A 122,742-nucleotide genomic window follows, 5' to 3' on the forward strand; every position below is an offset into this window, starting at 1 on the left:
ATCCCTGTCCACAGGCTTGCAATCTAATAGAAATTAGATGTGTTTAAAAACTGGCAACTCTAGTCTGGAATAAGGGATTTGCTGGGCTGGCTATTGCATCTTTAATGGTGGTCTGATATGCACCAACACAACAAGCAGGTTTAGCTGTGTGTATAAGAAAAGGAAAAGTTTAATTTGCAAAGTTGCTGCACCACATCAGGGTGCTGTTGAGAGCAGCAGAGCAGGGCCTGTAAAAAAAGGTTGGCGGCTGTAGCCTGGGAAGAGAGGGCACCTGGAATCTTGCTTGAGGGTTCTCTGGGGCAAACACGTGCCTGCACTTGGGTCCATTGGCCACTAGGGGGATTCGAAGATGTTTTAAAAGGGGCCCTGGGGATTTAGCATTCTTATGGAAAGAGATAAGGGGGCTGCTAAGCCGATCATTGCAAATATCATATGATCAGTGCTTTCCCCCTAAAAAAATGTTTAGGGGTACTCTAATTTTCCTACTGATACTGAAATACTGCCCCTCAATTATTCACAAAATGTTTAGGGGTATGCATACCCCTGCGTACCCCCCAGAAAAAAAGCACTGCATATGAATTTAAGGCGTTCTTACTTTTAAAAGGAAAACATCCTGTTAAAATACTGCTGCTTTTCACAATGAAGATCTCTCAAAAAAGAAAAGAAAAAAGAACTTCCATCACCCTTCCCCACAGCATGGCTGAAAAAACACCAGGATTTTATGTCATAGCCATGGGACGCTACAGAGAAAGAGAAAGAGAGATCGAGAGAGCTGCAGTTTCATTGCTAAATTCACTTAAGTCAGATCTACAGAGACATGGTATACCCACACTTCAAAATTAATTAAAAGTTACTGTGTTAAAAAGTCAGCTTCCATGTAACAAATGTCTCCAGCCCCAGAGAATTAATGCTTCGCAAATCACTCATTGTACTAAGATCCAGCGACTGCACAGCGATGATAACCCTTTTTACCTGTATAGAACTCAGGGCAAGCTGAAGAAGGGGGAATCCCATGTTTGAAAGATTTCTCTCTGTGTGTGCATGCACACATAAATCCCTATGTATACCAAACGAAAACCAGAAGGGAAGGTTTTTCCCAGGGGGGGGGGGGCGTTTTCAAACCATAGCTGTCAAGTTTTCCCTTTTCTCGTGAGGAAGCCTATTCAGCATAAGGGAATTCCCCTTAAAAAAAGGGAGAACTTGACAGCTATGTATCAAACACGTAACACCCACACCTGAAATCCTTTACAATGTGATTCTCTTTCTCGATTAAGTGCACTTCCCACCAAGTTTTCTTCTGGATATGCTCCTACCACAGGATGTGCAGAAAACGGCAACAAAGGCCACACTCATACCATGAATTTAAAGCCCTACAGTGCCACTTTAAACAGTTGTGGCGTCCCCCAAAGAATTCTGGGAGCTGCAGTTTGTTAAGGGTGCTGAGAGTTGTGAGGAGGCTCCAGTTCACCCCACGCAGATACATAGCTGCCAAGTTTTCCCTTTTCTTGCGAGGAAGCCTATTCAGCATAAGGGAAAATCCCTGTAAAAAAGGGATAACTTGGCAGCTATGCGCAGATACAATATCCTGAGTTCCTTGTAAAGAGGGGTCGATTGTTCAACCACTCGGGGAATTGTACCTAGCTGAGGGAAATAGCGAGCTCCTAACAACTCTCAGTCAGCACCCTTAAGAAACTTGAAACCCTCAGGGTCTCTTACTATGTGTAGACTGAGGTGGTGTGTAACAGTATGCTTGCGAAATGTGTGGTTTTAATATTCAAAAAGGAGGCTCAGGGCCGGCCCAAACATGAGGCAGGCTAAGGTAGCTGCTTCAGACGGCAGAAGCCCTGCCACCACCATTCCCAGCAGAGAAGTGGTGGCGGTGGCTTCCGGCGAGATATCATGAGATCTTGCAGAAATCTCAAAAGATCTTGCTGGGACCTGCCATTGCTGTCGCTGCTTTGTGGGCCTCACTGTGCAACCATGGTAAGGGAGGCTTCAGTGAGGGTAGGGCAGCGCCTTCCCATTTTGCCTCAGGCGGTGAAACCACCCATGCCGAAGCTTTCCTACCCCATCCTTGGTCCTTTAGCCCTAAACAAGAAGCCAGGGCCTGCAACTGCCTCCGACGTTGCCTCTCCCTTCTCCTTGTTGCTAGAAGAGCACATCTTTATAGACTGTGATAGAGGCTTTAATTACTTAGTTTGGCAGGGCGAGAAACCTTCGCGCTGGCGAGCTACGGCTCTCTGAGCTGAGCTGGGGACGGGAGACAGACAGCCTTGAGCCCCAGCTGCATGCTTCGCTGTTGACGTAATGTTGAAGATTTTTCAAATGTGTGTCATAAAGAGAAAATGGACCCGTGGTTTGGTGTACCTTTTTTTAAAAAAATAAAAATGTCAAGAAGGGAAAAAAGGAGGAAATCTGGCACGCTGCGGGTGTGCTTGTTCATTTGTTCAAAATATCAATGTTGTTGTTGCTATGTGCACGCGCACACACATATTATTATTATTATTAAAGAATGAAATTGTCAAAGCTAAGCTGTAGGCAGCAGTACCCAAAAACTGGACCTGGGATGGGGATTTCCCATCTCGTTCCCTGGTGAAACAAGCTGGGAAGGTACTGCTATGCTGACCAGGCAATGACAGAAATATCCTTGTATAATAATAATAATAATAATAATAATAATAATAATAATAATAATAATTTATTATTTATACCCCACCCATCTGGCTGGGTTTCCCCAGCCACTCTGGGCGGCTTCCAACAGAAATATTAGAATACACTAATTTCTTAAAGATTAAAAGCTTCCCTAAACAGGGCTGCATTCAGATGTCCTCTAAAAGTCTGGTAGTTATTTTTCTTTTTGACATCTGGTGGGAGGGCGTTCCACAGGGCGGGTGCCACTGTCGAGAAGGCCCTCTGCCTGGTTCCCTCTAACTTGGCTTCTCGCAGCGAGGGGGCCGCCAGAAGGCCCTCGGCACTGGACTTCAGTGTCCGGGGAGAGCGATGGAGGTGGAGATGCTCCTTCAGGTATATTGTATATTATAGAACTAGCTTAAGTGTTCATATATGGCCCACCTGGTGAATCTAGAGGCATCACACAGCCTGCCAATCACAGACACCTACCTGGAATCCAACATCTTCAGCAGGTATGTGTGGACCTCTCTGGACTGGTGTTGTTTGCAAGGTTTATTCTGCAGCATGTCATTAATGCAGTAAAATGCATTAGTGGTGGATTTATAAAGGTCCGTCAACCCCGCATTACAGTGGTACCTTGGTTTAAGAACAGCTTAGTTTATGAACAACTTGGATTAAGAACGCTGCAAACCTGGAAGTAGGTGTTTTGGTTTGTGAACTTTGCCTTGGAAGCAGAACATGTTGAGTGTGTTCCATTTGTAAATGTTGAGTCCCTCGCTGCTATGGGAAAGTACGCCTTGGTTTAAGAACGCTTTGGTTTAAGAATCGACTTTCGGAACAGATTAAGTTCATAAACCAAAGTACCACCGTATTTTGCTTTATTAGTTGTTCTGCAATTATTGCTGCCTGGAGGCTGTAGTGCAACACACTGCCTGGAACATTTGTGGTATAAAAAGTTACAGGATTTCACCAGGAAGTTAAGGGGCATTCATTTACTGTACTGCTCGCAAACTCTGTTCTGGAAGATGCTGGGAGGTTCCCTAAACACTTCTCAAGAGGTCCCTCAAGAAAAGTATCCATAATGATGGGAAAGCAGCCAGTTTGGCTTCTCCACGGACAGCCTTCAGGGGAGTTTGGGGTATTTCGAGGTCACACACACAGTACATTGAAGGTAGGAGAATCCTTCCAAGAAGGGATGTCCCTCTCGGCCTTAGTTGACTTGTCCCAAACTCACCCTGAGACAAAAGAGAGGACAAACCATGAGAACCAGTCATTGACCATTCTCATGAGTCTTTAGCTTCCATGTTGGCCTCCTCTTTAGCCAAACCAAACCAAACCAAACCATGTTCCTCTCTTGCGGGGGAGCCATGTCCACAAAGAGGTGCCAAGGAAGATTTTGCGGAAGCTGCTGTTCCACGCTTTCCTTCCTACCCCCTACCCCCCCCATTGGTAGCTGCTGAGGCCCCACTGTGTGTGAGCTACTGAAGGAATCAATCATGCTAATGGAACTGCGGCCTGCCATGCGTGCCGGCTCACCGTGGGAGCACCGAGGACTGGAACCGGTGCCAGCGTTTCCAGACGGTTCAGAGATGCTGGGCCCAAAGCACGCCTGAGAAGGAGGCGGCTGATGGAATATGAATAACTTCATTTGTGCCATGGCAACTGTACCTTGGCGACACTGAAATTCAGCTGGCACGGTTGTACATGGGAGTCTTTAAAGATATTGATACACGGCTTTGGAAACCAGGAGCGGAGTGGGCCACTTTGGGCCGCTCAAGGGAGTGTTGTACTGATAAGGCTGTTATCAAGACTGACAATCACAGTGGAGAGGAATGGCAGCAAAAGCTGGTCCATTAGGGCAAAAGGGGCACCGACCTCAGCCAGCCCCCACCTGCCTGCCTCCTGTCTTACAACCAATCAGGTGTGGCGCTGCCTTCCATTGGCTCCATCTCCATCTACGGCTGGTCTCTGCTCCTTCTACTCTACGAGATCCCATGGAGCAGCAACCACCATTGAAGAATGGTGCCCACCAAAAGGCAAACTAGCAGAGAGTCATTAGTTGCCCTGTAGCGCCCTGTCGGGTTCTGACTAGCCCTCCATGTTATTTAATATCTATCTGAAGCTGCTGGTAGAGGACATCAAGAGACTGGGAGTTAAGTGTCTTCAATAGGCAGATGGCACCCAGCCATCTCTCTCTCTCTCTCTCTCTCTCTCTCTCTCTCTCTCTCTCTCTCTCTCTCTCTCTCTCTCTCTCTCTCTCTCTCTTCTTCTATCTGAATTAGTAGAAGCAGTTGCATGCCCTCTGTATCGGTATCAAACTTTATTTCGGCCGCAGACCAGCATAAGATAAAATATATGGTTAAACTGAACACATAAGACTTAAAACAGGTAAGGGGGGAAAACTAGTAATTAAAAGGCGATTATATCATACATACTTAAAAAGATAAACAAGGACAAACGGTTAAAAGTGACTACAGTCATACCTCGGTTTAAGCATGCTTCGGTTTGAGTACTTTCAGTTTGAGTACTCTGCGGACCCGTCTGGAACAGATTAATCCACTTTCCATTACTTTCAATGGGAAAGTTCGCTTCAGGTTAAGTATGCTTCAGGTTAAGTACAGACTTCCGGAACCAATTGTGTACTTAAACCGAGGTACCACTGTATAAGGGAGGGAGAGTGTGCAGGAGCATTTTGGGCCTAAAATATGCTCCAGGTGCCCCTATTTTCCAGGAACAGTCCCGGAATTACAGAAGCTGTCCCGGTTTCTGATTTGATCCCATAATGTCCCTGTTTTCCATTTTTCCTCCCCTCCACGTCTCGGAGAACAATTAAAAGTGGTGCCTGCGTGTAGATGCAAAAACAGAGTCCTGTTTATCCTGAAAATAAAACACCCTCACCAAACAAAGGAAATGGTGATGCTGGCATACGAAGCCCTTCCTACGATTTTGAAAGAACACGTCACCAATCCACTTTAAATTCTTTAACTGCAATGCAAAGAGGTGCTTAGAGGCGGTGATAGGCTGGATGTGGGCCAATGAACTGCAGCGGAACCCTGAGCAGACAAAAGTATTGTGTGTCCAGAGTCCTCAACTCAGGGAATTGGCGAGACAGCATGTTTTGGGTGGGGTTCCTCTCCTTTGGAAGGAGCAGGTCTGCAGCTTGGGATTCAAGACTTTTCACTGGAGGCTCAGGTGGCCTAGACGGCTAGGAGTGCCTTTCCCCAGCTCCGGCTCGTTCGCCAGCTACAACCCCTTTTGGACCGAGATGATTTGGCCACCGTACCCTATGCTCTAGTGGCTTACAGACTGAATTATTGCAATGAGCTTTGAGTGGGGCTGGCCATGAAGACGACTCAGAAACCGCAACGGGTCTGAAAAGGAGTGCCCAGCTTACTACTGGCTGGCGTTCTCTTTAGAACTCACGCAACCCATGTTTTAAAACGGCTGCATTGGTTGGCAGTTCATTTCCAGCCCCATTTCAAGGTACGCATGCTAGTGTTTGAAGCCTGCAATGTCTTAGGCACCCCCAAGCCTGAAAGACCACCTGGATAGCTCAGTTGGTTAGAGCACGGTGCTAAAATGCCAAGGTTGCAGGTTCAAATCCCCATAGGAGACAGCAGGAGTTTGGACTAGATGGTTCTGTGGTTCCCGAAAGACCATATTGGGTGCTAGGATAATTGAAGGTGGGGCCTCTTGGTTCTTTCACCACCCTCCAAAGCTTAGAGGGGGTGGCAGCTTCACTATACAGTTCTGGGTGAATGCTGAATACACAACTCATTATTTTGGCCTTTAATACCAGACCCTCCAAGAGTCCCTATTTTCCACAGATGTCCCTGATTTAGCGAAGCTGTCCCAGTTTCTGATTTGATCCAGGAATGTCCCACTTTTCCTTAGGATGTCTCTATTTTCATTGAAGAAATGTTGGAGGGTATGGAATTTTATCTGACCCCCGAACCGTCTGAAGGCAATCCTGTATAGGGAAGTTTTTAAATGTTTAAATACATTTTTTTATATGTTGGAAGCCGCCCAGAGTGGCTGGGGCAAGCCAGTAAGATGTGTGGAGTATAAATAGTAAAATTATCATTATGGAAGGGGACGTGCCTATTTTCATCAGAGAAATGTTGAAGGGTATGCAATACCCGATATGTATGTTTTTAGGACCCACCTTATTTCTGTGGTTGTTAGTTGTTTTAAACTGCATAATTTTTTAAGTGTTGTAACCTATCCCAGGAACTTATGGGGAAGAGTGGGAAATAAAATAAAAATAAATTATTATGTTCTACTGTTTTTAAACTTCCGATGGTCCTGGGATAGCTCAGTCTGTAGAGCATGAGACTCTTAATCTAAGGGTTGTGGGTTCGAGCCCCATGTTGGGTAAAAGATTCCTGCATTGCAGGGGGTTGGACTAGATGACCCTTGGGCTTCCCTTCCAACGTCTATGATCTATTCTATGATTTTATTCATATTTATTTCCTTAACCTCCTCCTGCTGCTACCACCGGCAGGGGGTTGCTTCCCTGCGCCTTCCCTTCCATGGCAGGAGGAGGGGAGGAGGAGAAGAATGCAAAGTTACACAAATGCCTGGACTTTATACAGGTTGCAGAATTCAGCCTTTCTGTTGGTGCTGTGGAATTTTGAAAGGAGAGGGGTTTGCAGGGCATGCATACAGTCCTGGCACTATATATATATATATATATATATATATATATATATATATATATATATATATATATATATATATATGTAGGGACCCCTGACCGTTAGGTCCAGTCGTGACCAACTCTGGGGTTGCAACGCTCATCTCGAGGGAGCCGGCGTACAGCTTCCAGGTCATGTGGCCAGCATGACAAAGCCGCTTCTGGTGAACCAGAGCAGCCCACGGAAATGCCGTTTACCTTCCTGCTGTAGCGGTACCTATTTATCTACTTGCACTTTGACGTGCTTTCGAACTGCTAGGTGGGCAGGAGCTGGGACCAAGAAACGGGAGCTCACCCCGTCGTGGGGATTCGAACCGCCGACCTTCTGATCAGCAAGCCCTAGGCTCTGTGGTTTAACCCACAGCGCCACCTGTGTCCCAATTATATATGTGTGTGTGTGTGTGTACGTACACACACTATATATATATATATATATATACACACACTCTCTCTCTCTCTCTGCTGGAATTGGAATTGGGCGTGCTCAGGCACCCCCCCCCCATATCTCGGCTGCAAAGCAAGATGCGTAAACGTGTGTGCTGGTTGTGCAAGGAGGTTGCTTCAAATGGCCGTATGGGTGTGTGCGAGAAACAGCCCCCGCCAGCTCTCATTTCTGCCCTGCCGTCTGCCAGCCTCTCTTCCCACCCACCCGCCAGCACCGTCGTATTTTATGTGGCGCGACATCCTTCGGAGAACGCTCGCTCTCCGACCCCACCTGTTCCCGAGCTGCACGAAAGCCCATTAATGAAGTTGGGCTGGCCCAGGAAGGCAGCCAAATCCTCGTGTCCTCATCAAAAGAGACATCTGTCCTTATGAAGAAGTAAGAGATTCCCCCAAGGGGAAAGAGGAAAGGGAGGAAATCAGGGGGGGGGAGGGAGAGGGAGAGAGAGAAGGGAGGAATTCTGCCTTTGATACCCTTGCAAAAAATATTTATTTTTTGTAAAAAAAAAAATCATGCATTCCATAGCAGCGCAAGAGAATCCCCTGTCCTTCCAAATGCAGACGATGGACAGAGTTCCAGGCTTCGGTGCCCTTCAAACCTTGTGCCGCCTTCCACACTGCATATTGGGAAGAAATTGTTGAAAAGAGCTCCCGACTTTCTTTTATTCATGTGTTGTTTTATTGCTGGCAAAAGCTGTCAGAGGGCGACTTCTGCCAAAAAGCATCCCCGAGCATCTTGGCCTAACATACAAACGGCATGCTAATGTGGAAATTTTTAAAGAGCCTCTTTTGGTTTTTAAATCGGAATTTTAAATGAATGGCAAGGCGCAGAAGGGACCCAGTCAAACGCTAACAATAATATTGCATCTTTCTCCCTGTTCTCTCTCTCCCCCACCCCAAACCCCAGCTCATCCGACAGCTCCTTTTTCCTCCAGCAGGCAAGGAACGTGGCAAGAATTTACCACACTTTGGCCTCCTTAGGGTCGCTGCTTCTCTGTTATGTGAGAAGGAGTGAAGACAGAGTTGGCATGTTTGGAGAGGAAATGATGTTTGAGGGGTGTGGGGGGATGATTCTCCAGGGCTTGATTTAAACTAGCCTGCCTCCACAGCCAAATTTGTTTTCAGTGCCAAACACCACATGCTTGACAGCTGCAGTGATCCAGAGAGCTTCTGAACATGGGCAGAGTGCCTCTCACGTATCCTTGAGCCACTGCAACCAACAGCACATAGTTTCAATTTCAAGCACCAGCTTACCTACCTCCCAAATGCCAGCTTTCAAAGAAAAGAGGGCCATGCACAAAATATGTTGTTGCACTGCAATGCCACAGCTCCATTGAAGACAGAGATCCAAATGAAAGTTGCTATACACATTCAAAGCACCACTCTCCTTTTGAGTTTGAGCATCACTTTGACCCCCTGTATCTGTTTCACAGAATAGGGGAAGAGAACAGATGCAAAAAACGTTGCAATGTGATATCTGAAGTCAGGCCCGGCCCTACCATTTGGCAGAAAAGAGGCAGTTGCCTCTGGCAGCAGAAACTGGTGGGCAGGAAACTGATGGCCTGTTCCTGCACATACTAAGTTAATCTGCTGCCTTCAGATGCATTTAAGGATTTGAAAAATTCAGTTGCCCATCCAGACAGCTTCTTTATTTATTGTGGGTGTGCATATGCCATCTTGTCCTTCACCTCAAGCAACAAATTCTGTGAACCACCCTGAGACATTTGGGTATAAAGGTAAAGGGACCCCTGACCATTAGGTCCAGTCGTGACCGACTCTGGGGTTGCGCGCTCATCTCGCATTATTGGCCAAGGGAGCCGGCGTATAGCTTCCAGGTCATGTGGCCAGCATGACAAAGCCGCTTCTGGCGAACCAGAGCAGCACATGGAAACGCCGTTTACCTTCCCGCTGTAGCGGTTCCTATTTATCTACTTGCATTTTGACGTGCTTTCGAACTGCTAGGTTGGCAGGAGCTGGGACCAAGCAACGGGAGCTCACCCCGTCACAGGGATTCGAACTGCCGACCTTCTGATCAGCAAGCCCTAGGCTCAGTGGTTTAACCACAGCGCCACCTGGGTCCCTCAAGCAACAAATTCTGTGAACCACCCTGAGACATTTGGGTATAGGGCAGTATATACTGTAAATTCAATAAATAATAAACAACAACAACAACATGTCTTGAGCCCACCCAGTCTGAAGTGAGATTTCCTGACCACCATGCTTTAGAAGTCCATTTTGTAACCTATGGATGAATGAAACGTTCTGCTAATTTACACTCTGATCATTAAAACATTGCTGATGAAGAATTAGCGAAACAGGGCCTTGTCCTGGGATTTTTTCACTGGAATTAATTTTTATTTGCCTCACTATCATACTGGAACTGATTCCTATTTGAATTCATCCTATCATTACATAAATAAAACCTTTTGAAGACTTACTTGCAATTCATCTTCCTCCGAGTTCTTGCAATTTACTGTTTATTTCGGGATAAGGATAAAGCAACTCTTTTCTAATATTTGTTCAGAATAAATAGGACCAAAAGCAATGAGGGAAGTCTTCTATCACATCAGTCCCATATCATCAGCTAAACCAGTGTTTCCCAAACTTGGGTCTCCAGCTGTCTTTGGACTACAATTCCCATCCTCCCTGACCACAGGCCTTGTTAGCTAGGGATGATGGGAGTTGTAGTCCAAAAACAGCTGGAGAACGAAGTTTGGGAAACACTGACCTAAACCAGCGCTAGGAAACATCAAGTCTTCCAGACTTTTGGACTACAAATCCCATCTTCCCTGACCATTGGCCATGATGACTGGTGCTGATGGGAGTTGTAATCCAAAACATCTGGAGAGCACCACGTCGGCTACCCCTAAGGGTGGGGAACCTGTTGCCTTTCAAATGTTGTTGTGCTCCCATCAGCCCCAACCAACATGGTTGATGGTCAAAGGTGCAATACCTGGCAACCTCCACTCCTGGTTTAGGTGACTGGGAACAAACTTCATTGAGCCCTTGAGCTCCTTTGTGTGCAAGAGGAACAGAACGGAAGGATTCTGCTTTAGGGGGAAAACCACAGTTCAGCAGCATGTATGTGAACTCAAGGTACTTTTCACAAAAACTAAGAAACAAACCAGGGTTATGATAATAATTGTACCCCACACATCTGGCTGGGTTAGTTTTAAATAAACAGGACCCAAAGTTGGCCTGATAGTCTTGCTAGTTAACAAACCTTGGTGGAACCCCGTGAGCTAGCAGCAGAAAGAATAAGGCACCTGGACCTTGTTCTAACCTACTGGAGCCTTCCTTAGAGAAGCTTGCATTGCTGCCATGGTATCCCATTGCCGGATGTTCAGTTTTTTACACTGCTCAGGTACCCAGTTCAACCAGGTGAAATTTAGAAAAGCAACAAAAGGAAAGAAGGTGTACTTTGACTCTCATTCCTCAGGCTTAACGGCAGGCATCCCCAAACTCCGGCCCTCCAGATGTTTTGGACTACAATTCCCATCTTCCCCGACCACTGGACCTGTTAGCTAGGGATCATGGGAGTTGTAGGCCAAAACATCTGGAGGGCCGCAGTTTGGGGATGCCTGCTTAACGGTAATCATGGCAAAGGAACCCATAGCACTCCTGAAGTTGAGTTGTGATTCTCATCTTCCCTGACCGTTGGGCTGTGGTGAACTGGAATCCAACAGAAGAACCACCAGTTCTTCATGGCTGACACAGGAGGTCTATCATACTCTCTGGATGGAACTTTTGCAACAGTGGTAACTGCATTTGCCGATGAAAACCACTTCTGGGCATGGCTGCTGTGTCCAATGTTGGTATCTGCACAAGCTGGCCTCATCGCGCGGCAAGCAGCACCTTCCTGGCATACCACCTGCCTGATCCACAGGGGAAGCAGGCTGCAGACTCTTACCTGTACAGCCAAGGCAGGTCTGGTGGCCCTTAGGATGTTGTTGTTTAACTCCCAACAGCCCCAACCAGCATGGCCAATGGGTGTGTGTGTGTGTGTGTGTGTGTGTGTGTGTGTGTGTGGAGTTGTAGCCCAAGAATGCCTAGAGGGCTACTGGTTCCCCACCCGTTGGATGGTAATGTTGGAATAAACCCATCACACCTCGGTCCATTTGTCCGTCTGTCTCTCTCTCTCTCTCTTTCACACACACATAAGAAAAAAAAACAAGCAGAGATTTGGAACGAGCCTGCACAAATCCTGTTCCCAGTTGCTCTCAAGTAGCTGATGGAAAGGTGATCTTGTCTAGTCTGTGGGCTGACTCAGCCTCCTAGCCAGTCTGCACCAACAGATTGCATTTTCCTTCCTTTTCTCCGCACCTCCCCTCTCCCATTATTATTATTTTTGCAAACCACATGGTGTTCTGTTTTTTGTTTTTTTGTAATAAAAAAAATGGCACCCAAATCAAATCCTCTTCTCGCCCCCTCCCTGCAGTCTTGGCCATTGCCGTGCCAGCAATTTATTAAGGACGAATGTACTAGTTGTTGCTAAGCAACAGGTCTCGGCACAGGACAATCAGCGGAGGCAGAGTGCTGGCGACCCCGGTGGGAAATGCGTTTGGAAAAGTTGCCCAGAACCGAGTTTCAGCCTCGAAGCTGGGCACGGAGGTCTTTCCGGGCCTTTCCATGTAATTATGTAAAGCGTGCCCCAATTTCGCTTTTCCCCAGTTGCCGAAGTGCAGCGGGCCCATAAGGCACATTTGGAAGATGGCAATGGCATCACACCTGCATGTAATGAATCTGGGAGGAAACAGCCCTTCCTGCTTGGCTGTGTGCTAGGTGTGTTGGCCGCGTGGCAGCTTGCCTGCCTAGTGAATGGGTTTCGGGCATTTGTGAAGCACCCAGTGCTCAACACTGTTAGCGTGCGGGGTGGGGGTGGGGGCAATGGATGTGACAGGCCTGGGAATTGCTGACAGCAGGAGGTGCTGCAGAGAGGTCCACGTAAAGTTTTTAGGCAGAAGATTATTAATTATTTCATTTGCCAACTATACTTTAGTGTGTGTGTGTGTGTGTGTGTGTGTGTGCGCGCGCAGAAACCAGTTAGTTGTAATTATTATCACAGTATACCTGAAGGAGCATCTCCACCCCCATCGTTCAGCCCGGACACTGAGGTCCAGCTCTGAGGGCCTTCTGGTGGTTCCCTCACTGTGAGAAGCGAAGTTACAGGGAACCAGGCAGAGGGCCTTCTTGGTAGTGGTGCCAACCCATTGGATGTCAAGGAAGTATACAAGTAACTATACAACCTTTAGAAGACACCTGTATAGGAAAGTTTGTAATAACGGGTGTATTTTTAATCTTTTGTTGGAAGCCGCCCAGAGTGGCTGGGGAAAGCCAGCCAGATGGGTGGGGTATAAACAATGAATTATTATTATTATTATTATTATTATTATTATTATTATTATTATTTCAATTTATATGCCACCCTTTATCAAAAGATCCCAGGGCAGTGTACAACATTAAGAGCACAGTTTACGGAGCATCAGTAATAAAAACATAATAAACATAATAAAAAGCATAACAACAGGCAGCATAATAATAAAATAATCATAATAACAGACCTCCCCCTCCCAAGCTTTAGCAGGTCAGAGATTATTTAACGGCCAAAGGCCTGGGTAAAGAGAAATGTTTTTGCCTGGCACCTAAAGACATGTGATGATGGCGCCATTTCACAAAGGTAAAATTCACACCTGCTGCCCTGCCCATTTTTGCCTCTGGCCCCACCCACCATTGGCAGGTGTCCCTTGGAAAGTTGCCCAGAAGGAAACAGGGCCCTGGGCTGAAAAAATCCCCCCCCCCTGTATTAGGTAGAATGAGGCAGCTCTCTGAGGCAGCTGATTGGGGAGGGGGGCAAGAAGGGGCAATTATTTGGTATTTTATTCTATTGTTGTATTTTTACTCCCAAGAGGAGCTGCTTGTGGGATTTTCTAATTTGGGTGCCACAACAAATTGACCAGCCTTGGATACTATAGATGTGGGGAATGGGGTTGGAAGGGGGCACCTCTATATCTCTTGTTTTGCCCTAGACAGTAAAATAATGATCTTGGGCCTGCCCTTCATACGCTGTGTCATACATGTGTTGGAAAACATGCATCTTCCACAAGTTATGTTTTTATGTGTACATGTAAAATGGTTTATGTTAACTCATTAAAAACACAGCGTCTGAAGAAACCCTTAGGGCTAATGATCTAAATGAGGATAGGAAAGAAGCCGATAAGCGCTGGCACGCTCACATGAAAGACGTTTTAAGAGGGACAAAATATATGGGCATCTTCGAGAGACAGCGAGAGACATCAAAGCTGAGTAAATTAGGGGACCTGGTATTTTAGAAAGGAGAACTTAGATATGTTGGGCATTTTTAGAAAGCTGGCGGGACGGTGAAAATCAATGAAAGACAGAAACCTCGGGACAAAAAAATCTGTGCATGACAGTCACATTTAAGATTTTCGGAATCTATTTTATTTACTTATCATTTGAGTGGATAAGTGAAGGTCAAGGGATATGTGATGGCAGCCTGCAGATCTGGGCACGTAAATGTGGATCCATTTTTTAAAACAGCAAAATGTTATTATACAGTCCTGAAGCAGATCTGGCTTTAGACCCTAGAACAGGCATCCCCAAACTTTGGTCCTCCAGTTGTTTTGGACTACAATTCCCATCTTCCCCAACCACTGGTCCTGTTAGCTAGGGATCATGGGAGTTGTAGGCCAAAACATCTGGAGAGCCGCACTTTGGGGATGCCTGCCCTAGAAACTCAGGGCATCTCTCAACTAGACTAATGCCATCTTAGTTTTCCATTGCCGTCTATTCGGGGTTTCAGACGGGGATCTCCTCTTGACCTGAACCTGGGACCTTCTGCATGAAAAGTGGCTGCGCCTTGTGAAAATCCAAGCTTACCTGCGGAAATGATGCTCAGTTAAAGAAAACCTCTCCTCATATTTTCCATGCGTCCGATGAGATTGGATTCAGTGGGTAAGACCGGATTTTTGCAAGGTGCAGCCAAGGAACAACAAGAAAAGCTCTTGGTTCTGGAGGAATTAATCGCTAAACAATACAATCAAAATTTGGGTCAAGTAAAAGCGTGGACGAGCCCTTAGACAATTCAGAGAGATGAGAGGGCAATAGACAGCTAGTAGCCATGATTGCTTCCTGCCCACCTAGCAGTTCGAAAGCACGTCAAAGTGCAAGTAGATAAATAGGTACCGCTCCGGCAGGAAGGTAAACGGCGTTTCCATGCACTGCTCTGGTTCGCCAGAAGCGGCTTAGTCATGCTGGCCACATGACCCGGAAGCTGTACGCTGGCTCCCTCGGCCAATAACGCGAGATGAGTGCCACAACCCCAAAGTCAGTCATGATTGGACCTAGCGGTCAGCGGTCCCTTTACCTTTAAGCCATGATTGCTATGCTATGCTTCCACTTTACCGGAAGCAGTAATGCTTCTGAATGCCAGGTGCTGGAAAACAGAGGCAAGGAGACTTGCAGATTTCCCAACCGCATCTGGTCAGCCATTGTGAGAAGAGGATGTTGGACTAGATGGGCCATTGGTCCAATCCAGCAGGTTCTTCTTAAGTTCTCATGCCCCCCCCCTTTCCTCTGTGCCGGATTTTAGATTGTACGCTCCTAAGGGCAGGGAACTTCTCCCTTGTGCTCTGAACAGTGGCACCGATGATGGCACAGTGATCTTATTATCAGACATGGGTCTTCTGACCATCGTTGTCCCGTTTGGCCCCAAGAAGCACAAAGAAATTATAGAGAGGCGTCAGCGGTCTGTAACCTTGTTTCTACCACAAACACTGCACGCACACAGCTCAAACCGAAACCCATGCAAAACAACTCCAACGCGCCCTCAGACTCCTCTCTGTGTGTGTTTGCGAATTCCTCCCTTCCCCCTCTTTTGCAACCAGAATGAGAAAATGCAGGAGGGGTGGGGGGTTGGCGGGTGGAGGTGGGGGCAGGAGAGAGGCAGTGTGCACTGATGGGGAAGCAGGAGTTGCTGTAAAGGAGGCTGAGGGAACATCTGGTTCAATTTGGAGTGACTCTTGGTTCAGAGCCAAGAGGAACCATCATCAGATGCTTTAGGAAGCGAGGAGGAGAGGAAAGATGAAGGCACACCCCAGGGGATGGATAGAGCAGGCAGGAAGAGACTGCAGCGGGGGAACCTGGAAGGCGGGAGATCAAGGCCGAGGCGATCCGTTTAGAACTGACTCGTCAACCGAGATGCCAAACGGACAAGAACGGGCAAGGCAAGTGTGCCTTGCCATTTGGTGCATCTGTGTCTCAGCCTCCAATTATGCGCCATGTTTTAAAAAAAATTAAAAAAAGAAGAAGCAAGAGATGGAAGCCAAGGGCAGGGTTGGCTACCCCAGGACAGCAAACGGCACAGTTCATCTGCATTAAGTAGGGGTATGCACTCGGCAGGGTTGCCAAGCAGCCCCGGTTTTACTGGCTTGGTCAGAATCTCATCCTCTGGGCCAGTTGCCAGAACAGAAGGAATTAAGGCGGGGGCGAGGGTGAGGTCTCGTTGTGCTTGGACCAATCGTTGTGATGCCATCGACTTGGTACACGCTCCTTTGAAAACAAAATGCCTTACCTTTCGTAGGGGAACCACTGCAGAAGACAAAGACACTTTTGTCTTTATAGCGATCCTTTAAAGAAAACGGGCTTGCCCTCAGAAGGGAAGCTTCCTTCCTTTGGGGGGAACACACACACACACACACACACACACACACACACACACACACTTTGCCTCCAGTTAAAGGCATTGCACAAATGCTCAGAGGCTGGATTTTTGAACACAGTAGGTGGAAACGCTGAGGGGCTGGGGCCTATGGAAACAAGAGGGCTGGTACCTAAATGTTCTCCACTTGTCCCTTTGCCCAAATGGCTATCCAGCCCCTTAGAGGTTTTTTTGCATAGAGAAGTCTTCACTAATTCAGCTTTTGACCTGGATTCATTCTGAGTCACATCTTCATTGCACACACCCTCTTTTCGTAATGGCATCATGCACGGGGGCGTATGCAGGATTCCTGGGTGGTCTTCCCAACCAAGCACTGACCCAAGCTGGACCTGCTTAACTTTAAGGTTGCTGCATCGCAAGCCTTCAAACCACACCTTGGGGCTCTAACTTGGGAGGGAGGTGCGGTGAATAACTTGCGTCCTTATAGGGTTACAAAAACCAACATTTTGGGTTGTCAACGGCGGGTAGCGCCGTCCAGCGCACAGGACGTAAGAAGCATTCTGACGGATCAGTCTAGCGTCCTGTTTCTACCAGTGGCCTGACAGATAGTTCCAGGATGCCCACATTGCAGGGCATGAAGACAGCATCCCTCCTCTCCTGTACCTTGTAAGCTAACTGTAACAAATGCTCAATAAAGACCAGACAGGGCTCTGACCTTTGTGGAAGCACATCAGGATGAATGCTCAATAAAACAGGTCATTGGGAAGAGCCCGTTGCTTAGGCTACAATCCTATGCATGGTTTGGAGTAAGCCCCAATGAACTTGGTGAGACTCAGGGATTTTTTTCAACCAGATCTCAGTTCCGGCACATCTCAGGTGGGCGCCATTGCCATTCTAAGACAATAAGGGAGGTGTTTGCGGTGTTTTCCAACACCTCTTTTTCTAGAAAAAGAACACTGGCGAGACTTACTTATGAGTAAACATGCATGGGAACACGCTGTCAATACATTAAATAATGCTGAGCATGTTTAGAATACTTGAATTTTGCTTCGGCTATTTCAGGCATAGGCAAACTCGGCCCTCCCGATGTTTTGGGACTACAATTCCCATCATCCCTGACCACTGGTCCTGTTAGCCCAGGGATCATGGGAGTTGTAGTCCCAAAACATCGGGAGGGCCGAGTTTGCCTATGCCTGGGCTATTTCAACTGACTGATTTGCCCTTCAGCAACTGGTATACAGAGGTAGACTCCCTCCCACAATGGAGGCTCCACTGAGCTATCATGGCTGATTGAAAGAGCCACCAAAGCTGGGAGCCTTCCTCCACCAGCTCTTGCGGATGCGAGTTCCACCGGTTAACGCCGTTTCGTGCAAAACCGCCCTTTCCCCTTTGTCTGTCCTGAACCTACGGCCGATCACTTTAATCGAGCGACTCTGAGAGGGGAAAGGCGATGTGTCCCTCTGCTCAATTTCGCTTTCCCGGCCTGCTTGACACACCCAGCAGGGTGGGGAGGGAGAGAGGGGGGGAAAAAAACTGCCCAAAGTCCACTGGTCGGAGGAAAGGCGGGCAGAATTAAGATATAGAATGTTAACGTATGTCAGGAATAAATGAGTGCCACAAAGGAGTATAATCTGTTTTTCTAATATGACCACAAGCAGAGTGTTAGTGGAATTAGGCCGACAGCTGCTACGTTATTTCCAACCCCCCCCCTCTTTCTCTCTCAACTCCCCCCACCGCCACCCCTCCTCCCAAGTGCTCCACACGACAGTAATGTGTGTGTGTGTGTGTGTGTGTGTGTGTGTGTGTGTGTGTGTGTGTGGAGGATACAGAGGAGAGAGAGAAAACCCCAGCACCCACCAACAGCCACCCCTATTTCCCTGCCTCCATTCTGCGGTTTCTCCGCAGGCACTGCTGCCGAGTTGGCAGTCCTTTGGCGTCACACCTTACTGCTTTTCAAGATTGCTCCGTAGAGAGCTGGGGAAAATGGCAATTTTGTGTTGACGCCGCTTGGCAGCAGGGGGAAGGAGTGAAGAAAAAGTTGGAACCCGTGCCAAGGATTCCCTAGGGAGAGATAGGAAAGATAGAGAGAGACAGGCATAGGGGAAGTTCACCCGCACCCGCACACACGCATGCCTCACATACATGAGATACAGTGGACTACTTATGCCTGCTCCCGCCTCATAGGGAGCAAAGCTGAAATTGACCAACTTCATTCTAAACATACAGTGTATGTTGCAAAGGGAAATATGGTGGGAGGAGGTAGAGGGGGGGGGAAAGCCTGTTCCTTTCTGTGTGTTTGTGTATGTTGCTTAATTTTTTTTTTTTTGTATAGCAGTAGAATGCAGTATGCAAATGAGATTGTTATTACCGCAATGTTCATCAAGCTGAGCTGAGAAGACATTAATAGCCTGATGAATATGCATGTGAATTTGTTAATTAAGTTAATTATTCTGCTGAAAATGCATTCGTCTTCCAAGGACATTCTCCCAATGATTTCTACATGCTCCAGTCATTAGTCATGCTATATTTTATCAGCGAAATGAGTTTTCTTAAGTTGTAAAAAAAAATTAAAAAATAAAAATTACCCCCAATTTTTTTTTTACAGGAAATGCAAAATAAAAGAAGGAATATTTTTTTAAAAAAAAAAAAAAGAGGAGGGAGAGAACAGATAAGGGATGGAAGAGAAAATAGACAACTAAAACATTTTAGGTGACGGATACAAAACAAAAGTTTGAAGGACTCTGTAGTTTGGAAACAACAATGCGAGAAGCTTGCTTTTCTGTTGGGGGGGGGGGGCGCTATTCAAGCACACTCAATTTGCCGTTCCGTCTGCCCATCTCTCTTCTTTAACTTCTGTCTTTTGTTTGATGAAAAAAAACTTTTTTTTTTATTCTGGTGCCAAATTTCCAACACATTAATTAATTGTTGTAGCCAATTAACTGTAGTTGTGCAAATGAGTTTAGCACTAATTACCATGCAGTGCTTGTAATCACATAAAAACTTGCTGAGAGAAAGAAGAAAGGGGTGGGGGGAAAGAAGAGAGGAAGAAAGGGGGGGAAAGGGGGGGTGGAGAAAAAGGAAAGAAAAATTGATAATGCCGCTGCATCGATAACTTCAAGCAATGATGCATGTCAGCACCTTGCAACACCTGAGTTATGGCAGCCAAGGTCCAGGAGCAGGAGAAATAAAAGCAGACCCTGCTTGTGATCTGTGGGTAGAGCCCCAGGGGCAGGAGTGGGGGGAGAGATTGAGCTATTGGCTTGAGAGGTCGCAGGGTGGAGTCTACTACAGCTGTTGCATCAGCCCAGTTCCATGCATGGCAAGGCCTTGCCAAGAAAAATAATAACGGCCATATGCATTGCTTTGCTTCAAAATAACCAGATTTTCGAAGACTGGTTCTGATTCAAAGGGCCATGGAAATTTCCAACACATTGCACCTTCTTTGCTGTTACAGAATACAGATACAGTGGTACCTTGGCTCCCGAAAGGCTTAGTTGTCAAACAAATCGGCTCCCGAACGCCGCAAGCCCGGAAGTAAGTGTGAACATTTTTTGGAAGCCGAACGTCCGGCGCGGCTTCCAATTGAGTGCAGGAAGCCCCTGCAGCCAATCGGAAGCCGCGCCTTGGTTGTCGAACATTTTCGGAAGTTGAACGGATTCCGTTCAACAACCAAGGTATCACTGTACTATCTTTGTGGATATGTGTTGCATTAGAACAATTGCAGGAACAGAATTAGAAATGAGATACAATTACTCAGTGCCTGCCTGCCTCAGTCTAGCCATTACAAGCCAGCCCAAACAAGATAAATCTATCAGTGCTCTCAGAAAGTGCAGTACTTGAGACTATCTGAGCTGTGTGCAGTCAGCAAGAGGGGAGGCAAAAGGCCACATTTCTGCAAAAGGCCCTGGAAGTCTCAGGATGAGAGCTAAGAGTGTGGTCAGGGTGGGACCATCAGAATGACCAAACCCAACCAAAACTCACTGCTGGGATCAATACACCATACAGTACGTACATTTATTTAAGAGTCACTCTGAACTTTAGAGCTTACGTATCTCTTTGAGTTTTCCAAACAATGCCCCAAGCTGATACCTATTCTGAGACTGACCACTCATAGCAAGCATGAAGAAATTACACTTCTGAACCACCATCGAAAGGAGAGCAGGACCTCAAAGAATACAGAAACTGGCCATTGCGTTATTAAACAACACACTCCTACCATTGACACCAATGGCACACTAGGAATTGAACCAAATTCTAAGATGTGATGTAAACCCTAGGTGGGTGTTGGAGAGCATCAGCGGAAGGTGGCTGTTATTTCACGGTCAATTGCAGGAACCATCAACTGCATTTTGAACCCAGCCAAAATTCCTTATGTGCGCCAAGGAGGTCCGGGGTGGTGGTGGTGGAATGGACATATATTCCCCCATGAGGGATCCCAGTCTGCCCCCGACACAGCTAGGACTAGAGCACATGATCTCCTGGGGGAAGTCTTGGGCTTGAGTCCCAGCACCTATTTCCAATGAGAAATCCCACACTGGATTGTGGCATGCTATGCTTGAGCCATTTCAAAGACTTCAAACCATTTTTTACACGCACAAAAACCACCCACACAGCCATTTGAGTTTGGATCAGACAGGGAACTTCCAGGATGAGACACCTTGTTTGCTTGAGCCATAACTATGTGGATTTCAAGGGTGGGAAACATGAGGCCCTCCATATATTACTGGACTCTGGCTCCCATCATCTCTTACCACCGGCCATACTGGCTGGGGCTGATGGGAGTTGCGACACCCCCCCCAAAAAAAACCACCTGGAAGAGTCATCGGTCTCCCATGTAGGAATGGTGTGTGCAAGCATGCCATTTGTGCAATTGGAGCAGAAGAAGAGTTTGAATTTGATATCCCGCTTTATCACTACCCGAAGGAGTCTCAAAGCGGCTAACATTCTCCTTTCCCTTCCTCCCCCACAACAAACACTCTGTAAGGTGAGTGAGGCTGAGAGACTTCAAAGAAGTGGGACGAGCCCAAGGTCACCCAGCAGCTGCATGTGGAGGAGCGGAGACGCGAACCCGGTTCCCCAGATTACGAGTCTACCGCTCTTAACCACTACACCACACTACACCACACTGGAGTGAATGGAGGCATTGCTAGGCCTAAATATAAGGCAGAAGGAAACCTGCGACTCGGCTGCATCTAAAATCAAAGGCCATCCCTTCTGTTTGACAGGAAGTGCTGAAACAAAGGAACACAGCCATTGCATTCTGTTGCCCTGCTGTGTACTCACCTGTCCACGGATGGTGCGGTCTTCAAAGAAGAGGGATTCCAGGAGACTTCTAGCATGTTTGTAACAACCTATTAAAAAGGAAGACGTAGAAGGTTATACGTGGGTCCATGGCAAGCATACAGGCAGTGTCACTTCTCATACAGCATCATCAGCTTGAACCCCCTCGAAACCCAATAAGCTTCGAGCACAGCAAAATGCAGGGTCAGTTTAAGGATTTTAGCGGGCTATACAGCACAGGGACATCCCTGTGCAAAGTGAGTTTGCGCACCACCAGTCCCCCAGAGAAATCACAAAATACTCTCTGGATCGTTCCGTTTCATGCGTGGGGAGCCAATAGTCGTCCAGATGTTTGCTATATCAATTTATAAATTTAGACCACAGCGGGTGGTGCTGTGGTCTAAACCACAGAGCCTCTTGGGCTTGCCGACCAGAAGGTCGGTGGTTCGAATCCCCATGACAGATTAAAATTTTACAGTCACATATTCAACATACAACATAGAAACAAGATTCCAGAGAATCTCCTGGACTTCCCTCCTCCCCTTTGTGGGTCCTATTGTTAATCATTTCCTCCTGTACCTTTTATAATAATCCAAATCTTTTACCTCTCCACTGTGTCCAAAAACCACCAATAAACTACAAATGTTATTCCAATCCTACTAACGATTTTAACTGTTTACAATGGTAAATTATTAATTTTTCCCATTCCTTATTAAAATTTTGGTCTTCCTGATTTCTGATTCTTCCGGTCATTTTAGCCATTTCTGCATAATCCATCCATTTGACCTGCCATTATTCTCTGGTAGTAACTTTATCTTATTTCCATCTCTGGGCCACGGTCCAGGGGTTCCGTACCTTTACTTTTTATAAAGAGAGTTACAGGTAGGTAGCCATGTTGGTCTGATGTAGTCAAAAAATTTTTTTTTGAAAAAATCCTTCCAGTAGCACCTTAGAGACCAACTAAATTTGTCATAGGTATGAGCTTTCGTGTGCATGCACACTTCTTCAGATACACTGAAACAGAAGTCACCAGACCCTTATGAATAGTCAGAGGGTGGGGGTGGGGGTATTACTCAGAAGGGTGGTGGGAATAGGTGATTGGCTGATAGGAGTGGTAAGCCTGTTGATGACTGTTAACAACTGTTAACAACTGCAATTGGTCTTGCAGGAAAAAGCAAGGGGTGAGGTGCTAAAGAAAGCTTTATCATGTATAATGAGATAAGAATCCAGTGTCCTTATTCAGACCAGGTCTCTCCATGGTTTTAAGCTTGGTAATGAGTTGCAATTCAGCAACTTCTCCTTCCAGTCATCCACAGGTTTACCACTCCTATCAGCCAATCACCCATTCCCACCACCCTTCTGAGTAATACCCCCACTCTGACTATTCATAAGGATTGGTGACTTCTGTTTCAGTGTATCTGAAGAAGTGTGCATGCACACGAAAGCTCAGAGAACTTAGTTGTTCTCTAAGGTGCTACTGGAAGGATTTTATTTATTTATTATTTATAAACAGAATTATATACCACTATCCAGAGCAACTGTCACACATGATAAAAAACCGAATACAAATTTTAAAATCAGAGAGCGGCTTGCTATTATAGAAAGATGTATTCTTAATTGTCTACATAAGCCTGACAGAATAATAATATAATAATAAAGAAGTTTTCAATAGGCATTGAAAAGGTGGAACAGAAGGCGCTGAACTGTTGCTGGCTTCCAGCTCCCACCAGCCCACCAGTAAGCCATCTTGAGCTCCGTGGAGAAGAATGTGTGGGATCTAAACACCAGGAAGGCTCCTTTGTCTCCTCCCTCCTACCTGTCCAGCTGGGCATGGGCTTCCAGGTCCCCAGAGAGGCTACCGTCCTTTGGAGTCTGCGCTGGGGGCACCAAAGGAACAGCCAAAAGGTGCATCGGTGAGACTATTGCATCCAGAAAACGCCTTTGAGGACTATCCTTAGATGACGGCTTCTTTGAAATGTCAAAGCACAATGGCATTCTATTTATACCACACCTTCCTCTAATTAAGCTCTCCAGGTAGGTGGCATTTTGTAATCAGGACTGGGGGGGAAAGTGGCAACCTATGATCAAAGCACTTCTTTCAGTACCTTGGAAACATCAAAAGGATGACGACGAGTGTGTTCCACTTACTACAACCGTAATTCCTGAACATAACAGGTGCTGGTTTTAAGTTGACATGGAAACTTCCAAACCTCCCCCTGCTCCCAGTTCCAGGCTTGTGAGAGGTTGCTATGGATTCATAGTGAACTTGCAAAATCAGACCATTCATCCATCAGGGACTGCTCTTATTTTACTTGGTCTGCCGATGGTTTTTCAAGGTTTGGGGCAGAGGTCTCTTGTCTCTCCAGATCCTTTAACTGACAATGCTGCAGAATGAACCTGGAACTTTCCCCCTCATGCCAAGGGGTGTGTTGTACTACTGAAATATAGCTCCTCTACCCAGCGGCGGAGGAAGCCACTCGGGCGCTTGGGGTGGCGTGCCCAGGGGCAGGGCGAGCCACCCATAGGGGCGGCGCGAAGGCGGGGCGCACCGCAGAGCCTCTGCCTGCCTCCTCCCACTCAGCCGCCCTACAGCTGGGGGGAAGGCAGCGGGCAAACCGTTTGGGCAGAGCGGAGCCTGCGCGCGCCCAAGCCACCACGTCTCTCCCAGGAAAGACGCGTGACTCAGGTGCGCTGCAGGCCCCGCGGTGAGGGCCGCCCGGCATTTTGTCACCCCTCTCAGTGGTGACACCCGGGGCGGCCTGCACCCACCACACCCCCTTCCTCTGCCCTTGCCTCTACCCCAGCCCACCCTGTTCCACATAATTATCTCCATATTGCAGAGGGAACAACCAGGGCTGAGAAATTGCAGTTTGTTTGCATGCGCGCTACAGACACCCCTGTGACAAACCTTTCCATGCAGGGAGGAGGGAGGCACAGCAGCCTAGTGTGTCCCTTATCCCTGCACAGAAAGAAAGCGGCAGCCGCTTACATGCGTGTAAGCAGCTGTCGCTTTCTTTCCGTGCAGAGAAGAGGGAGGCACAGCAGTCACAACGCATGGCACAACGCATGCACTCTGTGGACGCCCCTGCAGCGGATCCTGGGAGGGGCGATCCTGGGAGGGGCGAGGCGAGGGGCTCCATTGGCTGCTTGTTATGCCACAGAGTGGCAGCCAGCAACATTGGGGCCTCTCCTTGATGGCTGCGGTCACGTCGGTGGCGGTGGAGGTGCGCCGGGGGCACTGTCCCCCATAGAGTTTGCTGCCCCCCACAGAGTGGAGCTAGGGGCGCCCCCCCCAGTGACGCCTCTGCCCACAAGAAGGATTCAAGCACAAGAGCCCTCTGCCCTCCTGTGGTTTCCAGCAACTAGTGTACAGAAGGATTTCTGCCTCCAACTGTGGAGACAGGGCACGGCCATTGTGGCTTGGAGCCATAGGGTCCTTGAATTTGTCTAGTTCTCTTTCAATAGATGAGAAGGCACTTTGTGCATGTTCTGGGGCAGGCGCACAGGCTGGCATGGCCACTTGAGTCTTGGAAGCACAAATCAAAACAAAACCCCAGATCCTGTTAGGGAGCCCTGGCACCAATCACACCCCCGGTTGGTTGCCTCTCTGCCATCCGAGCAGGAAGGAGTTAAATGGTGTGGGCATACCATAAATTTTTCTCTCTCTTTTTTTTTGCAGAATGCAGAGGGAACTGAGTTAGAGAAGTGTGCGGTGGGGTGGGGGGGAAGGCTGGGATAACGCCAGTAGCTTGTCTCTAGGTAACAATAAAGACTACAGCCAAGGAGCATCTGCTTCCCTTACTCCTGCTGCATCACAATGTTGGAATAACGCTAATAAATTGGCAGGCACAAACACACACAAGCACACAGACGTGGATCGCAAAGGCAGGTTGAGCTGACCCCACGTCTAGGAAGATCCTACCTTTCCTTAGGGTGAAGAGAGAGAGAACTGGGAGTGGGAGAGAGAGAGAGGAAGAGAGAGAGAGAAATAGTTAGTAACTAGGAATTTGTAAACTATGTGCCCTCATCTCAAATCTAGCCATTGAAGCAGATCTTCCACATACAAGGTTGGCGCGAGCACCTGGCGTCCTTGGGCAGCTGCCAGCCCCCTCCCCCTGTGCTAAAGCCCGCCTTGGCCCCTCCCCCCCCCGCAGCACCAAGAGAGGCTGGATCCAGCCACCTTTTGCTTTCTCACAATGCCCCCCCCCACTCTAAGGCAATGGTGGGGAAATCGGTGAGCCTCTGGAAACTCTTCATTCCAGTTGGCCCCAGCAAAGCCTGGCCAATGCTGAGGGGGTGGGGGGAGTGGGATTTGTGCTCCGGGAACATCCAGAGGGCCAACAGTTCCCGGGCCCTGCTCTAAGGCAGCCTGGGAAATTGGAAGGCTGGCTAGACCCAATTAAAAGGACAGCTGCTTGGTGCAATTCTATTATAGCTGCAAACAGGGTGGGGTGAAGAGATGCTCCCAAACCTGAAGCTAGCCCTTTCCCCCGTTGCTGGAGGTTGTGAGAAACCACAAGAGACGCAAGGGATCACATGTTCATTATATATTTTAGGGTACCGGGCAAAAACATTCCTCTTCAGCCAGGCTTTGGGCGGCTTCATATTCTACAGCCTCTTAAATGGGTTTGTGGGAGGAGGGGGTTAGGGTTATTGTTTTGCTGTTTGTGTTTTAACTATTTATCTGTACTTTTGCACCTTGTGTTTTGATCTTGGGAACCGGCCTGAGATATTTCAATTAAAGGCAGTGTATAAATCTGATTAACAAAGAAACAAATAAAACGAGGCTGTTAAATGGGTGGAGCAGGGCTCTTTCAAGGAGTGGCTCCAATGGGTGGTAAAAGCGTGAAGGCCGAACGTGTCGTTAACTCTGAATTTCTGCCCTTACAGTGCTGAGGAGCAACTTTTGTTCGGTTTGCTTATGTTGAACTGTGAAATCCAGCAAGAGAGAGAGAGAGAGAGAGACAGAGAAGGAAGGAAGGAAGGAGGAAGGAAGGAAGGAAGGAAGGAAGGAAGGAAGGAAGGAAGGAAGGAAGGAAGGAAGGAAGGAAAAGAAAACATAAAGTATACTGTGAGAAGTCAATCATGTTGTTCATTTACAGTAGAAACATTGAATTTGCACTATTGTGCATTGTTTATCATAAGTCATTTTATATTTCTGAGAGAAAAGGGGTGTTAAAATGTTCTAAATAAAATACATACCCTTCTACTTAGGAATACTTTTTAAGTCAACCTGGGGCCCTCCAGATGTTGACGGACTCCAGTTCTCAGCAACCACAGCCAGCACAACCAATAGTCAGGGATGATGGGGGTTGTAGTCCTGAAACATCTGAAGAGTGCCACATGGCCGACCCCACTTTGGCTGACCCCACTTTGGCTGATCCCACCCTCCCAGATTACATAAATCTAAGGTGCAGTCCCAGACCCATTTACCAGGAAGCAAACTCCATTTAATTCAATATGTCTTTCTTTGGACTACACATGTATAGGATTACTCAGTACATGATTAACTCTAATCATATGTTTGCAACATGTATACAGCTATGTATATGAGTTGTAGTCAATCAATCAATTTTGCATATTGATTAATCAATCAATTACATTTGCATAGACATAAAAGCAGCAGTCCTGAAGTAAATGTATTACATATTTTAAAAGACGTATCTCCACCTGCATTGGGAGAGGGAGACTGGTGGCTTTTCAAAGATGACACATACCCAGTGATTATGTACTAATGAAATAATGACTAATTATTTCAAAATCTGCCTGTTTAATTGGAGACACCTTTTTATCAAACTGTTTTTAATTATTAATCCTACCAATTAATCAGCTAAATAACTGGAATTTCTTTCTTACCCATTGTTTACATGAAGCATTATATTTGGATATTGGCTGTGGCTCAGTGAGAGCATCTGTCTTGCACGCAGGCAAGTCCCAGCAGCCAGGAAACAGGAAGTACTCCAATCTGCCCCAGTGTTTCCTGAGTACAGTGGTACATCGCTTTTCAAACTTAATCCCTTCCAAGAGTCTGTTCGACTCCCTAAATGGTTCAAAAACCAAGGCGCGGCTTCCGATTGGCTGCAGGAGCTTCCTGCACTCAACCGGAAGCCGTGTCGGACGTTCGGCTTCTGAAAAACGTTCGCAAACTGGAACACTTACTTCCGGGTTTGCGATGTTCAGGAGCCGATTTGTTCAGGAGCCAAGCCGTTCAGGAACCAAGGTACCACGGTACTTGGTCATTGCCAGAACCCACGATCCATTGGAGCACTCCCTCCTGAGAGCTCAAATCTGCATTGCCCATGGTTTCTCCATGGTACCTTGTTTCCACAGTCAAATTATTTGGGGTCCATAATAAATTGCTAGGAGGGCCAGATCAGGCTTGAGGACTATGTTTTGGATTCTGAAACTGTACCGCCCTCAACTGTTTGACAGTCTTGTGCTCTTTTTGCTCTGTCTTAGTCTCCCTTGCTGTCCAGAATCCCCTTCATCAATTATGTTTGTGAGGACATAACTATTTCTTCAAATCCCTCCTTAGCCTTTCAACAAAGCCTCTTTAACTCAACCTCTTAAACCAGGCATCCCCAAACTTTGGCTCTCCAGATGTTTTGGACTACAATTCCCATCTTCCCCGACCACTGGTCCTGTTACCTAGGAATCATGGGAGTTGTAGGCCAAAACATATGGAGAGCCGCAGTTTGGGGATGCCTGTCTTAAACCCAACCCTCATCACCCATAACTCAGCCTAAGTAGACATAACTGGATCAATCACATTCTCTCTCTCTCTCTCTCTCTCTCTCTCTCTCTCTCTCTCTCTCTCACACACACACACACACACACACACACACACTACACACACCTTAATTTTCTTCCCTTCCCTGTGTCTTCCCCACTCTCAAATATTATGATTATAGTGGTGGTGGTAGTGGGGTGTGTGTGCTTGAGAGATGCCCACAGTCGAACATCCTGCAGGACACAATGTATGTCGTTGGCTCCAGTAAATATTAACTACCAAGGGTAAAAGTAAAAAGTCACAAATAAAAACCCTCAACAAAAGTGTTGCCAAAATCGCTGCATTCTGGGTTTGTTTGTTTTGTAACGATACGCAATGTTCTTTTACGCCACACAGAAAGGAGAAAAAGGCAAGCGGAGGAAGACATGGCAATTGCGACATTTGTGAGAAACGGGCTCCAGCCTCTACGAGATGGGTATGAGAAGAACAAATAGGTTTCCAAGGGTGATCGCCATAGAATTGCCAACATATTGGAAATAGAAGGCTTCACAAACACACTCTCTCTTCCTCTCTCTGTGTGTGCAGGTCATGGATGGATGGCAGCTGTCCTTCCCTGTGGCACCCTCCTTGCCAGCTGTCACTGTTTGACCCAGATAGTCTGGGTTTATTCCAGGTTCTCTGTTATATATATTTCTCCATCTCTCCTCCCCTAGCCCCTAGTCCTCCCCCATACCTTAGATATCACATTCCTCTGCCTCCAAACCAGCTCATCAGCCCCTCTTTGTCTTCCCTTGTCCCACTCTTGTCTTATTGCCCACCTTGTGCCTGGGATGGTTGTGGGAATGTTGAGGGTGGCAGGAGAGGATATACTGATTATTATTATCTTTCCTAACTTGCGCTAGCAAGTTTATTCACTTAGCAGAGTGCATTCCCCTTCTTACACAGCAGAAAACTGGTTGCAGACTCGTGTGAGCCTCTTAAGACAATAAACAATTCAATCTGGCTTGCCCAGATTGAGATATGTTCTATTATTCCAGGTAAGACCCCCCCCTTTGATACCTCCTAAAAGAATAAAGACACAGCAGTCTTATTCATAAGTAACAAAAAGTAGTTTTACTCACGATCAGGCATAGCACAGTGTGATCCCTGAAGGCAGGCTTTAGGCTTAAAGTTACAAACATGTACGAACAGGTTTACCCCACATGGGAGATAACCTGGGGGGCTGCTGGTTGGTAGCCAGCAGTCCAGTCCAGGTGAATCAGGAAGTTTGTGAGATGAAAAAGATCGAAGAGAGGGAGGTGGCTGCGTGACTTGGCCTTTTACCAGGTCTGGAAAGGTCACGCCCACCTATAGTCACATGCAAGGAAGGATGTTCCAGGCCAGGAGGAACAGGACCAAACATTCCCTTGCATGTCCACTCTAGCAAAACAAGGAAAGTTGTATTTGACTGCTCCCAGTGGATTACATCCCACATCGGGCTCCTGCCGTCAGTTTCTGCTTCAGTTCCCTTCAAACCCCTCTTCAAGACCTCATTGTGAGCGGGTGGACTGCCCTGCTTACAGATCACTTTTCAGACACCAAACACACCAGCCAACTATTGCATGTTTTCCCCTGCCCCACTTCATGCACAAGCGTTTTTTAATTCAATCTAGCTGCACAAACTGCACAAACTGCACAAACTTTCTACTTTGGCCACCTCATGAGAAGAGAAGAATCCTTGGAAAAGACCTTGATGCTGGGAAAGATGGAGGGCACAAGGAGAAGGGGACGACAGAGGACAAGATGGTTGGACAGTGTTCTCGAAGCTACGAACATGAGTTTGACCAAACTGCGGGAGGCAGTGCAAGACAGGAGTGCCTGGCGTGCTATGGTCCATGGGGTCACGAAGAGTCGGACACGACTAAACGACTAAACAACAACAGCTGCACAAACGTCTGAATGTTTAACTCTTGCAGTTATCGTGTTTTGAAAAACACATTCAAGATTGATTGACTGGTTTGCCTTGTGGCTTTATATGAGCTATAGGTTCACAAAGGGACAAATAAGTGGTAGGATTTCTCTCTCAGGTGTGGGATGGAACACTGGGGCAGACAAGTCACAACAGTTCCTAGAGTGTCCACTAACAGGAACTCACCTGGAGGGACACCTGACTACAGGTCAGTTCCTGTTCCCTCAGACATGCAAATGAGTTGGATTAGACAAAAGCCCTAGCCTGCAATCACTCTCTCTCTTAGCTACTTCCTCCTTCGATGGGGACACATCTCCAGAGAATCTCCAGTTAGCATGGTTCTCACTCTAGGCCTGCAGCCAAGAGTGAGACCAAATGGAGTCTTACTTTACTAAGTAGTCTCTAGATATATATGTACTTGTAACTTTTCTAAGCAAGCCTGCCTTTCTGAGATTATGCTGTAACTCAGGATGAAACTGTAAGTAAACTCTATCTTATTTTATAAACACTGTGTTGTGTATTTCTTTTAAGAGGGACAAAGGGGACCTTTGCCAGGAAGTGTAATATTGAACTATAAAGTGTAATATTGTTATAGAGATTCTAGCGAATCTAACGCACATGCTTTGCTGCGCACAAAAGGGGAATGTCACTCTGCTGATATTGGAAGCTTGCTAACACAAGCTTGGATAGGATCTATCTAATAATATATCCTAATCCACATCCCTAACATTCCCATAAAGGGTTATTACGGCCCAGGACTGCGTATTTTTGTGTATTTTTGAAGGATTGCTTTGGATTGTGATTTTGAACTGAGTAGGATTTTTTCAGTTAGAACTTCCTGGTGAGCACATGGTCTATTGTTCTCCAGTGTGCCTAGGGGATTAGCTACCCCTCCCCTCCCTCAGAGTTTACAGCACTGAGAACTCAGAGGCAGTGAAGATTATTTTGCATTTTGAGATATTTTTAGAGATTTTGATTTTGGAATTTTTGGCAAATTTTTGAATTTTGAGAAATTTTTAGAATTTTGAGATTCCAAGATGGCTTTTGCAGATTTTGATAGTGGAGTTAAGCCAGGATTCATGGCTCTAGATGATGACAATTATGTATTTTGGAAACAACGCCTGATAGCATTTTTAGATGCAAGGAATGTTTTGGATGCCATTGAAAAACCTATGCCTACTGGCACAACAGCAGAGGATTTAGCCAAGATAGCAACTTGGAAACGCATGAACAGCGAGGCCAGATACATAATTTTGAGTGGACTTCGCAACAGGCATCTAACATCAGTTAATAGCAAAGATGATGCAGCTAAAATCTTAAAAGATATTGAGCGCAGGTATGGAGCATCTACTAAGAACTCCTACAGGAATTTGATGAGCAAATTAACTGCGCTGAGGATGAACTCAAGAGAAGAATTCACTGACCATATCAGCAAATTTAGTGAAATTGTTCAGAGGATTGATCTTACTCCTAAAGCCCTTGATGAAGAAACAAAGGTTTCATTTTTGATAGCATCTCTAGGACCAAGCTTCAGTTCATTCAAGAGTTGCATGGATCACAAAAAGGACCTGACTTTTGAAGAACTGATTGATCATTTGAGAGAGGAATGCAGAGATTACCTTGATTCTTTAGAAAGGAATACAGGGAGAAAGGACACTAATTATGCTTCCAAGCATTTTCAAAGGTCCAGACAAACGCCAAAGGAAATAATTTGCTTTAACTGCAATTTAAAAGGGCACATGGCGAAGGAATGCCGGGCACCTAGGAATAAATCCCACCCCTTTCCACCAAAAGGCGAAAAGAAGGGGGGTCGTGGGCGTGCAATGTTATTGCAAGAAAGAAATGTAGCTTTCCAGAGCTGTGAAGGAAAGCACAATAAGTGGCTTCTGGACAGTGCAGCAAGCAGCCATTTCTGTTATAAAAGGGAATATTTCAATGAAATAGACAATAATAAACAGTCTGAGATTGAAATTGCTGATGGAAATGTTATAAAGTCAATAGGTGCAGGATCTTTGAACTTGAATTTCAAAGTGAACAATGAGTCTTTTGATACTACAGTGAGTAATGTTAAGTATGCACCAAAGCTGAACTGTAATCTAATAAGTGTGTCTAGCTTGGACAAGAAAGGTTTTGAAATTATATTTAAAAATGGACAATGCAATGTGATAAAAGATGGTGAAGTGTTTATTCAAGCCAAACTAATCAATGATGTGTATGAGATTGATATTTCAGAGAATGAGTCTGCAAGGGTTGCACAACCCAGCAGAAAGGATCAACCAGATCTGGAACTCTGGCACAAGAGGCTTGGACACAGGGATACCAACCTTATCCTGAAAATGCAGAAGGAAAATCTGGTAAAAGGTCTACAGGTAAAGAATTGCAGTACACCAATGCCAAACTGTACAACTTGCATAACTGAAAAGGCAGTCAAGCCTTCCTTCCCACGTTGTACAGAGAAGAGAAGCACAAAAGTCATGGACACTGTTCATACTGACCTATGTGGTCCGCTGAATGTACCTTCCCTAGGAAACAATAAGTACATTCTGATATTTATAGATGACTTCTCAAGATATTGTGTTGGATATTTTCTAGAAGAAAAGAGTCAGACACCGGAATTGTTCAAACTGTACTTAAACATGGTGAAGAACAAATTCCAGAGAGCTCCTTCCACCTTAATTTCGGATAATGGTGGAGAGTTTTGCTCACGGCAGATGAAGGCCATCATGGCACAAGAAGGCATAGCACATGTAACTACAGTTGCTTACACGCCTCAACAGAACTCCATTGCTGAGAGAAAGTTTAGGTCTATTATGGAGATGACAAGGTGCATGTTAAAAGAGGCCAACTTGTCACAGAAGCTATGGGGTGAAGCGGCGAATACGGCGATTTATTTGCAAAACAGATTGCCTACAAAGGGTGCAGAACGCACACCATTTGAACTTTGGCACGGGAGAGTCCCAAGTCTGCAGCACATACGTGTGTTTGGAAGTGTCTGTTATTACCACGTGCCCAAAGAGCGCAGACACAAGCTTGACTCCAGAGCAAAAGCAGGTATCCTGGTTGGATATGCTCCTGGAGGAAAGGGATATAGAGTTCTAGATCCAAAGAGTGGCAGAGTAGACCCATACCATGTGGTTCATTTTGATGAACAGGGAAAGTTTGATACAAAGAACACAGTTATTGACTGTTCTAGAGAGTCACCAGATGAAGAGTTTATAAGTTTTCCTTTAGCACAAGGAACTAATATACCTCCTAGTGTCACAACACCCCCTACAGGCGACACCCCAGAAGACGCAGAGGTCCAGACCCCTGGCGGCACCAGAGACGAAGAGGAGGAGCTGTACGTGGACATGCCAGCGTTGGAGGAGGATGAGGATGCTGATGCGGTTGCACAACCAGAGGTCAGATGCTCATCCAGAACTAACAAGGGCGTTCCGCCACTACGACTGTCCTACTTTGCAGGGTCGGCGTCTCCACCAGAACCTTCCACTTGGGAAGAGGTAGAGCAGATGCCAGCCACCGAAGCCAGTCTCTGGAGGAAAGCCGCGCAGGAGGAGATTGACGCACTGCACAAGAACAAGACCTGGACACTCACAGAATTACCTGCTGGTAAGAAAGCAATTGGGAGCAAATGGGTGTTCAAGGTTAAAAGGGGTTCAGAAGGGGAGGTGCAACGTTACAAAGCAAGACTAGTGGCACAAGGTTTTTCACAGCAATATGGCCACGACTATGACCAAGTCTTTGCACCGACAGTGAGATACAGTAGCGTAAGATTACTTTTAAGCATCGCAGCATCTAAAGGGATGGAGGTGAAACACATCGATATAGCTACTGCGTTTTTGCATGGGGAAATTTCTGAAGAAATTTACATGAAGCAGCCTAAAGGTTTTATAAAGCCAAATGAGGCACATTTGGTTTGCAAGCTTCAAAAGGGACTGTATGGTTTAAAACAAGCAGCCAGAGCCTGGAACTTGAAATTGCATGGAATGCTGGTGAAACTTGGGTACAAGCAAGGTGAAGCTGACAAGTGTTTGTACACTAAACAGAGTAATGGACAATTTTCTTATATTCTTGCCTTCGTTGACGACCTTTTAATCGCAACGTCAAATGACAGGGATTATAAAAATGTAGTCCAGCACCTCAACAAGGAAGTGCAAGTGAAGGAATTAGGACCAGTTGAGTATTACCTTGGGATTCAAGTGGAAAGAGAACAGGATGGTTCATTTCTACTTAATCAGAAGCAAAAGATAATTGAACTGTTGGAGAGTATGCAATTGCAGGATGCAAAACCCGTCGACACCCCGATGGCTACAGACTTCTTAAAGAACCAAGAGGATTCGAAGCTGCTGCCAAACAACACCGAGTATCGTTCAGCGATTGGTAAACTTTTGTATTTAGTTACCACATGCAGACCTGATTTAGCCAATGCAGTAGGGATTCTCAGCAGGAAAGTGAGTAGTCCCACTGAGCATGATTGGGTTGGTGTGAAGAGGGTGGTTCGATATCTTAAGGGTACAATGGATTGTAAATTAAAGTTACCAGCTGTCAGTGACCCTAAGCTCATTGGGTACACTGATGCTGACTGGGCGGGTGATAATTCTGATTATAAATCCACAAGCGGGCATGTCTTTATGTATGGGGGCGGAGCTATCACATGGGGCAGTTATAAACAGAAATGTATAGCTTTATCGTCTACAGAGTCCGAATATGTAGCAGCTACAGAAGCGTGCAGAGAGATTTCCTGGCTGGACCAACTCCTAACAGACTTTGGCGTGGAGAGAAAGGAACCTATAAGCCTGCTGGAGGACAACCAAAGCTGTCTAAAGCTGGCGCAGAATGAGAAGTTCCTAGCACGCTCAAAACACATTGGGGTCAGGTACCACTACGTTCGCCAGATGATACGAGATGGACTTGTCGAACTGTCGTACTGCTGCACATCGGAGATGACAGCAGACATCCTAACAAAACCCCTGCCAAGACAGAGTTTCCAGAACCTGCGTGTCAAGCTGGGACTCTTGGGTGGTTGAATAAAGTTGCTTATGTTTTGTTTTGTATGTAATGAATGTTGTGAATTGCCTGAGAAGGGGTTTGTGGGATGGAACACTGGGGCAGACAAGTCACAACAGTTCCTAGAGTGTCCACTAACAGGAACTCACCTGGAGGGACACCTGACTACAGGTCAGTTCCTGTTCCCTCAGACATGCAAATGAGTTGGATTAGACAAAAGCCCTAGCCTGCAATCACTCTCTCTCTTAGCTACTTCCTCCTTCGATGGGGACACATCTCCAGAGAATCTCCAGTTAGCATGGTTCTCACTCTAGGCCTGCAGCCAAGAGTGAGACCAAATGGAGTCTTACTTTACTAAGTAGTCTCTAGATATATATGTACTTGTAACTTTTCTAAGCAAGCCTGCCTTTCTGAGATTATGCTGTAACTCAGGATGAAACTGTAAGTAAACTCTATCTTATTTTATAAACACTGTGTTGTGTATTTCTTTTAAGAGGGACAAAGGGGACCTTTGCCAGGAAGTGTAATATTGAACTATAAAGTGTAATATTGTTATAGAGATTCTAGCGAATCTAACGCACATGCTTTGCTGCGCACAAAAGGGGAATGTCACTCTGCTGATATTGGAAGCTTGCTAACACAAGCTTGGATAGGATCTATCTAATAATATATCCTAATCCACATCCCTAACATTCCCATATCAGGGGCAATATTATTTCCCCCCATGACAGTTCTGAGAGCCACAGATATCCTGTCGTTGCAATTATTCATGGGACCACAGTTAGGAGAATCATTTAAGTTCAGCCCTGTGCTGAAAGGAGACCCCCCAACCCCACTATCAATTCTTTTTTTAAAATAGGAGGATGGCCACTTGAAAATTGCTGGAGAATTCGGTGCAACAGTTAGTAAACTTTTGGGGGAATATGAGAGATCAAAGCACATACACATACTTTAATATGTGATTGATGTGCCTATTTGGGGGAGCAAAGTTCTGTGAAGTTCAGTGTAAAGTTTCTCAGGTCAGGTTCAGCAAAATTACACTTAGCTGATGAATTTTTAAGGGAAACTTTTTAAAGGAAAAATTTGACTGTATCGGTGCCATATTATGAAAATCATGGTCCCTTTGCCAAAACCTTGTTAGCCTTTTTTGCTGACCTGGTCAAAACAGCCTTGATCTCTGTCATCAGGGGGTGGGTGGGGGGACCGAATTAAGTGCAGTGTCAAATACAGATATTCTTTACTGTTCAACAGCCTTTCCAAGGAATGGAATGGAAGCTTGAAGACCAAAGTTTGGCAACCTTCCAGCTCTACAATTCTATGATTCTATGAACCCCTGGCACATGCAATCCAGGGCAGTTTGCCACAAACCAGAAACCAAGTCATTGCAGAAAAGTGCAACGTTGGCAAGTAGCTGGAGATGCCTCGCACAAATGAAGTGGTCATTCCATGCTCCCCCCTGCTTCCCGACACATCTTTCTCCCCTTCCTCTCTACTTATTTTTCAGTCCCTCAATCACACTCATCTAAAGTAGATTTCAAACCCCACCAATCTGTGGTTTGTACAGCATCTTTTAAGACTGGAGCTTATCTTCTAAAAAGAGAGGCTCTGGAGTAACTGGAAACTAGAACTTCCGTTTTCTCAAAGCCCTATTTTCTAATCCCACCAGTGTGTAGGTTGGACTATGGGTTACTTCCATCTGGTTGACATACCTCTCGGAGCTAGGAATATTGCATGCATGGTGGGATACAGCCTCCCTGCTATGCACGCAATGTAAAGTGTGAACTGGGTGCACCACGGTCCCCATAGACTTTCTATCTCAGAGGATTGGCCAAATGCACACCCTACATTTTACATGCAGTAAGCTGCCCTTGCCACCCTGCATTGCATAACATATACCTGGATTTTCTGAAATGTGAAGCAGGTTTTAGTAAGGAAGACAATAAACTCGGCTAATGTTTGACGCTCCTCTCGAGTGCTATCAATTCATCTTCCAGGGCTGAAGATGGACAGTGAAAATTGGCTTTGACAGCACATCCTCGTTCTATTAAGTCCTTGCTAATGCACCAAGTCAATACAGACGATGCTAAACCTATCAGTAACTTAGAGTGGTGTTTGTATCTGTGGCTGTGGTCTAAACCACTGAGCCTCTTGGGCTTGCCGATCAGAAGGTCGGCGGTTTGGATCCCCGCAACGGGGTGAGCTCTCGTTGATCTGTCCCAGCTCCTGCCAACCTAGCAGTTCAAACGCACACCAGTGCAAGTAGATAAATAGGTACTGCTGTGGCTGGAAGGTAAATGGCGTTTCCATGCGCTCTGGTTTCCATCATGGTCCTCCGTGCGCCAGAAGTGGTTCAGTCATGCTGGCCGCATGACCCCCAAAAGCTGTCTGTGGACAAACGCCGGCTCCCTCGGCCTGAAAGCGAGATGAGTGCCACACCCCAAAGTCGCCTTTGACTGGACTTAACCATCCAGGGGTCCTTTACCTTTTTACCTTGTATCTGGATAAATGCTTGTCCGTAGCCCTTGCCAAGACGGTAAAAAGACTTTTACCATGTCCCTGTTATCATACAGAAGAGCTGGCACATGACAAAGTTCTGGAGCGGTGCTACCGAGAACCAGCTCCGCACACGCTTGTATGTCAGGTTGCCAACTTCCCCCACCAGCCCCTGCTCCTCTGCCTGTAGCAGCGGCTTGCTCTGCAGACGTAGAGCAAGACATACTGTTTCTCTCGTCGCTATGAAAAGCTGCACATACTCAACCCTGCAGATATAGCAGATGTTTTAAAGCACAGGAGCAGGCTTGGACGGTGTGTGTTTGTGTGGTCATCTGTGAGCAAGGTGATAGTTTATTACTCCTTGATAAAAAAGGGGTTGTCTGGAGCACAGCCACCCACGGTTAGGGTAAAATAACGTTCAGTAATAGCTGCGGCAACTTTCCCCACTCTGTCCAAAAGCCTTTGGGCCAAAGAATAGCCCCGAGGCCTCTTCGGGCCTTGCAGCTCACAGGCCTCAATCCTTGCCTGGGTTCAAAGCAAATTCCAATGCAGAGAAGGCCAAGCGGAGGCTGCCACACAAGCAAGGCTAAACCTCCCCGTCACACATTCACCCTTTCCCCACAGTCCTCCAATGACACTAAATATTAATGAGTGGCCTACATTGAAAACCACAAGCACCTGACTCTCTCCTCCCTCCCCACCCACCCACCCCCCACCCAGCTCCCTCTCCATCATTCCTTCTGCAGGGCAGCTGCCCTCACGCATCACCGCAGAGACCATCTTCTCTACCAGCAGGAACCCTCCCTCCCCTTCCCCTCCGCCTTCCCCCCTCCCCGCCACCCCCTTCCCCCCCACCACCGCCAACTGGGGACTCGCCAGAAGGCAAAGGGGGGCTGGTGCAGCTGAGCAGGAGGAGAGCCGTAACAGCTGTGCACTCATTTCCAGAGGTTTCTCTTCCAGCCCAGGCTTCCTTTGCCGCCCTTCTGCAGAGGCAGTGGTAGTCAAGGCTGGAAAGACAGCATTTCCAATAAATTAAAAAAAAGAAGACAGAATAAGGGGTGGGGGAAACGGCCGTGTGCGTGTTTTTGTTTTGTTTTTTGTAGGTGAGTTAATTAGACCTTCTTGGAAGACCAACTATTGCTTTGCCCAACCGAGTAAGATCAGAAGCAGCCAAACTAGTGTGTGTGTGGGGGGGTCTTCTTCTTTTTGGGGTGCACAGATTTTCTTCCCGCTCCAAGCGGGAACAGGGTTGCCAGCCAACCAGAAAAATAGTGGTCCAACCGGGTTCTAGCGCTCGTTTCTGCTTTTAGTCCAGCTGCCAGAAAAGCAAGGGACAAGGCTGGTTATTCTACCCGCCCCAAGCTGTTTTTATGTTTAGCCGTACATCAAATCAGGTGAATAGATGGCTTTGGTGTCCCTGCGCTCTCTCCCAGGCCTGCCAGAAATCTCTGCATGGCACTCCTTAGGTCCATTCCCCACCAGAGCCACTTGGGACTTTTCTGGGAACCAGCATTTTTCTATTTCAAGCCTTAGCAATCCAGGTAGGGAAGAAAAAAACTGCATGCAGAAAGAATAGGATGGACGGAGGAGGTTTGCATCATCATGCTGGACTGTGGACCATTTTAGCATTCTCTCTTATGTATGCACACATGCACACTCCTCATGCACAGGCACTGACCCATGGAAGGGCTTCCATGCCTTTTACAAGCTGCATGCATTCAGCAGGCAATCTTTTCCTGCTGTACAGAAATATAGAGTGATGGGAAACACATTCACTGTTGAATTTCCTCCTATCAAACAGCAGCGATTGTTTAAAACAAAGGGTGGGTTTGGGGGGGGGGGCGGGGGAGTTGCAACCAGACATTTAAGTTAACACAAGTACATTCATTTTCCACACGTATGCCCAGAACTCTGAGTACTTGCACTTTTCTTTTTTTTAAAAAAGAAATTAAGATTCTGCACCCAGGCAATTCAAATTCTGTACCAACGAAAACTCGATTCTGTACCCATGGCAGCTGAATATTTTGTTCAGGCACCTTTCTGGCACACGGTCGCAGCCATAAGGTTTAGAAACATTCTTCTTCTTTTAACGAAAGTTTAAATTGCCAGGGAGCTGAGCTGGAGACAATATTCTGAATACTTTCTGTTTGCCTGAGGGAACAGAGCCCTGAGTCTGCCTGTGGCAAATAGTTGGCTAGATTTTAGGGTATGTCTGCACAAGTAATACAATCCACTTCCAGGCGTATTTGGTCATGATTCACGGCTCAGGGAAGCTTGGCAGAGCCAAGCCCTGGAATGTATGGCTTCACCCCCGAACCTGTTTTCAACGCCAGCATTTAGATATTGAACGTACGAAGCAGGAATGTCATTTAGGGGGAAGACGGCAGCATTTTTCCTCCTGCTCCACATTACAGCCAACATGTCCTTATTCCTTAAAAGCACCTATAGCAGGAACGGAAGAAACCTTTGGCCCTTCAGGATGAACTACAACTCCCATCAGCCCTAGAAAGGATGGCCAATGGCCAAGGATGATGGGAGCTGTAGTTCAGCAAAATCAGGAGGGCCAAAGGTTCCTCACACCTGACCTATAATTTGATCCAGTCCTTGGATTCTGAGGGCACGGCCAAACTGTCACCATTTTCGGGTGGGATTCAATCGCACACCAGCAGCAAACCCAATCCCACTTCAAATCGGACCTTATAATAGGAACGTGACTGAAAAATGCACTGGAAAGTGTAGGGCAATATTTGCTCAATGCAGCTTTTGGAGCTTCTATTTTTTAAAAAGATTTTTAAAATTAAATTTCCAAATAAACAACAACAAACAACAACAACAAACAAAAACATTTTTTTTTGCATTTTATCTTCTATTCATCTATTGAAATTCATTTTGCTCTGCCGAGCTTTGACTTCCCTCCCTCCCATCATTCAGTTTTCTTTCCCACTCTTATCTCGCAGTTCCTTTTAGTCCATTTAATTACTACCAATTCGTAGGAGTTATTTCAGTCCTGCAAGTGTCTTTAAACTTCTACAGTTCTTCTCCATATAGTCCACGAATTTACTCCATTCTTTTTGGAACTTTGTCTCTGCCTGGTTACGGATCCCGCTCTGCATAGTCAATCATTTTCGTCTGCCACTCCTCGATTGCCGGTATCTCCTGTAATTTCCATTTTTGGGCTAATAAAGTCCTTGCCGTGGTTGTGGCATACATAAATAATTTCTGGTCTCCTTTTGCTATCTCCTCTCCCATTAATCCTAATAGAAAAGCTTCAGTTTTTTTGGGAAAGGTGTACCTAAACATCTTTCTCAACTCATTATATATCATTTCCCAAAATCTGCAGCTTTTGGAGCTTCTAGGCGACCTGTTCCTTGAGCAATGACCCAGATTTGTTTCTGGGAGGATGGGCAACATTGCATCAAAGCAAGTGTCACTTTCCTTAACTCAAACAGGGCCTCCCCATCAATTGTGCAATCTGCATGGACAACATGTGATCAAATTCTATCATTCTATGAAATCCTGCCCGAATATAACAACAGCCTAGAAGCACCCATTGTCTGATCTCCTCGCAAGCAAATTAAGAGGATCAGTGCTCCACAGAAATTTTGTCAATACAAAGGGCAAATGCATTAAGTGTGCATGTAAAAATGGTGCCCATTTGGCCTCGGTGGGTAGTCACTCGCAGTCTTACAGGTTGTGTGTATAAAATACCCCACTCTTCTTAACATGCACTGCTTGGTTGCAATTTCATACTGAATACTGCACATCCAATTGGCCTTGATGAAAATCTTGCCTTGCTTGCTTTCACCCCAACTGAATTCCAGAAGGGGCACCCCTGGTATAAACAGGGCACCTCTGAGGCTTCTCTCCTGATACTGAGCATTTGCTGCCACCCACCTGGCACTGAGGAATGAAAATTTCTAGATGATAAGATGCCACTTCCCCTGAAGTCTTAAACAAGGCTTAACTACCAACGAACAAAAGTCTCATCTCTTTGGAGGTAAAGATAACCTCTTGAGGCTGGCGCCTCTCCCAGTCGGCCAGGGCTTGTCCTTAGAAGTACGGAGGACGAATTATTCCCTTTGATTCCTCGCCTGTCCTACACACACATAACACATGCGCACTATCCATTTCCCTTCGTGCTGAGATCCATCCAAACAGCCCAAAGTGGCCCTTGATTGATGGCAGTGTTTGCCCACTAAGAGCACCCTGCGGTCCAATCCTTGCACGTTCCCCAATTCCTCCCCAGTCCCTATTCAAAGACCGGCGGCGTCTCATGTCAGTCCCCGAGGTGCTATTAATTAAAAATACATCCAATTAAATGGCAGGTGAGGACGTGCCACACGAACTCCCTCCTTATCCTGCTACGATTGGCTCATCTGCGCTTTGATTCGAACGAGATGCAGGGAGAGGGAGAGAGAGGCTACAGGAGGGTTCTCTGAACCTGTGCCAACACAAGGCCATGCCAGTCTGTTCGGCTAGCGCTCTGTGTGTGTGTGTGCATGCGTGTGTATATGCACAAGAGACGTGGCAGACTGATATCCATAGCCGGTGGTTGGCGTTATTATATTTCATCAGCTGCGGCCTGGCCCCATTTTTATGCACTCCTTCTCCCAAGTAACTAAGCCTGAATCTAGGAAGGGGAGGAGTAAAAAAGAAAACAGATTCTCTAGCAGAGAAACAGTTGCTAAGTCAACAACAGATTCCATTTGAGACGGGGTCTGCAAGCAAAGATTTGTGTTGTCATTTCAAACCAAGATGTTAACTTCAGTTTCTCCCCCCACCCGCCCCACCCCTGCCCAAGCCCCAGCCTTATTTCTCAGCATCCATCTTTAACAGCTTTCCTATTCCACATCTGCTATATACGCAACCCCAATCCATTGAAGTCCAAATTCTCTGGACCAAAATAAACCTGACTCAAGAGATCCATGATTTGATCTCACTACATATTTTTCTTTGGTTAAAAGCAGCTGTCAAGACTCAGAGATTTGGATCAGGACTATGGTTCTGAGGGAAGGAGCTTAGTTTAGCCCTTTCCCTCATGCCGATCCTCCAGCTTAAATCACCCTCAACCTGCTAACAGCCTGGGAGCAGGAAGGAAAGAGGTGCAATACAGTATTTACTCTTGCGCAGAGGTTCTGTGGCAGAATGCACACCACTCTGGCAAGCTCTTGATATTCTGTATTTGTGTCACTGTCAATGGCACAAATCCAAGACAGCTTTTGTCCTTTAACCATGCTGAAGTAAAGGGGGGGGGACGTTAAACTGCGTAACATTCCATTTCAACGTTTTATTTCTGTATCAACACACAATAATCTACAGTGACCCACAACAGCTATAGTAGCTCTCCAGGATGGAGCAAGACATTCGGGGGCTCATATTCCAAGCTAATTGTAAGGTATCATGCGGAATCCATGGTTTTAAATTCTGTGCTAATGGTTCAAGTGTTCGATAAGACTTTTTAAAATATAATGTTGACTCCTTACATTCACAAGGATTAGCAATTTAGGCTGCAATCCTATGTCCCCTTTCCGGGGAGTAAACCCAATCGAACACAGCGAGAATTACTTCTGAGCAAACACGCACAGGATTGCACCTTCAACTAGGCTTTGGGGCACGAGAATCTGGCCAGGATCAGAAATGCAACTCGCAGAAAAGCAGACCGCGAAACGCCCAAGTTTTAAACAAACGTTTGCGTTAATAATCTCACATTTCAAGAGTTAAAAGTGGTAGCCTTGGAAAGGGGCTCCCAGGGTGAAAACAAAGCCATGTCTGAGAAGACTAAGTAGCAATAGCATAAATATCCGCGCCAACAGTGGGCAGCATAAACCAACATGGAACACCAAATCCGGCCATTAGGCCGGAAAGTGGGCTTATTCCCAATCCTGGGCAGAAGAAGCCCTATCAAGGTGTTCCCAAGCTTTGGAATCTGCCGCATTTCTTGCCGGCTTCACATTCCCGCTAATTGGAGATTTTAATCTTCAGCGACTTTCTGCTCAGGGGTGCTGACAGGATCACCAGCTGTGCAGCTATTCCAGGAGCAGCGGCTTTTTAATCAAGCCATCTTGGCAGGGAAGGTGGGGTAGAACTGGGGAAGGGGAGGGGGAGGTAAGTCAAGGGGAGGAGGGGGTGAGGGCTTGGGAGTCCACACACACACACACACACACACACACACACACACACACACACACACACACGCCCTCCAAAAGAAGGACTTAGTTGTGGGAGGAGACCTGAACTGATAGACAGAACACTGTCGCTGACCCTGGGAGGTGAAATACAGTCATGATGGCTTATGCGCCTTTTGCGCTTGTCAACAAGCAGGGCCTGACGGAGAGGACCATCCCCTGTTCATCTCCACTTTTCCAGGAAATCAAAATCGTTCTGCCTCTGCCATACGGGTAGAAGGTCCATTTTCAGCTACCAAGGCTAATTAATAATAATAATATCCTACCCATCTGACTGGGTTGCCCCAGCCATTCTGGGTAACTAAGAATTGTTGGCAAGAGACCATTTCTCGGAGAGTTTGTCCTAGTTTTTTTAAAAGCCACTTGCCACCGCCACATCTTACAGTGGCAGGTTCCACCAGTTTAGGCACGCGTTGTATAAAGAAGTACCGGTACTTTATTTTGGCCTCCTTGGTTCGACAAAGGGTGGTGACCCCAACTGGTGGTGGTGTTATAAGAGAGAGGGACGGACCTTCGCATTCACCTTTCCCAATGTTATAAGCCTTTCTCACCGCCTTGTAAGTAGGCCCACGAATGCTTCTAGCCTGAAAAGTTACTAGCAGCCTTCTACTCGCGACAAGCCTCCTCTAGGCACGCTCTGCATTTCTGCGCTACGGCACAGAGCAGGGCGCTCCCCTCCTCTCACGATCTGCTTGGTTCAATCCAAGGTGCAGAGCCTTTAGCAGCTGACTCATTCGCTTGCATGCAATCCCTTTTTTGCCTCTAGAAGGTGGCCAGGTGAAAAAGAGCACCTTCACCTTCAATGGTTGTGAAGATGAAGGAATTTCAGCAGGCAGTTCCTGCATGGCAAGCCGTACCTGCTGAAATTTAAAGGTTCAGGAGCCCCTGTCTTCTTGCCATGCAAGCCATACCAGCTGAGATATCCTCTTCTGCACAACTGTCCTTTTGCACCTGGCCACTCCTACATCTATGCTTTTGTGCTTAAATACAAGGCTGCTGTGCTTCACATTCTCCCATTCTTCTGCTTTGGGCTGCAATCCTATGCATGCTAATTTGGGGGCAGAATGGTTTAAATTAATGGGGTTTGATCCTGAGTAGACATGCATAGGGTTTAAGATTAAGTTGATGGATTGTGCCCAAATGGCAAAAATGACCAGAAGAATCAGAAATCAGGAAGACCAAAATTTTAATAAGAAATGGGGAACATTTATAATTTATCTCAAAAACCATTGTGTAAACAGCTAAAATCGTTAGTAGGATTGGAATAACACTTGTAGTTTAATGGTGAATTTTGGACACAGTGGAGAGGTAAAAGATTTGGATTATTATTAAAAGATGCAGGAGGAAATGACTAAAAATAGGACCCACAAAGGGAGGTCCTGGAGATGCTTTGCAATCTTGTTTTTATGCTGCATGTTGCATATGTGATTGTAAAACTTTAATCTGAAAAACCAAATAAATAAATTTACAGAGTTCTTAATCATTAAGGCCTTTTCTCACAGAGAAGTTGTTCTGACTCTCGGATCATTCAAACGGCCCATTTCAGCATGTTTTCCAGCTCCGTGACATTCCTTCCAGATATGAGGGAACAAATCTATACAGAAATCACAATGTGGTCACACCAGAGACACCGTTCGGAAGTCCCAATGATCCCTGAAAAGAGTGAATGGCTTTTAAAGCAGTATAGGCCTATGGTGGTGCAGATATAGCTCTATGGTACATGTCATTCCCAGATGCATCACTTATTTCAGCGGCACTGAAGAACCTATGGCATGGCATTGGCTAGCATGGCCAATGGACAAGGACGATGAGAGTTGTAGTTCAACAAATTCTTGGGCCTAGTCCTCCATTCTGGCCTTGCAGGGGGTTGGACTAAATGACCCTTGGGGTCTCTTCTAGCTCTACAATTCTACGATTCTATAACAAGAGGCTGAACCTAGGTAAGAAAGAAACAACTCAAGACCTTCATGCTGGTTAGCTATTAAGTTTTGTGCATCTCAGTAGGTCATCTTTGCAAATGATTTATCAAGTAAAACATGATTAGGGGTTTTCTGTCAATGGCACAAATCTGCTTTACATCCGTTCGTACATAGCTCTCTCTCCCTGCTAACTGGTATGGTAACCCCAAGACAAAATATATTTAGCCAAGAACTTCAGTACTGAGCTGGAAGACAAGCAGTTCTAACATGACTTTGGTCAATGTGGCAAAGTGATTGCTGAGTGCACCCAGTTAACAGGGTGTAGCATAACAGACACAGTGATAGGATGCAAAGCAACCATCAAAGAGCATGCAATATATTTATGCTTATTAAAATATTGTTAAATTGTATTTATTTAGTGTGGAGCATTAAATGTGTTGGATACTTTTTTATTTTTTTAAGAATACTCTTCATATTTGACACCTGCCCATTTTGAGCCTTCAGCAAGGAGTAGAGTATACTTTTTAAAAAAGGGGAAAAAAGAACTTAAAATGAATGGAAAGTACAGTAATCAGCAATCAATTTGTGCAGCTCTTTTTTGGCACATAAAATGGCTCCCCGCCCTCCTTCTCCTTCGTTTTTACCTTCACCGCCATCTTGGGAACCAGAACGCTCAAGGTCCCATTTTATTGATTGGGGAAACGTAGTCTGGGAGGAAACAATATCCCCCGAAGCAGCGCTGTGAATCAAACGCTGAGCTGGAATCCGAATTGAAGGCAAGTCAATCAATCAATCAATGAACAAAATAGACCTCACAACTTTCATTAAAAAAAATATATCCCCAGAAGCATGCCAAGCATGCCTCACCCTCAGTTGCCTGACAGTCTCATTGCTTTCCAACTTGACTCTCCCCAGCCTCCTTTCCACCCCTTATACCTGGCCCCCGATCACATAAGTAGTGCCCCATCTCTTTCTCTTCCTTACAATACCTCCTCAAACCCTCATCTTTTCAATCAAGTATTTTTCTTAATCTTTATGCCCAACTTTATGCTCAAGTACATGCAACTGCATTTCCTCACATCCATCCATGGCTACCTATCATCTCTTCCCCTCCCATCTTGTTTAAGGTAAAGGTACCACTGACCATTAGGTCCAGTCGTGACCGACTCTGGGGTTGCGGCGCTCATCTCGCATTATTGGCCGAGGGAGCCAGCATACAGCTTCCAGGTCATGTGGTCAGCATGACAAAGCCGCTTCTGGAGAACCAGAGCAGCACATGGAAACGCCGTTTACCTTCCCGCTGTAGTGGTACCTACTTATCTACTTGCACTTTGACGTGCTTTTGAACTGGTAGGTTGGCAGGAGCTGGGACCGAGCAACGGGAGCTCACCCGGTCGCGGGGATTCGAACCGCCGACCTTCTGATCGGCAAACCCTAGGCTCTGTGGTTTAACCCACAGCGCCACCCGCGTCCCTCCCATCTTGTTTATTTGTTTTAATATTGTACATCTCTCTTCTCTTTCTTCCATCGTGGAACTCAAGGTCACAAGCTCGGCTCAACATGGAGTTTTGAGGAGGTCTCCTATCCAGACACAGACCACAGCAAGTCCTGCTTAGCTGCACCACGGCCCTCAGACTAGGCCCAGGGTCTTCCCCCACTGCTTACGTTACATTGTAAGCTCACTGGAGGCAGGGACCTGCCTGGATCAGTGTACATAGGAAACTCTGTAAAATGCTGTGTACGGATGGTGCTCTATAAATAATCAGATAATCTGAATATAAAACATATTGCTCTTCATACTTTTTAGAATGGAATGCAGTTGACTCAATGGTTGACTTTATGTTCCCTTAATATAAAATCCAGGAAACAGGCAGGCAATTTTTCATGCCCCCTGCTACGTGGCAATAATTGGTTCAAGAACCAGATTCGGATTTTATTGCGAGGATGCCTTCAACCAGCAAGAAATGAGCACCTTTTGCTGCACTGCGAAACTCCGAGAACTCCTCTGTCTCAGTATAGCTGACTTCTTTGGCTTCAAAGGTCTCCCTTCAGCAAGTGATAAAAGGGAATGAAACCAAAACAGAGCTCAGATGGGGTTAACAGGCCATGATAACCCAAAAGAGGGAAGCCAGACCAGTCCCCCCCCCCATGAAATTCTGAGAAGGTTTATTGGCATGTGCTGCCCTCTTGCGTCTTTTAAAGAAAGCTTGCCGCTTTCATCAAGAGCAAAACCAGCCATCTGGCCAGCTTTGAAGGCCCGTATTTAACTGCACAACAGTTATTTAGGCAGCGCTTCTCTCTAATGCACTCATAATGCACCTCGTGATATCTTGATGGTTCTTACAAACAACCTTGTAAGGTAGGCTGGACAGCCACATTTATTTATTTTGTAAATGTTTTAATTTAAAGCATTTGCAGCCTGCTTTTCCATTACTAATGTTGAAAACAACTGTTGCCATTTTTAAAGAGATAGTTGAATGAATGAAATAAAACATACAAAACAATTTAAACAACAACAATGGTTAAAATGAGTGGAGAGGGCGGGGCAAGCAATAAGCACTAATCAAATAATTAAATAGGTATCTCTGGAGATGGTAATCCAAAGACTCAGCTCCCCTTATAGAAAAGTCTCTTTCTCCGACCATCCGCTAACCTCCGAAGGTGGAGGCACCCTGATCAGGCCTACCAACGAGCATCTAAAACAGGTATCCCCACACTGCGGCCCTCCAGATGTTTTGGCCTACAACTCCCATGATCCCTAGCTAACAGGACCAGTGGTCAGGGATGATGGGAATTGTAGTCCAAAACATCTGGAGGGCTGCAGTTTGGGGATACCTGGTCTAGGATGACAGGAGTCCAGCAGTGGAGGGGGGAGGCACGTGGGGGGAGAGAGAGAAAGCTCCCTGTTTGGAGGGGCCTTGCCCTGCCCCAACCACCCTCCAGAGTTGCCCATGAGCAGGAAGTATTTGCTGTTTGAAAGAGTACCATACAAATGACTCTACAGCAGGCATCCCCAAACTTCGGCCCTCCAGATGTTTTGGCCTACAACTCCCATGATCCCTAGCTAACAGGACCAGTGGTCAGGGATGATGGGAATTGTAGTCCAAAACATCTGGAGGGCCAAAGTTTGGGGATGCCTGCTCTACAGCTTTCACTTCTAAATATATGGGGTGGTCATACTCAAAAGATGGCAATCTAAAGAGAGTTGGCACCGTGTCTGTTGGCAGTAACTAGCATATACACAGGACAAGGCCTGCAGATATCCTTGTGGCAAAACCAAAACATGTACGTAATCTGGCACTGAAAGTTTCCAGAGGCTTGGAAGATTCGGGACATTTTTATGCTATGTGGTGGGACTTTATTATATTCATATACTAACACAACTAACCTCCAGGACTCTTTGGTTCTTATCAATGTGGGAAATTAAGGGAATGCACACGAGGTTTGCCTGGTGCCTTCCTTATACACCTTTTGGTGCCGGGTGAAAACAAGGCCTTGGGCTGAGTGACATCCGATGCCTTTTTAAATGTGTTGTGGGACAGAGTACTATTGGTTTGTTTCTGTTCTTATTTTTATTATGTATTTTGTGTTTTTTATACTGTATGTTGTGAACCGTCCTGAGGTCTGAGGGGATAGGGTGGCATACGAATTTAATAAAGAATAACAATAATAATTTCTGATGTTTTTACCTTTGTCGTTTTTGTTTCTGTACGGCTGGAATAAAATCATAGAATTGTAGAGTTGAAAGCAACCCCGTGGGTCAACTGGTCCTTTAAAAGTAAATCTCCCAGAACTCAGTTCTGGGTGCCATTGCTATTATAAGAGAACAAGGGAGGCATTCATAGTGAGTTCTGGCACCTCTTTTTCTACAAAAATAACACCTCAAAATCCCAGAAGTTCTTAGGGAAGCCATGATGGCTAAAACCAGGTTTTAATCTGCTTTCAAACTGTAGGGTAGACATAGCCTTCCATTACAAGGCTGCTTCTGCATGGACTTGAAAACTGCAGTGTGCGCGTTCTGCAATCACACGTTCGCAAAGGATTGCTATGGATGAGGCAGCCCTGGGGCGAATTGGGATAGAAAACCTAAACCTTCCACTGCTCTACTTTGGTTATAGAGTGCCATCTGGTGGCTGTCTTTCCTTCAACAATACCCATTAATGACTACGGCCCCATCTGCAACATACATTTAAATCGTGCCACTTAAAACAACTCATGGGTTCCCCCAAAGGATCCTGGGAACTGTTGTTTGTTAAAGGTGCTGCTGGGAGTTGTCAGGAGACCCCTTTTCCCCTCACAGAGCTTCAGTTCCCAGAGTTCCCTGTGACGAGGGATTGACAGTTAAACCACTCTGAGAATTGTAGCTCTGTGAGGGGGATAGGGGTCTCCTCTCAGCAGCACCCTTAACAGATAGCAGAAACCCAGGGGGTGGTGTCACTTTTGGGGTACACTCTCAATCTCCCTAGTAAGTTGGTGGTGTCAAAAGCTCAGACGATAAGAGAGTGCAGCCTGCAGGCTCCCCTCGAATTGTGCCACCATCCAGGGGTGCATTTACTAATGAAGCTTTGGTTTCAAGGCCCCTAATCTCAGGGGGGGGGGGCAGAAACAACGTCAGTCCACATTGCTTTAAAAATTTGGGCCTAGTAGACCCCATTTGAATGTCACAAGTCAAATCGATTGATTCTTTGCTGTCTGTATGTCAACAATTCCAAAACTTTGAGAGCCAATGTTGTAAAGGTGTGGTGATCTGTCATGGAACAGCCCCCGCCGAAGAAGATAACAGTGGCTATGCAGACACTGTTGCAAAGTGGCCCCCGTAACAGTTCAAGTTTCAGGGCCCCCAAAACGTAGGTCCACCACTGCTGCCGCCAGCACCTGCCAATTCTGCCCATTTGGTTGAGCCAACACAAACCAACAACACAATTCCTGGCTCTCTTAGGGGGGTCCTTGTCCAATGCGTTGGAGTGCCCCTTGCTATGCATGTATTCAACTTCAGCAGAAATGTCCCGCTCCTCTCCCAGGACTGGAAGTCTGGGAGGGGAAGATACGCTTGAAAATTCACCAGCCTGAGTCAACTCTGCCTCCAGGCCTCCTTCCCCTCCTGCTTCTGCTTCTGGTCTTCTCTCTGCCACAGACTCTCCCTTCTCACTAAACCATGTAACTTCTTCAGCTACCAACACCTCCCCCCCCCCCAAAAAATATTCTCCCTCTAACTACTCGTTGTTGTCCCACCACCAATCCCCTGGCTCTGAGCCTTCTTTCCTTGGGGGTTCCCCACCTGGTGCCACCCAGTGACATTCCTCTCCGTCCAACCAGTCCATGACAGTGCCCTACAATGCTGGTCATGGCTTTTGCTTGCCTGGACGGAGACTAGAGAGGGGTGCGGGAGCCTGTGAAGAAACTGGCCTGTTTGCCATGATGTCTAAAGCTTTGCCTAGACATCAGTAACGCTTCTGAATACCAGTTGCTGGAAACCACAGTGGGGGAGAAGAGAGAGGGCTCTTGTGCTCAGGTCCTGCTTGTGGTCTTCCTACAAGCATCTGGCTGGCCACTGTGAGAACAAGATGCTGGACTAGATGGGCTTGATCCAGCAGGTCAGCCTTACATTTTTACATACGAAGGTCAAATTTACCTTCATCGCGTCACCCAGTTGTGCTTCTGGTCACACGCACCATTGATATGTGGGGCCTGCAACAATGAAAAAGGGTGCCTCCCCTGCTTTGAAATATCTAGGATGGGCACTAGGGTGATGACTTTTTTACAACCTCATTTCCCTGTATCATAATTTGATGAGCTTTCATTAAAGATTAGATAAAATCTTACTTTCAAAGAGATTTGATTTTTAAAAAACCCTCACACACAAAATGATTTTAAAAAATTTATTTATCAGTTTTTTTTACCATTTTTGAAGTCACTGTAAGCAGATACAGTGGTACCTCTACTTATGAATAACTCTACTTACCAATGTTTCTACTTACGAATGGAGCTCCATCGCCATCTTGGATGTGGTTTAGATAGGATTTTTTCTACTTACTAATTTTTAGACTTACAAATTTTTTCTCCCAATGCATTCCTATGGGATTCGACTTACACATTTTTTCAACTTACGAATGTGCGTTCGGAATACATTAAATTCGTAAGTAGAGGTACTACTGTATAAAATTGAACCCAAGCTTTAGAGTCACATATATACAACATTATATAGGGTCATCAAACACACAAGGAAGCTTTTTTTAGCTGCAGTAACAGTATAGACGCCACTAGAGGACGATGTTTTGCTACCTTTCCTGTAGGTTCTTTCCCCAGCATGCCCGGCAGGGTCTGCTGGCTGAGTTTTAAGGTCCCCAAAAGGGGCTTTTACCTTGCGCAGGTGTGACATTTGTATACCCTATGTTGCTAAGAACACTCCCCATTGTGGAATGTGGTGTTGTGTCCAAATCTGATACGAAATATATATAGAATTGTTAATACAATTTTATGAAATGGTAAAACGGCATACAAAAAAATAAAATAAAAACGGTTTGTGCGTAACCTTTTTAAATATTTCAATGGAATATACCTCATTTTAGTCATTAAGAGTCAAAAGTTCATCCATTTGTGCCACAGGAAATAATTTTTGAGGGGGAAAAAATGAAAAAGTCATCACCCTAATGGGCACCTCTCATACTAAATTCCACCCTCCTCCTCTCTTTCACTTCTGCAGCTTGACTCACTTGCCTGAGTGGTGTTTGATCGGTGAGCAGTTCATAATCTGGACTGTGTTAGCTAAACTGGGAAGGGATGAGCCTCTATATGGATGGCGACTTGACCAGATGGCCTTGCAGTGGCAGCAACAAATCAGAAATGTAGGCAAGGCGTACCAAAGCAGGGACTCCATTTTCCAGAGCCACTGCACTGTATCAAAGCACGAGGCCTTTTTGAAGTGTCTGTAAGGCAACGCGTCACATTCGTTACTTACAAAGTTTGGTTCTTTTCTCACTGAAGATCAGGGAGGAGCCTCCTCAATGAGCTGAGATAAGGCATACAAGAGCATGGTCATTTACACGGTTCCAGGGCATGGCCACCTGCAGTGAGAAAAAGCAAGGGTGGTTATAATATATAAGCTAGATGTAACCAATGAGCTTAGGAGTTAAAAGCGTGAGCTATGAACCAGAAGTCCCCAGTTGGGACTTTTCAGCTCCACAACCCAGTGAGGTAGGTTAGTCCAAGAGGTAGCGACTGGCCCAAGGTCGCCCAGGGAGCTTCATGGCTGTGTGGGGATTTGAATCCTGGTCCCCCAACACTCCCAGTTCAATACTCTAACCACTACACCACACTGGTTTGATGCCATGGGCACCAAGGTCCACACTTGAGTCACCAGGTGACATTTTCTGCTTTTGGCCTACATGCCCTAATCTCTCAAGATACCTGGTAACTCTGTACAGGTGTAACAACACTGCCTTACCTTAGTTGCAGTGGGATTAGAGGGATTACCGAGAGCACTTAGCTGCTCCAAGCGCTTAAGAGCTATATATGTATTATGGGCTTTATGGAGCCATGGTGGGCAAAATGGAATTTTTTAGAAGATAAAATAAGAAATGTAAATTAACATCACTTTCATTGCATTAGTTGTAGCTGCTTTAAAGCATTTGCAAGCTTTCAAAACTTGCAACAAGTCATCCGAAGCATTGTCAACAAATAACCAGGTATATTGGAGGACATTGTCAAGAAGAGGCTGAAAACATTCTGAACAAAATCCCTGCGAAGTCTGTGCCTAGAGAAATCAAGGATTATTAATTTACTACATCTCTATCCTGCCTTTTCCCCTGGGTGATCAAAGCAGCACAAATGCCCCCTCCCCAACCCCTTCATTTTAAATCCTCACAACACAGTGAAATAGGTTACACTATATGACAGGACCTGGCCCTAGGTCACCGAGTGAGTTTCATGACTGAGGGTGGAGGGATCTGAAGCAGTCTCCTCAGTCCAACACTCACCACCACACTGGTCCCCATGCCAGGCCAGGGGTTGGTTCATTCTCACACGTACATTCATCACTTGAGGACTGCAAAATTGCTGGAGGGTTCTCACATACAAAGGAGCTGTCGGAGGTCTAAACAGCACAGGTGGAACTTTCTGATTGGCCAATGGAGGCAGTTCTCACATTCAGCCACCCTCAAGTGTACAGTCATTAAGCGATGCACATGCATTTGTGATCCAGCCCAGTGATTAGGGTAGGGCAAACTCGCTTCATACACTGACTGTTAACTGTGGAGGCAAAATATCTCTGTGTGTGTTGGTGGTGGAGGCTGATTATTAATATTATCAAAGGGCTGTGCAAGCTGAATTGTGCTGCAAGGATGGCAATGGCAAGAGGAACAAATGAGAATAAGTGCAAAAGACTAGAACAGGCATCCCCAAACTGTGGCCCTCCAGGTGTTTTGGCCTACAACTCCCATGATCCCTAGCTAACAGGGCCAGTGGTCGGGGAAGATGGGAATTGTAGTCCAAAACATCTGGAGGGCCAAAGTTTGGGGATGCCTGGACTAGAACATACACCATGTGTCATTGGGGAACAGGATTAAGAAGTACGGAAGAATGAACAAACCAGCCCCTCTGCATTTTTCCAAAATGAAAGTCATGGTGTTTTACAAGATCTGTGCCACGTTTACCACATGTGATTTCTGCCCGCAGGACAGCTCGCAAGACTGAGTTCCCTTCTTGTTGGCGGTATATCTTTCATCTTTTCTATGGATTTCTATAAACCCAGCATAAAAAGGTAAAGGTAAAGGGACCCCTGACCATTAGGTCCAGTCGTGACCGACTCTGGGGTTGCGGCGCTCATCTCGCGTTATTGGCCGAGGGAGCAGGCATTTGTCTGCAGAGAGTTTTTCCGGGTCATGTGGCCAGCATGACTAAGCCACTTCTAGCGAACCAGAGCAGCGCACGGAAACACCGTTTACCTTCCCACCAGAGTGGTACCTATTTATCTACTTGCACTTGACATGCTTTCGAACTGCTAGGTTGGCAGGCGCTGGGACCGAGCAACGGGAGCTCACCCCATCGCGGGGATTCGAACCGCTGACCTTCCGATCGGCAAGCCCAAGGCTCAGTGGTTTAGACCACAGCGCCACCCGCGTCCCCAGCATACCATCCAGCTAAACAAAACCAGGAACAAGTTACTGTGAAGCAGTGGTTTATTTATTAGGTTTATTTATTATTTATTAGATCTGAAAAGTGGATGAACCAGTTTTCTAGGAGGGGTGGGAGAGACAATGCTTTCAACCAGAGACAGGCAACCTGTTCCCCTCCGGATGTTCCTGGACTCCCACTTCCTATCATCCATTGGTGATCCTGGCCAAGACTGATGGAGGTTGGAATCCAACAACATCCGGAGGCTCAGTTTCTTCATACCTGCTCTAAGCAGTGTTGGGGTATTTGAAACAGCCCTGTTTAGGAAAGTTTTTAATCTGTGATATTTTAATGTATTTTGGTAATTGTTGGAAGCCGCCCAGAGTGGCGGGGGATAAATAATAAATAATGAAAATAAAAAAATAATAATATCTATATTATGGAGGGACAAATCATTCCGGTTCTGTGGGAGAAGAATGAACATGTTCAACACATACAAGATATCATGCAGGAGATAGGCCAGAGAAGAAAATTACATGATAGTGATCTCCTTCGAGGGTGGGCTGGGGGGCTGGGGACCTGCTCCAAGTGATGGAAGAAACAATATCTAATGAACTTGTTCAGAATGTGTACAGTCCTTGTTCTTGAGAAATCTGATTTCTGGTTGAGCCTCACTACAGTGAGACTCTTGCAACCCAGATAAGCTCATTTGATTAGATCCATGGAAGAAACAAGAAGATACATTCAGGATGAACACTCCATTACTCCAACACCCCCAGCTCCAGGAGGAGGGCACAGATTATTCACCAACATTTCAGTGAGCAAAGGACATTATGTCAATTGCACACATTTACAGAGTTATTTGGTTTCTTAAAAGCAGTCAGCAGTCGAGAATATATGCACACTGCTTCTTTCAGATGCTAACTCTAATGTGACAGCAAAGGTAGCCAAGTTCTGTGCTAGAGCCATAAAAATCCGAGCTGACCTAGTTAGTAGTGCCCAAAAATTTCAGGACAGAGCCAAAGATGATCCATTGCTACCATTTGCTGTACCCTCCCAAGTAGTGATACCTTCTTTTATCTAATAATTTTTATAATGGTTAGAGTTTATATTTATTGCTTATATTTTAGATTGTATTTTGGATTGTTTTGTGTATATATGTGTATGCTGGTCGAGAACCGTAACAATAAAATAACTGCTTTTTGCATTAAAATAAAGGAAAATTAATTCTGCAGACAGAAATAATGCAAAATCAAGAGTAGCAGCCCCAGTGTAAGGCTGCACCAAGTGCTGCACCAGTGAACAGCAGCTTGGGAAGATAGCTGGGAGAAACTATGGGCAGGGCTCTTTCCACGGGAGCAGCTAAATACATATGGTTATGGGCACAGAATTCAGCTTCCTGAGATTCTAGACTTTCATTTAAGAAAAAAAAGAAGCATGGTTCTAGCCCAGGCACCCCCAAACTGCGGCCCTCCAGATGTTTTGGCCTACAACTCCCAAGATCCCTAGCTAACAGGACCAGTGGTCGGGGAAGATGGGAATTGTAGTCCAAAACATCTGGAGGGCTGAAGTTTGGGGATGCCCGTTCTAGCCCTTGTGAATGCATATGGGAAGATCATATATATGTAATTGATCTGATGCTGTTATAGCCTGCCTTTAAAATTTAAATTCATTTGAATTTTAAATCAGTGGTAGATCAGCCCTCCTAATTTGGCTTGCTTTGCCATTTGGGCCAAGCCATGCCCATCTGACATCAGGCACAGGACACAGAAAGCCAAGGCTGCAAGGGAATGTTCCTTTGCAGTCATGACTTGAAGTTGGCACTGTCTGAATTTGGTGCCTTACCCTAACAGGCTGCTTTCAGCAGCAATCAGATACACTCAGGAGTTCCCGGTCACTCCCAAGGGTATCAGACCACTTCTAAAAGCAGCAAGCTTATTTTGAATAGAGATACAGAAGATTGCTGTGTTAATGCTTGGAGTCTGGCAACATTGGCTAACTATACATATACACATTTAAGATAGGGCGAACAATGAACACAGGAATTTTTTTGGGGGGGGGAGCAGCTCTATGGTATAAGATATAAAATTTAGGTATTAATTATGAGCCTAACTTGTATTTCCCTGTGGTTTTTCTTTTTGTTAATATTTAGAATTACTGTTTTTGAAGTATGCCACGCACAATGCTTGGCAAAAATCTCAGAACCCACCGAAGCAGCTGAATGAGATATGAGATCTGCAATGAGCAGAGTGCCCTGCAGATCTCCTTGCCGTCCCCATGGCTAGCAAAACCAGTGTTATATATTAGTAAATACTGCATTATAATTTATACCAAAGTTAGAATGTAGGGGGTGTTTTCTGGTGGGGGACACACACACAAATTTACTTTTTTTAAAAAAAAATGCAGTGTACACACGGCCTTGGCCAGGCTTCCCCAAACTAAGGCCCGGGGGCCGGGTGCGGCCCGCGAGGCTCTTTTATGCGGCCCCCAGTAACCCCCGCCGCCCCTCTTAACGGCGCTGCATCATGCGACTGCCCACTTCCTGGTCCCCAGAGCATCGGAAATAGCTTGTGTGCATGCGCAAGCATCATGTCAGGCATGTTTCCGGGCCGGAGGAGGCCCATGCGCATAAGCTATTTCCGGTGTTCCAGCAACCCGGGACTGCACCAGAAATCGCGTGTGCATGCGTATGGGCGTGTGCTCCGGCCCACAGTGCGATTGGCGCTGGCGGCACCAGCCCTCGGCGAGGTAAGTTTGGGGACCCCTGGCCTTGGCCAAGGATTCACAAGGATCTTGGACAACAAAGCAGGCTTGTACATTCCTAGTAGAGCAGATAGGAGATACTTCCTGGTTACACCTGGATCATTTCTACTGAAATGGAAACTCTGTGCATCTTGCATCTTCTCCCCTGCTTCAATTTGCAGGCTACTGTGAACTTACTAGCCGGAATTTGGTAGCCTGCTGAATATATTTCTAGCAATACAGAAGAGATGTGAATATGTGGTGGGTCACAGCTGTGTACAACTCAAGGAGAAAACAGCAGCTTATTGTGGGAAAGTAGCTACAAGACAAGGGCTTTCAAACCTTGCATCTTCAGGGACTTCTTTCAGAGTTACACATATGTTCTCCTGCATGTACCAGAGAAATGAGGGTTATGTTTTAGGGCACACACTTAGTTCATACACATGCATGTGTAATAGTGTAATTTGTTTCACTATAAAGGACAACCAAGCTGAGCCACAAATTTAGCTCTTAACTTCCTGGCCAAGTTCATGTGAGGCACCGAGCTCATCTTTTGGGTCTTGTCCTTGCCTCCTATGAACTGAGAATGCAACCCAATATTCTTCTAAATCTGTATGTTGCATAGAAAAAAAATCAGAAGCAGAGAGCCAGCTGTATTTCAGGGAAGCTTGGTTGCCACCAGTGAACTTCTGAGTGAGGCACCCCAATGAGCTTTCCAAGGAGTTTCCTGGAATTCCATTTAAAAACTGCTGCCATCTCTGTATAGTACATTGAAGTTTTCTGCCGACAGACCCTGCACAACTTCATATGTATCTAATAATAATAATAATAATAATAATTTATTATTTATACCCCGCCCATCTGGCTGGGTTTCCGCAGCCACTCTGGGCGGCTTCCAGAAGGATATTAAAATACAATAATCTATTAAACATTAAAAGCTTCCCTAAACAGGGCTGCCTTCAGATGTCTTCTAAAAGTCTGGTAGTTGTTGTTCTCTTTGACATCTGGTGGGAGTGCCATAGGGCGGGTGCCACTGCCGAGAAGGCCCTCTGCCTGGTTCCCTGCAACTTGGCTTCTCGCAGCGAGGGAACCGCCAGAAGGCCCTCGGCACTGGACTTGAGTGTCCGGGCAGAACGATGGGGGTGGAGACACTCCTTCAGGTATACTGGACCGAGGCCGTTTAAGGCTTTAAAGGTCAGTACCAACACTTTGAATTGTGCTCAGAAACGTACTGGGAGCCAATGTAGGTCTTTCAAGACCGGTGTTATGTGGTCTCGGCGGCTGCTCCCAGTCACCAGTCTAGCTGCCACATTCTGGGATGTATTTTTAAAAGGAGGGTGGGGCGGGAATCTGAAAGCTGGGATCTGTGAGAGACATCTTTCTTCTCTCTCTCTCTCTCTCCCCCCCCCCAGTTTGTGCAATTTTTTTGAAAATGAGCTCTAGCAATGTTCCATTAGGGTTTCCACTGCCCAGCTGCTGGCATTTCACAAGTAAAACTGTTGTGTTAATTAACCAGTACGGTAGTGGAAGCTGGGGGGGAAAAAGAGAGAGAGATTTGATTAGGCTGTACCTGCTGATAGACAAGGTCCGCCCATGCTTTGTCAGGTTGTACACATATTAGCTATTTCCTGTTTGTGCGTGTGTCAACTGAATGCTTTCAACTGCTGCATCCAAGCCATACCAACTTCTACCTGTGCTGTTTGTTACATGCGTTAGGTCTTTCACAAGTCCATAACCTGGGGTAACAGGTTAGGGGTGAAGTTGTTCCATGTGACTGTCAGGTAAGAAATAGTGCACGCATAAACATGATTTTCTGAAGCCAGGATTTGTGCTACTCAAATTTTGTTAAGCAACTAAAATTGGCCCAATACAGCATAGGTACACTTTTCCACATCTGATGGATCAGACATCTCCCCACAATTTTTTAAAATAGATCCTCCAAAGGAGGGTCCCCAAGTTTATCCAAGCGGGACTTTTTAGGATCCTGATCCTCATGTGTAGGACATATTTACTCCCCTTTCAATCTCTCTTGCCTCCTAAAACGCTAAACTTGGGCGCGACGACTCCTTAAGATGCACCCTTTCCACACAACCCAAAAAGGATGCGTGACAATGAACACTTAGGAGGCCCACCATCTAGCATAGATTCAAAGTAAGCTGTGGCCCAAGAGTAAACAATTCAGGTGCAAAGTTGTTCCATGTGACATTCTAACTGAGCAGCAGCAGCTCAAGAAATGTCACCATGGGCCTTTAAAAGAATAATAATAACCCCATCATGTATGAAAACTGGTAACGCAGCTGCTGGGAACTCTGGGGCCAAAATGAGGGGGAGGTTTATTATCAGCTAGCTCCTTTGCACCCCCTTCGTTCCCTTGAAACTCAAGGTGACACCTTACTTTGGGTTAAATACTCAAAAGTGATTGGATTCTGCAAACTCCATACTTTCCTCAGCTGGGTAAAGGTTACACATTATGGCTGCTGAGACTCAACACTAGAAGGGAGGGGGGAGAAAATCTTCATACCAAAGTATACCTTCCTAAGTAGTTTATCCTTGGAGGATCTGAGGCAGTAAAGGAAGCATTGTTAAGTCAGAATCTGCAAGACCCTGCATGCAAGGGGTGGTCAAATTCTTTCAGGTGAGCAGGTTTATGACAAGAGCAAAAAGAAAGAAAATTAATGGCCACATGGCTGGATGGCAGCAATTGTGTTTTCCCCTGGAGAGAGGAAGGGAGGTGGAGAGGAGAGACATGTCTGAGAACTCCATGACAGCTTAAAAATGCCAAGGCCCCAAACATCAGGAAACTGAAGAAGGGAAAAGAAAAAAAGAGAAATGTTTAAATAAATGCCTGGGAGAAGTCTCTCCTTTTTATTTACCATATTCTGCATGTACAGTACTCTCTCTCTCTTTTTTCTCTTTGCATGTTAGGCATGAACTCATAACTGAATTTAAAAAAACACACATACAAAATTTACACTTGGAATTTTGCAAACTTACTACACTTTGCAGAATTGAAAGAAGCAGGTTGTGGGTTGTCAATACAAGGTGGCACATATACTTAACAGTGCCTACCCCAACCTCCACAGAACTCTTTCTAAAGGCCGTTTCAACTCCCTTGTACCACACCAGGCTCTCCTGTCCATGTGTTTTAAGGCATTTTCCCCTGCCCTCCGCAGCAGTATGCTATACAGAGGCAGCTTTTCCTTTTGTATTATATGAAAGCAAGAAGATTCCGTTCTTCTTTTGTAAAGACCAGAAGCTGGAGCGAAAACTCCCTCTGCCCCCTGCAATTTCTGACATGCTTCTCCCCTTTGAACACTGTCAAGTTTAAAAGGGGAATGATTCCCTGCCCCCCCCCAAGAAATTAGCCACCCTTCCAAGTTTCTACTCCCCCCCTTGCAAAAAAAAAAAAACAGGCTTGCTGCCCTTCACAGTAAAAATCTATGTCTTACAAAAAAAATGGGGGGGGGGAATTAACCAGAGCAGGTGGAACTGCTAAAGCCGTTAAAAGTATATAAATATAAACTGATCCTCACTGCAGTATCAGTGAGGAAAGCTGCGGATAGGGCTGCTTTTTAACATTGACAACAACGAAATCGCACAAGAGACAGTATACACTTGTTAACCATTCAGAAGATTGAAAACGCTGATCTTGCTTGTTGGGCTCCCGTCTGCCCCGACCGCTCTCAGCTTCGATCTTAAGCTCACTGCACCCCGAAGAACTTAAGGATTACAAAGCTTTTGGTTTTTACTTTATTTTTAGCCATTTACTTTGGCCTTAAGAACTTCAACAAAAAGACACTCACCATTCTTAAGAGAGAAAATTTTAAAAAAAGAAAACATCCAAAAGTCAACGGACTCGTGGACACTACAGAAATTCAGTTCAGCTAAAGGTCTGGAAGGCGAGTATGAGAGAGCACGAGGCCTTTCACAGTAAAACAAGGGACAGCTAGCCAGGAGAAGAATGGTAGCATCCTGTCTTTTCATCATGTGAAGAAGATGTGGCTAAGAAGGGGGTGGGGAGAGAAATATCCGGATCTTACAGAACATAAACCAAATCCTCCCAATTCAGTATAAAAGGTATGTAGGCACCATCTGACAAATCTTGAAATTCAAGGAGGCAAAGGAAAACAAAACAACGCATTGCCTTTGCAATACTGAGGCTGGATCTTACACATACAGCGGAACGATGAGGCAGAATGAGTTTTACCATTGGGGGGAACTGTCCTTTTCTGAATGCTCCTATTCCCCAAAACCCATCATTTTGCCTCCTGGAAAACAACAAGACTAGCACAATGGAGAGAGGGACTGGGCTACAATCTCACTCCCAGGTATGTTAGCCTTTCTGTGTGCAGGGAGGCAAGTTGTAGTGTGTGTTCGTGCGCATGGATTCAAAAAAGGGAGGTTCCCCAGCCTGCAATCTGGAGCAGTATGGCTCTTTCTGCCACCTCATTCTGCTGCAGATGAAACAATTCAGTTTTTCCAGACTCTCAGCGGGGCTCACTCTCACAAATAAATGGCTCAAGGCTAGCAAACACATTCGGTTCATGTTTCCAATTTATTATTATGACTTCTTTAAGGATTCTTTACTTCTCCCGCCATCTTTGAGTGGGGAAAACCCAAATCAGTAGGTCTTTGGGTATGGGAAGATGTGTAAAAAAAAAAGAAAAAAAGGAAGAGGGGGAAAAGGCCAAGGTCTTCATTCTAAAGTCCCACAGTGGAGTGGGGGAGCGAACAGCAGCAGCAGCAGCAGTCTGGTGAGCAGGAAGGGAAAGTATCAACAATAAACCATTTCTGTGGTGGGCTGGAGGTGGGCAATGGCTTGCCCCAACAAACTGGCTGCTGGAAAGGTCAAGAGGGGAAAAGGACGGTAAAACACCACTGAAAAAAAAGGTACCAATTCCCCCCTCTCCAGTCATTTTTAGTAAGGTACCCCTCTTCCTCGACCTCCTCTTGGAGGCAATCTACTCTGCCCGCGAAAGGCTTTTCCGTAAGCAGCGGATGGGACCGGGTTCCCCCACGTGTGACTTGTTCCTGTGTCACTAGAACTAGCGTTTGCCACTCCCACCTCACTGTAGTTGTGAATTTTGGCCTCTGGGTGCACCAGTGTGTTGTTGCTCCCCTCGGTGGCTTTGATGAAGGACTGGCCAACGGAAGAATGCATCCCTAAGGGGATCCGGGCGAAACGGAGATCCTGGTCCCCTGGGAACTCAACCGATCCTGCGCCCTGGTAGCTGCTTGACTCCCCAAGGTGACTTGTGGAGCCCAGAAATGTCCTACTTTTCCCCAAGGTCTGAGGCGACATCTCCGCTGTTAAAGTCTGGCTGGAATTCCGCTCGTCGACATCGAAGCTGCTTCCCTCGGGCCCGTCGGTGCTGTAAGTCCTGGATGAGGTTTGCGACCGGGTATAATCCGAGGAAGGCCTCACAGCTTGGGGTTCGTGCTCTGGCTGGCTCGGCAACCCTGCCTCTTGCTGGGATAAAAGGTGGAGGAGGGCGGCCGTCACGGCCGGGTTAAAGTCCTGAGCTGCGTTGGAGGTGTTCTCCTCGGCCAGGTTGGGTGGCGGCGGCGGCGGCAGCGGAGGAGGTCCTGGAGGCTCGGGGGGTCTCTTCTCTGGTGGGAGAATGTGAGGACAGGCTGTGGAATGGTTACTTCTTTTAAACACCGTCTTAAAAAGTCACACGTGAACAAACATCAAAACATTTCAGACATGGACTCATGGGGAGGGGGGCCATAGCTCATGCTCTGCGTACAAATGATCCCAGGTGAGCTCCCACTAGAAGGCTCTGAGATAGCAAGGCTTGAAAGGCCTCTTCCAGAGATCTTTGAGAGCTGCTACTAAGTCAGGGAAATGGCAGGAGGTGCAGAATTCTAAGTAGGGCTAGGTGTTTGTACTCTTGATGCTTTTAAAGGAACAGAAACAGAAACAAAACTTAATCAACCAAGGAAACCCACATTGTGTGACATGAATAGAAAATGGAAAAAGGGGAAATGGGAAAAAAGGTTATTCTATTTGCTTTGTATTACTATGTTCATTTTACTATGGCTGGTCATGGGGAGTTGCAAAGTCCTAGGCAGAGCCCCAAAGTCCCACCCGCAGGAAATAAGGCTGAGCCCGTCTTTTGGCATCTGAGGATTCAGCAAATATTGCCAACATGCTTTCAAGAGTATCTTTGCAAACAAAAGGAGTAGAAACTTGCTCCTTTAAAAAGGAAACGAAAGGAAGAAAACTTGTGCCTTCATCCAGGTGGGGTAAAATTTCCTCTTAACCCATTTCCCCAACAAATAAGTTCAGCTCCTCTTTTCCTTCTAGCTTAGTCACAGACTCAAAAAGAATTTTTAAGAGTTTCCATCCTAATCTCAGGGTGCATTATGACATTTAAAGATGAAAGTTATGGTACGTTAAACATGCACGCAATGTAGCAAGCAAAGAGGTATGAGCAACACTCGATCAAAACATTAAGGGTGGGGTGGGGGGAACCCACATGGCAGATAGCCTCCTGTGACTATCATTTCAGAATGCGGGGGGAGAAAATGCTTTCTTTGCACATGGAAAGGCAGCATAGGCAGAACAAGTGCTCTAGCCTTGCCTTCTCATTGCCATGTCAGCTTCTTACGTGTACGGGAGTTTAGGCCTGGAGAATATTTACGGTCAGCCCCCAAATTGCTTTCTAATGTGGTAGAATCCACATGAGATTGTCTGTCTGAATGTTGGAACCAGCCCTGTGTGATAGGTCTTACAGTGGCTGCCGCTACTTAAATTCAGGTGGCAATTCTGATGTGCAAATGGCTTCCTACTCTTAAAGCCACGCGGAGAAGTAGATTGTATTATTGTTTGGCCTTAACGCAGGAGGGAGCAGCCTAACCAAGAACTTCTGATGGGGATTTTGCTGCCAGATTCCACACACACTCAAAGAGAAGACTACCAGGCTTGGTTAAAGAATATTCAAAGTGCTTTTTATTTACCGCTTGGAAAGCCCCCACATCCTTTCCCTCCTTATGTCCCAGGAGCAAGGGGTGTGTGTGTGTGCTGCGATTATTTACCTGTAGTTTCCTCCTGAGGCAAAGTGGGGGTCTTCCGCGGCCCCCGCAGCTCACTGCTCTTCTCCCCGTTGTTCTCCTCCACGATTCCTGCCGGCTCCTGGGTCTTGATGAGCTGGCTCAGCAAAACCGCCAACATGCTCTGCATGTCTCCCTGAGTGTTCGCCACTTCCGGGGTGGCTTGCTCTTCTGACGGCTGGGCTGGCGGGGGCGGCTCCTCAACAGCTGCTTCCTCTTCGGACCCTTTCTGAGAGTCCTGAGGCTGCGTGGTGGCTTCATTGAGTGCAGTGATGGACTGGTTGAGGGCTTCCAGCTGTTGCTGCATCTCCGGGTTTGAGTGGATGTTGAGCAGCTGAGCCATCTGCGGGACGCTAAGGTCCGTCTGGCTCTGCAACAAGTTCAGCAAGACAGCCAGCTCGCTCTGATTCAGCTGCTGCGTGATGTCACCGAGGCCTGCTGCAAACACCAAGGAAGGCCGCCAGAGGACAAAAACAAAACAAAACAAAAAACAAAACAAAGCGTTAGGAATGGAATAGAAGAAGGGAGTCCATAAGCAACCACCCATCTACTGTACATGCGCAATCAGACACCTCCCTCCCTCCGCCTTCTACAAGAGACTAACAACAGCAGCCAAAACCAGAGCTATTAAGGGCATGCAGAGTCCAAGGATGGAGACAGGGTGGGGAGCCATTCCCAGGATGAGTACCCCCTCATTTGACAGACCAGGAAGTGCTCTGTTCCCTGCTCGTGGGTTTGACTATACAGGGTGGGATAGCAGGTGTGGACAGGATGCCACAGGTGGTTTCAGTCTTGCTCCTGTACAGACACAGACCTAGCGCTACTCTGGAATCTTTTCTATTCAACCCAGTTTTTAATAATAATAATAATAATAATAATAATAATAATAATAATATCCTGCCCACCTGACTGGGTTGCCCATTTCACTTTCCTACTAGTCCATGCTATCTCCAGCTATCACCTGTTGGGTTTGTCATCTCAGATCTCTTAGACCAACTGACTCATTCTGTCCAAGAATCTGATAGGATCGCCCTGGTGAATGGCTTAAGTCAGGAGAGAGACACGTGGAGAGTGATCCTACTGATTCCCCTGGACCTCTCGGACACTTCCATATCATCAACCATGATAGCCTTCTGGAAACACTCTCCAAGTTGGAAGTCCTGATTAATTAGTTGACAGTCCTTCTGCCAATGCATCTCTGTCTGCATCTTTGCTTGCTGCCCCAGCTTCCTGCTACGTGGGTCCTGCACCAAACTTATGGTTTTTCCCCTTGTCACTTTTTTTGGGGGGGGGGGGTGGGGGCTGGAGATCTGGCTTCAGAATATCACATTTTACATTAGAGCTCAGCACAGTTGCCTCTGTCTAAAGGAGCAAAAGAAACCAGCAGCCAGCTGGATAGCAAAAAGGAATCAAGGGTAGTAAGAAGACAGCCCAGTCTGGCTAACCATAGTTACAGCTGTTACCCCAGGCTATACACTGACCGAATGAATCTACAACACAAGGTTGTGTTTTGATCGGAGCAGGCTGTGGTTGTACAGGACTGCTGTGATTCTTGATAGCATCTGTGCTTATTACGGAGGCTGTCTCCTTTCGGGAAACCTTGGCCGAGGGGGGCTCCTCTACCACGATCCCACTCTGCCGTTGCCGCCGCCGCTTCTTGCTCCACAATTCGTGGCAGTCTTGCCAGTGAGGAAGGCTGCAGAGAGACAGCAAATGGACATTTGTTGAGAAGGGAGCAATGAAGTTGTGGCAGAAGCCTGGAAGACAAATTCTGACACTGGGTGACCGCCCCTGCCTGTCTGATGCCACACCAGTCCCAAATGCTCAGCACAAAGATTCCCTTTTCTTTCCCAAGCTTTAGCACATTGTGGAGAACTGGGTGTGGGTAGGTGTGCTTTTACTATCTCAGGGATTAGACCAACCCTGCCCATCCTGAGTTATTTGGCATGAATGGAGAACTTAGAGAAAGGGTAGGTCAGTCTCATACTACCTGACAGGCCTTACAAAAGGATAGATTTGCACAACTTTTGCCCAAAATCTCAATATGACACAACCCTTCCCAGAGTCCTCTATGTGTGGCAAAGGGTTCAGGGGACGCAAAGGATTGGGTCAGGTCAGTAACACAAGTAAGCTAAGCCAAATTTAGGGAACTCTTACAGATAACCTTTTCATGAAGACTTAAGAGATGTACTTTGAGCTGTGCTGCAGAATCAATTTTGGGGCTGCAGATATGCTTGGGTGTGTGGAGGCTGAAGTCTTCCCATTGCCTCTGAATATGAATGAGGCAGACAAAGACAGGAAGCAAAAAAATCATTTCCTAGATCTTCTTGCCTTACAAGGTGGGGTTGGGGTGGCAGGTAGGCAGGTGATATCCTTTCTCATTGCATGCAGAAGGAGCATACACTGAGGCTGAAACACATAACAAAAGCCATTCAATTCCTCCAAGGTTAAACTGGCTCACAAACCAGGGTTGAGATTACCTTCCCACTGCAACATGTCACCACAGTATGCAGTTTCTGCTGCGATGGTTAAGTGGGCACCTGTTGGTGAATGCTTCCTCCCTGCCAGTAGCGTTCTGTGGTCTGAATTGTGCAGATCGCTCCGTGTGGATCTGTGGGTTAGCAAGCCCTGCCTTGCTACGAATCCAAGCACTCCACTCTCAGTGCACCTTTAAAAGACTAGGACATATTTCGGCCCCCACCTTGCAGGCTCCCTTTCCCAAGGAACAGTGAGGTGCTTACTCTGGAGGGTCCATCTTGCTGACATCAACATCCTTCAGGAAGTCACTTTGCAAGGCTTGCTCTGCTGTGCATCGTTTACTGGGATCCAGCGTGAGCATATGGTCCAATAGGTCAAGAGCAGTAGAAGGGATGCTGGGAGAAGAGACAGAAAATGAAGAAAACAACAACAACAACAACAACAACAACAACAACAACCACCACCACCAACACCACCCACAAACGGTCCCCATTATGACAATAACAAGCGCTGCTCTTCTGCACACATATTATCTCTTAATTCCCTGTCCCCAGTACCCTGGGTGATATTCATCACTACTCCTACTAAGAATAAATCCACTGACGTTAGGAGACATGATTAATTTAGGTTCATTAATTTCAACCAGTTTCCTCTGAGTAGGACTTAGTTGAATCCATACCCCTACCCTTTAAAAGCAGGCCAGTATTATTACTCCTCGGACTGAGCTAGTGGCTTGCACAATACAACCCAAGCACAGTGGTACCTTGGTACTTGAATGGCTTGGCTCCCAAACAAATTGGCTCCCAAACGCTGCAAACTCAGAAGTGTTCTGGTTTGCGAACGTTTTTTGGGAGCCGAATGTCCAACGCAGCTTCTGCTTGAGTGCAAGAAGCTCCTGCAGCCAATCGGAAGACGCGCCTTGGTTTTTGAACAGTTTTGGGAGTCGAATGGACTCCCGGAACAGATAAAAGTTTGAGAACCGAGGTACCACTGTATTCTTCTAGCTAAACTGAAATTTGATGATGAATCCATTCTGAGTTGAGAGACCATAATGACCTGCACACAGTTTCTAGATAGTAAGTCACTTTGAAACTACAGTGGTACCCCAGGTTACAAACACTTTGTAACCCAAACTCCGCTAACCTGGAAGTAGTACCTTTGGTTGAGAACTTTGACCCAGGATGAGAATGGAAATCGCGCTGCGCGGCGTGACGGCAGGTTCCATTAGCGAAAGCACGTCTCAGGTTAAGAATGGTTTGGGGTTAAGAACGCACCTCCAGAACGAATTAAGTTCGTAACCAGAGGTACCACTGTACTGATTAGGATATTTGCACCTCACCTACTCTTCCCAAAGCTTAGAGGGGAGCACTAGCCTGGCAGCTTCCTGCAATGTAGGTTAGGGTGAGAAACTGTGTTTTGGCCAAGGTTACTACAGCGAGCTTCATGGCTCAGCAAGGATATGAACCTGGATATCTCACATTCAGAACGGACTCTCTCATTGGGGTATCACACTGGCTATACTCTATATTTCAGCACCACCTCATTTTGGGCTGATCCCTTGCTGCACATATCACAAGCACCTCGTTGCATTTCTATCGTGGATTGTTTTTCAGCAGCAAATCATTTTTCTGGTGCCTCTCCATGTCTCTCAATCCCCACCCTTATCGCTAACACACACACACAAAATGTTGGGGTGTGCATCTTGTGGGGCGGGGTTGTACACAAATTCAGTGCTTTTTAGAGATATCACAGACATGAGGATTTGCAGGCACACAACACCGTTACCCAGGACGTACAAGGAAAACTCCTCCCGTAGGCGCCTTCGGTATTGCTTCTTAGGTTTCATGGTGTTGAAGTAAGGTAGCTTGATGACGTCTGGCCACACAGCCGGACAGGGGCTCCCGCAAAGGCGGCTGCAGGAGATTTGGAAAAGGGAGAGCATGAACACAACTATGTATTGCCTTTCTATATTGCCATGTTGTCCAGGATTTCTTCGTGGTTTACACAAGTTAAAAGGACTATAAAATGTGATGTGAAACATCCATCAAAATGAAACCGCTCAAACAGAAGCCATTTAGTTCTTCAGCCTTGAAGATGTGGATGGCTTAAGCCTCTTCTGATTTTCCCTCTCATCTAGTGAGGTCAAATGGCTTCAAAGCTATTTCTGCACATGCCTGCATGCAGCCTCCCACTCCCCTCACTACTCCTCACCCTACATTGCAGGTAGATGAGACAGGGCCTCCCATCAAGGATGGACAGGAATAAAAATGTGACACCGGACCTCCTGTGAAGGTCCATTTTCTGCAGGGAATGGAGGGGATCTTCGAACAGACAGTTCCCCGCCGGCAAAGGAGCCTATCTGAAGATCCCCTGCCCCCTGCAGGAGAATAGGCCACAAAACAGACACGACACACAGCAGATCCAAAGGAAACAGATTTCTATAAAGGTTTCCAGGGCTTGTTTACATGCAAGGTCAGGTTAATTGCACAGAAGTGCCCATTTTTCTAACTTTTAAAGGACTCCCATGATTACTGCTGTCCTTTTAGGAAGGCTCTTCCTCATAGCAGAGTTTAGAAATAATTCCATCTTAAGACAGGGTGCCTTGGAAGGTAGAAGCAAGTTTAGGTAAGGACCAGAGTTTTTAAAAAAGGGTGAAACATTAGGCTAAGGGCATTATATGCTCTGAGCAGCCCTAAATTTCTATGATGGAGGCTGCTGGTATTCTTGCCTCCCTTTAATCTGGTGCCAATTAGGTGAGGCACTCGAATGAAGTCAAGGGAGAATTCTTCTCTCTCACTGAGATCCTGATTGCAAGGATTGCTTCTGTTTGTGTCTACATCGTTCTGACACTTAGCTGCCAACAACCGCTGTCTGTACAAAAAAAAACTACCTGAGGGGGGCCCCTGTTACCTGCACATAAGGTGACTGCTAGCATTTCGGAACAAAATGACTGCTGGCATCGCCAAGACAGCACACCCAGCTCTCTTTGCACACGCTCCTGTTGATGGCACACAGAATGATTTACCTGATTAATTCAAGCTGGGACAACTCAAGATTGGCTTGAAAAATAGGCTTCTTTGTAAATAGTTCCCCAAGGATGCAGCTGGGAGGGGAAAAGGAACAAAGAAAGGTTGAAATGAACAGCAGAAACTGAATGAAGCATTTGAATGGGGAGTTGGGTGACTCTCGGTGGTTGCTTAGGAGGTGTGGTAGAATCCCAAAACAGAGAGGGAAGTGCCCAGTCAAATATGAACGGTAAAAAAAAGTCTAATTTTATCAACCTCTACGATCAACATTTTCCACTTGCATTGGGAAGATGTGTGACACATTCACCTTTACCATGCAAAAAGATGGCTATAAAACAAATCCAAAAAGCCTGATCAGTGTTGTGATGGCCTCTGCGCCAATTAGGTGTCCAAAATTTTCTACGTTGGATCGGGATGGAAGCTGGAACTCATAGAAGATAGAATCTTCTATTTCTCAGAGTTCCAAGGCTCATGGAACACTGAGAAGACCCTTTCTGTAATAAAAGGGCCAGGCTACCAAATTTTAAAAAGAAACAATGGGATGCATCACATAATAAAAAACAACAACCCATGGGCACTCTCTCACACACACTGTCATGGTGCACCATTATGATGCAAATGACAGAACCTGGCCTATAGCGTGATTTTCTAATCTACATCAAATGTGGGCACCACCAGAGTTTTCACAGTATGCCTAAATGTTTAGAAAGTATTTTTAGTTCACACTCACTCACTCACTCGTACAAGCCACTGAAAAAGCACAACACAGGGAAGCGTTCAGCAAGAACAGTAAACTCGTATCAGAAACTAGAAAGATGGCTTACCCGCAGCTCCAGACATCAATGGCCGGAGTGTAACGTTCCTCGCCTAGCAGCAACTCAGGTGGTCGATACCATAATGTAATGACTTTATTGGTATATGGACGGCTAAGTGAGGGGGGAAAAAGAGATGCTTCAGGTTGAGATATTTCTGTAACGAATCGGAACATACATACAAAAGCGAGCATGGGGCAGCCAAACCGTGTTTGGGGCCAAGGCTGAAGCTTCAAACCCAGCAGGGTTGGATTCAAATGGCTGAAACAAAATGAACTGTGTAGGAATCATTTTCCATAGTCACATCCCATATTGTGGGGTCTGTGTGTGTGTGTGTGAAAGGGCTTTAGATAGGCCAAGGAAGGTTTCTCTCACAGCCACACCTGCTCAATCCAGACAATGGGAAAGGGGGATTTTAACATTTCGTCCAGATGTGTGTCGCAGGTGCTATTACAAGTCATGCGTGTAAAATGTCATCAGATCGCGAACGCTGCTTGAAAAAATGCTTTATAGGTTAATAGGGCACGCAACCTGATGCATAAAAGTTTGAGTGATGTTTACACAATGAAATATGCAACACAAAGAATGCCGCAACAGGAGGCCAATGGCCTCCCACCTAAGGGGTTAATCAGATGCCCATCTGCTTGATTCTAGGCCACTTGTTGGACTGGAAGCGGACTTACACAATCTTTAAAAAGGTGCATGTTATTGGATAATACTATTTTTAGTCCCAGAGAAGGACAGCTTCCAAGCTTTGCTTCCTTATGGTGGTGGCAGGTAACAACTATTCCCATAAGGGCAGCCTGGAGGCTTGGCTCCTCTAGGAGAAACATTCTGATTGTGGCAATTTTAAAAGGGAGCACTCCAATGTGCATAATGCTGGAAAAACATTACTCAGACACTGAAATGAAGAATTTCAAAATACTGTAAAAGCAACCAGCATTAGAAACATGCTCATTTCATCTCAGTTATCACTTCCAAATTATTCCCACCCCAATCTCCTGGTCCAGAACTTAATACAATTTGCCTCAAGCTATTTTGAAATGACACAGATATTCACTCTGTGGATAAAACTACCTACCCCGCTCCCCAAGCTGTTGGTAGGATAAATTATCCCCAGAATACTTGTGGTGTATGGAGAGCGCTTAATATCCTGAAAGTCAAGCTTATGTAAGACCAATATCAAGGATTCAAATTATTGTTTTTATTGCTGTTTATACGGCACTTTCAGTTGTGCCAAGCTACTTGCGATCCTTCCTTCCTTCACCCTCAAGTGCCATTTGGCAGCACAGAATTTGAACCAAAATGAATTAGGGTGTCGCTCAGGAAGGCATCTTTACTCTGCCACAGACTGAGCTCAGGAGCATCTGAAGCAGAAATAGAAGTGCCTCTGATCACCTGTGAAAACACTGTTCCTTCACCACCACTAGCCTCCACACACTGAGGGATCAAGGGAGAAGGGGTTGCGTTCAACTAGCGAACCCACTGAAATGGGACACGGGTGGCGCTGTGCTCTAAACCACTGACTGACCCTACGGCTTGCTGATCGGAAGGTCGGCGGTTCGGATCCCCACGACGGGGTGAGCTCCCGTTGCTCAGTCCCTTCTCCTGCCAACCTAGCAGTTCGAAAGCACGTCAAAGTGCAAGTAGATAAATAGGTACCACTCCGACGGGAAGGTAAACAGTGTTTCTGTACACTGCTCTGGTTTGCCAGAAGTGGCTTAGTCATACTGGCCACATGACCTGGAAAAACTGTCTGCAGACAAATGTCGGCTCCCTCGGCCAGCAAAGCGAGATGAGCACCGCAACCCCAAAGTTGTTCGCGACTGGACTTAACTGTCAGGGGTCCTTTACCTTTAACCTACTCCCAGCCACCAATTTCAATGGGTCTACTCTGAGTAAAGGTTAGTTGATCACAACACAGAGCTTCCAAGGTCAGAGAAAGATAGGTTTGAGCTACCTCTTTGGTTTAAAATAAAAGCACCAGTCTTCACTTCATCAACAGGGACCAGAGGCTCAGAAGCATTTGCTTGAGGGCTTCCAATGAGTTCAAGACTGAGGTGGGATGTTCACCCAAGGCATTACTGAGATGTTCACCCAAGCAGGACTGTCTCTTGTATAAGTCTCACTGAGACAGATGGCAGACATGCAAGATTAACATTTATGCAGAAGACTGTCCTGGCACTCAGCTATACAGCTGCAACTGAAATATTTTAAGTGTGTTCTAAAGTGCAATATACAAATGTGACACTGGATGGCAATGGTGAGCTATGGCAAATTCAATATATTTTTCAAAACTTTTTTTTTAAAAAAAATTCACAGCGTTTTTTTATATGTGTGTGTAGATTCCATCCTGGTGTAGCTAAATCCACACCTATCATTTTCTCAGCAGACACCTTACCTTTCTTCTGAACTGTAGAGCCGGGCAAGCCCAAAGTCGGCCAGCTTGATCTGCCCACTGCAACAAGAAGGCGGAAGTAGACGTTTATTAACAATGGCTTACACAAAAGCACGAATAGGAAACAGAAAATGAACAGGAATTACTAAAATTAACAGAAGCTTCAGTCATTCGCACTTAAAAAGCTCACACATTTACAAGAGACGTCTGCAATGCTCTTTTTTTAAACAAAGTTTAACAATGGCTTCTTCCCGTATTTAAAATTTAAAGGGCAGAACTTACGAATACTGCTAATTTGAACTATTTGGTAGATTCCCATTTCTTCTTTCTGTGGAACAGTTCTAGCCTTAAGAGATATGTATGATTGCTAGCTGGTCCCCCTCACCCCAACGAAACGTACCACCTGGATTCCCTGCAGGTTGGCATAGCTTCTTTCAGGCTAGAAGCCTGGAAATGTATTTCTAAGAACTAAAAGCAGGAACATAAGATCATTTTGTGGTCTTGCATTCACAACCACATCTCTGCTTCAAACTGAAACCCTGCCTATATCTTGGAAATGCTTGGAGGCGGCCAAACTGTGCCTCATGCCTGCTTCCCCTACCATTTCCTCAAGTGACAGTGGTGGGTGAGAACCATAGTACATCAGACATAGGAGAAGGACCGATGAAGGAACTTGCGCATGAACGCGGTAGAGAAGCAGCTGCTTTATCTGTACGCACAAGTTCAGAACTTTTTTTTTAACCAAGAAACAGACCAATTTTATTACAAAGCCTTTTCTTCAAAAAAATGAAAATAAAAAGTTCTTTTAAAAAAACAACAACCAACAATATATATATCTTCCCTGCCCCCAAAAGACAAATACAATGATCTTTCATTTCACCAATACGAGTATCGAAGAGCTGCATGGATCTTTCATCCCAGAGGCTAAAAAACAGCTAAACCAGAGGCTTAACTTTTAACAAGATATAGGCAGAATCTCCCGAGTGCTACAGCCCAATTCCTAATGACTTATACAGTGGTACCTCGGTTTATGAACACAATTGGTTCCGGAAGTCTGTTCATAAACTGAAGCATTCATAAACTGAAGCGAACTTTCCCATTGAAAGTAATGGAAAGTGAATTAATCCGTTCCAGATGGGTCCGCGGCGTTCGTAAACCGAAAATTCGTAAACCGAGGTGTTCATAAACGGAGGTTCCACTGCAATTCTATTTATTCATTTTTATAAAGTAATGTATGAGGCACCCCAAATGCAACACCCAATTTAAAACTGCAGAATAACAAAAAGATTTAAGAACAAATTGGGGGGGGGGATTAAACAGTGGAATTAATCAAATTTAAATTAGTCAAAATGCTACATAGAACTAAAATAAGTTTTAAAGGCCTCCTCAGGGAGGGCATTTCAAAGTTGGGGTGCCACTACAGAAAAGGCTCTGTTTCGTTTGGTGGTGGGATATACAACAGGGCCTCCAAAGCCCTGTTGTATATCCCACCACTTATTTTAAGTGAAGCCTATCTTTGAAGAAGAGCTTAATCCCCTGAAGCAGATTCGTATCAGAGGAGTCTTTCAGATATCCTGTCTGCAAAATGTTTAGGACTTTATAGGTAACAACTAGCACTTTCAACTGTTTGTTGAAAGTGCTTTTGGTGGAGGGCTGGTGTAGTATCACCCACCACGTATATTCCACAAAGCAACCTGGCTGTTGCATTTTATATGAGCTGCAACTTTCAAAAACCTTTCCACTTTGGCTTTAAAAAGCACAGGGATTGGGAGTCACATTTCCTTTATTGAACTGGTCTGGCCAGAAGGGCAGTTACCTGTTGTTTAATAAGATGTTGGAGCATTTTATGTCTCGATGTAGAAAGTTTTTTTTGTGACAGTAGTCGAGCCCCTCCATCAACTGCTTCATGAAAGACTTGATGTGATCCTCTGAGAAATGCACCAATCCAGATTCTAGCAATCCCATGAGGTCATGGTCCATATATTCAAATACAAGATAAAAGGCACCTGGGAGAAGGGGAGGGGGAGGAGAAAATGCCTGTTAATACTGACGGTGTCAAAGTACACAATTTGGCGCTTTAGCCCAAACACTTGTCTGTGAAATTTCCAAGATGGATTATGGTGTGAGCAGGAAAAGGCGAGAGCAGCTTCTGCTCTGACTCTGTATTTACAGCTGAAACCCTCCTTTTTCTGCCTTACTTAATATTTATGAAGATTGTCATGATTTTCTTGGGGTGTGTGTGTGTGTTAAAATTGGCATGTGCCAGCCCATCACTCACCTTGGAATCATATAGGTCACTGCAATGAACTGATCTCTAAGGAGAGAAACATTTCCTTCCCTGCTCACCAAGGTTATGACACCCAAGTAGAAGGGATGGACTCGGAGAGCCTGAAACTCTTCTAAGTATCTCACGAAAGACCCTCAAAATGGGAAAGCAAACATGAATGTTTGTGACAAAACAAGCCTTTGCCATGCTAGCACTCCTGGCGAAAACTGAAGCAAGGCTACGCAGAATCCTTTACCTGGAGGGAGCATTTTTATACGCTAAGTATGTTCATCTTACTTCTCAGCACAATGTCCTTCGATACCTTTGTCCTTCTTGAAATCCAGTGCATCTTGTTTGTCTGTGACGATTTCCTTCATGTTGACAACACTGCGGTGAATTAACTGCCGGAGAATTTTGATTTCACGGATGGCTGTGATGGGGAAGCCCTCCTTTTCATTGTCCAGCCGCACTTTCTTCAAAGCCACCAACTCGCCTGTCAAAACACAAATGACAGTCGGTAAGAAGGCAGGCAACCACTTGCAATAAAAATGAGCCGCGAAAAGGCTGGTCCTCTTAAACGCAGCCCTTCCTTCCAAGTTACACAAATCAGCTCAGCTGGACCTTTGACAAGTTCAACACTGGTTGGTAGATAAGGCCAACACGACTTGGGATAGGGGGGGAAGTAAGGGTTATTGATTTGTTTTGTTCTTGTTTATATTATGTATTTTGTGTTTTCACCTTGTGAAAAAACCACCCTGAGATCCACGGATGAAGGGCAAGTATACAAATTTAATAATTAGCAGTAGCAGTGGTAAGAGATACATTTTGTTATTTGCACGCTTATACAATTTGACACCAAGAAGACAATTATTGTCTACTGCCAGTCATCTTGCCCATTTCGTTCTTACAAATCATTGCAAGACTATTGCTTTGGACTGTGGCGCCATGGCTAGTGTTGGGGAGCAAAGGAGGAAATTCAGCTTCTCTGCCTGGATACATCCCTGGGCCTCTTCTTGTGGTATCAACCGTGGCGTACTGCACAGGGTTTGTTTTGAGAAAACGTGAGAAAGCATACTGGCATTACATTCTGAAGAAATGATGAATAAAAAGAGCCCTCCAAGCAGCAGCCTATTACACAGCCACCGGCCACATCCCTGTAAGAAGAGCTCTGCTGTATCAGGGCTGGTGGCCCATCTAGTCCAGCATCATTTGTCTATGGTAAGCCCACAAGCAGGACATGAGCACAACAGTCCTCTCCCCCTCCTGCAGTTTCTAGTAACTGGTATCCGTAAGCATACTGCCTCTGCCTACACGAAAACAGCTGATGTCAACAAATGTGACAGCAGCTAGACAGCATGGTGTGTTTTTTATAGGGTACTGCCATGGACCGGTTGGATGCAGAGGAATGGTGGGAAGGAATCAACTGGGGAACCCCCAAGGGAAGAAGGCTGACCGGCACGCTCTGCGACAGCTACTGAATCCAGTGAATTCAGTATGAGAAAAACGGACTGAAAATAGTGTGCACTTTTCTATGAAAATGAAAAGGATGTTTAAAATGACCTTTTGGGAATTATAGGGACAGAATGACCTAAAATGTATAGGAACTTAATTTATGTATGCTACTACAGTGGCAAGAATGTTACTTGCCCCAAAACGGAAAGAAGCAGAAGTCCCAGCAAAGGAAGAGTGGAAACGTACGGAATATGCAGAAATGGCGAAACTTACCGGAAGAATAAGAAATCAAGGTAACATTTTTTAAAAATAAAAGAATGGAAATGGTTTTTTGAATATTTACAGATAACTCATAAAGAGATAAAAACACTAGCAGGATTATTTTAATAACCTGCAGTTTTACAAGGGTATATATTTAAAGAGGATGAATAAATGAGCAAATAAAATTAATTTAGTTATGTAGAAGACATTAAAACCAAATTTAAGGAACCACAGAAAGAGGGGGAAGACAAGCTTTGAAATGTCAAAATGACTGTAAAATTAGTGAAATGTATAAAATTAGTAAAATGTATAAATTTGAAAAGTATGTATGTATGAATGAATGAATGAGAAAAGAAAATAGTGTGCACCTGTGTCCTTGTCCTTGGCTTTGTACACTTGCCCATAGGTCCCCTCGCCGATAATACCAATGATATCAAATTTGTCCACGCAGCGCTTTCCCCAGTCACTTTCCGTCTGCCTCCTTTCACCGTAACGAGGACAACAGATTCTGAGAGACAGAGAGATGGGAGTTGGGTAGGAGAAACACAAGCACCGTAAAAATCCCAATTACCGACTTGGACAAAACATTTCTGAGTAATAAGCTTTGGTGGATCTTCCTGTCCGATTATCTGCCCTCATGGTGCCCATATCAACACCTGACACTACAGATTCTTTACAGCATGCATGCGTGCAAGTTGTAACACTGCCTGAAATTTCTAATCCGATATATTATTTATTACTGTACATTTATGCTCCACACTTCCTCTGAGGAGTTCGAAGTACCTCAAACATGGTTTCAGGGCAATTTTCCATTGAGACATTACAGGACTAGGTGTTTAAACATATATGAGAATAATTTAAGCTGTTTTATACAGAGTTTAGCTATTGATCCAGTAGTATTCCAACAAGCACTGGGTTTCCAAAGTCTCAGAGAGAGATCTTTCTCAGTCTTGCTACCACAGTTCCTTTGACACAGAGATGGGGAATCTGTGGCTCTACAGATGTTGCTGGACTATTTCTGCATTGGCACTCTTACAAAGTGAATCCTCAGTAAGCTGCTTGCTATTTGTTTTGCTTCTGTAAATTTGTGTCCATTGTTTTCATTATTTTATTTATTTCATTTAATAAACACAAAGAAAATAAACTTGCTCTGGGAATTTTGCTTCTTCCCTTTAGTTAGGATACCAGCAGCTGATTCCTGCACCACACCAAAAATCAGTGGCCCTCTGATTTGCCATTTGCTACCTTCCATGTAGTAATCTTTTCCCTCTCTTGCCACCTAAAAAAAGATTCCTAAAGACTTACTCTTTATGTGCAAAGAGATGGATTCCTTTTATGAACCCCTTTCTTCTACCATTTCCTCTCCCTTTAAAAATATTTTTTATATAGATTTGCAACATAATCATAGTGTTATTTACTGGTGCTAGTCAGCCAGACTCAGTTATACCAGAGTTAAATAAATATTTACTGGCTACCAATCTATTTCTGAGCTGAAGTGTAAGGTGTCAACATTGAATTTTAAGGTTCCACATTGGTTAGGCCATGATAGTTTATATTTTAGGTATTTATATAGAAAATGCATCTTTCTCAATGACCTTCCCTGTGTCTTAACATCTTCTGGTGGAGCCCTGTGTCAGATGCCTTCCTTGCTAACAGCAATGCTTTTTCAGTAGTGACATTTTGCTTGCATAATGCTCTCCCCTGTGATCTACACAAGGTTAGCATCTTCTAAGCTTTACTCTGCTTCATGAGATCTTTTAATTCTACCGTGCCTCCAAGGAGGCACACTGTTTCTATTGTTATTTTAGAACTGTGAATCTCAACATAATATGCAATGTTTATTCTATTTTTAATCATTAAATAGGAATCACGTATATCAATTAAAAAACAGGTTTATCAGTCTGCACATGACAGCTAACATGGCACGGTAACTGAGTTGGGAACCAGTAGTTCCCAGTTCAAATCTTGCCTCTGCCTTCAACACACTATGTAGCCTTTGGCCATTGTCACACAGGGTTCCTATAAGGTGATTCAGAATGAATGAGAATGCAAGACATAAATGGCAACTGTTCTTATCACTACTAAAACATGGCATGAGATGGCTTGAGCAACGATCTGGCAAGCTCTACTTTCCTAGAAGGAACTGCTTTACACAACTTGGGTGAGTAGCTAAGTGTCTATCTTCATCTGGTTTCTTATGGTTCCTCCCATTAATTCCAAACCTTACCAAAATGACCAGAAGCTTCCCGCACTTACTTTGGTCTCTTTCTACATGGTTGCTGAGGTGGTGTGGCTGCCTTTGGTTCTGGAGACTCTGGAGGGGAAGGGTCTCCACCAGGAAGCTCTGGAGGAAGTGGGAGGTCCGTGAGCAAGTGTCGTGGTCTCTGGTCTTTCTCCTTCTTCACAGGTTTTGAGGGAACAATCTCCTTTGGGCTAAAGCACCAGGAAAACAAACAACAGCAACAACAAAAGAAGGGCATATTTATGAATTATTTAGAGCAAACACTTGTCACATCTCAACACCCTCTAACAGAAAGCTGACAAAAGCTTTCTTTTTTGGAGCAATGTGCATAGCTGCCAAGTCCGGGTCGTAAAGATCCGGGATCGGCAGTGCGCGCATGACCGTAAGTTGCGTGACGCAACTTACGGTGGCGCTTTGCCCTTCTATGGGCATCAGAAAATGGCAGCGGCAGCGCCGGAAGTCGCTTCCGCGCATGACTGGAAACACGTAAAAGCGACTTCCGGCGCCGCCATTTTTGATGCCCATAGAAGGGCAAAGCGCCACCGGAAGTCGCGTCACGCAACTTCCGGTCATGCGCGGAAGCGACTTCCGGCGCCGCCATTTTCTGGTGCCCATAGAAGGGCAAAGCGGCACCAGAAAAATGGCCGCCGGGCAGAAGCCAATTTAAGGGACAATACCAGGATTTTTCACCAAACGGGAGACCGCCGGGAAACGGTAAGAAAAAAGGGGTTTTCCCGGCGGATACGGGATACTTGGCAGCTATGGCAATGTGATAGCCACCAGGATTCAAACTTTACTGACAGTGAGTATTTGTTGCTATTTAGCTCATCCAAGTGATGCGCCATACAAGAACCAAATCTAGTATCTGGCATCAATTTTGGTATCCAAAGTTACTTTAACACACAAACACATACACACACTAGGAAGCATCTACCCTCATTGTCAGGGGATTGTTGCGGCTACTCCCGAGTAAAGACGCTCCAGTCTGGTCTGTCTTTAAGAGTTTTATTGTGCATACTATTTACAGTGCAGATACATCAGAAAACATGACTGCCTAGTCGCTCCCAGAATCCGGCAATACCGCCTTCCGGTTTCTGGTCCAACATAAGAGCTTGGGGACCCCAAAACGCCTCCCCTTCACCCTACGTCTGGGTGCGCACCTCTAATCGGGCACCGGAAGGGGCTGTGTCCCATCTCCCCTTTGTTGGCTGGGACGTTGCTGTGACTCTGCTGCGTCGCTAAGCCTTCCTTCCTCTACTGGCCATCTGAGTCAGTGCAAGGGCTCAGCAACATCTCGGAGCCCTCCCTCCATACCGCTCCAGCCCTCCTCTCTCCCTTCTAACCCGCTGCTGACGCTATGGCTGGGCGAAGTGCTGGTCAGGATGACTGGGGGAGGCTCCCTGTAGGGAGTCCCTCTGACACTCATGGTCACAACTTTGGGGCCAAAATGAGTAGGCAATATCTAGTGAAGCCAGAAAAAGGCTGGTTTGCACAGGTACTCCTTTCCTCCCTTGCAAGTTATCTCTTAGATTGACTGGCCATCTAACCCCTTTCTGCTCCTGCATACAGGTGGAGACCATTTTAGGAGCATCCAACTGACACGCAATCGCTGATGCGGGGTCCTGTTGGGCCCAGAAGAAGTCAAAACAAGAAGTCAAAACTTATACGTGCTCCATCAACGCACTGCGGGCTGAAATGGACGCCACCTTTGGGGTCCATTGTCTCCCCCCCCCAGCAGATGTGAAAAATTCGAGCCCTCTTTGCCATGGTTGGTGAGAGGGAGGGAGGGGTAGATAGGAAAAAGAGAAGAGAAACACACCCCAGCTGTTACTTGCAAATATTAATTTCTGCTTATAAGGAGTGGGCTGACTTTCTGACCGCTGCATATATGAGCTTTTTACATGAAACAATTTTCTCCACAAGTTAAAATTTAATTTTCATCCGTCTTCAGTTACCTGGTGTTACAGGTGTGACACCCCTCACCATCACCAAATTGAATCAGAACTACAGGCTGGTTCGTGTGCAGAGTCATCAGGACAACCTAAAGTGGTAATGTGCATGTGTGAATGCACCACTACATATGTAGGATTAGTTAAGAAGAGATCAGCTGGATCAAACCAAAGACCCATCTAGTGCAGGATACTGTTCTCAAAATGGCCAACCAGATGCCTCTGGAAAGCCCACAAGCAGGCAGGGCACGAGTACTAAAGGACTCTTTTGCTCATGATCCCCATCAACTGTTACTCAGAGGCATACTGCTTCCAATGCTAGCAACCACAAGTGGCCTTAATTCCTCCATGGCCTACAGACAAGAACTTTCACTTTACTTCAAACACAATGCTTTTTTGAAATACAGGCAGTGATCATTTCCAGAACATCCAACCGATGTGTGATGGCCAACACATGGGTCCTTTTAGACCCGGAAGAAGGCAGAAAGAGGAACCCTTGTATGTGCTCTGCTGACGAGCACAAGGGGTGGGAATAGAACCACAGTGTGAAGTGGTCGCCGCCTGTAACCAGTTGTCAAGTAATGTATATATGCAACTTTGAATCAGCCCTGTGTGAAGTGCACACACAGAAAATGAGCAACGCCGAGCTAAGCCTAGCAAAAATTCATACCTGGGGTCCAACAAACTGCCCTGTTTGAGGTCAGCATGAAGCCCCTCCCTAAAAGTCAGTCTGGCTAGTGACACTGAGAACTTGAGACTTCTGATGGCCGAAGTCAGCTAGATCTACTGCCCTGTAAACTCTCTTTCAGGGGTGCACTAGATCTTTGCTTAATTACACAGCTGATCAGATGGACTGAAGGCCTTTCCTCTGGGCAGGATTCCTCGGGCTTCTTTCTCATATTCCAGCCCCACAATTCTAAGGTGGGCTATATGGTTCAACACAGCTGCCAGGCATAAACTATGACCCTCACATCACCACCCTACTAACCTTTGATCCTCCCTATCTTCTCTCCCCTAGTCCTGTCAATGTTATTTTTTAAAAAGAACAATATTGTAAATGAAGCAAACCCCCACTCAATTGTTTGAAACTGGTTTACATAACTTTCACCAAATAGAACATTAGATTCTACAAGCGCAGAATATGATCACAATGCACCATTCCAATCTCTCTCTTGGAAGCCTCTATGGGCTCTAGCTGAATTGGAGAGAAGAGACAAAACCAGATCCCACATCCAGTGCTCGAAACTCCCATTGTTCCAGGCACATTTTGTGACACGGAATTTCATTAGTGCGAGCAGTTTCTGAACTCTGGGTGCAGTACTGTGCCTAAGATTTCAGATTAAACCTGCAGACTGGAAGGAAAGGAGGACCTTTTTTCTGCCTCCCCACTTCCAACTACTCTGCCTGTATGTGCGTATGACATCACAGTACATGCTCCTTAGAAAGGAAAACCACCTCACAGGCCAAAAAGACGGGCAATCTCCATGTTCATGGTTAATTCAAGACTTAAGAGTTACTTCAATATTTAGGAATATTTTAACAAAGACTGGCATGAGCTTATCTCCTTACAACTACACCAGACAAGGAGTGGGGAGAACAAAAACCTCAGCTTTGTCCATTATTTAGCATTACATCTGAACGTGGTTATCTACAAATTCAGGGGATTGTAGTTTTAACAAACTAGAGTTAGACTAAAACAAGCCTTGGTTTGATAAGCAGGCTGAGAACCTATCCAGAAAAAGCAAATGAGCTAAAGCAAACGAGCCAAAGGACTCACTAAAAAAGAAGCCCAACCTCCCTAAAAACTCAAGACTTTGTATTGGGAGAATATTCTTTCTGACCCCAGATATGGCAATCAAACATTGATAGTGAAGCAAATGCCACACACTGTCCGTGCTCTGATGATAATCTCTCAGTGCACAGGCAGCTCCTTTGGCACGATTAAATCAGGAAGTCTCTGTTGAACCCATTTTGTCCAAAATGGAAAACTATGTTACAAATTTCAAAACAAGCTAGGATATTAAACATAGTTCAATAGCCAGGCTAATATGCTGGCTTGTCTTAAACCAAAATAGGAAACTAGGGTTAACAAGAAGTTTCCTAGCTTAACTGTTCAAAGCAGCAAACTGAAGGGCTAAACAGTCATGCATTTCTCAGATGAATGAACCAAGGCAAGGTAGTCTGAACCTGACTGCCAAGTCCGTTAAAGAGACAAAATTGAGGCCAGTAGCATAAACCTGACGCACTTAAACTGTTGCTAACTGGGGATTTTTTTCCAAGCTGGCCACATAAGTGAGGCATTCTGAACAAGGGACCAACACCCAAACAAAAATGTAGCTTTATATATACCAGGGGTCGGCAAGGTTTACCTTGCCTAGCCCAGTTCACTCCAGCGGAGATCCCTCTGTGGACCTGATTGTGCGCACGCATAAGCGTGCCTACCTGCAATTTCCACCATCTGCGTCTGCGCAGACGCGATTTCTGGCATCTGCATCTGCACAGAAGATATTTCTGCCGTCTGCACATGTGCAGACGCAATTTTCAGCACAGCAAAAGTGAGTCCCCGTGGCATGCCGGTTTAGCACAGTGCGTGGGGACTCGCCAAGCGGGCGGCTAGTGGGCTGGTTAAACGACCTGGGTGGGTCGCTTGTGGCACTTGGGCTTTAGGTTGCCGACCCCTGATATATGCTATACAAGGAATAGCGCTGGTGTACAACCAATCATTCATGTCAGCTAAATCCAGTACTATCCTGACTGGCAACAGCTGTCCAGAATTTCAGGCTAAAGCCTCTTTCAGCTCTGTTACTCAAGCAAAGATCTTTTATTCAATATGCTCTAATCTTCCATTTCCTGCAAGGGAGCCCCAATCCTAACCATCCCACTAATTTAGAAGGCTGTTTTACACGTTCCATATACCTGGTATCCTCTCCATACATTCCAAAGCTGCTTTCTACATCTGGGGCCTTGAGTTTTTCTTCACGATCTGTGCCATTTTCAGAAAGCTAAATCACATTTCAAACACCAGATTTTTTCATTTGCAATGAGAAATGAGCAGATACACGAATTCTAACAATTCCTGGTCCATAATATTACCAACCCTTTGTGGAAGAGGTATGGTTATTCCCCTTACCTATCCATGTCATCTTCCCCAGGCAAGACAGGTGGAAAAGGAAGCGGAGGCAACGTTGAAGTTTTCAGATGCGGAACAGCAGTTGTCACAGATACATGTGTCTTTAAGGAGGACTGCGTGGTGGGTTGAGTGTTAGCCTGAGTAGTCAGAGATGTCCTGGAGTGGGTAGACGACGGCAGACACAATGGAGGGGTGTGAGTGGCAGGTGACTGGGCAGGCGGCAGAGGGGGAATAACTGGTGATGGAGGCAAAGGGGGTAACGGAGGAGGAGCCTGAGCAGGGGGCGACGACGTTGGCAGAGGAGGTAGTGACTTAACAGAAGGCAAAAGAGGTGGGACCTCTTGCTTGGCTGTCTCTGCTTCCTTTGGAGTCACAGTTTCCTCCTTTCCGCCTGCAAGTTTCATATCTTTTGTTCCCAATGCTTTTGAGTCTTTAACTGAAGCAGGAGGTTTCTTCTCGTGGTTCTCTATTGCCTTTGTTTTTAGGGGCTCAGAAGTAGTTTTTGTCTCTGTGTTGTGCTGTGTGACATTTGCTGACTCAATGTCAGAAGGGCACTTCTCAGGTTTAGCCGTTTTTGCCTTTTTGGCCTCAACCGCTGGCTCTTTAACTTCAGCCAAACTATTTTCTTTCCTAGATAAAACACTAGGAGAGTCCTTTCTCTCTTTCCCATCAACCTTTGCTGCGGCTGCTGCAGCAGCAGCCCTCTCTTTTTTCTTTCTACTCAGTTCAGCTCCCAGGCTGGAGTTCAATGGTAGCCGGGCAGGTGAGATACTGGAATGCCGACTGCGGGACCCAGATCTCTGCTTTTTGTTATGCGAAGATGAGTGCCTCGAGTAAGCAGGACTTCTACTTCGAGACTTCACTGGCTTCCTGCGGAAAAAGAAGAGGAAAATCAGAATCTCCAAAGAACGCTATAGTCACGTTTTATGTAAAAACGCAAACCTTTAGCTCTCAAAGGGGTGGGGGGCATACTTGAAGTGTTTAGACATGGCTGTGATCCTGTGGCTCCAATGAACATTTTAACTCTTCACCGGCTTCCCCATTTGCTTCTATTAGAGGTTCTCAGCCACATTATTATTTTTTTACAACACATTAAACAATCAGTCACTGCCAAAGTAGAGGTGGACAACTTCTGGCCATGGTGTATTCGGCTCCTAGCCAACTTGCCTGGGGGCTAGAAACACTAGACCGTAGTATCACTGCATGATACACACTAGGCATCTTGGCTGAGAAAAGGCTTTGGGAAACAAAAATCTCAGCACTAAAGGGAGAGCATGTGCCAGAGTCCTCTGTAGCAAGGTAGACCACTTGCCTGCAGAATTCTTTCCTGTATTATTTTCATTGATGATGAAAGGAGCACCAGACAACTGAGGAAATAAGCTGAAGAGCAGAGCTGCCTCTGAATGGGTCACTGCTCGTCTCAAGCTTCCTCTCCATGTCTTGCTGGTACCTCTTAAGAGCCACCCCTGCCCCAGCCTCCACATTATCACAGAAACCACTGTGGTATTACTTCCTTCAGCAATAAGGAGAACTGGTCTACTCAAAAATGTCATGGGACTCTCGGGTGTGCTGCACTGACCATGAGCTGTGTTGGTTTCTGGTTCTCAAGATGGCAAGATCCAAGTTCAGCACAGCATGCCCGAGAGTCTCATGCCACTCCTCAGAGGGAATATGCTAGAGGTGGGATATGACCCATGGGTTGCCTCCTGTCCACTTAAGGCTGGACAAAATAGTTCTGCAGATCACATCTCAGGTCAATTGATCACCGTAATCTAAATCATTCTTAAACAGGAAGAAAGGAACATAAGGGGGGGGGGGGAATTTGAGTACTGTAAAAGAATATGTACTAAAACTCAACCAAATCCTGGTACCTAGCAGAAGCACTGCAAGACTTCTCTGTCTTAGCTGGCAAGGACAAGATGATGCTAAGAGCCATTTTAGTGGCTCAAAATGTAACCTTCCTGAAGATAGTGAAGTTTTATTTGGTTGCCTTATTACTTACAGGCAATTTGAAAGTTTGGGCATATATTTTACAACCACTTCTGAAAGACAGCATAACTTTTGAGACTCACGGGCAGTGCTGGAAAAATCCCAGCTGCATTTTTCACTAAATGCACAGGACTGAATGCACTGCTGCTTATGACAAGCAGGGACAGTTTGAATTAGGCCCTGATATTTGGCTGTGCAAAGACCAGGAGACTGGGGAGGAGGGCACACACAGAAGGCAGCCCCTCTCGGAGCAACCAAAAGGAGTGTCATTGATTCAGTTAGGAAACAAACTGAATTCAGCTTCAGGCCAGTCACTCTAACTTCAATCTGTGTGCACATCAGACTGTCAATAAGTAACTACAACAGGCATACCTGCCATTTCAAACTGTTCAAACTCTCTGAATGGCCTCTGACATGGGAAACGCCAGTTGGGCTCTTGGTCACTATTAGCTCACTATTCAGTTGCTATTCTGAAAGCCTCCATCAGGGAAAAAACCAGCCAGTTGCTGGGTAGGTTCTTCCCTGGGTGTGCCTCCCTTGACTGGGGCACAAATCAGATTGTCATCCCTAGAGCAGATGACCATCTCTGTTGGGGACATCCATTTATCCTACACACACAATCACCAGATGTTTTCTTGTAACTCCTTCAAGGACCCTCCAAGTCATAAATGCAAATATCCACTTGCCTAGCTTTCCACACCGAGTAAGAATCACTTTCAAGCAATCAAGCAGGGAAGCTTTGATACACTGGAAAAGAGCTTTTTAAAAAAATTTCAGGCTGTTTGAAAGCTCTATGTCGACATGTAACTCTATCCCTCCCTTTTGTTTTGACTAAGACACATCCAAAGAACTGCAAGTGGAATGTCTGGGCATCTTTTCTCGACCCTCAGAAACCTACTGTGACAATGAGGAATTCCATCATCGGCATTTTCAAACTTTTCAAGAATTAATTTATAACAGCGGACCTTCAAAAGAGTGCTCCACAGAACTTCCACAATAAGAAGACTAGAAACGGTTGTCTGAAAAGATCGTTTGTTCACCATTAACCAGTATTTCCCTGGAATGCACACAGCACTGCAGTATTCTCGGGCACACTTTAATTTCAGTGAGGTGATGGCTACACATAGCAGGCCTTACTTGCAGTCCATAAATCCAAGTATGTATGCTAAGACATTTCCCAGAATCCTCTGAAGTGTGAAGGAACTGCACAGTAGATGGGCCAATGGGGAAAGTGTTCCTACAGGTAGGGTATTTCCCATGATCTTCAACCCCACTCTCATTAAACAGCATACCTGTCTCTGCTCACTTAGGAATTTGGCTAGAAACTGGATCCACACCCCTACCCCCAGTCCTGTCCAAAGCAGGCAGCTCATTTGATACTGGGCTTCTTTGAATTCTGAAATATTTATTTAGCCCTAAGGGGTCTTTTCTTATTGTTCCAATGAAACAGTCCAGAAGCAAGAGAACATGCTTTCTATCAAGGAACATTAACTTTCTACTCCCAAAAGGAAAAGGAGGTGAACTGGAGCAAGTTAAGGGTTTTTTTAAGCACCTGGTGAGATAACGCAGCATACACATAAAGAAAAAAACAAGTCTAGAGTAGACAAAGCCAAAGAGATGAACAAGGGTGTATGAAAACAAACAGGAATGAGATTCCCCCTCCTAGGTTCATATATTTAAATATTTAAACATCTACTCTGTTCAAGCTTACTCTACCTAGTACATAACAAAGGCTCCACCATGCAATCCTTTTCATAGCAGTTTCCTAAAAGTACTTAAGGTACCCCAAGTGCTTGCAATCAGCTCTCATTATCTAGTTCTTTTTCATTAAAAAGAGATGCTCTATGCTAGAGACAATTTTCTGATAGCACTTGCTCCTTAATGAGCAGGAAATGGCAGGTGCACTTGCTCTACACTGTTTAGAAGCAGCTGCCAGGGACTGAGGAATCAACCTGCCTGACCCAAGAGAAGTTACTACTGTACAGGTGGGGAATGGTGCTTGAGAGACAGGGATTTGCTTAAGGCTATCCACAGAGTTCATGGCTTGGCAGATATGATCCCACTAGAATCTAGTGACCAGATAGCCAAAACAACAAGATGGTGACTATATGTTTGTTTAGCACTGACAAGGTGCTAGGGGCACTAGATAGAGCACAAGGAGCTTATAGTCAAATGGCAACTTTGCACATTCAAAGCCCTACAGCAAGCTTAGTGTTCGAAACTCCCATTGTTCTACGCACATTTTACGACAGGGAATTTCATAAGTGCGAGCAATTTCTGAGCTCTGGGCGCAGTACTGTGCCTAAGATTTCATATTAAAACTGCAGAGCGGAAGGAAGGAAGACCTTTTTCTTCCTCCCCACTTCCAACTACTCTGTGAAGACTGGCGAATAATACCGTGTTTCCCCCTTTTTAAGACACCGTCTTATAACTTTTTTTACTCAAAAAAACAGACGGTGTCTTATTTTCAGGGGATGTCTTGTACCTTAAGGCCTCCTCGGAAGGGCCAGGCCACTGGCTCGGGGTGCTGCTGGGCGCTCTGCGCGGCACCGAGGCGGCAGGCTGCTGGCTCGGCGCTCCGCCCAGCGCTGCTGGGCGGTCCGGACGCTCGGCGCTGCAGACCGCCGGTTCCGGCGGCGGGGGGCAGGCCTCGGGCAGCTCTCCCCCCAAAAGAAGAGGCCAGGCGCTGCAAGGCGCTCCGAGCGCTTGGCGCTTCGGAGCGCTCCGCTATGCAGCCGCCGCTTCCGGCGGCGGGGGGCAGGCCTCTGGCAGCTCTCCCCCCAAAAGAAGAGGCCAGGCGCTGCAGAGCCCTCCGAGTGCTCGGCGCTTCGGAGCGCTCCGCTCTGCAGCCGCCAGCCTCGGGCAGCCAAACAAAAAGAAAAGAGTCCAGGCGCTGCAGGGCGCTCCGAGCGCTCGGCGCTTCGGAGCGCTCCGCTCTGCAGCCGCCGGTTCCGGCGGCGGGGCGGCAGGCCTGGGGCAGCTCCTCCCCCCCCCCAAAAAAAGAAGAGGCCAGGCGCTGCAGGGCGCTCCGAGCGCTCGGCGCTTCGGAGCGCTCCGCTCTGCAGCCGCCGGTTACAGCGGCGGGGGCGGCAGGCCTCAGGCAGCTCCCCCCCCACAAAAGAAGAAGCCAGGCGTTGCAGGGCGCTCCGAGCGCTCGCTGCTTCGGAGCGCTCCGCTCTGCAGCCGCCGGTTCCGGTGGCGGGGCAGCAGGCCTCGGGCAGCCCAAAAAAAAAAAAAAGAAAAGAAGAGGCCAGGCGCTGCAGGGCGCTCCATGCGTTCACTGCAGCAACAGCAGCCGGTTCCAGGCCCCTCTGGCTGGCTGGGGCGCTCGGCGGTCTCGCATGGAGGTATGTCTTATTTTCGGGGGGTGTCTTAGATTTCACTAATGCTAAAAAATGCTGCCATGGCTTACTTTCTGACTACGTCTTAAAAAAGGGGAAACACGGTATTAGTGGGGTGGGCAGGAGAAGGACTAGCCCATGTGAAAAATGAACATAGTATTTTAGCTGCAGTTCATTCATTTTCAGCTTGTATTCTTATTATAAAAAGCGCACCTAGACATTTCTTGGTGTGTCCATAACCAAGGTTTAAGGTGCCATTTAGTTCGTAGCTTTTATATCTCAGTTTATAACACTGAGCAACTGTTGGGTGATCTGTGGTGATCTGTGATCAAAGCAGTTCCGCACATCCAGATTATGAAATAACTAACATTGGATTCTTATCTCATTATACATGATAAAACTATTTTTAGCCATCTCACCCCTTGCTTTTTCCTGTAAGACCAATTGCAGTTGTTAACAGTCGTCAACAGGTTTACCACACCTATCAGCCCATTCCCACCCTCCCCACCCTCTCACTATATATAAGGGTCTGGTGACATCTGTTTCAGTGTATCTGAATAAGTGTGCATGCACACGAAAGCTCATACCAATGACAAACTTAGTTGGTCTCTAAGGTGCTACTGGAAGGATTTTTTTTTATTTTGTTATGAAATAACTAAGTTTCAGAAATGACAAAAATGCAACCTCATTCTAAGCAAACTGAACAGGTGAAAGGTGTTGACTGGCTTTGAAAAAGGATGAGCAAGGATGTTAGTAGTGGATTCAAGATCCCCTTTTATGATTGTTAAAAACATTTTACTGCCCACAAGGTCACTTTAAGCAGATTGTAGGATGCCTGGATTCCCTTGAAGGTGATCACTAGCTGTATTCAAAAGGGATTTCTGAGGTACAGTACTGACATCTAACGTGAATGTGGTAATGGATCACAATCAAACATTTCCACACACATCTTGAGATTTGGGTTACATATACCACAACTCTCTAACGTGTATAGGGAGATTTCATATTCACCTACCGGTATTCTACCTAGACCAGGGGTTCCCAACAAAATTTTCTCGAGGACCCCTCATCGAGCCGCTATTGTGACAAGGACCCCCATTAATTCCTAATCCTAAAATTAAAAACTGAGAGCCAAATTAAGAGTCTTTTTATATTTTATACGTTTTTTACAGTTCTTCCTCTTCATCTGTAGGCCTTTGTCATTTTAACGAACCACTTTTTAACCAACGGTCCATTTTTAACTACGCGAACTGTAGCTTCCGCGAAAAACAACGCTTTGTTTACAAACACTACTGTTTTGCAAAGAGGCAGCGCATGCCAGGGAGGAGGGAGGGGAATGGAGAAGACAGGGTACCTGCGCAGTAGCGCACAAATGAAGCCGACGCGCGCAAAGCATCTTGGGGAGGTGAGCGTTAGTAGAATGCGCGCGCTGCCTCTTTGCAAAATAGTAGTGTTTGTAAAGCGCCACCTAACGGCATACAGCAGAACTACTGCCTCTATCTAATTCTAGTTTTGCGCTAGACTCTGCTCATGCAGGAAGCGGCCAAAACAAAAAATCTGTTATCATACAAAATATATTTAATATTTTTTTTATTCTAATAGCATCTTGCGGACCCCTCTGGTATAGCTCGCGGACCCCTGGGGGTCCCCGGACCACCTGTTGGGAACCACTGACCTAGACAAAAGCAGCTATCCAAGGCAGATTTAATTGAAACCAAGTTCTACTGAAGCCAGTGGAACCTGGTAACCACATAACAGGCACAAATCTTGTGAGAAATAGGTACCTTGGATACCACTGCAATTTAAGACTTTGGTTTTATTGACTTCAACCTCACTTTCTACTGCTCAATATACTTAGGATCAGGATGGAACAGTTCTCTGCAACTCTAAACCTTACTTTTTTAATTAACATAAGCAAGATTTAGTAAAAGGTGTCCATCAATTTTCCCATTCTGTGCATCTCCACCAGCTGTATAGATTAGCAACTGACATGCCACAAAATGGAACCATGGTTTGCCACTTCAGAAATTGTGTCCAAATCATGGTTCACTTTCAGAGGTCACATTTAACTCTAGTTTAGTATGATGAGGATGAGCTGCAGTAGCTTCCATTTCCCCTGTCTCCTCTTCTGGTGTAGCTCCAAAGAGCTTTTTTGTTTCCAATTTTCATTAACCACAGTTCAGTGCTTTATCTGAATCCTAAATTGTGGTTGGTGCTAACTATGATTTGCTTCAACAAGGCAGCTTAACACATGGTTTTAAGTTACTTTGTTTCAAACAAGCGCCTGTTTCTTGAGTTCAGATGACCAGACAAGCTCGTTAATCTAAACCAAAACTTCTAAACATCTCCTCAAAGCCATGCAGGAGCAGGAAGAGGAAGCATGTTATTCCAAGGTGCATTGCACTCATTCTTGTCATGCTAAACTATGGTTTAGCACAGCCTTTCCCAAACTAGTTCCCTCTAGTTATAGATGGATTCCAACCTATCAGCCCCAGCCAGCATGGTCAAAGTTCGAGAATGATGGGAGTTGTAGCCTAAAAAAATCTGCAGGGCACCAGGCTGGGGAACAATGATTCAGTGTGACATCTGAACTGAGCCAATGTCTCATTGGCTGAATGGATTTGGTTACCTTTCAAACTCAGACCCCCAATGAAATAAAGTGAAAATAATAATTATCTAATCATAAAAGTGCTGCAAGACAAGCAACAAAGACCTTGTACCCTAAACAAATCACGTTACAGGGTAGAAGCAAATATTTTTCTTATCTGACTTCAGGACACTAGCACCATCTGAACCAAAGAAGTCAAACACTTTTGATTAAGGATAAAGGCCACGCACCTGGACACAGGACTTCGACTCAGCGACCGCTTGGAAACAAAAGGACTGCTGGAGCGCCTTCGGTTGAATGGGCTAGGCGACCTTCCACTGTAAGACCCACTTCCCCTCTCGTAGCTTGATGAACGCCTCCTACTGTATGGGCTGACCGACCGCTGCCGCCTGCCGTAAGGGCTGGGAGAGCGCATATTGGATTGGTATGCAGCAGGTTCCTTGTATGGTGGGCTGACTGATGGTCTCCGTGAAGACCCACCGGGACTCTTCTTGTAGGAATCATAGTTACTGGATGTGTGTGAGCGTGGAGGGCTGAGATCATAGTCCTGCGTGTAAGATGCTCCTGAGGGGCTATCATCCTGCTTGGGACTGTCTGACCACTTGCGATGGGGACTTCTGGATTTCCGCTTTGGACTGTCCAGCGATTTGTAACTTTTAGGAGCATCCCTTTTCCGATGACTTTTGCTACGGTCTTTGTGACCGGACTTTGTCTCTCGTTCTTTCCTGGACTTTTCCTTGTGCAATTTGGCTGACCGGGACTCCTTGCTGCTGCTCTTGAGTGACTTAGATGAATGGTCATCATTCTCCTCATGCAGCTTTTTGGAGGCCCCCGACACCCTTTCTTTAGTGGAACTCAACTTGCCTGAGGAGTCTTGGTTCCTGTCCAGCCTCTTCTCCTTGTCTACCAGCTTGCTTTTCATCAACTCACGGACTCGCTTGTGTTGATGATGCCGATGCCTGTGTAGCCGGTCACTCCTTTCCGATGTCCCTTTTCTCTCATCATTCTCCCTGCGTTCCAGCTTGACGACTGCTTCATCTGAAAAGGTGTCCGAGTCCGAGCTGATATCATCATACTCCACCAATGGCTTGATCATGCTGCCGAGTGGTGCTCCAGCTTCTTGGGCCCCCATCGGCGAGTCTTTGGAATGCCTGGACTTGTGTCGTTTGTGCTTGGAGAGTCGGTGCCTCTCTTTGCTGTTTGAACTGCCACTGCTGGACACTGCTTCTTGATACAAGGACCCCCCTCCTCCTGAATCCTTCTTACCCCCATGTCTCTCTGGGTTTGGCATTCCTTCTCCACTGTGCTTGAAAAGAGGGGGGAAACCTCCAAAAACCCCTAAGTCTAAACCTCAACTTACCCGCTTCTAAAACAGAAGGGCTGCTTTCACTTTCGTTACCTTTTCCTACATTCAACCCACCCTTCTCTCTCCTACATGGGGCTGAATGTGGTTTCTTTACAAGGACCTGGGTCGACAAAGTATATTACGGGAGAAGTCGCCCCACAGGCTACCCGCAACCCTCTGAATAAGGGACAAGCAGCAATGGCAAGAATGTCCCCTGTTCTTAGACTTCAAAGGTAGGATGGAAGGAGTGGGTTGTTAAGACCCTGAACAAGTACCCTACCTCAGTTATCCACCAGTTTCAGAACATAAACACGCCAGGAGCACTAAGATGCTCTTAGGTCCCTTTGTAAATGGGCAAGGAGTTTGGGAGTTCTCCAACCTGCTGCTCACCCCCCACAAAAAGAGACCTTCAGAAAAAGACCCCACCCCACCCCCAGTTGTCTGAAGCAGGGGTCTCCCAAACAATAGGCCCTTTCGTTTCTAAGCCACTCAAATATTTAAGCAACGTGCTCCTCTTGGTCAGGGGTACCTCCTCCCCACTAACTCAAGGCCCCCGTGGAAAGAAAGATGAGGGTCGGACTTAGCTCCTACCTCAAACACCCCCTAAGTTCCTGAGAAGAGAGCACGGGGGCGGGGAGATGGTCACACCTCCACCCGCCCCAAAGCCTGGCTGTGTGGGAAAACCCCTGGGCCCCTGGGCCAAGGCGTTCCCACCGAGGGGGCTCCCCTGCCCTCAGCCTGAGTCTCAAGCGAGGCCGCCAAGCCGGGACCCCGACCTTCCTCTTTCTCCTAGTACTTCCCAGAGCGAAACGGAGCCGCTTCCAGGTTCAGGTGGGGGGAGGGGTTGGGGGAGAAGAGGAAAGGTAGAAAAGTGAGCAAGGGAGAAGGTTAGCCACCAACTCTCGCGAGAACGTGGGGAGAAATCGCCGCCGCCGTCCTCCCGGCCGCCGATGCCGTGGCTTCCTTTGCAGCCGCTCGGGGGTTCCTTCCCCCAACTCCTCTCTACCTGCTCCTCTTTCTCCAAATACCGCGAGAACACGCACATGCGCGCGTGTGAGCGCTCGCTCGCCCTCCCTCGCACGCAGGCGCACACGGTCGGAACGCAGGAGGAGGCTCGAGAAGTCTCGCGACGCCGGGCGCTGGAAGCAAATAGGGAAGCGGGGGTGGGGTGGGGGGACTGGAAGGCGGATGAAGCAAAAAAAATTTCGTAATCTCGCGGGAAGTGGTTTTATCTTTCAACAAAACTTTATTTCATTGTCACCGCAGACTACAGCATTTCTGAGGAAGGCAACTTTTAATAAGGGAAAATGCAATGTTGTTTTTATAAGGAGGGGCCATGAACTTCCATTCATTCATTTCTTCCTGTACCGTTCAACAAACTTTATTGAAACTTCTCACACTGTAGTTCTGGGGACATATATCTTTCAACAAAACTTTATTATTTATTTCCCCCCCTTGGCAACAGGAACAAACAAACTTATGAATTGCCGTTTCTTCGCCTTCTCACTTTCAGCTTTTTCAGCGAATACTTTTTGGGCCGCTTGGTAACCATGACAAAACACCACAGCTTAGCAACAGAGGTGGACAAACTTGGTCCTTCTCATCCTTCGACAAAAGTCTTCCATGTTTAAAGCAAACGACGACAACAAAGCCCAGCTATACGCGTGAAAGAGTTAAAAAGTGCGTCCTTTTAAAAAGCGGTGGAAGGGGGTCGCGCGCGCGCGTGTAGCTGTGTCCAACTCTCGCGGGAGGTACCCCGAGACTTTGCCGGTTGGCCGCACCGCGAGATTTCCTTATGAACTTCCTCCCCGCCCCTTGTCCTTTTTTTCGAATCCCGCGAGAAGAAGCGCAACGTGGTCTCGCGCGGCCGGCGGCGGGATGGCGGTTGCTGCGGGGTAGCATCTCAGGCCAACTGCTGCTCTCGCCCCGGCCTCGCCGCCTCCTTCTCCTCCTCTTCAGAGCGGGAGAGGCCCTCTCCCCCCCACCTCCACATGAGGGAGAGTGGAGGGGGGCAGCTAGCCCCTCTCCCGCCCCACCACGCTCCTGAGGGATGAAGGCGGCCCAAGGGGGCGCCGAGGGTGAGTGACGGGGGTGGGGGTCAAGATCTCTCGCTTTTCTTTGGCAAATGCTGCGGGTGAGGGTGCTCTCGAGTTACATAGGAAGACCAGGCCCCTTAGACGGAGTGGGAGCGGGACGGGAGTACGAGCGGCGGTTTGTAGATTTCATTAAGGTGCCCCCCCCGCCCGCCCAATCCTTTGGGCTGCGGAAAAGCATCGGAAGTTCTCTGGCGAAGAGGTCAGAAGGGCCTCACTGCTCCTCGTTCAAAGAGAGCTACGGCGCAGGTTCATGAATCGCCTCCTTTTCCTTCAATGGACTGGAGGAAAGAGCTTCCGGGAAGACGTCGGACCTCATTCATGAATTCTTCTCTGGGAGTTATGTACAAATTGGAGTTAGGGAGTTTAAAGAAGCCCCCCTTTAAATGTATCATCCAGGGGTGTCGACTTGAATAAAACTATTATTATCACTATTATTTTTATTATAAAATATGGGGGTGAGGGTGAAACGCAATCAGTCACAAGATCCAGCACATGCATGCCATTTGAATGGCGGTACCTGCCAACGGGGGGGGGGGGCTAGAAGACTGCTCCTATTGTACTATCTGCAAAGTATGCAAGAGTTGAATGCTTCTTAAGGGGAGGGGGAAACAAGTTTGGCTTGCTTTTCCTTACTTAAGCTAGTGCTCGATCTCTCTCTGCTGCTTGCTTTTAAGGTGGGGGTGAGAAAACTATGGGCCTCCAGATGGTGCTGTGCCTTTGCAGTCCTCCATCATGCAAGAGATGGGCTTTGTAGAAAAGAAGGGGTTTTCATGGACTTAAACCTCAGAAAGGAGCTGGATGTTGTTTCTTTATCATATGCTAACCACCATGTTGAGTTTAACCAAAGGTTCTTCCAGGCCTTTTGTCTGCAAGTAGTGACTAGCAGACCCAGGGATGTGTATGGAGGACATGCTAGAGGGAGTGATCTGTTGCTTTTCAAAACACAGAGTGAAGAGTAGGTTTTTAAGGTTTCTGGTGAGGGTGGACCATAGCTGAGTAATAAAGTACATGCTTTATGTGCATAAGATCTCAAATTCAATATCTAGTATCTCCAGTTAGAAGACCATTAGCAGTGCTTTGAAAGACCTTTGTCTGACCAAAAAATAACATGAGGCTTAGCTGCCCATCAGTAGACAGTAAGTGCCCTAGATGGATCTATATGCTGAGTATAAGACAATATAAGATGATCATCCTAAATTGGAGAAAGATGATATCTTGGTAGAAATGTCAAGGAAAGAAAAAAATGCAGTTGTGTTATGACCTAGAAATATGCTGTCAACACTTGTCACTCAGCAGCTGCCTAAGAATTTGAAACTTTTCCAGCCCTGTAAATGACATACATAATACCCATAATTAAATGGAGATGGTTTTAGGGGTGTTGATACTTTCTGCATTTCTGAAGCTTTTCAGAAAAATAGCGACACCCAAAAAGAAATCATTTCAAATAAAAAATTTCTAGGCTGCCTGCCAACATGCACCTCTTAGTCATTTGTGGGCTTACAGCTTTCCTGCCTTGCTACCTGGAGGTAGTTCTTACTTCACAACAGGCAGTCAGGTGAGTTGCTATTTACAGCTTTGTGTTAAAGGTTACTTAACTTTCCATTGAGAAAAGGAAAGTAAATATACTTGCTACAGCTTTTTTTACAAATCTTTTGCTCATTATGTATGATGCTGCCTAATTTGCTTTCTGAGGTTTAAAAATATTGAAGTAATTGCTCCCTTGCGAAGCCTCCTATGTTAAAAGTGGCAGCAGTGTGCATTTTAGAAGTTACAGCATTGTTGGTTTGCCAGTAGGATAGCTGAAAACAATGCCTGTTTAACCTGCCTTCTTATAATATCTCAGGAAGGGATGCATTACTTAATAATCACACATTCATAGAGACTATTAATCGTAAATATATCAACCCCAGTAGATAGAAAAGTATCAACCTGAGGTCCTTTAACTGGAAACAAAATATTAAACTTTAGGGTTTCTGCTTGTAAACCCACTGAGCTATATTTCCCTTTAAAACAACAACTATTTGAACTCCTCCTCCATTTGATTTTGCCATTCCATTGTTAGCATAGGATTTTAAATAAAGAAAGTTTTGAGGTTAAATAATATGAAGCAGGCCCCTTTTAGCTTTGTTCACTGATGTGGGATTAAGCCCTCTTATTGTGTCCTGAGCTTGATATTTAACTTATGACAGTATTGATCTTTTCTACACCTGTATGTAAGAAATATGGAGAACATAGATCAGTATCTTCCATTGGTTACCTAATGTTGACAGTACATATTGTAAAGAATTCTGGACTGCATGTACCACGGTCCTATTCTGCAAGGTACTTTAGTCTATTCATGGTCACATAGCTCAAGTTAATGTTCCCTGGGGGTTGTGCAGGGAAATTGAAGGTGAACCTGAAATTCAAATATAGCGTATGCTTCACTGACTTGCAATTTTTCTTATAGAAACGGAGAAACTGAATAAGATGAGTTCCCTTCTAGAAAGGCTTCATGTCAAGTTTAACCCTAACAGTAGACCTTGGACAGAAACCATGAAGCTTGTCCGGCAAGTTATGGTAAGGATTTAGCATATTTTAGATGGGAGTACTTGGTAAAATCTCCTTGCACATTTTCATAAAACAGTGATTGTCAAGATTGTCTACTTAGAGACAACTGTCAACAGTAAATTGCCAAGAGATAGGTGTGCATCTTTCACAGAATCCCAGCAGTTACAGAGGATTCTGGGTTGAATTCTATGACATGCTCTCTATTCTGGTAGCACTGTCTTCACTGCTGTTCCATATCAATTGTGAATACTCCCTAGAAGGAGCTTAGCATTCCTCTGCAACTATGCACTATATGGGAAGACTGGCAGTGATGGGCCACAATTGCAAAGAAACTGTCATTGCTGATTCTTTTATCAAAAACCCAGTAACTCTTAGAACACAGAAAGTATTAGTCAAAACAATCTAGCTTTTGAATAATAATTCTTTTGATTGCTATTATTTAGTAGAACAATTCTAAGCTGTCATTGGTTTGAGTTGGTGTGACTCATACAATGGTCTAGCTTTAAATTGCACAAGGCCAGCATCTGTGGAGGGTTTTTTATTTACAGCACCCATAGGAGCTGATTTTCCAGAACAAACAGTAGATGCCTTCAGGAATGCAGTTGAATGCTCCAATGTTTTAGTTATAGCTTTCCTTGCTGAATGTGCATGAACAGTTTCTCTATTTTTTCTCTCCATCACCTTTGAACATAGGAAAAGCGAGTTGTAATGAATTCTGTTGGTCACCAGAATCTTGTCAGCTGCTTAGAAACTTTGCAGAAGGCATTAAAAGGTTGGTAGATGCTTCTGAAACATAAATAAGTGTTTGTGGGTTTGTTTGTTTTTTTAAAAAAAGTCTAGGAGGAAATGACATTCGAATAATCAAGGTGTTTATATGGTTTATACTAAAAGGTAAAGGGACCCCCGACATGGGGATTTGAACCACAGACCTTCTGATTGGCAAGCCCTAGGCTCAGTGGTTTAGACCACAGCGCCACCCGCGTCCCTATGGTTTGTTCTAGATGGGTGCAAAAAATTACTATGATACCCTCAAAGATCTTTGGGCAGCCCTTTGCATGCTTACTCAGAAGTCCTATTGTATTTAATGGAACCCATGGCATTGTATCTTTATAACTGCATTCTTAGGCTCTGTGTTGCTGTAAAACAATGGGTAAGCTGCATACTGGGAATGTATAATGCTCATGTTCAATAGACTAATTGAATCAATTACCACTGTTTGTATAGTCACATTTAATGTTACACACTCCTAACCATTTGGTGCCTGGTTAAAGAAGAAAGATTGTTTATGTTCCTGTTTCAGGCAGTTACCAAAACTTGCAGCCTGTACCTTAGTAATTCTCATTTTTTTCAATGGGAAAAATGGGTAAGCGAAAGGCTCATGTGAGCCGAAATTTCCCACTCAGATTAATGTGTGTTGAATCTCTGCATAGTTCAATATCTTGGTTGTCCACCTTTTAAAACAGCCACTGCTGTGAGGTGGCAATTCTGTCACTTTCTGACATCAATTGTAATCAATCAAATAACTAATTAAATTAGTACAGACACAGAAGTTGCCTCTTATGTACACATCTGAGGGCAGTTCAGGATCAAATTTTTACTCTTATTTCCACAAATTCTGGAGTAAGTGTCTACAGTTGTAGGATGGTCGACCAAGAGGCAGAGTCTTGTCTTTGGGCTGCATCTTTGGAATGTGGCATAAGTTCAGTGACAAATAGTAGTGCCTTGGCCATTGCCTCTACCTCATAGTTGATAAGGGGCTGTGCAGGTGAGCTGGCTTTCTCAGGCAGTTAAAGCTCCAGCTCCCCAGCAGATGGAAATATAAACCTCTATGTCTGCCATCCCCTTTCAGTTCAGATCAACTGTCCATTGATTTCAGTGGGTCTATTCTGAGTATGGCTTGGTTGGATATCACCTATTGGGGCTTGAATAAATTTGCTTATGTACTTGGCTTTAAACAAGCTCGTCTTCCTCCTAGTGACATCACTACCTGCCATGACAGATCGCTTAGAGTCTATTGCAAGACAAAATGGGTGAGTAACTCCCATGTTCCCTGACGATTAGCAACACTGGCTGGGTCTGTTTGGAATTTTAGTCCAGCAATATCTGGAGGGCCATAGGTTCCCCACCACTGAGTAAGATTAATACTAATTGAGACTACAACCAATCACATTTTTTGTATTTTTTTTCATTGTTTATACTACACACTTAAGAATGTAGAAGCCAAGTTTTTGTTAGTCAGGTCCAGCAAATCAAATGTTTGATTTAATTAGACTTAGATTTTAGTTTAGTTCCATCTCTGCTCTGGACAGGTGGAAAGGAATGCTGCCAAATAGCAATCACATGGTGGTTATGTAGAAAGAGAAATGTAAGAGGTATGTACTCTACACGTTGGACTAGAATCAAGATTTCTCATTGGAATTAAAGGGACAAGTTAATCAAGACTTACAGTACAATCCTATCTATGGCTGTTTAGAACTATTGAAGTCAATGTGACTTACTTCCTGAAAGCAAGGTTAAGATTGCAGCCTCAGTAAAAATTCAGTGCTACTAACCTGTATGCAGCCCATTATTATCAAACTTGAGCCTCCAGGGGAGACCAGGATATAAGCCTCCAGCCAAACAGATTAATTGATGTGCTATTGATTGGTATTTGATAAAGCTTTTCATGTGTGAATATCTTTTTTCTCCTTGTGTGTAAGTCTTGGATCTCATCTTAGTGCAAATGGCACTGAATGTTACATAACTTCAGACATGTTCTATGTGGAAGTCCATTTGGATCCTACAGGACAGCTGTGCGATGTTAAGGTGGCCCATCATGGAGAAAACCCTGTGGTACGTAGAGTATGAAGGTCACACCAAATTTCTGCCTTCTACTTTTTGTAGAAACATGTTTTTACAGCCCACTCTGTTCTGAGAGCACAGGGCAGTCTGCAGTATGTATCAACCCTGAGCTTAACAGCTTCCTAAAATTCAGATATCTCTTCTACTGCATTTAGTTTTACACTTCTCCAGAAAGGAAGTGATCTATTCAGCCCAATTCCCTTTAAGTCCTCTTAGCCAGTCCTTTGTAAACAAAAAAGTCACAAGCTGCCACATTTTCACATTCTACCTACTCTTTCAAAACCAAGGCTATCATTTCCCAGCCTTTAATAAAATGTTGGCTCCCTCAGTAGTAGGGAGAGAAGTCAAAGCTCCCTTTGCCCTATTACTAGTGTGGTACAAACAGCTTGCTAACCAAGTTAGTACCATTTGTAATTCTCTCCCCCTCCGCAAACTTATTTTTTGTTCTTTGTCGAAGCAGTGTAAAGATTTGAGATCATTTTTTAACTTTATAGTCTCATTCTTCGAAATGCTTGTAGTCATTTCTAATCATCCTTACTTATCACCCAGTGTTAGAAACACTGGATTTCTCTGACCTGCCTTCTGCATTGTCCAAAAATCCTGTAGGACTGTTTAGGAAAGTTTTTAGGGTTTTGTACCTGCATGAAGCTGACATTCCCTATAGTCATGTACAATTTAAGCCAGCACCATTGTGCTGAATAACTGCAACAGTTTCAAATGAAGTTGTGGCACACATTTTTTATTTTCCCTTCTAGAGTTGCCCAGAGCTGGTGCAGCATCTAAGGTGAGTACTAAGTCTCTTTCATTACTGGCTACATACCTTCTCCCTGTGCAGTTCTGTTGTATGGCTACAGTTTTCCAACAGTTGATAACCATTTCTCCATTTCCTATAATGTCTCTTGTACAATTTATATACAGCATTCTGGATTTATTGTGGCTTACTCATCCACCATATTGGCTACTTTAGAACATAGAGTACAGATCTCAACCATAGTGCTTTTCAGGAATTCTGTAGGGTGAGGTGAAGATTTTGGAATGAACAAGAATTGAAGACCTGGGTGGGGCATCAGTGTTGCTTAGATTTAACAACAAACAGTGGGTGTATATGAGCTGAGGATATTCATCCAGTTTTCAGTTTCTGGCCCTTTTAAAAAACAGCATAAATAGCCCATATCAGAGACCATGAAACAGAATGTTTACCGGTATTTACTTGCTTTTAAAAAAGGCCAATATCCAGACAATATGGAATTTTTAGGGGCACCTTAATCAGGGTTTTTTCCAGTTCTCTTTTCCTGTTATAAAGCACCACCCTGCCAAAATGAGCCTTTTAAGCATGCAGTTTTCCTTAAGTTGTAGTATGTTGCTCCTGCCTTTGTGGGCTAATTAGCTATGACTTGAGCCTTGTAGAGCTGACCCAAATCTCTCACAACAGGTGAAGAGTATGTTGACAGTGGTGCAACATAAACCCAATATATATTCTGTATTCATTGAGCTGGTTCAAACAACACCAAGTCGGGTTTGGTGTTATATGAATGGGTCTTATGATAAGGCCCTCCATCCTCCCCATGTGCTCTCCAATTCATTGAGTTACTTCTTCCCTAGTACAAACCATAGTTTGCTGTTACCACCAAATTGTCAAATAGCTGCTTGTCTTGCCCTCCAAACAGAATTGTAAAGCAGCTTCAAGCTCATGTTTGAAAGGTCCCTATTTATCCATGAAGGTCTTTGAAATGCATTGGATAAGTCACTGTAACTTGCACATTTGGGGTTTTTAAAAACGTAAGATTTCAGCAGAAGGTCTTTACTTCCTCTTTGGAATTATATGAAGACTGTTCTCATCCACTGAGGAGAGGCCAACTCTTTTGCTCCTAAGTAAGAAGGCAGGATTGAGTCTTTAATAAGAAGTTAGGAGTGGCATCACTCTGTACATAGGGATCACCAACATTTTTCAGCCAGTGAGCCCATTTGGAATTTTAAGAAAGCACTGTGAATGTTAGTTATGAAATGGCTACCGGAGGGGCATAGTCTAGCACAAAATGGCTGCTGGGTGCGTTTCTAGGAGAGGCTAAGCCAGTGCAAATAGGAACGGAGGGGGAAGAGCAAATATCTCTCATGCATTGTGAATTTTTGAAGGGGTGTTTTCTGAGACCTTTGGCAGATGCCATAGATACTGGCAGGCACATTGACATCATCAGGCACTGCATTGGTGAAATTGTCATATAGGTCATTTCTCTTCTATGAGGAGAATAGGGTTGTTGGCAAAAACCTAGGCCTCACAATAATTTGTTTTGTTCTAAAGATTTCTCTCTTAGAAATTTTCCTTCAGAATAGTGGTTTCAGGGCTATGAAAGTCACATAGGAAAAAGTCCTCTCAGAGAGTTTTGAGAAGGCCCAGGAGGACAAGTAGCCAACAAAGAGCACTGAAGCCTACATGCAGCTTGAGAGGGCACAGCACCATAGGCAGGCAGCTTGGGCCATAACTTTTCAAAGTAAGGCTACTGAAAGGGAAGCTTCAGTACGCAACCCTCTAGTATGTTGTGTGTGTGTATGCCTCTCTATTTTTCTTTTGAATTGTATTATGCATTTTGGAATTTTCTGGAGGAGTGCTGTAGTAGAATGTGCTTTTGGAGATAAAATGATGAAATGGACTCCTTTCGCCATCTCTCTTAGGTGCATCTAACTGTAAATATCTCTGGCATGTATGATTCCTCCAGATTCTCTAAAATTGATATGTTTTTCTTTCCCAGAGAGAGAAATTTTGAAGAATTTTCTAAGCATCTGAAGGGTCTTGTCAATCTGTATAAACTGCCTGGTGACAAGTAAGCATTCCACTATATGTCATAATTTCTGTGATATGGCAGCACCTGCAATCACATATTTGTTAGAGCATTGCATATAGTGGTTGAAACCTTGCCCAATTGTATGTCTACCTGCTCCTTTTCTCCTTAACTTTATGTGCCACCCCCATCCCTTTCCTGCATTACCACTGCATTACCATTATCTCTCCCAACTTCGAAAAAGGAAGCCAAAGTAGAACTGCAGTATTTCTGACTCTAGAAAGAACACAAAAGGGGCTAAAATCAGCATCTTTTTAAAAAGAGGAGTTGTGCAGCCAAGGTTGGATCCTTTGTGTGCATTGGAAATTTTAGAAGTACTTCCAGTCTTAGAATGTTGTCTTCATTTTGTCAAAAAGGGATTTTTTTATAGGAAAGCTACCGGAAGGAAGTCCCAGTGAGTTCAAAGAGACCTACTCCCAGATTAATGTGTATAGGGTTGCCAGATCAAAGCATCTTTTTGTCTTTTTTCCTGTACCAATTTTAAAATAATACTTTATTTTTTCTCCTTAGCAAACTGAAAACCAAAATGTACTTGGCTCTTCAGTCTTTGGAGCTTGATCTTTCAAAGATGGCAGGGATGTACTGGTAAGAGAAGTTTGCCTTACTGAATGAACCCACCATGTGCCTGTTGATGTCTTAAGCAGCAATATTGTTCAGGAAGTAGAACATTGAACTTGGAAGGAACTGAGTTCAAATCTTACTTGAATCACAGATCCACTATATATTCTCAGGCAAGCCACAACATCTTTGCCTCAGTTCCATCATTTGTAAATATAGCAGATTATGATCAAGTTTATAGGGCTTCCATGAAGATGAATGCAACAAACACAGCCAAACTCAGTGTACCTTAAAGCAGTCTATAGAAATAGATGCTTATTAATAAAGAAGCTTGTATATTACAATTCTTTCATTTGAATTGCTATTTAAGTTTCCAAAGGTAGCATTATGGAATCCAGAGTCTTAAAACTGAAAGAAAAAACAAACAAACTCAACAACTACCTTTGGTTTTTGAGGAACTGGGGTTGAAAGATTGGCTGCTAAAGTCCAATGAGGAGGTGATACTGTATTTCAAGGCTCCCAGATCCAAGTCTAACTGTCTGTCCTGTGACCTACACTATCAATATGGTAGTAAAAAGGGAAAATTTGTGTCAGAAGGAAAAATGGGTTCCTCTTTTTAATCTTAGTGTTGCAAACCTAAAAGTTCAGTTTGGGCATGTTACAAATTCAGTCTTAACAATCCAAAAGATTTATACTATGGCGGTCTTGGGTCTTAATTCTGCACCAGCTTATCGTAAGTCTATGATTCTGTCTGCTTGTAGGCAAGCCACCAATGCAAGCCCTTTGGACAAGATTCTGCATGGCAGTGTTGGCTATCTCACCCCAAGGAGTGGAGGTAGGCGATTGTATATTGTGAAAGAAGAGGGGTCCATTTTACAATACTGCCCATTTTCCCCCTTGAAAGATGACTTGTGAAATGGTGCCAGACTATTTTTTTTTTGTTAAAAGTGTTGAAATACCCACCCATATATTAGCCCCTTATGGAGCTCAGCCTATCCAGTATGCCATAAGCAGAGAAAAGATGCATATTGGAAGACTGCTAGCTACCAAAGCAAACAGCTCCATAAATGCAAGTGATCCACCTCTTAACAGAAAAGGCAAAATATTCTCAGAATCTGCAGCCAAAGTGTTTTCAAGGAAAATTCTTTCCCAACCCCAGGTATAGTTGTCAGCAGGACCAAGAACCTTCAGAGCTTCTGAAGACATATTTGGTAAATTAGGTATACATGAGCCACATCATAAATTACTGGGTTGTTGGGTGGGGTTTTTTTTTTTTTTGCTCATAGCCAGTATAGGACTGTGGCTTCTCTGTTGATTCCAGTTGTTGGAATCCCTACTCTATGAAGTTGCTTGATGATACTAGGAAGGCAATTTTTCTCATGGGATTGTTGTAAGAATAAAAACAAAGCTACATATGCCACCCTGAATTCCCTGTAAGAAGGTCATAATATGAAGGTGACATATTCTCAAGGCTGAGCCACATCTTAAGTGACATGAGAGGAAAAGGAATGTAGTTGATGACCTTTAGTTTCCCACGTTTATTGAACTGTTCCACCAAGACACTATTTGAAGCAAAAAGCCAGCTGTTTGGACAGAATTTATTCTGTGGTAGAGCAGCCATGTCAATCCTGAGTTTTGTCTACAACTCCCCAAAGTCCCAACCAGCATAGCCATTGATCAGGGCTGCTGGGATCTGTAAGTCATAGTGATGGGTTTCTGCTTCACAGATAAGAGAATGAGATTTGGGACAACATGGAACTTCATGCAAAAGAGAATAGAAGGTGGTGTGCAGTCTGAAAAATTAATCCAAAAACCCTAAAATTTGTGTATCTTTGTCCTAAGAGCTGTGACCTTCCTAATTACATAGAATGCTAGGTGGACATAATCTTGTATGTCCAGATCAACACTTAGGCATCACTTCTGACCTTCCCATTCCCATTGTGTTCCCTTTCCCATTAACAAGCTTTCTTCTTTCAGGTCACCTGATGAATCTGAAGTATTATGTTTCACCCTATGATTTGATTGAGGAAGGTACTGGAGCTCCTATTATTCTGAATGAGAACAACGGTATGTTTCTAGACATGCTTTCTGCTTCCAAATGTGCATTCTGAACACACTTTGGATTATATTGAAGGTTTTCTTTGAACCCCAAGCAGGAGATTTCTTTTATTTTGGTATAAGGTTTATTTGTGTTTTACTAAGTATAGATATTCCTGCCAATGTTTCTATATTGAAATAGTATATTATATAGTCAGTTGAGTATTGACAGCTTCTTATATTCCAACACTCTGATGTTTATCAACAAGCACTCCTATTAACATTCCTGTGGATTATTAATTTTTCTAGACTCCAGGCATGTCTTGATTAACAGTGAGGCAGTTGAATAATGAGTTCAGATGACTGTAGTAGTAGTAGAGTATTTTTAAAGAGACAATGGTTATTAGTAGGAAACATAAGCTTGTACTCCCTGGTTTTCTGGTTAATGATTGTGAGCATGATGGAGTATCCTGAAAATTATCTAGCCTAAATGTCAGTACTTGTTTGCACTTGTTGCAAAGACTAAATAGTAAACAGCCAAGTGACAAATTGAACCAATTTGTGTTTTTCCATGCCTGGACCAACTTGCTGCCACTGCCCCCATTCTTCTTCCCTCTTATTCTGATTGCACCACACCTGATGGTCTTTCAAATTAGAGAAATGGAGTACAATAGGCCCTCCCTCAATTTTTAAAGTACTTATTCCTTAACGCAGTTGTAAGAAACTTATGGCCCTCCCAATCAATTCTTTTCAAGGTTTTAGTGCATAATGCTGATAAGCAATGCATAACATCCAGTTTATTACCCATTGCTGTGCAGTGGGTTTTTATTTTTATTTAATACAGCTGTTTGAAAAGTTAACACTCACTTCCGCTTTCAGTTCCTCGCTACCTGGGTATGAACATATGTGTTACAATTGAGGGAACGCTGACAATGAACAAACTTCCAATTGCCCCTCTCATTATGGGATCTCATCCGGTGGACAACAAAGGGTAAGAAACAGGCACTATTTGTTGGTTACTTGTTGATGGTGTTTTACCATAATGAATTAGAATGATTCCATAAGGTCATCCAAGATGGACAATGCTTATATTAGTTTTCTTCACCAGTTGATAACAGATTAATGGCATAAATTAGTTACTCAGAACTGAACAAAGGCTTGTTGGAATAAAAGTATATTTACAGCCTTCCTAATGTTGTTGTTGGTTTTTTTTAAAAAAGTATTTGCATGAACCCAGACGTAATACTATTGTAATCTCTTCTTCTTTAGGACACCTTCTTTCTCCTCAATCACCAGTGCCAATAGTGTTGATTTGCCAGCTTGCTTCTTCTTGAAGTTCCCAAGGCCTATTCCAGTTTCTCGGGCTTTCATTCAGAAACTTCAGAACTGCACAGGTCAGTCATGTCTTCAGATAAGCTGTTGATAGAGTTTTCCTAGCATCAGTGACATATTTGGTGCCATAACCTGACACCTAGAGGGCAGCAGTCAAAGCATTTTAAATTTTGGGTTGATATGAATATATACCTGCAGCTTCAGACTGTCTTCCTCTTTTTTTAAATAAATAAAAATCACACAAAGTGCCTAATGTTAATCATGGAACTGATTAACCCAAATGATACAATTGGGGAAAGGCAAGAACTCAGAGTAATGTTAAGCAGAGTCTTGTATTAATGAGAGCACATGGATGTCTTCATCCTTTTCCCCATATCCCTACTGACCACTTAAAAGCTAATCTTCTCAATCTGTTTTTGTTACCAGTTTTTTGTGTTTGTTTAAATCCAAGCCAAATCCTTAGAGACGTTAATTTTTCAGTCAAACAAATGGCGCAGAGCAAGCAGATACAGGAAAACATGTAATTTGCCTAATTGGGGAGGGACCAGTATATGGCTTTCAATGGCACAGAGGTTGGATTACTCTCAGGCCTTTTAAAATTGCCTTTAATGCTACTATTCTTCTCATTCATCTTCACACAGATCAGGGGGGGGGGGATATCTCACTCATATACTTGTTTAAGATCCTGCTGCCTATTCAAGATTCCTAGTGTAATTTATTTAGTGTTCAGGTATTTGAACCCATCTCTCCCAGGTGCAGTACTCCATAAGATCACACTGATTTTCATGTTAACTCCATGTCAAGAATTTCAAAGTTCCTAGCATTCAATATCCACATTGGAATATATTAAACACAAGTGGTTTCTGGATAACTGATTATAGAAATTTGATGCTGCAACAAGCATCTCTCATGTCAAGTTGTAGTGAAAATTATTAAGATCCCCTATAGTGCAAATACAAGTTGTGGGTAACAGCCACATGTATTTTATGAGAGGACAAATCTGTGGGTGGTTATAGTTTTTCTTTCTTTTCTCAGGCATTCCATTGTTTGAAACCCCTCCAACGTATGTCCCCTTATATGAGCTTATCACGCAGTTTGAGCTATCCAAGGAAGATGACCCTGGACCATTGAATCATAATATGCGTTTTTATGCGGTAAGTTATGAGTGGGGATTTCATAAATCACCTTCACCCACAGAGTGTGAGAAGATTGGTAAATTCTAGGTGCACATTCAGCTAAATATCAGTAATTTTAATACAGGATCCTATATATAGCTTTTCATGATTAGACAGGTTATACGATCTGACTATAGAAAATCTATGTTCTCTCATTGGAATACTTTACATTGTTAGAGAATTTGTGGTAGGTTTAGATGATTCCTTCAGTATAAATTATGGTGAGGTCCCACCATTGTTCTTTATCTTGAGGCTTCAGGGAAGAGTATTCATAAAGTACACATTAACTGGGGATTTGCTACAAAATAGTGCAGTGTGTTTCCACCCCTTAACTAGAGCACTTCTATTATAGGCTCAAGCTTTCTTGGAACAGGGAATCCCATGGCTGTGGTTCCAGGACACCTTTTTATCTTCCCAGTTATTTTATTTATAAAAATATTTACATCCTGCTATCTCATAAAAAATCAAAGCTGTTTACAGCCATATCTGTGTATAATGAAAACACTTAATTTAAAAGTCAAAGACCATCAACTAACCATTATGGAAAGTTGTTTTCTTAATTGCCTGTATAGACCAGGGCCTCAGCAGGATCTATTGAGAAAACCCTGAGGATAGACTATCCTAGATGGCATTCCACCCTTGTAGGGGAGAGTTGTTGCTGCAAGTCCAAACCTCAACAGGAAGTAGTCTGACCATGACAATGGGGGGAAATCTACCCCTCCTATTTCCAGACCATCACCCTTTCCACCGGGAGCAAAAGTCTAAATCTAGGGTATGCCCTGCTCTGTGTGCTGGACCAATGATCACTTGTGAGACCTATACGAAGCCATTTTGATGGCCCCACTTTGTTTCCTAACTGATAGATGCTCCACCACTCAAGTTTGCTTTTAAGAGAGAATATTATTGCGAGGAGTGCAGTAGAGAAACTGAACCTTGGACTGAAAGGAATGAAGGCAATTCCTGTTCTAAGAACCTCATATGATATGATTAGTGATCTGCAAAAGAGGATTTTTGGCATTATGTATTGATAATAATTTCAACTGACTCTTCAAAAGACAAAGTAATTATTCTGATATTGCTAAACTTATACTGGTGTCTAGAAAAAATATATCATGAGATGGTATATAATGAGATCTTATTTTAATCCCAGTACCAGAAGATTAAGGATTGACTAGGCAAGCCATATGGGACGCGGGTAGCGCTGTGGTCTAAACCACAGAGCCTAGGGCTTGCCGATCGGGAGGTCGGCGGTTCAAATCCCCGCGGCGGGGTGAACTTCCGTTGCTCGGTCCCTGCTCCTGCCAACCTAGCAGTTCGAAAGCACGTCAAAGTGCAAGTAGAGCACTGCAACCCCAGAGTCGTCCATGACTGGACCTAACGGTCAGGGGTCCCCTTACAGTACCTTTACCTAGGCAAGCCATATAATTGAGCCCCAAAGAGAGCAAATACAACCTAGCGGAGTTTCCCAAACTTGGGTTGTTTTTGGACTACAACTCCCATCATCCCTAGCTAACAAGGACCAATGGTCAGGGTTGCTGGGAATTGTAGTCCCAAAACACCCAAATTTGGGAAACCCTGGCCTAGCATAACACTGGTTCCTACCTCTTTTAATGTGGACACACAATGCTTTTGTTGTATCTGTATATTTGTTTTTGTTAGAGCCATTACTCGCCTTCCACTGCCACTAGTAGGACTTTTTGGGAAAGGGTGGAATAAAGTATATGATTAATGCAGTTTTGTTCTTCAAAAACAGTAGTTTGGTTTTCCTCTCCTGGCTATGCATGATTTTGTAGCACCCATCCATACTTTACCAAGTAGTAAATGTGAGTTTGTGTGTGCCCCCTCCATAACAGGCTTTGCCAGGACAGCAGCACTGCTACTTCCTCAACAAAGATGCCCCCTTGCCAGATGGACGAAGTCTTCAGGGAACTCTGCTCAGCAAAATTGCTTTCCACCATCCTAGTCGGGTTCCTCTCATCCTCAATTTGATCAGGCATCAGGTGGCCTACAACACTCTGATAGGCAGCTGTGTCAAGCGAACAGTCTTAAAAGAAGGTGAGTGCTACCCATTGTACATTGTCTGACGTATTTTTAAAAAACATATTGGTCTCTATAATATGTCATTCCTCTCCAGATATTGTTAGGTTTGAATCACTACAGCAGCTGACTCCTTTGGCTTTTCCTCCAATTTATTTCACTCGCCTAGGAAGATCAGTTTCTCTATCCATTTATGTACGGTAATACTTTCACTCTTAGTATTGTTGCTTCAGGGTTTCCATTCAGTTAGTAAGGAAACTAAGCAAGAGTATAAAAAACAAAAGAAGGCAGGCCCTAAAGCAAACTGCTCACATGGCAGTTAGCAGGCAAAGCCCACAGTGCACCAAACTAATATTTATTTTATTGAAATTAATAGAAGACTTCCTCCCACAGTAAACTTGAAGCAGCTAACATAATAAACATAAACTTTGAAAATATTAGGTTAGCTGTTACCCATCCCATGTACCATCAGATGTTTCCTGGCCTACTGGTATTTTTTCATGTCTTAGTTGAGCTGCAAAGAATAGTATGAACATCTTTCTCTCTTTCCCTTATTTTATCTATAGGGTGAACATAACTTTTTAAGCTCATGGCCTTTGCTAGCAAGCTCTTTGTCTTTCCAGATTCCCCAGGCATCCTGCAGTTTGAAGTTTGCCCTCTGTCGGATTCCTGTTTCAGTGTGTCCTTTCAGCATCCTGTAAATGACTCTCTAGTTTGTGGTAAGTTGCTGGATGGAGGGTTTTAAGAGAGAAAAATGTATGTATAAACAGTCATTGAATGAAGATGGACACATTTTTTATTTACTGACCTCCCTGTGATTCCTCTGTGTCTTTCAGTGGTAATGGATGTGCAAGATTCTACACATGTGAACTGCAAATTGTATAAAGGGCTCTCTGATGCACTCATCTGCACAGATGACTTCATTGCTAAAGTTGTTCAAAGGTATGTCATACTGCTTAAGCCAGAATAAAAACTGATCTTTGAAGACAGTGGTTAAATATAAACCTGGTAACTCAGAGGCCACTTACATTAAAGTTTTACCAAGGGAAAAATAATTTTACAGTAACATTTTCCTACCATCCTTTTTATATTTTTCTCTAATGGTGACAGCAGTAAAGGTCTACACACAAAAAAAATTTCTTCAGTAATGAGAGCCTACCCCAGTCAAGGGAGGAAAGTTTCTGTGCTAATCCTTAAAGCAATGGCATCCTGAACCTTTTTGTTTTCCTTTTTTTTGGGGGGGGAGGTAATTGCTTTAAATGTTTGGGACACATGCCTTCCATCACACTGCAGTCACTATCTTCCCTTTCAGCCAAAATTAACTTGGAGCTCCTGTTTTCCATCTCGACATTTCACTTTCTTTTATCTATTTATCTACATATATTTATAACAAAATATAGGTAAAGGTAAAGGGACCCCTGACCATTAGGTCCAGTCGTGACCGACTCTGGGGTTGCGCGCTCATCTCGCATTATTGGCCGAGGGAGCCAGCGTATAGCTTCCAGGTCATGTGGCCAGCATGACAAAACCGCTTCTGGCAAACCAGAGCAGCACATGGAAACGCTGTTTACCTTCCCGCTGTAGCGGTTCCTATTTATCTACTTGCATTTTGACGTGCTTTCAAACTGCTAGGTTGGCAGGAGCTGGGACCAAGCAACGGGAGCTCACCCCGTCACAGGGATTCGAACCGCCGACCTTCTGATCAGCAAGCCCTAGGCTCAGTGGTTTAACCACAGCGCCACCTGGGTTATAATATAATAGATGGCAAATAAAAGTAGAAAGAGGCAACTAGAACTTCTGTTACCTTTTATGTCCAATAATCCTCATGGAGATATGTGGCACTGCAGCAAGTCCATCCTTCTGTGGTTTTCTCAAAATTTCTCATGCCCACACTTTGACAGACCTTACCTATCAACTCAGACTATGCTGTCTTGGATGGTGTACTTTGATATTAAAAGCTCTCTGCAATTTAGAGTTGGATTTAAGGTCAGCTGCTGATTTCTAATTATTAAAGGCATTTGGGCTCCCTTCTATCTTTCAAAAGGAAAAGGCTCAGTCCTGTCTTCTGTGGGTTGCTTTTACTGCTGGGGATAAGGAGCTTTCCTCCAGAAGCAGAAGTTTGACACAGCTGCTTGACCATGCAAAAGTGACATAAGGCTATTTTGTACACTTTGTGTAGGAAGAAGTATATGAAGCATGTGCACAATTTATGAAAAGTGCATGCACTTTATATTTTACAGCTTGCATTTAGCTGTGGTTAACCAGTGACCCCCTGGAAAATAGGCATGTGTTTTTTACCCATGGTGGTCTTTATATGTTGTGCACACTTTCATGTACTGTATGCTGAAATGATACATGTAGAATTTATGTCTTCTGTTAACTGGATCTGAAGAATTGTGTTTTCTATCTCTTCTGGGCCTTCAAGCCATCTCTATAGTCTTTAGAGAAAGGAGTAAACTGAATAAAATAACCAAATTTATCTTGATGTGAATAGAAATGATTTATTTGAAGTTCAGAATTTGGGTTTCATTAATGTGCATAGCCATGTATGAAAGGAGTGCCTAGTTCTGTCTGTCCTGTACTTTACTTTGTAATTCAGGGGTGGGTAACCTATAGACCACCAGATGTTGGACTTCCCAACTCCTTTCAGACCCACCCCACATAGCCGATGGGAGTTGTAGGACATCTGAAGGACTGCAGGTCCCACATCCCTCCTGTAACAAGGCCAGTTCTTCAGTTTAGCATTTTCAAAATGTGGCATATTTACTTAGGCCATATTTACTTGAACAGGCTCTTCAGTTCAGCAAAGCCTTAACATGCTTTGATTTTGTCATGTTCTTGGAATAAGAAGATAAAGTAGGAACTCTTTTACATTCACCTATTTATTCATGAGAACTTTAGTGAATTGAGTAGGGCTTCCTTACTCCTCAGTTGCTACTTTGTTGTGGTGGTGGAGAATTCGCCTCTAGAAAAAATAGCAAAAGTTTATATTTCTGTATATAGTGTGCCTGAGTAGTACAGAAGTGAGGCTCACTCTGTAGAGGTGCACCTAACACTGCTCATAATTGTTTATAATGAGTACAGCTTTTTAGCTTCATGGGGGAACTTACTGCTGGCAAGGATGACACTAAACCAGCTTTTCTCCACCTTGCCTTATAGATGCATGTCAATACCTGTGACCATGAGAGCCATCCGGAGAAAGGCTGAAACAATCCAAGCAGACACACCAGCCTTGTCCCTCATTGCTGAGACAGTTGAAGACATGGTGAAAAAGAACCTTCCCCCTGCCAGCAGCCCAGGTTATGGCATGACCACCGGCAACAACCCAATGAGTGGCACCACCACCCCAACCAACACTTTCCCGGGGGGACCCATCTCCACGTTGTTCACGATGAGCATGGGTATAAAAGAACGGCATGATTCAGTGGGCCATGGGGAAGACTTCAGCAAAGTGTCCCAGAACCCTATCCTTACAAGCTTGCTACAAATCACAGGCAACGTGGGCTCCACTATTGGATCCAGTCCCACACCTCCACACCATACCCCTCCCCCTGTGTCATCTCCTGCAAGCAACACCAAGAACCATCCCATGCTCATGAACCTGTTGAAGGACAATCCAGCTCAAGATTTCTCAACGCTGTATGGAAACAGCCCACTTGAGAGGCAAAATTCCTCTTCTGGCTCCCCAAGGATGGAAATGGGTCCAGGGGGCAACAAGCAAAAGAAGAAAAAATCACGTGTCCTGGTGGAGAAACCCAAGCATCAAACTGAAGATGACTTCCAGAGAGAGCTGTTTTCCATGGATGTTGACTCTCAGAATCCCATCTTTGATGTCAATATGACCACTGACACTTTAGATACCCCTCATATTACTCCAGCTCCCAGTCAGTGCAGCACTCCACCGACAACGTATCCACAGTCTATACCTCATACCCAGCCCAGTATTCAGAGGATGGTTCGGCTCTCCAGCTCAGACAGCATTGGTGCTGATGTGACAGATATCCTTTCTGACATAGCAGAGGAAGCATCCAAGCTACCAAGCACCAGTGAAGATTGCCCTCCTATTGGAACACCAGTAAGAGACTCCTCTAGTTCAGGGCATTCCCAAAGTGCCCTGTTTGATCCTGATGTCTTTCAGTCTAACAACAGTGAAAACCCTTACACTGATCCAGCTGACCTGATTGCTGATGCCACCGTGAGCCCAAACAGTGACTCTTCAAATCAGTTTTTCCCTGATGGAGTTGATTTCAACCCTGACCTCCTGAACAGCCAGAGCCAAAGCGGTTTTGGAGAAGAGTACTTTGATGATAGCAGCCAGAGTGGAGACGCTGATGACTTCAAGGGCTTTGCATCACAAACGATAAGTACTCTGGGCGTGCAAGTGCTGGGGGGAGATGGAGGGGAGAGTAAGTTCAAGGCAAGCAGCCAAGCGGACACAGTCGACTTTAGTATTATCACTGCTGCCAGCAAGGCTCTGGGGGTCTCTGATGTCATGGAGCATCATAGTGGAAGCCAGAGCCCCTTACTGAGCACGGGAGATTTGGGGAAGGAAAAGTCGCAGAAGCGGGTCAAAGAGGGTAATGGATCCGGGAGTTCTTTAACGGGCCCTGGGCTGGATGGCAAGGGTGGAAAACGCAGTCGCACCCCATCCAGCGATGGGAAGAGTAAAGAAAAGGTCCAGAAGCGGAGGAAGGTGGAGCCAGAAGGCAAATCTCCCTCTCATAGTTCGTCTACCAGGCCTTTCACCCCACCAGCAAGCACAGGCGGCTCGAAATCTCCTGGAAGTTCAGGCAGGTCTCAAACACCCCCTGGGGTAGCCACTCCTCCCATACCCAAAATCACCATCCAGATTCCCAAGGGAACAGTGACTGTTGGCAAACCTTCCCATGGGCAGTACACAAGCAGCGGCTCAGTCTCCTCTTTGAGCAGCAAAAGTCATCACAGTCATTCCTCCTCCTCCTCTTCCTCCTCCTCATCGTCATCCTCGTCCTCTTCGTCTTCCTCATCGACCTCGGGCAAAATAAAGAGCAGCAAGTCGGATGGGTCTTCTGGATCCAAGATGAGCAGCAGCCTCTACTCGGGCCAAGGCGGCTCTGGATCAGGTCAGTCCAAAAGCTCCACCCAATCAGTGGGAAAGCCCGGGTCCTCCCCCATCACAAAACACGGCCTCAGCAGCGGCTCTGGAGGTACCAAGATCAAACCTCAAGGGAAGCCTTCATCACTTATGAACCCTTCCATGAGTAAACCAAACATTTCTCCTTCTCATTCTAGACCCTCGGGCGGTTCTGACAAGCTGGCCTCTCCGATGAAACCCGTTCCAGGTACTCCCCCGTCGTCTAAAGCAAAGTCCCCTATTAGTTCCGGTTCTGGAAGCTCACACATGTCTGGGACTGGATCAAGTTCAAGCATGAAGTCCTCTTCAGGGATGGGATCCTCCAGTTCCATGTCCCAGAAGCCACCCCCTTCTTCAAATTCTTCAGCGGGATCTTCATCTTCCTTCTCGTCTGGCAGCTCTTCCATGTCTTCGTCTCAGAATCAGCACGGGAGTTCAAAAGGCAAGTCCCCAAGCCGGAACAAAAAGCCATCTTTGACAGCTGTGATTGACAAACTCAAGCATGGTGTAGTCACCAGTGGCCCTGGTGGGGAAGACTCAATGGATGGACAGATGGTCCAGAGTTCCAGTTCCTCAAGTCACTCCATGTCCTCCAAACACAACCTCTCTGGAGGTGAATTGCAGGGGAAGCGGGAAAGGAGTGACAAGGAGAAATCCAAAGTCTCTGTTTCAGGAGGCTCCTCTGACTCTTCCAAAAAGGCATCTGATTCAAAGAATGTTGGAAGCACTGGAGTGGCCAAGATTATCATCAGCAAACATGACGGTGGCTCTCCTAGCATTAAAGCCAAAGTTACCTTGCAGAAGCCTGGGGAAGGAGGTGGGGATGGCTTAAGGCCTCAGATGACATCTTCCAAAAGCTATGGATCGCCACTAATAAGTGGGTCTACTCCAAAGCATGAGCGCTGTTCTCCCAGTCACAGTAAGTCTCCAGCATATACCCCGCAAAACATTGACAGCGAGAGTGAATCGGGATCATCCATAGCAGAGAAATCCTATCAGAACAGCCCCAGCTCTGATGATGGAATTAGGCCTCTTCCAGAATATAGCTTGGAAAAGCATAAGAAACACAAAAAAGAAAAGAAGAAAGTAAAAGATAAAGACCGGGATAGGGATAGGGATCGTGACAAAGAGAGAGACAAAAAGAAAACTCACAGCATTAAGACGGAGAACTGGTCTAAATCTCCTATCTCTTCTGAACAGTCTTTGTCTATGACAAGCAGTGCCATTCTTACGTCAGAAAGGCCATCCAGGCCTAGCCCTGATTTTTTGATTGGGGACGAAGATGAGGATCTCATGGATGTTGCCCTGATAAGAAATTGAGAATATTTAGCCAAGGTTGGCAGGTGGGGAGTGGGCTGGGCTAAATGTTTCATTTAGTGTTGTTTTAAAAATGTTTTTAAAGTTGTGAGTGCAAACAACACCCTTGTGGATTCAGGTAAAAACAAGCATTTTTCTTTGGCTGTCCTTTTTGACAAATGGAGCATAGTGAAAAAAATATTCTTCAATTCTTGGAAGTTTACGTGGACTCTTACACATGCATACTTCCATCTAATCAGAGTCTCCACCACAAAGAATTGATGCACCAAGCTATTTGGTGCAGTTCTGTCACTTGTCCCAGAGTTACATGCCTGTGGACTTGCAAGATAGAATTGAAACTTGGGCAGATATTAAACATTTCATTTGTTTTACTTCACATTTTTAGGAACATTTCCATTCTGGAGAGTATTTTTAGTGTTCAGGATTTAAGCTTGTTTGGGTTTTGTTATTCATACTCTGAAATTTACACCAAAAATTAATTAGCGGAATTGGTTCAGTGCCTGGTATCTCCCCTAGTTCACAAGGTGCTGACTGCCATCTCCTATTAAAAATAAAATCTGAAATGGAACTGTTCAGTGGATAGCACCAGTTGGGCCCTTATGCAGGTGGTGAAGTATTTGACATAGATGTGTTAACATCTTTTACAGCCATTTCACTTAATCTTTGTATTATAAAATTGATTTCTTTACTTCCATGGAAACTGTTGGCTTCCGTGCATGTCTCCTGTGTTACCACTGGGTAGTATAAGATGGAAACTGAGTGGGGAAGAAGAAAGTGAGGATTTGGTGCTGTGAGTGTAGATTGTTAAGACTTTTCAGCCCCTTTAATTTTGAGGTAGGTTGAAAACCCAGCTAGGAGAGAATACTGTTAAAATAAGTGGGAGTGACACTTTTTTCCCTTGGTGAGTGTAGTTTGTTGGCATGAGTGTGGGATCAGTTTCCTCCTTGGTATAAGATCCACTGCAGCATGGCTCCTTTACATACCACTCCAGAAAAGTAGGAACCTTGAGGTCATATGGGAGGAATCAGGAGTGCAAGTACTTCCCTTGGCAGTTGTCTCAAATCCTAGGCAGAGTGAAGTGGCTGCATCTTTGACTCCTCTCACATGACTTCAACAGTTACTGGAACAGCATACTGGAGCAGCTCACAGGCCAGTGACGTAATATAGGGTTCGAGACCTGTTAAGAAGGAGCCTATAATGTGTGAGTGGTCAAAATATATGCTTAGTGAATGTGCACTTCAACTCCCACCTAGATGCAAGGAAAACATTCTAGAATTTTTCCATAACAACATAGTACCAGATAGAGATGGTATTGTAGTGGATTAAGATTTGCCATTAGAATTTGCCTTGCTGTGTTCCATTGAAGGCCATGAACTATATGCATATCACCCTCTGTCTTGCACCTTGATGTCTTGTTCTCTCCAGTATCGTCTTCACATGGAACATAACCTGATACTCAAGAGAATAGGGTAGCACCTGGTCACATAGAATTCCACGTGGTATACTAGAGTATGCAGCAATAATGGGGAACCTGTGGCCATCCAAATGTTGCTGGACCTATAACTGCAGACGACTTGGGTGTGTACAAGGTCTTTGAAACATTGAGAGGTTTTTTGTGATAGCCACATCACAGAATGTAACTGTGTATGTTCAGGCCACAGCAGTTCTCTTTATTATGATGGTTTTTACAGTATTCTTTTCATTTAGGGAAGCTGGGTTCTGAGAAAAGCAGTGTGCAACTCAAAATGAGAAGCTTTATTGTTTAAGGCTTTGGACATCTTGCTGCATCTCAGCAGCAACATCTGAGTGGTGTTTTCATGATGGAACGCACAATATAGTTCTGGTATCCTCTAATTGGAATGGAATTGCTGAAAGTATTTGGAGGATGAAGGCTGTGAGGAGCAATGTAATACAATTCTTAGGTATGGACAGTGTCTAAAATATTAAAAGATGTAATGGCTCTTGAACCATGAATTCTACCAGATCTTTTAGAGGGGTTATTCTTTGGGTCCCAAAGTTAAACAAGCATTGAGACTGTCTGTTTTTCAGTGGACATCCATCTTGGCCAGTAGTAGGTTTTTTAGTTATGCAAAAAGGTTCTCCAGAATAAAAACGAGCCTTGATCCAGTGTATGACAGGTGCAGAATTTGCTCATGAATGGATTCCCTTATCAGTCATAATGGCTCTTTCCCTGGCACATATGAGGGATGAGGATGATGCACCAGCCTTCCATTTCCCACAAATGCTGAACACTCAATTATATGTGGGAAGGAGGGGAGAGATTAGGTTTATTGTGGCCTATGAGTCCTCTGTGTATAAACTGGATTAAGTTACTGTATATTTTAGTTCCATGGAAGTCTAATGTCTACCATGCTAACAGGTTCCAAAATTGTGTGGTTTTTTTAAAATCTTATCCAAGCAGGATGTTAATAAAGTTCTACTTTTAATACAACATACCTTTTATTGTCCAGCAGTGATGGTTTTTTTCATACAGAATGAAGAAAGATAAACCATTCAAAGAATAGTTCCACAAATTAAAATTGGGAATACACATACCAGTATCACACAATCCTTTTCTGTGTTAAAATATCTTGTTTATTTGTTCACAATACCCTACATCTTTCAGTATTGTAAAGACAAACAGAAAATAGGAAAGAATCAAACCTATTAATCTCAGGTGAAGGTACTTCACCTGAGATTAAGATTGGTTCTTTTCATGTACATGGTAGGTCCTTTACTCTTAATTTGTGAACAATTGTGTAAATACTGCTTCTGTTGACTGAGGAGGTGGGGAAGGAATAGACTGCATTTTAAGTTTTTTGATGGTACTTCAAATAACATGTTTGTTTTACATGCAAATAAATTTTGTTTGATAGAAATGTTTGCCTCAGCTCAATTTCTGCACTTAAAAAGTTTGCTTCTACCTGGATTGTCAAGAAAGAGCTCTTTTGGAAAGAGGGAAGCCTTTTTTGAAACTTCTGTTTCAAAACTTATAAAGTTGGTAGTGCATTTACCTCACGACCATAGCTGTTTTATATTAGCAGGAACTGGTAGATGCGGAACATTCATTGGCATTTTTGTCTAGGAAGCTCAGTTGTCTAATAGTCTGCTTGCCCAGACTCTTGGACTTCTGCCCATGCTGAACAGATGAGGACCACATCTTGTTTGTCACACCTTGTACATGATCAAGTTCTCAGTGCTTTTTTCTTTTAATTCCTAGTCACCTATTAGTTCCTGAAGGCTTTGATTTGCATTACAAGTTGATGTGGATGGAATATAAGCCACAATATGATGAAGACAAATACCGTACAGTACAAATGCCTATTGGTTTATTATAACTGTTCTGGGGAACTTTGAGAAGGACAGTGTAGATAGATATTTGGGTGGATTTTGGGAGTTTGCGTAATATGAGAATAGTTGGTCATAGGGTGTTGCTGCCTGAGAGCAGAAATTCTTAATTGGAAGATGGCATATGTGGGACTAATGCTGAGTATTGACAGTGGAAGGTATCTAGCTAGGTAAGTGTGTGTGATTCTCTTCATCTCCCAAATCAGATGGGTTAGTTAACATGGCGCAATATTCAGACTTGGTTTCTAAAATGGGCTTAGAAGCCCTATTGCCTTAATCACAGATCAGGGTTGAATTTGTTATAGTAGAGAAGGTAGTGTTTTGTGTGTGCTTGGATGACTTCACCTATGTCCTCAGGTACTCCTATTTCCAAAATTGATTCCTAGAGCAGGGGTCCCCAGACTTACCGAGCGGCGGGCCGGTGCCCGCCGCGCCGACCGCGCGGTGGGCCGGACTGCAGGGGAGTGCGCGCGCAGCGGGCCGGAGGGCGGGGGAGTGCGCGCCCGTGCGCATGCGCACACGCACACGGGCGGAAAAAAAATCGGCGAAAATCGCTTGTGCGCATGCGTATGGGCCTCCCCCGACCCGGAAGTGCACCAGAAATGACCTCTTCCGGGTCGGGAGAGGCCCGTACGCATGCGCACAAAGGATTTTCTGCGATTTTTTGCCGATTTTTCAGATCGCCGCTGCGCCGCGCGCCGTGAGAGCGGGCGGCGGCAGCGGGCGGCGGGGGTCGTCGCGGGCCGGATTGGAAGGCCGATTGGGCCGCATCCGGCCCGGGGGCCGTAGTTTGGGGACCCCTGTCCTAGAGGAAACTTAACGAACCCAGGGCAGACCAGCAATTTGACTTAACAAAAATGTTTGCATTAGTCAAAGGTGGGGGAAATATAGAGTGGAAACAAAATGCAGGTTTGTAGAAGAACTGTTGGTTCATATACAAATAAGATAAATTTCTAAATGTTAATCGACTTCTTTTGTTCCCGTTTGAGTAAACAACTGTCAAAAGTATCGTTTAATTGGTTTTGGTCGTTTTCAGTGCATGCTATCGGAGTAAAAGCCTAATAGTTTTGTTTAATAATTAGCACTAGTAAGAATGTGTGACATTTATACAGTGTATTTCAGGTTTTCCAGTACATGCAGTTTCACACGCAATCGTTTCAATAATCCTTACAATAGCCCTTGTGCAGCAAATTAGTAAGATCATATGGAAGGGACCTCAAAGTTAACCTTAGTCCAACCCCTTGCTTTTGCAGAAATCCTCTGCTGTTGCACCCCAGTAGCTAGTCTT

The 122,742-nt window shown here is 45.1% G+C and overlaps 2 protein-coding genes across 11 annotated transcripts; one reads left to right on the forward strand and one right to left on the reverse strand.

Annotated features, from left to right (window-relative positions):
• Window positions 1-3,810: 3,810 nt before the first annotated feature.
• Window positions 3,811-95,258, reverse strand: CDK12 (cyclin dependent kinase 12). Of its 7 annotated transcripts, none has more exons than XM_035134482.2 (17): window positions 93,099-95,257; window positions 84,931-85,800; window positions 79,866-80,042; window positions 77,978-78,117; window positions 76,219-76,389; window positions 75,447-75,636; window positions 73,634-73,690; window positions 71,245-71,346; window positions 70,420-70,497; window positions 69,191-69,307; window positions 67,658-67,789; window positions 66,398-66,612; window positions 64,902-65,354; window positions 62,926-63,494; window positions 52,966-53,071; window positions 21,729-21,796; window positions 3,811-3,866 (listed from the first exon to the last, which is right to left on the reverse strand). In XM_035134482.2, the coding sequence occupies exons 1-15, from the start codon at window positions 94,157-94,159 to the stop codon at window positions 53,009-53,011; spliced, it is 4,395 nt and encodes a 1,464-aa protein (XP_034990373.1). In that variant the 5' UTR covers window positions 94,160-95,257; the 3' UTR covers window positions 3,811-3,866; window positions 21,729-21,796; window positions 52,966-53,008. The 7 variants fall into 7 exon arrangements, with proteins under 7 accessions (XP_034990373.1, XP_060137489.1, XP_060137490.1 ...); XM_060281506.1 differs by lacking the exon at window positions 3,811-3,866 and adding an exon at window positions 4,912-6,601; XM_060281507.1 differs by lacking the exons at window positions 3,811-3,866; window positions 62,926-63,494 and adding an exon at window positions 4,912-6,601 and having other exon boundaries at window positions 93,099-95,255.
• Window positions 95,259-96,054: 796 nt separating this feature from the next.
• MED1 (mediator complex subunit 1) lies at window positions 96,055-120,562 on the forward strand. Of its 4 annotated transcripts, none has more exons than XM_060281508.1 (18): window positions 96,055-96,291; window positions 97,712-97,864; window positions 98,759-98,868; window positions 99,553-99,631; window positions 100,835-100,889; window positions 101,559-101,691; window positions 102,456-102,484; window positions 104,448-104,519; window positions 105,048-105,122; window positions 105,857-105,930; window positions 107,073-107,162; window positions 108,012-108,123; window positions 108,402-108,526; window positions 109,500-109,618; window positions 111,493-111,694; window positions 112,300-112,395; window positions 112,513-112,618; window positions 114,836-120,562. In XM_060281508.1, the coding sequence occupies exons 3-18, from the start codon at window positions 98,779-98,781 to the stop codon at window positions 118,107-118,109; spliced, it is 4,731 nt and encodes a 1,576-aa protein (XP_060137491.1). In that variant the 5' UTR covers window positions 96,055-96,291; window positions 97,712-97,864; window positions 98,759-98,778; the 3' UTR covers window positions 118,110-120,562. The 4 variants fall into 4 exon arrangements, with proteins under 4 accessions (XP_060137491.1, XP_034991358.1, XP_034991359.1 ...); XM_035135467.2 differs by having other exon boundaries at window positions 97,769-97,864; XM_035135468.2 differs by lacking the exon at window positions 97,712-97,864 and having other exon boundaries at window positions 114,836-116,778; window positions 116,948-117,173.
• Window positions 120,563-122,742: the final 2,180 nt, after the last annotated feature.

The sequence above is a fragment of the Zootoca vivipara genome, chromosome 13, assembly GCF_963506605.1.
Source record: "Zootoca vivipara chromosome 13, rZooViv1.1, whole genome shotgun sequence".
Taxonomy (NCBI): domain Eukaryota; kingdom Metazoa; phylum Chordata; class Lepidosauria; order Squamata; family Lacertidae; genus Zootoca; species Zootoca vivipara.

Coding starts and splice junctions, on each gene's coding strand:
- CDK12 (XM_035134477.2), bottom strand. CDS start 94,159: ATGCCAAACCCAGAGAGACATGGGGGTAAGAAGGATTCAGGAGGAGGG. Junction 85,801..93,098: donor AGTCGAAGTCCTGTGTCCAG/GTGCGTGGCCTT, acceptor CTTTTTCCGCAG/GAAGCCAGTGAAGTCTCGAA. Junction 69,308..70,419: donor TCCCAGCTTGAATTAATCAG/GTAAATCATTCT, acceptor AATCTCCTGCAG/CCGCCTTTGCGGGAGCCCCT.
- MED1 (XM_035135466.2), top strand. CDS start 96,264: ATGAAGGCGGCCCAAGGGGGCGCCGAGG. Junction 96,292..98,758: donor GGCCCAAGGGGGCGCCGAGG/GTGAGTGACGGG, acceptor TTTTTCTTATAG/AAACGGAGAAACTGAATAAG. Junction 111,695..112,299: donor GCGAACAGTCTTAAAAGAAG/GTGAGTGCTACC, acceptor TTGTCTTTCCAG/ATTCCCCAGGCATCCTGCAG.